Source organism: Spermophilus citellus, assembly GCF_964194105.1.
Source record: "Spermophilus citellus genome assembly, chromosome: 5".
Lineage (NCBI taxonomy): Eukaryota > Metazoa > Chordata > Mammalia > Rodentia > Sciuridae > Spermophilus > Spermophilus citellus.
This window is the reverse complement of record NC_138186.1, coordinates 68,607,488-68,751,666: the sequence shown is the minus strand read 5'-3', so window position 1 is coordinate 68,751,666 and position 144,179 is coordinate 68,607,488. Positions and strand designations below refer to the sequence as shown.

Sequence of the window (144,179 nt, the reverse complement as noted above, 5' to 3'; positions counted from 1 at the left end):
ATTTAATTTGTTTGGCATTTAACATACTCATGCCTCCTGTGAGAAACATAAGCATGAAAATGCAAAGTCCCAATTACATAAAAAAGGGTCTCATGGTTTCGGTTACCCACCAACCAGCGTGGCTTTGCCAACATTCATCCTCACTGTGACCCTGTCAAGACAGTGGGAGAGCGGCTTTGCCAAAACTTTTTCTCACTCTGACCCTGTCAAGACAGTGAGTGGGGGATCGCCTTCACCAGCCCAGCATGCATCTTTTCCTCCCTGTTGACTGTTCATGGGGAATCCACAAGTGGCCTTAAGTATAAGGTGAAGGAGAGATAACATCTCCTTATGCCAGGCACCACGGGATCCTGAGTTACCTGAGCATGCAGTTATTTGTGCCTTCAGCCTGGTCTTGGTATTCCATTTTCATTTAACATTGGAATGCTGTTGCACATATCCATTTTATGAATCTGAGGGTCAAATAATAGCTGGTTCATGATAGGTAATTTGGGTCACAGAATTGATTAGTATCCCATGAGCAGATACTCCTTCAGTCTTTACCAAAGGACAGTAGTAAGCCAGGAAACATTTCAAAGAGGAAAAAACAATTAAAAGAGCCTGGCCTTACTCTGAGAACTTTGGGGACTGGGCTTGATTTTCCTACTGGACCTTAGCAGAGATTTTGTTATAGTTTGAACATGGAAAGTCCCCCAAGGGCTCCTGTGTTGAAAACTTGAGCAGCAGCTGGAAGTGCTATTGGGAGGTGGTTGAAACATTAGACAGCGGTGCCTAGCTGGCAGAAGTAGGTCATTAGGGGTGAGCCCTTGAAGAATATTTTGGAATTCAGACCACTTCTAGGCTAGTAGAATGGATCACAAAACATGACCCAACAATATGCTGCCTACAGGAGACGCATTTGATAGGAAAAGACATACATAGACTGAAGGTGAAAAGTTGGGAAAAATCATATCACTCATATGGACTTCGGAAACAAGCAGGAGTGTCCATACTCATATCAAATAAAATAGATTTCAAGCCAAAGTGAATCAAAAGGGATAAAGAGGGACACTACATACTGCTCAAGGGAACCATACACCAACAAGACATAACAATCATAAATATATATGCCCCAAACAATGGTGCAGCTATGTTCATCAAACAAACTCTTCTCAAGTTCAAGAGTCTAATAGACCACCATACAATAATCATGGGAGACTTCAACACACCTCTCTCACCACTGGACAGATCTTCCAAACAAAAGTTGAATAAGGAAACTATAGAACTCAATAACACAATTAACAACCTAGACTTAATTGACATATATAGAATATACCACCCAACATCAAGCAGTTACACTTTTTTCTCAGCAGCACATGGATCCTTCTCAAAAATAGATCATATATTATGTCACAGGGCAACTCTTAGACAATATAAAGGAGTAGAGACAATACCATGCATCTTATCTGACCATAATGGAATGAAACTGAAAATCAACGATAAAAGAAGGAAGGAAAAATCATGCATCGCTTGGAGAATGAACAATAGGTTACTGAATGATCAATGGATTATAGAAGACATTAAGGAGGAAATTAAAAAATTCTTAGAGATAAATGAAAACACAGACACAACATATCGGAATCTATGGGACACATTGAAAGCAGTTCTAAGAGGAAAATTCATTGCATGGAGTTCATTCCTTAAAAAAATAAAAAACCAACAAATAAATGATCTCATACTTCATCTCAAAATCCTAGAAAAAGAAGAGCAAAATAACAGCAAAAGAAGTAGAAGGCAAGAAATAATTAAAATCAGAGCTGAAATTAATGAAATCGAAACAAAAGAAACAATTGAAAAAATTGATAAAACTAAAAGTTGGTTCTTTGAAAAAGTAAATAAGATCGACAGACTCTTAGCCATGCTAACGAAGAGAAGAAGAGAGAGAACTCAAATTACTAGCATACAGGATGAAAAAGGCAATATCACAACAGACACTTCAGAAATACAGAAGATAATCAGAAATTATTTTGAATCCTTATACTCCAATAAAATAGAAGATAGTGAAGGCATCGATAAATTTCTTAAGTCATATGATCTGCCCAGATTGAGACAGGAGGATACAGACAACCTAAACAGACCAATATCAATTGAGGAAATAGAAGAAACCATCAAAAGATTACCAACTAAGAAAAGCCCAGGACCGGATGGGTATACAGCAGAGTTTTACAAAACCTTTAAAGAGGAACTAATACCAATACTTTTCAAGCTATTTCAGGAAATAGAAAAAGAGGGAGAACTTCCAAATTCATTCTATGAGGCCAACATCACCCTGATTCCGAAACCAGACAAAGACACTTCAAAGAAAGAAAACTACAGACCTATATCTCTAATGAACCTAGACGCAAAAATCCTCAATAAAATTCTGGTGAATCGGATACAAAATCATATCAAAAAAATTGTACACCATGATCAAGTAGGATTCATCCCTGGGATGCAAGGCTGGTTCAATATATGAAAATCAATAAATGTTATTCACCACATCAATAGACTTAAAAATAAGAACCATATGATCATCTTGATAGATGCGGAAAAAGCATTCGACAAAGTACAGCATCCCTTTATGTTCAAAACTCTAGAAAAAATAGGGATAACAGGAACATACCTCAACATTGTAAAAGCAATCTACGCTAAGCCCCAGGCTAGCATCATTCTGAATGGAGAAAAATTGAAGGCATTCCCTCTAAAATCTGGAACAAGACAGGGATGCCCTCTCTCACCACTTCTGTTCAACATAGTTCTTGAAACACTGGCCAGAGCAATTAGACAGACGAAAGAAATTAAAGGCATAAAAATAGGAAAAGAAGAACTTAAATTATCACTATTTTCAGATGACATGATTCTATACCTAGCAGACCCAAAAGGGTCAACAAAGAAACTATTAGAGCTAATAAATGAATTCAGCAAAGTGGCAGGATATAAAATCAACACGCATAAATCAAAGGCATTCCTGTATATCAGCGACAAACCCTCTGAAATGGAAATGAGGACAACCACTCCATTCACAATATCCTCAAAAATAATAAAATACTTGGGAATCAACCTAACAAAAGAGGTAAAAGACTTATACAATGAAAACTACAGAACCCTAAAGAGAGAAATTGAAGAAGATCTTAGAAGATGGAAAAATATACCCTGTTCATGGATAGGCAGAACTATCATCATCAAAATGGCGATATTACCAAAAGTTCTCTATAGGTTTAATGCAATGCCAATCAAAATCCCAATGGCATTTCTTGTAGAAATAGATAAAGCAATCATGAAATTCATATGGAAAAATAAAAGACCTAGAATAGCAAAAACAATGCTAAGCAGGAAGTGTGAATCAGGTGGTATAGCGATACCAGACTTCAAACTATACTACAGAGCAATAGTAACAAAAACAGCATGGTACTGGTACCAAAACAGGCGGGTGGACCAATGGTACAGAATAGAGGACACAGAAACCAACCTACAAAACTACAACTTTCTTATATTTGATAAAGGGGCTAAAAGCATGCAATGGAGGAAGGATAGCATCTTCAACAAATGGTGCTGGGAAAACTGAAAATCCATATGCAACAAAATGAAACTGAATCCCTTTCTCTCGCCATGCACAAAAGTTAACTCAAAATGGATCAAGGAGCTTGATATCAAACCAGAGACAAGGCATCTGATAGAAGAAAAAGTTGGCTATGACCTACATACTGTGGGGTCGGGCTCCAAATTCCTCAATAGGACACCCATAGCCCAAGAATTAATATCTAGAATCAACAAATGGGACTTGCTCAAACTAAAAAGTTTTTTCTCAGCAAAAGAAACAATAAGAGAGGTAAATAGGGAGCCTACATCATGGGAACAAATCTTTACTCCTCACACTTCAGATAGAGCCCTAATATCCAGAGTATATAAAGAACTCAAAAAATTAGACAATAAGATAACAAATAACCCAATCAACAAATGGGCCAAGGACCTAAACAGACACTTCTCAGAGGAGGATATACAATCAATCAGCAAGTACATGAAAAAATGCTCACCATCCCTAGCAGTCAGAGAAATGCAAATCAAAACCACCCTAAGATACCATCTCACTCCAGTAAGATTGGCAGCCATTATGAAGTCAAACAACAACAAGTGCTGGCGAGGATGTGAGGAAAAGGGTACACTTGTACATTTTTGGTGGGACTGCAAATTGGTGCAACCAATTTGGAAAGCAGTATGGAGATTTCTTGGAAAGCTGGGAATGGAACCACCATTTGATCCAGCTATTCCCCTTCTGGGTCTATTCCCTAAAGACCTAAAAACAGCATGCTACAGGGACACTGCTACATCGATGTTCATAGCAGTACAATTCACAATAGCAAGACTGTGGAAGCAACCTAGATGCCCTTCAATAGATGAATGGATAAAAAATGTGGCATTTATACACAATGGAGTATTACTCTGCATTAAAAAATGACAAAATTATAGAATTTGGAGGGAAATGGATGGCATTAGAGCAGATTATGCTAAGTGAAGCTAGCCAATCCCTAAAAAACAAATGCCAAATGTCTTCTTTGATATAAGAAGAGTAACTAAGAACAGAGTAGGGAAGAAGAGCATGAGAAGATGACTAACATTAAACAGGGATGAGAGGTGGGAGGGACAGGGAGAGAGAAGGGAAATTGCATGGAAATGGAAGGAGACCCTCAGGGTTATACAAAATTACATACAAGAGGAAGTGAGGGGAAAGGGAAAAATAATACAAGGGGGAGAAATGAATTACAGTAGAGGGGGTAGAGAGAGAAGAGGGGAGGGGAGGGGAGGGGAGGGGGGATAGTAGAGGATAGGAAATGTAGCAGAATACAACAGACATAAGTATGTCAATATGTAAATCAGTGGAAGTGTAACTGATGTGACTCTGCAATCTGTATACGGGGTAAAAATGGGAGTTCATAACCCACTTGAATCAAAGTGTGAAATACGATATGTCAAGAACTATGTAATGTTTTGAACAACCAATAAAAAAAAAAAATTGGTCAAGAGAGTAGGTTGGATTTTTGCTACCTTTCCTAGAATCTTTTTCCTTTTTAATTTTTTTTTATTTTTTTGCTTATCATGTCAAGTAAAATCTTGAATGTCTGCCCATAACCTTGATTCCTAAGGACCTTGCAATGATTTGGATGTAGGCCATCTCCCAAAGGTTCATGTGGAGGTGGAGCCTAGGGCAAAGTAATTAGTCATGGGGTATCACCCTCCAAAAAAGATTTATGGCCATCCCGTGGGAGTACATTAGGTTTGTGCTGGAGTAAATTAGGTTTGTGCTGGACTAGATACTACAATAGCAAGTTGTTATAAAACAGGGTCACCCCATATATTCAATATCTTTTGCAAGCACTGGTCACTACTTTCACATACTCTTCTACCACCTGAGCTTGAACATTTTGGTCCCCAAAATCAAGAGCTAAGGGTTAGGGATTAAGTGGTAAAGCTCTTGCCTAGAATGTGCAAGACCCTGGGTTAATCCTTAGCACTGCAAAAAATAAAATAAAAGCAGGAGGAGAGCCAAAATAAATTCTTTTTCTTAAATACTATCCAATCTCATGTATGTTGTTATAGCAACACACACACACACACACACACACACACACACACAAATAAAACCCTAAGACAGACCATTTGTTCACCTCACAGTTCCCTGCAGATCAAATCCTCAAATTTCCACTCAGGAGCCCTCGTGACTTATTAAAATAATGTACCCTTCTTTTCTCTTGACCTTTATCACTGCAGGGTTCTATTATTTTCATTGAAATCAGGAAGCTAACTCTACTGTAGCATCTCCTACCCTCATTTCTACTGGCCAAGAGAAAACGGCTATCACAGAACTTTGTAAGGATGTTGGTGCGCCTTTCCTTTCACTGATATCTTTCCTAATGTGTTAGGAAAAGAGTTGTTATAGTTTGGATGTGAAGTGTCCCCCAAAAGCTTGTGTGTGAGATAATGCAAGAAGGTTTAAAAGAGAAATGATTGGGTTAGGAAAGCCTTAACCCAATCAGTGAATTAATCCCCTGATGGAGATTAACTGAGTGGTAACTGAAGGCAAGTAGGGTGTGGCTGGAGGAGGTGGATATTTGGGGGCACGAATTTGGAGTATATATTTATATATATGTAGTTGGTGAGTGGAGTCTCTCTCTCTCCTCTCTGATCATTCATGTGAACCATTTCCCTCCACCACTCTTCCACCATGATGTTCCACCTTGCTTCGATCCCTGAGAAATGGAACCTACTTTCTGTGGATTGAGACATCTATAACCGTGAGCCCACAAATAAACTTTTTCTCCTCTACAGTTTCCAGTGAAAAATCTGAATGAGTCTTTTTCAAGCCTTTTGGATATAAGGTTAGCTTATATCCAAGTGGGCTTGGCAACTTGCACATAAGCAATCCATTGCAATGTTTCTCTCTCCCAAAACTTCCTAATTTCTGTTTGTACAGTATTCCAGGGAAGTTCCAATATATATATCTACCTCAGTGATTGCATGTCACTATTGAGTCCAAACTTCAATAAAACATCACAGCACTCCAATGAGAAGGGGGAAAATGCTCCAGAGCTAGCAACAATGGAGAACTTCTTTCACTCCTTAATGAAGAGGTGAGGTGGGAGTGCAGATGTTGTCACAACCCTGATCAATGGGAGCCTTGGTCTTAGGGAGGGAGATGTAGCCACTGAACATCTGAGGCCTAGGAGAGGAAGCAGGGAACTTGCTCCTGCCAGGAGCAACGGGCACAGCTGATACCTTCCATCATGGCAGTGTTCCAGGGAACAAAGCCAGACAGAGAACGAATGGTGATCTTTGAGAAGAAAAGAATACCTAACACACATGTCAATGTGTAAAGAATTTCCTTTTTCATGTAGGAACATACTGTGATTTACATGGAACAAGATCTTTGCCGGCGGATCTTAAGATTGTTTCTAATCTTGTTATGATAAGTCATACTGTGATGGATACTGTAATGAATAACCATGAAGAGGTGAGGCGGGAATTAAATTTTCCATTTTAACTATGCTTCAGTTGGGTGATATCAATATGGTCCTGTGACCATCACCTCAGAAAGAAATTCTCTACCCATTAAACAAAATCTCCCCATTCCCCTCTCTCGACCCCTAGTAATGGCAATTCTACTTTCTGTCTCTTTGAATTTTACTGCTGTGGGTAATATAAGTGAAAAAACTTATTTTCACTTAATATAAGTGAAAAAACATAACATTTGTCCTGTATTTTGTTGGCTTAATATACTTAGTCACTTATTTGTAAGTCATTTATGGCTTATTTCACTTATCTCACTCAGCCAAAATTCATCTATATTGTAGCATGTGTCAGAATTTCATTCCTTTTAAAAACTGAACGATATTCCATTGTGTTATGTACTTAGGATATTTTGCATGTGTATGAACATACTGTGCGATAAACATGAGATTACTGGATTCAGGGTTATATACATTTGCAATTTTTATGTTTACTCTTCATCCCATTGAAGGGTTTGTACCAAATTACACTCACATCAACAATATATCAGAATATCTAACTTCTACATCCTTGCCAATACAATCTGTTGACTTTTGGATATTTGACAATCTAATAGGTGAAAAAAAATTGTATCACAGGTCTCTTACTATGACTAAGATTTAAGATTCTGTTTAAAATAGAGGGGAAGAGGCCTTTCAAATACTAAATATTATAGAATATTAAAAAATATTCTAGATAAAAAAGATTCAAAAATAGTTTTCAAATTCATCATTGAGAGTAAAGATTTTTAACTTCCCATAAACATCAGGCACTCATTCTGCAGGTTGTCTTGATATTTCTGTACTCCATCTCAAAAGTACTGGCACAACACACAAAGCCATCACTTGGGGTCTTACTTCTTACTTGGACATCTGTCAACAGGTAGACAGTGCTTTTTGTGGGCACCACCAGGATTCCTCTTTTATACTACCAACCTCCTCTAAAGGACAAAGTTTCTTCTCTTCTCTTTCTTTTTTTGTTTTGTTTGTTTGTTTTGGTATAAGGATTAAACAAAGGGGTGCTTTACCACTGAGCCATGTCCCCAGCGCTTTTATTTATTTATTTATTTTTTTTTTTTTGAGGAGAAAGAGAGAGAGAGAGAGAATTTTTTAACATTTTATTTCCCAGTTTTCGGCAGACACAACATCTTTGTATGTGGTGCTGAAGATCGAACCCAGGCGGCACGCATGCCAGATGGGCGCGCTACCGCTTGAGCCACATCCCCAGCCCCTTAATTTTTTATTTTGAAACAAGGTCTTGCTAAGTTGCTGAGGGTCTCAGTTGCTGAGGCTAGCTTTGAACTCTTGATCCTCCTGTCTCAGCCTCCCAAGCCACTGGGATTCCAGGCATGTGCCACCACACCAGGCTTGCCCCTCTCTTCCTAAGGACCTTCATCTTGATTTTGGTTTCTGGCCTGAAAAAAACATGGTGACCCAGGTAGTGATATTAGCCTTCAGGTGAGAGGAAAGCGATTTGGCAGCAGCTTCTGACACATCATTGATCACCAGTGTTGATATTGCTGACCTGGCTGACTAGGTATTATCATACCCAAAACTGTGCAATCACAAAGGGTGTTAATCAAGATGCAAGGGCTTGATAGGGTAACCATGTCTTAACTGCAATCACAGATAAACCTGATAGGGCAGCAATTTCATACCTCATATTTCTCAAACTTGCTTGATAATAAGAATCACTTGTGTTTGTTAAAATCCAGTTTGCTGGGCGCCTTCCTGTAGATTCTGTTTTAGTAGGTCACAGAGGGTAAGCAATGTGCTTGAGTCATGTGCTCTGAGTAAGTGCAGAGCCAGGTTCATGGGATTCCAAACCCTGATCTTACACTGCTGCCTAGATTTATACACTTGAAAAATGAGAACTGCTGTTTACTGATGGTTTTATAGTTTATGAAACAACACAATTTTATTTTGTGTGTGTGTATGTGGTGCTGGGGATTGAACCCAGGGCCTAGTACATGTGAGGCAAGCACTCTACCAATTGAGCTATATCCCCAGTCCTTTGTGCAATTTTTAAAATCATTACAACTGTATAAATTTGATCAAATTATCTCCATTTCATATGGGCTCAGAAAAGTCAAGTGATTTTCCCATGGCAGGAGTCAGTCACATGTTCAAATCCGTATCAGTCAGTTTCATCCATTTTTTTTTCAATTAGCAACTAGTTCATTAGTCTATTTAACAATTAAGCATTCATTCATCCATCCATTCAAAAAGTATGTATGGCATATGGATGGCTGAGGATGCAGAAATCCTGGGCCTCATCAAATTTACATTTTAGGGGCCTGGGGCTGTGGCTTAGTGGTACAGCACTTGCCTTTCACAAGTGAGGCACTGGGTTCAATCCTCAGCACCACATAAAAATAAATAAAGATACTGTGTCTATCTACAACTAAAATAATAATAATAATAAAATTTTTTAAAAAGAAATTTACCTTTTAGGAGAAAGACAAACAGCACATAAAGAACAAATAGGTGAGTTTAGATTGTGATAAGTGCTATGAAAGCAATCAAACAGGCCCTTTGATTATAGAGGGGAACTGTTTTGTCCTATAAGGTGGTCACTCACTTACCTGTGTCTAGATGTAAGTATAAAATGTGGCAAGATGTTAAGTATAAAAAACATATTGGATTTTAAAAACTTAGTGCCAAAAACAAATGGTGACAATCCCCATTATAAGTTCTATATTGATTACGTAGTGAAATGAGATTTTGAACGGATTTAAGTAAAATATATTAGCAAAATCAGTTTCAGGCTGTTTCCTTTTACTTTTTTAAATGTAGATACCAGGATGTTTAAATTGACATCTTGGCTCACCTTTGTAAATCAGGTCACATGTGTTTTGGATGGCTCTGATCTAGGGTGAATGAGGAAGGCCTCTTAGAAGAGGGGAAAGTTGAGCTGAAACCTGAATGATAAGAAGGATCTTAACTGTGTGAAGATCTAGGAGATGATAGAAGGGGTCTCCAGGAAGAAGGGTTCGTAGGGGAAATTGGTCCAATATAAGTAATGAATCTTGTGCTTGTGAAAGAGTAGGGGACTGCGGAGCCTGTGGCAAACTAGAGAGTGTCCCACTAAAATCATTCAAATTCAAAATATTTAAACACAGTGATGACCTGAGTTGTTTTTGACCATGGGCAGGAGTCTATCAGCCTGGTCTTAGGTCACACCATCTCCAACATTCATAAGGCATGAGAAATCCTAGACCTGGGAAAGCCTGATCAGTCCTATTGACTCAGCTGAGCAGCTGGGGGACAGCCATCCCTGCCAAATTTCCCTCACATCCAATCACACAGCCAGAAAATACTTAGATAATTTTTCCTTTGAATCCAAATCCCATGGTTTTTTTTTTTTTCATGTAGCCTGTTTGGGACAATACCCTTTCAAGAACCTGATGGAAACACTGACCAAATTCTTTGCCGTTTCGCTATCATATACAAACATGGATACTGCATATAATTTCAGGGGGCTCGAATGTCCCACTCCAAAGTCTGTCCATGGACCCCAGATAAACGAGGTCTTCAAGATGGTCATTGGCTCCCTCCTCCCTTCTATGTAACATGCAGATGAAAACATCAGTTTTCTCTATGTTGTTGAAATACTGTGAGGATCAAAGGCAATGGTGTTGGTGAAATTGCTGTACAGATGTAGGCTACTACTGTTACCTTCAGCCAGGTTTCAAGGGCCTGTTATGGCAGTGCTGATGTTTTGGAGATTTTTTTTTTTAATGAAGTCCTAATCAGAGATTTACCAAGAAACAGAAGAGTCCAAATAATTTTCTTTTCTTTCTTTTTTTAAATTTTATTTATTTTAGTTGTTGATGGACCTTTATGTTTATTTACATGTGGTGCTGATAATGTAACCCAGTGCCTCACACATTCTAGGCAAGCACTCTACCACTGAGCCACAACCCCAGCCCCCCAAATAATTTTCAAGAGATATAAGACATTTTCAGAATTCTATTTTAGTCCAGCATTTCTCTCAATACTGGATGCATGTTAGAATCACTAGAGGACTTTTAAAAAACGTTTTGATGAAAGAATACAGCTCACAAAGAAGAGAATGGACGACACCCAGAAAAGTGACACATGGCTTTTGACTTAGCAATCCTACTTCCAGGACTCAGTCTCAAAGATGTGATCATAAACTCCCCAAAGGAGGTGAACACATGGCTACTCATGACTGCAAAAGCCTGGCAGCAGCCCAAATATCTAGAAACCAAAATTTGCCCAAGATTGATCCCCTGTGTGCTAGTCCCCCGGAAAAGAAGCGGGCCATCTCTGAAGCTCCCTGGACACCATTACTGCTAGTGCTTACCAGAAGTCCCCTCACCCTTATGACACCAAGGCTGAGGTGAGCTTGCTGGATCCTGAACATTCTCGAGGAGAATCCTGCCACCAAGAAGCCTTCTTATATACCTGTGGACGGCAAGGCTTGGGTCCCGACCGGCTGATCACACTCTGAGAGGGGCTAGAAATTAATCTGACGGCATAGGACCAGAGACAAGGAGGTACTACACCATATGGCCAGGACACCCAATTCTGATCACAGGGAGGGGCCATCTTTCAGTGTTCAGCTTAAATGCCTCACTGTGTGCAGCAGAGGGAGTCTGCTGTTTCGTTCCCTAGGAGGGACAATGGAAGATCAACCCTGTGTCTGTGAGTTTCTCCTAGTGAATTCTGTGCTAACAGGCCTGATGTGCCCGCTATTTGGCCATTTGCCCACTTTTGCACTCAACTGGTGGAGTGAGCTGGGCATTTGGCCAGTCGCCATATCTTCCTGGAAGGTAATCAACAGAACAAGGATCAAAGTCCCACTAGGGAATGGGACAAATCCTCTATGGGTAGCACTGCCAGTTGTAAGGTAGCTAATTACTAATTGCTCCTAGGAATCCCAGAGAGTGCTCAGTGACAGGGGTAAGATCTCCTGGAATAGGATCCTTTTGTTATTAATGATCTGACAGGATCATTATCTTATCCTACTGTAGGATAAGATAACATTAGAAGTTGTTCCTCTTATCTAACTGTATTCCTGCATCCATTGACCATCCTCTCTACATCTTCCTTCCCCTACTCCCTCCCCAGCCTCTGGTAATCACTATATTATCCTCTACTTTGTATGTGTGTGTATGTGTGTGTGTGTGTGTGTGTGTGCGCGCGCGCAAATTAGTTACACATGATAGTAGAATGCATTTTGACACATCACACATAAATGGAGTATAACTTCTGAGTCTTCTGGTTGTACATGATGTAAAGTTTACACCAGTCATGTAATCATATATGCACATAGGGTAATAATGTCCAAATCATTATACTGTCCTTCCTGCCCCTATACCTGCTCCCCTCCTTTCACTCCTTTCTGTCTAATCCAAGGTACCTTTATTCTTCCCTAGCCTCTCCTTATTGGGAATTAGTATCTGCATATCAGAGAAAACATTTAGCCTTTGGTTCTTTGGGATTGGCTTATTTCACTTAGCATAATATTCTCTAGCTCTGTACATTTACCTGCAAATGCCATAATTTCATTCTTCCTTGAGGCTAATATTCTATTTTGTATATACACCACATTTTCTTTATCCATTCATCCGTTGAAGGGCACCTAAGTTGGTTCCATATTTTAGTTATTGTAAACTGAACTGCTATAAACATTGATGTGGCTGTGTCACATAAACATCCATGTGGCTGTGTCACTATAGTATGCTGATTTTAAGTCCTTTAGATATAAATTGAGGAGTGGGATAACTGGATCAAATTGGGGGTTCCATTCCAAGTTTTCTGAGAAATCTCTATACTACTCTATTCTCTACATTTATGGGCTCAACTGTTTTAGCTTCCACATATAAGTAAGAACATGCAGTATTTGTCTTTCTGTGCCTTGTTTCATTTAACAAACTAGGCTCTGGTTCCATTCATATCACTACAAATGTTAGGATACCATTTTATGACTATATAGTATTCCTTGGTGTATATGTACCACTTTTTTATTCATTCATCCATTGATAGACATGGATACTTCAGTTATTACATAGCATAGCTATTTTTAATAGTTCTGCAATAAACATAGGAGCATAGATAACTCTGCAGCACAGGAAGCATGTACTTTTTAAAACAGAACTATATCAATATTTCATTCTGATATTTTCCATTCATATCTAGGGTTAAAAAGACTTTATTCACCTATTTTGATTTTATGTTTATGGCTTTTTTTTCCTGCTGCTGAAAATCTTAATTCCTTATGGTATTAAAATAATGATCAATTTGTTCTACTCCAAAATTCTGTCCCAGGAATTTTGATTCAATAAGCCTAGGCACTGGGATGTCTTTAAGGTTTCAGGCCGTTCTTGAGAGCAGCCAGCATTGAGAACTACCATTCTGGCTAAACTTCTTAAGGACAAGAGCAATGTCTTGGTAACATTTATATTCCAGGCACATACAACAGTACTAGGCATATAGTACAGTCCCAGTGAAGTTGAATGCTTAATGAAATTATAATGACAGCACTTTTTAATTTTTATATGACTCAGGAAAAATGAGGAAAAGACCAAAGAAAAATTATGACCTCCAAATGAAGATCAAGTTAAACAAATTGAGAACCTTCAGCTTGCCTGAAGGTCCTCTGCTCTATTCTCTACATTTATGGGCTCAACTGTTTTAGCTTCTACTGTTTTAGCTTTGGATTTCCCTTTCTACTTCCTCTTCTGCCCCAACTTTCTCTCATCAAAGGGAAAAATCCCCTTCATTTCAATCTGCTCCACCCATCCTCCAGACAGGCTGGATAAATTATAATAAACAAGTTGTCCAGAGACAAAAAGCATCAGAAATAGGTTTGTTATGTGAAGAGATCTTTAAATTATTAGTTCATGCTCTTCCTAAGAACAAAGTCAGCAGGATCATCAATGAAAGAAAAATAAATCTTTATCAACTAGCCAACAGATCTACCATTTTGTAAGAATTGAATAAAGAGCAAGAATTGAATCCCATTAAAATGGCTTGCAGGGAACTGGCCTCTCCTTCACTTTGTACTTATCCACTGAGGGCTATACTTGCCCACTACTGAACACCGTGGAAAGACAACAGGATGCAGACAGCTGAAGACCACAGATGGCTCCATTAGGGACTTCTGGGGCCAGGTCCCTTCCTTTTCAGGTAGTTTTAGACAGCTGCATGTTGGACAGCCACAACATCTCAGTCTTGACCAAAAATAGTTTCGTCTTTTTCTCCATCAATTCTGCACCATTCCTATTTTCACTAGCTCTAAGATAACACCTCTACACCTCATCTAGAAATCTGTCCCTTGCTCTTCCCTCTTTCTCAAGTTGGACTTCTAGATAGTTACCAGATATTACTGGTTTTATGCTATATATTCCCCAACTTCATGCCTATCTCTGCATTAGTTCAAGTTTTCTACTACTGCAGGTATCTTTCTAAATCCATCATCCACATTGTTACCAAAATAATCTATTTAAAATAATAATATGTCCTTGTTATTAGATATGTTCTTGGGATGCCTTGCTTGTATGGAACTATGAATGAATTACTTTTATTTCCTGGGTAAGTCTAAACTCCTTACCTGGGAATATGAGGCCCTCTACAATATGGCCTTTGTCTACTTATAGTCTCATTTCTCACCACCCCAACTGAATGCTTTATGTACCAGCAAGATAAAAATATTTGTAGCATCTCACATACACCATGTCACTCTTTGCTCCTGAACTTTTCGCTGATTGTTTCTCAGCCTGGAATGTCTTTCTTTTCTTTTCTTTATTTCATTACCTCCTGCTTGGCTCTACCTTTATAAGTACTCCTCTCAACTACTCATATGCATCATCTTGAATTATTTGCCATTCCTAAATTAGTATTATAATAAGAAAAACAAACACTTTTATGTATGGCTGTACTAGACACTACAGTATCCAGGTTCAAATAAAGCAATTTGTGGCCCTAACCTAGCCTAGATGCAATAAAAAAACATTAACAAGGCATAATTTAAACGTATAAATAAAATAAGATAGATAGAGATAAGGGATAGGTAAGATAGGTAAGATAAGTAGGGATAGGTAGGAGATAAGGTAGGGAGGGAAGTGTATATTCTAGAGTTTGTTTGTTTGTTTGTTTTCTTTCATCCCTTTATTCCACAAGGATTTACTAAGAATCAGCCATTTGCCGGGCACTTGCTAGGGTTTAATCACATGGCCATGGCAGGGCTTGCAGGTCTGAGGGGAGAAAGCAGGGTGATTTGTAGGGTGAAGATTGGGGGATTCAAGTGGGATACTAAGAGAAAAAAGATGATTGAAGGAAAGATGTCAATAATGATCAAAGAAGGATGAAGAGTCAGTGACTGAGGAATTATATAAGATATAATTGGAAGTAGAACAGGCGCTGCCACATTTAACAATATATATATATATATATATATATATATATATATATATATATATACACATAAGTTTCAAGCACTAAGTGCACTTTTGGACTCTGACAGGTTCACTATTGTGGATTTGGGAGGCCTTAATTGATCCTATGGTATACTTGTGTTCCTAAAAATTGTTACTATATAATCTTTGTACTGCCTAGAAGACTTTTTCTCTTTTCTTTCCCCCTTTTCTCCTTTTCATTTTGCTTTCCTAATCTATACTTCAAAGATTATTCTTGTTCTGAGGTTCATATTTTAAAATTATTTTTAAAATATCTATTTTTGCTTAGAACACAGATGCCTACATTTTGTATGAGTACATGGGAGACAACATATCCTAATTGCATTATCCATATTCAGGATTATTATAAGTTGAAAATTCAAACAGATTCTAAATTGCCCTTTGAAATCTCTACTGAAACTTCAAGGAGCTTTGATAGCAGCATTTGACCTGAATCTTAATCGGTTTAGCATGACGTAGTTGGTTGTGCTAAGACAGAAATGTGGGGTGAGTGCTCCTCACAATGGAAGACAAAATGGCTAAACTTCACTTTAGTTTTAGGAAATAAAATTGTGATTTCCTACAAATACCAACGGTTATCGTTGGAGTAAGGAAATGAATGAGTTAAGAGAAATATTTGTCCCGATGTATTCCATGTATTCGTATGATTAGTACCAGTGTGAAACATATTCTGGAGGCACACACTGTGTGCCAAGGGAGTAATCGCAGGTTTCAAGAGAGGGAGCAAGTAGCTGGTCATGAGTGTTTCCAATTTTATTCAAAAATTGAAAAAAAAACAAATTTATTATAAAATCAGAACAGTAATTGTTCCTAAAGGTGGCTGAGCACAAGAACACTTCCTGGTTGACAAAAATGTATCTATATCCTTTTAAACAAATGGTTTAATGGATTTTAATAGCAAACTTACAGGAAAGGGCATGAAACCAGACAACATTAAAAAGGTGAGTGTGGGGCTGGGGCTGTAGCTCAGTAGCAGAGCACTTGTTTAGCGCGTGCAAGGTCCTGGGTTTGATCCTTAGAACCACATAAAAAAATAAACAAATAAAACCAAGGCATTCTGTCCATCTACAACTACAAAAAAAAAAACATTTTTAAAAAGATGTGTATAAGACAACTCAGAAAAATATAATGAATGGCTGGAGTCTACTGTAGGATAAAAATGCTGCACATACCATTTAGTTGCTCTCAGTAAGAATTTACTTGTTTTTAAAATTTTCAAATGTCCAGAAAATTTCAATGTCCAAAAAAATTTATCAGGTGTATTTATAATTGTTATAAAGTTGAACTACTAAAATTTATTTTTTTTATATTATTTTTTATTGGTTATTCACAACATTACAAAGCTCTTGACATATCATATTTCATACATTAGATTCAAGTGGGTTATGAACCCCCAATTTTACCCCAAATGCAGATTGCAGAATCGCGTCGGTTACACATCCACAATTTTACATAATGCCCTATTAGTAATTGTTGTATTCTGCTACCTTTCCTATCCTGAACTACTAAAATTTATTCACTGAAAAATTCTGACTTGCATTTGTATTAAAAATTCACATGTAAAAGAAATGGAAAAGCTGCCGATAACTGATTACTGTCCCCTGATTTTCCACTTGCAATCATATACTTAGGTACCTTTTGACTCCATGAGAAAGATTATGTTCAGAACTATCAATAACAGAAAATGTTTTTTGATTTTTACTTTGTTTTATTTTTATTCTTGTTTTTTAGAATGAAATGTTTCCTATCATAGTGGATTCTTCAGCACATTCTACATATATGCATCATGCTTTCCAGGTGTCCCTTGGCATAACTGCTGCACATTTGACATAGCTAGAACACAGATTGGTGTCTTCAAAAAGGTTAACCAGTTGGTCCCAGTGGTAAATGCCTATAACCCTAGCTTCTTGGGAGACCAAGGCAGAAAGATCCCAAGTTCCAAGTCAGTCTGGGCAACTTAGCAAGACCCTATATTAAATTGATTTTTTTAAAAAAAATCCAGACCCAGTGGTATACACCTGTAATCCCAGCAACTTGGGAGGCTGAGGTAGGAGGATCACAAGTTCAAAGCCAGCCTCAGCAACTTAATAAGGCTTTGTCTCAAAATAAAACATAAAAGGGCTAAGGATGTTGCTCAGTGGTTAAGCGCCCCTGGGTTCAATCTCTGGTAATAAATAAGGCTGTGGATATAGCTCAATAGTAGAACACTTACCTAACATGCACAAGGTCCTGTGTTCAATTCCCAAGATCACACACACACACACACACACACACACACACACACACACACAGTCAGCCAGATAGGACTCACTTGCCTACCACAAAGTATCAATAGTGGCACTCTATAACCCACATCTGTTTGAAATCCTCTCACACTGTGAATCAGAAGTTCAATGGACTTGTGATAACTTCTATGGAGGCTGTGAAGATGAGGTTTCTTCATCCCTCCAGTAGAGGGCACTCTCTTGGCAAACAGCTTCTGTAGCCAGTTGCTTCCAGAGGGCTTTACCACAGGTCAATTTGTAGGCAATTGCCTTTGTGGGAGTCACAATATAAAGACCTCCTCACTTAACTAACTCTTCCTTTGCTGGAGCTCAGGAGATAGAGGGGTTGCTGGCATTAGAGAGGGAGGGCTGCAAGCCTACATCTGTATCCTAATGGGTATAAGTTAAATGGATGTGTGTGCATTTGCCAAAATTGGTCCAACTCTATATTCTAAATATGTGAATTTCGGTATCTTTAAATTATACCTCAATTTTAAAAGAAACTTATTTCCTGTAGACAACCATGCAGTGCTTTCTCTAGCCCTTTTACCTTTACCCTTTCGATAAAGAGCACTTTAAGCTTTGAACCCTATTCCCCAATCTCTCTCACATTCTTACCTTTTGAACCCTGGCAGAAGTTACCATGAACATCATATAAAAAAATAGGGTCACTGTGTTAACTAGTCACAAACCTCAGCAAACTAGAACACCAAGTAAATAAATCAGATGACCAAATAGAAAGAGGCATAAAAGGGAAGGTTGTACACTTACAAAATGCAAATAATAAAGGCTAACAGACTAATATTTATTAAGTGATAAAACTAAATATCTAAAAGAAAGAATCACCTTCCTATAGTTCTAGGGGAGGGATATCTTAAATAACAAGTCAGTCTGCATCATTAATCCTATGCTTCCTTAGGAATAAGTGACTAATACAAGATATTTAAACTAAAATCCAACTCCACATTAATTTTTGTCCTGAGATACCAGATAAACACAAAGTAACAACTTCTTATTTAAATTTTAGCAGCATACAGTATGGACGCTGTGCCTCATTTTTTGGTGGCTAGAATTTATCAGTCTTTTCAGTGGCTGGTGTAATTAGACTATCCCTTATCCTGTCTCCCTGTAATGTTCCTCTTCCTGACTCAAAACCTTCTATTGAGATCAGAATAGACATTTTCCTACTTGTTCTTGATTTTCTTGACCTGTTGACATAGACTCTCTCCTTGACTAAAGTTTAACAAGGCTCATCTGAGCTCTCTTCTTGTCTATGTCCCTGTGGCCTGTAAAAAGACTTGAACAACCATTAACATATCTAACACATCTCAAGAACAACCACAGCTCTCCTTAAAGTGTCTGCCTGAGAAAACTCAAGACTGTCAGAACAATTTACTGAAGGCAGTGACCCAGCCTGCTTGGGAAGCTAAGAGTCTAACTTCCACAGCACCAGTGAAGTTAAACCCAGATGGGTTTCACATGGACCAAACCCCTTTACCCTCCTTATGTCATTTTTTACTCTATGGAACCCTTACTTGACCCCTTGTCCTTATTCTGTCTTTAAGGCCCAGTCATAAACGGGTGTGATAGCATATGCTTGTAATCCCAGCTACTCAAGAGGCTGAGGCAGGATGGTGAGTTCAAGGCCAATCTGGGCAACACTCAGATGAGCCTTGTTAAACTTTAGTCAAGGAGAGAGTCTATGTCAACAGGTCAAGAAAATCAAGAACAAGTTGGAATATGTCTATTCTGATCTCAATAGAAGGTTTTGAGTCAGGAAGAGGAACATTACAGGGAGACAGGATAAGAGATAGTCTAATTACACCAGCCACTGAAAAGACTGATAAATTCCAGTCACCAAAAATGAGGCACAGCGTCCATACTGTATGCTGCTAAAATTTAAATAAAAAACAACAACAACAAAAAGACCCAGTTATCTCTTTACAAATCAAAGTTGAGTTCAGTTCCTGGGAGTGGGGGGCGCTGTTTTCCCTATTTCAGTAATATTTTGCTGGTAAAAATCTGTCCTTATCACTTGAACTAGTATCCAGCTTTGTATATCTTTTTTTTTTTTTTTTTTTGGTACCAAGGATTGAACCCAGAGGTGCTCAACCACAACAACCAAGTCACATTCCCAGCCCCCCACTTTTTTAAATTTTTACTTTGAGATAGAGTCTTGCTAAATTGCTTAGGGCCTTACTAAGTTGCTGAGGCTGGCTTTGAACTTGGAATCCTCCTGCCTCAGCCTCCCAAACTGATGGGATTATTGGCATGCACCACTACCTCACCTGGCCAGCTTTATCTTTGACACTATTAGCTGTCACCAATGAAACTGAGCAACGCTGAGATTGCAGGGGGATTACCATCAAATAACAGAAATCACACATCCAATAAATATAAACACAGTTACCACAGCATATTGACAAGAGCTACAGCAGAGATTTTGTAGCAGAATGGCAGCACTTGATCAAGAAATGATTTTGGAGTGCTCATTTCAGCAACATATACACTAAAATTGTGAACAATACAGAGATTAACATGGCTTCTGAACAAGGAAGACATGCAAATTCATGAAGCATTTTATATTTTTGTTGTCCCTGATGCTAAGCTCCATATCTTTGACCTTAAACAGAAGAAGGCAAAAGTGGATGAGTTCCCCCTCTATGGTGTCAGATGAATATGGGCAGCTAGACTCTGAAGCCATGGAGGCTGCCTGTATTTGTGCAAACAAGTACCTGGTAAGAAGTGGTGGCAAATATGGCTTTCATATTTGAATGCAGCTCCACACTTCTGCATCAAAAAGATGTTTTTCTGCCCTGAGGCTGATAGTCTCCAGACAGGTATGCAGGGTGCCTTTGGAAAAGCCCAGAGCACAGTGGCTAGGGTTCATGTTGGCCAAGTCATCGTGTCCAGCCGCACCAAGCTGCAGGACAAGGAACATGTGATTGAGGATGTATGCAGGGCCAAGTTCAAGTTACCAACCACGGAAAGCTCCATATATCAATGAAATGGGAGTTTACCAGGTTTAAAGTTGATGAATTTGAAGATATAGTGTCTGAGAAGTGGCTCATTCCTAATGACTGGAGGGTCAAATATATCCCCAGTGATGGTCCCCTGTACAAGTGGCAGAATCTGTACCCATGAGGGCTCCTACTGTATTGTCTCCTTCTTAATAAAAACTCAAAAATAAATCCTGTATCATATAAAATTTTTTTTGGAAAAGCAACAAAGGGGCATGTATAGTTTAGAAAAGAATAAAGATTGCATCAAACCAGCTGCAGAGATGAGAATCAATGGTGTAAAATGTGGTCTGAGCAACAGACAAGTTGAGAGTGGATGTGTGAGAGTCATAAGGAAAAGAGGAGGTGCCAGCAGTCCATCCAGGCTTTGAGAAAATCTATAACCCAGGGTAACACTGGGGCAGCCCTCAGGGTCTCCATCTTGAGCTGCAGTGGCCTCTTCCAACACACTACAGAAAGACTCCTTGTGCCCAGCCTGCAGGGTCATTGTCGGCAAACTGGGAAAGGTTTTCCTGCTTCATACAGACCAGACTGTTAGAGCAACTTCTGAGAAGGAAATCCAAAGAGGGGTAGGAAGAAGTCCAGAACATGGATTAGCAGATCTGGGCATCTCAATGTGCAGCTTCTGTGCATTTTGTGTAATTCAGAACATAAAGAATCTGAGTTACCCTGGGATTCGAGTGGAGAAAGGGATTCACTTGGTTTTCTTTTACTTTCCAGGGCTCTTTGTTGATGGTGATTTTTTGTTTATTTATTTATTTATTTATTATTATTCTTTAATCCTCCCCTAGTCTGCTTGGTTAAGGAGAAAATCTGAAAACCTGAGCTCTCTTAACCCCACTTACAAACATTCCTAATGTTTTTATTTTTTCCATGTTTTTTATTGGTGCAATGTAGTTGGACATAATGGTGGGATTCCTTGTTCCATATTCATACATGCACACTATATAACAATATAATTTGGCAAATATCATTCCCCACTATTTCTCCTCTCCCTCCCCTCCTCCCTCCACCTTGTCCGTTTCCTCTACTCTACTGATCTCTCTTGGATTTTTAGAAGACCCCCCCACACACACACACACTTTTTTTTTTCCTAGCATTTTTCTAAGTCCCCAAGTCCTTGTGGTCAGTTTATGTTTAAAGTGTCTCTTCAACTGTGGAAGGCCAAATTAGCACATGACCACGTCTGTCTCCCCTTCTGAGTGGTGCAGCATCGTCAGTCACTCTGTGATCTGGTTGACTAGGTAACCCAGTCCATAGCCCCAATCTTTAGGGTCCCAGGGACTGTGTCTTTGTGCATGGGCGTGCCTTCCTTCATCCCCATGGGTGGAGCTATGCTCACCTGTTCCTTTGTAATATTATCCCTTGCCCTGTTTAGAATAGAATTTTCCATGGAAACACCCTTCCTGTGCCCCCTTCTCTTACTCTCCCCTTGGCTGTGGCCTTTCTAGATGTCAGTCAACCTGCTGACAGCAGACATCATGAAGCTAGATTCAGCCCCTTGAAACCTGACCCTTTGTCTCATTTGAATGGCTTTTCCTCAAGAAAAGGGGTCAGCACATGCTCTCTCTCTTTCTGCGGACCCTTAAGGTCAGAGGAGCCATCACAGCACCCCCAAAGAAACAGGTATTTCTGTCTCCAGTGTGGTTATTTTGTGCAGCCCAATTCCCCTGGAGTGACCCCTGAGTGTTTTAGTAGCGTGCATCCTGGCATTCAACCATCTGGACTTCATTTCCAAGGGGTTTCCTGGTTCAGATATCCCCTAATCCATGTTGTAACCGTCTACTGCAAAGGCTTCCTGGTTGTTTCTGTTTCTAGTTCTCCTCCCCATCTCAACTGGCATTTGTCCTGCTGTCAGAAATCATCTAAGATACAGACTGAGCTTGACATATTCTTCCTGAAAACCCTTCAGCGTCTCCCTGTTACTTAACTGGCAAAGTCCACACCCTCAGAATAGAGTTACAATCTGGACCTATATTTTTCCTCTCCGACCAGCCCTCCCACCCTTCCTGTTGCATCACCTGCATCCCTCACCTGCCTTCTAGATGCAAGAAGGTTGCTATGTTTCAAAAGTGCCAAGCCTTTCACTTCCCTCTGCCTGTGATGCCTTCATGTGCAGCTCCCTGCCTCTGGCAGGCACACTGCAAACCCCTCACCACTGGCACAGATGTTCCCTCCTCCATGAAGCCACCAAGACTCTCCCAAACAAAATCAATGCTTCCATCTGGTCTGCTGCCTAAGCCCTTAGCATTTCTCTACTGAATTATTATTGCTTTTGTCTTTAACATTGTCAATGTATCACTTGTTTAAGTAGACTTTTACAAGATTGCCAAATCCTTGAAGGTAGAAATAGAGTTGCATACACAATTTGACACTGTTATTAATATAGGTATGACCCAATATATTGCCACAAACTGTTCAGCATTTTTTAATGTGTTGTAATCTTCTCTTTTCATCAGGATTGTAAATTTCCTGTAGTTAAGTGCTTCTCTTCCTCCCTACCCACAGTTCTCCAACCATTACTAATGTGATGAGCTTCAATTATCCTAATATGTGTAAAATGATAGATTAGATCACCTAATGGGTCCTATATCTAGGTCTAACATTTGATAATTCATTTCTTCCATGTTTTTATTGTCCATTATAGTTGTACATAATGGTGGGATTTGTTGTTACATATCCATACATGCACACAATATGACAATATAATTTGGTCAATATCATTCCCCAGTATATGCCCTTCTAACATTTGATAATTATAAAGAACAACAGTAGGGATCCAAGATCTGCTTCATACAGATTTGACAGGGGCTGCTTATGCAATATTTATACATAACAATTGAATAGTTATTACCCTCTTTTTTCATTGGAAAGAAGAATACAAGCAATGAAGACCCTTCTTCCTTCATGTTAATATTTACTGACAACTTGCCATATACTTACATGACTCAAGATGCAAGGAATTCTGTAGGGACAAAAATCACATTGCTTCCGCTGTCGTGGCACTTACAATCAGGAGGGAAGAGAGACAATAAGCATGGTCAGGAAGAGACAATGCTTGGATCCAACTACTATGCTCCCACAACTACTACTACCAACAACAGCAATAATAATACAGTATAGACCTGAGTAAGGAACTAAAGGGTGATGACAGGCAATGCTTTTCTGGGAATGACCATCAGGGAAGACTCTGCTAAGGGAAGCTAACAGACAGGAAGAGCTGTCTCCTAGGCAGTCATGACGGCCTTCATCATTGTCTTAGAAGGAAGACACTGCAGTGTGGTGAGGACCCACTCTTTTACCTAGGACAGGCACACCCAATTGCTTAACCCATCAGAGGGAAAACAGTTTAAGATGACGAGTGAAGAAACAGATGAATGGTTAAACAAATTGTAGTACACCCTCAAAACAGAATGTTATATAATCACCAAAAATGGTATTTTAGAGAAATTTTTTGTTTGTTTTTGCAGTACTGGAATGCTTCACACATGTCAGGCAAGTGCTCTACTACTGAGTTATATCTCTAACCCTTTTTATTTTGAGACACAGTGTCACTAAATTCCCCTGGCTGTCCTCAAATTTACAATATTTCTGCCTCAGCCTCCTGAGTGACTGGGGATTATAGGTATGCACTATGACATCCAGCTGAAGAAAAATTTTTAACCTGAAAAGATGCTAGGTGAATAAAATATTGAGTGATAAACTATACATATGTATGTTCTCATCCAAATTAAAAATCTAATTATATATTTGTGGGTATAGAAAGTATACTAGAAGGGCCGGACACAGTGGCTCATGCCTGTAATCCCAGCAGCTTGGGAGGCTGAGACAGAAGAATCATGAGTTCAAAGCCAGCCTCAGCAACGTGAGGCGCTAAGCAACTCAGTGAACCATGTCTCTAAATAAAATACAAAATAGGGCTGGAGATGGGGCTCAATGGTTTAGTGCCTCTGAGTTTAAACCCCAGTACTTACCACCCCACCCCTCGCCACCCACAGGAAAAAGAAAATATACTAGAAGGAATATCACAAAATATTTTTTAATTTTTCCCAGTTTTATTGAGGTACCACTGATATAAAGAAAACTGACTTGATGATACAAAGTAAACTGAAGTAATGTCTATAGCTTCATAAGTTTATATATATATATATATATATATATATATCTCCTCATGTTACCCTCACCCAATTAAGGTCATAAATATATCCATCACTTTCAAAAGTTTCCAGTGTTTCTCTGTATTTTGGAAGTTTGGGGATTTTGCTTGGTGTGTGTGTGTGTGTGTGTGTGTGTGTGTGTGTGTAAGTTCGCCTATCATGACATCTACCCTCTTAACAAATATTTGGCTGCCATAACTTATTGGTAAGTAGAGCCATGATGTTATATAGCAGATCTCCGGAATTAATACCTCTTGTATAATTATAACTTTATACATTATAATCAAAGCTCTGCATATCTCTTTCCCCCTATCTGCTGGTAGCTATCACCCTCTATAAGTGTGACTCTTTTAGATGCCTCAATAAGAGAGAAATCATGCGGTATTTGTAATGCTGTGACTCACTTCTTTCACTTAGAATAATGTCTTCTTGGTTCACACATGTTGTCACAAATGTTAACTTCCTTCTTCTTACAGCAGAATAATTTTCCATCATATGTATATGCCACATTGTCCTTATTCACCCATCTTTTGGTGGACATTTGGGTGTTTCCATATCTTGGCTATTGTGAGTGATGTTTCAGGGAACAAATATCTCTGAGACATATTGCAAATATGTCTTAGAGATTCTGATTTCAATTCTTTTGGATTTATATTCAAAAATGGATGACTGCATTAAATGGTAATTCCATTTTTAAATTTGGAAAAAAACTCTATACTGTTTTCTATCACAGTTATCCCATTTCACCACCAAGTGTATTGCACGAGCGTTCCAAAGCCTTCACAATCTTGCCAACACTTATCATCTCTTGTTTTTTGATAGTAGTTACTCTAATAAGTTTGCAGTCAAGACCCCGATGAGATTTGCATTTCCCCGATGATTAGTGATGTTGAACGCTTTTTCATGCAGCCATTGGGATTTGTATGCTTCTTTGGCAAACATCACAAACCTGTAATAGTGGTAGTTTTCTCTAGTTGGTAGAAGCACAGGTAAACTTTATTTTCCTCCTTGTACTTTAAAAGGTATTTCAACAGTTTCTACCTTGATTATGTCTCACTTATACTTTTTTATTTGCAGGGGTGGTTTACCAGGATTGAACTCAGGGGCACTTGACCATTAAGCCACATCCCCAGTCCTATTTTGTATTTCATTTAGAGACAGAGTTTCACTGAGTTGCTTAGGGTGAAGCCAGATTTAAAGTTAGGTAGTCAGTGTAGTTAGGTAAATCGGGTCTAATACAGAGTGAAATCTAATATGGAGGCCATGCTGGGAATGACTCAGGGAAAACAAAGGACAATTCATGGAATGTTGACGAAGTCCCGAAAAGGCCCTAGGCCAAAGTCCACCTCAAAGAAGTATTAATGAACAGCCCCCAACAGATTTGGAGATAGCCCATCCCAGAGGAGTGATAAGCCCATCCCAAAAGTCCTCCCTGCCCTTTTGGTCCACCTGTGTCCCACCCCTCGGGCTCTCCAACCTACATTTCATCACCAAACCTATAAAAAGGGGAACACATTTGCCAACTGGATTCCACCTCTTGGGTCCCCTTCTTCCTCCGGGAGAAGTCTTTTCTGCTGTCCTTTAATAAACTTCTAATTTCTACTCTGACCTTGCCTCGGCGTGCTTCTTTGGTGTTATTCTTCAACATCGGGGAAGCAAGGACTCGTCACCGGTCAACAGCGGTAACAAGGGCCTCGCTAAGTTGCTGAGGCTGGCTTTACACTCATGATCCTCCTGCCTCAACCTCCTGAGCTGCTGGGATTACAGGTATGTGGCACCACACCTAGCCTATACTTTCATTGAGTTTTGTTACTCGATAAGGTGACTTTTTAAGGTTTATTTTTTAGTTATAGGTGGACATGATATCTTTATTTTATTTTTATGTAGTGCTAAGGATCGAACCCAGTGCCCCACGAATCCCAGCCCCCTAGCCTATACATTTTATTACTTTTTATTTTCCTCTACAAAATGTTATGTGTTCATTAAACATATTCAAAAAGTAGAGAAGTGCAAAAGGTAAAAGTGAAGATCTCTCCTGTTGTTATTCTCTGGTTTCTCCATGCAGAGTTTTCATGATGATAATATCTTTCAACAGGTTTTTCTATACTCTGAGATAATTTTTTAAGCCTGTACAAACACATATATTAGCTTTTTCCCCTCACAATTAAAAATCACAATGTATATACCATTATGTAATCTGTTCTTTTTTTAATTAAAAAAAAGCCATAAATACTTTCTTGTTTCAGATTTCAGAATGTAGATGCATCATTCCTTTTTTTTAACCACTGGGCAGAATTTTTTTATTTATTTTCTCTAATTTATCTAAAAATATTTTTTCCAACCTTTTTTTTTTTTCTTGCAGTGCTAGGAATTGAGTCAGGACTTCTACCACTGTGTTACAAACCCCAGTCTTTTTTTTTAAGACAGAGTCTCACTCAATTGCTCAAGTTGGCCTTGCCTCCTGAGTAGCTGGGGTTACAAGCATACACCTCCACAGCTGACTCCAACTTCCTCCTTTGTAAACAGTGTTGCAAACAACAGCTGCCTGCATGCAGTTCAAGGGTCTCTATAACCAGCAGGGTCATCTGATAAGAGGGGCATCTGAGGAGACCAGTTCATTAGCTACTTACTGACTTGCCTCCACTAAAACCATTACTTCTAACTGAAAGTGTCTTCACAGATCTGGCTTCTCTGATTTCTTGATTAAGAGATTTTTTCTCAGAGCCTTTTAGCTCTAGAGCCATTGTTGAGATTGGCCAGAGTGTCTGCTGTCCTCCAGAGCAACACAAACATGCCCGGGGCACATGGGTTCTGGTCTGACCCGGACACACCCTGCGTGCTTCTCAGCACCTCCTGTCAACAACTTACTTCTCTCTCCAGGCTGAAACTAACCACCAGGTTGGCCTCCATTTCACCAAGGGATCTCCACACTCTGGGATACAATATTTCAATGGCTCCTGAGGAGCCACTGAAGAGCTAGATGACACAATTCAGAATGAGGGAGTCCTGCTAGGGTGAGCCTTGATCTTGAGAAACGAGAGATAAATGGCAAGAAAAGATAAATGGAAGAAAGTTCTCTCAGTTTCGAAAATTCTCAGAAAGGAGAAAATTGGGGCAGCTCTCCAAACTAGTGTGTGCTGCTCAATTCCTCCAGAGAAATTCTGCGTATTGGGTGCAAGTGCCAGCATGGCCACCTGCTGATCTCTGCAATTTGCTGTGAGGCAGTAGCAGTAGCCTTACTTCCCAATTATTCTTGTCTTATTTCTCTTTACTGTTCACCCTCAAATACTTGGAGTTGCATATTCCAAATAAAGCATTAGTACTTTACTCTTGCCTCAGGCTCTGATTTCTAGGGAAAGGGCTCTGACATACTCTAAAAGGAAAAAGAAGCCTCTTTTAAAATAGAACAATTGTACTGTAAGTTATATTTTTTATTTATTTTTGCCACCCTGGGGATTTAACCCAGGGCCTCAAGCATGCTAAGCCAGGGCTCTACCACTGGAATTCAAGAGTCTCCATAACTTGAAGTGTTATCTGATAAGTGAGGCATCTATATTCCAACCTTCTTTATTTTTTTATTTTGAGAAGGGTCTCCCTAGGTGACTCAGGCTAACCACCAACTTGTGAACCTCCTGCCTCAGCTTTCCGAGTAGCTGGGATTATAGGGGTGTGCTACTGGACCCAGCTTGTAAAATTATTTTTAAATAAACAACTGCCCTGTGAGATTTTTTTTTGGGGGGGGGGCAAATATTCAGAAATAGATAAGGCTATGCGTGTCTGTGGGTGTGTGTATGAAAGAGAGAAACTTTAATATATTTTTTTCATTCAAATGTAATAAATGCTAATCTTTTCATTAAACAGAGACATGAGGCGGGAGGGAAAGGGAGAAAAAAAAGGGAAATCACATGGAAATGGAGGGAGACCCTCATTGTTATACAAAATTACATTTAAGAGTTTACGAGGGGAATGGGATAACAAACATGGAGGGAAATGAATTACAGTAGATGGGGTAGAGAGAGAAGATGGGAGGGGAGGGGAGGGGGGATAGTAGAGGATAAGAAAGGTAGCAGAATACAACAATCACTAATATGGCAGTATGTAAAAATGTGATGTGTAACCGATGTGATTCTGCAATCTGTATTTGGGAAAAAATGGGAGTTCATAACCCAACTGATTCTAATTTATGAAATATGATTTGTCATGAGCTTTGTAAAGTTGTGAACATCCAATAAAAAAAAATGTAATAAATGTTGGTTATCATAGTTTAAACAATTAAAAAATGCTAAAAAAAATCCTGTACAAACATACAAACAAACCTTTTTACAAATGCATATGTGTAGTTCTATAACTATTTAAATCTGCACTCTGTGAATTATCTGGAGGATAAGTTTCAAAAAGTGAAAACTGTGGGTCAGTTTAATTTTGACAAGTATTGCCAAATTACTCTTTCAAATTTTCATAATGTTAACCTTTTACCACAGTGAGTACTGTTTCCAAATTGCTTGCCACAGCAAGTCCTATCAAAACTTTTAATCAGGTGATTTTGAAATTTCCTATTGGCATTTTTGTTATCATTCTAATCATCTGTAGAGTAGGTATAGTATGTGTAGGGTAACTTAGTTATGGTTGGTGCTGTGGCAATTGCTAAGAACAGATATGTATATTTTAATATCTTAAGTAGAATTTTAAAGTTTTCTATAAGGTCAGATGTATTTCTTGTTGTTTTTGTTAGTTCTGTGGTTAGTTTAAAAAGATCATTCCTTTCATTACGCATTCTAGGTGATTTATATTTGTATATATAAATTTTGAAACCAGCTACTATTCTGAATGTTCCTCTGAATGCCAGTTATATTTTAGTGAATTCTCTGGGAATAAAACCACATTACCTTCAAGTAATAATAATTTTGCTTCCTTGATTCCAAAATCTAAGCCTCTTATTTCAGACTGTCATTAATTCATTCAACAAATAATTGAATTTTTATTGTACACCAGGTATTGGAATAAGCTATGAATCCAATAGCTTTGAATACTATATATGAAACTGTGCTCATTGTACTATGCAAAAATATACACCCTGTCTTTTTCACTTAGTTTTCAAAAAATTCATGTTCTTGTGTTTCATTATTGTGATGCTAGTATTTGCTTTGAAATGTATACATTTTTATCAAGTGAAGGATATTAATCTACACCTATTTTACTGTAAGAACTTTCATTAAAAATGGATGTTTAATGTTGTCAATGCATTTTTTATTTATTAGGTTGATCATAAAAATATTTAATCTATTCATATGGCTGATTATATTATATTATATCATATTTATTATATGTTATATTTATTGTATATTATATTTATTATATATTATATTTTAAGACTATTTTTTGCATTTCTGTGAAGAACTTTGCTGCTGGATTCTATTTACCAAAATTTCAAATCCAATTTAAATTTTAATGTATTCTTTTACTCTATCTGCTAATATTTTATTCAGGATTTGAGCATAAGTGAGATTTGTCTGTAGTATCTTAAAATTATTTAAATGGTCAGAAAAACATGCTCTTCTGGCAACTAAAAGACACAGGAATTTTGTATATTTGTGCCTACAGAATCTTGAACTGAGAAGGAAAGAGGAATACGAAAGATGAAGCTCATACCCTATACTTGAAATCTTGACTTAGAGTTCCTTTGTGAAAACATAAATGAACTTGAGCATGGTAAAATAAACTTCACCTCTGATTTAACAAGATATGAGGGCTAATCATTATAGCTAAGGGGTGGAGTGCTTGCCTAGCATGTGTGAGGTCCTGGTCCTATTCCCACTAGCAGGAGAATGAAAAAGGGCTAATCAAGTCATGCACAAAGCTCAACACAAGGTTACTTGTTTGTAGTCAAGTAGGTCTGAGTTCAAGTTTTGACTCTCCCGATACTGTCTCCATGACTTGGGAAAGCCATTAACCTCTTTGTGAACTAAAATATGGGAATAATCAATTTAACTGCTTAATAAGGTTGTGACAGAGATGAAATAAGACACACATTAGTTAACACAGTACTCTGTATTTTGGATATGTTTAATCAATTTAGCTAATATTGATTAATAATTTGTTATTGCCACTCTTCTCTCAGAACCTTTTAAAGTAAAAGGACTCTGAGATCCATATGCTGTAAGTGATCCTAACCTGAAAAGCTTGTGTCCTCATTCTCCGACCCACTGTGATTAAGCATATCTTGAGTAGTAGGCAAACTTTGGTAAGGGATCTAACTTAGAAAGTTTTCACATTTAGAGAACATTGACATTCTCTAAATTATTTGTCAGAAGTTGATGCACTTTTGATTCATGGCTACACAGCCAAATGTAAGTGATTAAAACAAGGAAAAATAATTAACAACATTATTTGGCCTGAATTCTTAAAATACATAATGCCTACCACTGGTAACTGAGTTGACATATGAGATATGGATTTGGCAAAGATGATAGCTAACATCGTGGTAAGTTTCTGCCAACCAGATGTTCTTTGAGGGACTGAGACGAAAATGCAGTCTTTTCTGAGTTTTCAGATAGTTCTTTCTTTCCCACTGACCCCAATAAAGCATTTGTTGTAGGGCCCACTTACTTATGGTTTCTAGAAACAAAACCACACACTTGATACTCCAGGTCCAGGCTCCATTAAAGGAATCATGTGCAAAGTTCCAAAAAGAAAAATTGTGAAGGTGGTGGAGGCTGATTCTCTCTCCTAATCTGCAACTCACTGAATGCACTGATTTCCACCGACAGCTGTAGCCATTCATGGGTCCTAGAGACCATCAAGTCATAAGTTTGGATAATTATGTCTGTGATAACTGGGGACTGTGAACACTTGATTAAATGGTAATAAATTCTCTAAAAATCGTTTTTAAAGGATTTTTGTATAGACCATTGTATGGGTATGTTTATTGGAATGGCCTCAGATAAGATCAGGTCCTTCTTTCTATGTTGCAAAAGAGTAATCAGACTCTGAGTTAGGCTGTTAAAATGGAAACATGCACTAAAGTGTTCTAATCAGAATGGGCAAGTGTTGTAATTCCCCCTCCTGGGCATTCATTGTATAAATGAAAAGTAGTTGTGGGGAAAAGGGTACACTTGTACACTGCTGGTGGGGCTGCAAAATGGTGAGGCCAATTTGGAAAGCAGATGGAGATTCCTGGGAAAGCTGGGAATGGATCCACCATTTGACCCAGCTATCGCACTTCTCGGACTATTCCCTGAGGACCTTAAAAGAGCGCACTATAGGGATACGGCTGCATCAATGATTATAGCGGCACAATTCACAATAGCTAGACTGTGGAACCAACCTAGATGCCCCTCAATAGATGAATGGATAAAAAAAATGTGGCATCTATACACAATGGAGTATTATGCAGCACTAAGAAATGACAAAATCATAGAATTTGCAGGGAAATGGATGGCATTAGAGCAGATTATGCTAAGCGAAGCTAGCCAAGCCCTAAAAAACAAATGCCAAATGTCTGCTTTGATATAAAGAGAGCAACTAAGAACAGAACAGGAAGGAAGAGCATGAGGAAAAGACTACAGTAAACAAAGACGAATGGGGGGAGAGAAATGGAGAGAGAAGGGAAAGCATATGGAAATGGTAGGAGACCTTCAATGATACATAAAATTATAAGAGGTCATGAGGGGCAAGGGGGAGGGAAAAAAAGGGAGAGAATTGAACAACAGCAGGGGAGGTAGAGAGGGAAGATGGGAGGGGAGGGGAGGGGAGGGGAGGGGGGATAGTAGGGGATAGGAAAGGTAGCAGAATACAACAGTCACTAATATGGCATTATGTAAAAATGTGAATATGTAACAGATGTGATTCTGCAATCTGTATTTGGGGTGAAAATGGGAGTTCAAAACACAATTTGAGTCAAATGTATGAAAGATGATATATCATGAGCTATGTAATGCTTTAAATAATCAATTAAAAAAAAAAAGAAAAGTAGTCAAAGGTCCCATGCTAACCAGACACAAAAATCCAGTGTCAAGTAAATGCGTAACAGAAGAAAACAATGCAAAGGATTTGTTGCTCAAAGTTTAAAAAAACACAAAGTTTAGCCAGGGCAAAGTGGTGCATGCTTATAATCCCAGGGATCTGAGGCAAAAGGATCACAAATTTAAGGCCAGCTTCAGCAATTTAGTGAGACCCTGTCTCAAAATTTTAAAAAATGAAAAAGAGCTAGAGACGTGACGCAGTGGTAAAGTACCTCTGAGTTCAATTCCCAGTACCAATAAAAAATAAATAAATAAAGCATGCTCTATTAGACTCAACCAGTCATGAACTGCCAGACACTTGTGAATGTGGAAGGGGTTGGACATGGACCAGTTTGCAGCAGCACAACGGCTATCCTGTATCACTTACTGTAAGAATTTACTAATGATGGTTTAGAAAAAAAGTGCTTAGTTGTTTTTATCAAACAAACGGAAAGAATTTAGTACTGAAAAATACACGAGTTTCAAAGAGATTTGTTCAAATGCTTACAAGGTTCACTGCAATGTTAAAGAAACAGCCTTACTTATTGCCATACTAGAGTCTGTTGTATTCTGCTGCCTTTCCTATCTAGTATGGCAATATGTAAATCAATGGAAGTATAACTGATGTGATTCTGCAATCTGTGTACGGGGTAAAAATGGGAGTTCATAACCCACTTGAATCAAAATGTGAAATATGATATGTCAAGAACTATGTAATGTTTTGAACAACCAACTGCCAATGTCTTGGCTGGGCACAGAATCACGAGCCACCACATACCTTGTAGATTCAAACAGCAATTCTTTATTCCTGAACTCACACCGGCCTCTACGCACACGTTCTGGGGAAATCCCAGTTCTGCTGCCGCCCAATTCACCTACTCCACGAGGCTTTTCTTTTCCAATACTTTCTGAATCTCACAGAACTCAACGGGAGCTCAGGCAGCAGGAATGCCCTAATCCCAGCAGCAATAATCTTCAACCTCTAACTTCCCTAAAACCCCTATTGTCTTAAACCGGGAATACACTAAACCCAAGGACCGGGATACTTCCTCAAACCTGATCAGCTCTAAACCCGGATCCGCCTTGGTCCTTGAGCAAGGTCACCTTACATGCAATGTCAACAGCGAAATCCATTTAACATGGGGTACGCTAGCAAGGAAATTTTGATGCATCATTCCTACTTGGCAATGGCCCTCAGCAACCAACAATAAAAAAAAAAAAAAAAAAAAGAAACAGCCTTACTTAATCACGTTGCCTGGGAACTAATCAACTTAATCACGTTGCCTGAGGTTGTGCTCTCAGTCAGTGTCCAGTATTCACCAGAGTGTGTATGACTCAAGTCTATAATTAGAATCTACAGTAAAATGAAGGATACCAAATTATCTTTGCTAGTCTCTTTCAGCTGTTTTAAGGCACGAACTTCACATACATTCTCTTGTGCCACCCCTTGCAAGGACTTCACTAAGATTTCCATAATATCCACTCTACTTGTATGCACACCAAGTCAACTTTTATTAGATATTTTTGAGAGAGAGAGAGAGAGAGAGAGAGAGAGAATTTTAATATTTATTTTTTAGTTTTCGGCGGACACAACATCTTTATTTATATGTGGTGCTGAGGATCAAACCCAGGCCGCACACATGCCAGGCGAGCGTGCTACTGCTTGAGCCACATCCCCAGCCCTTATTAGATATTTTTGAATTTAATTATTTCTATAGATATTTTTGAAGAAAATATTGTAAAAAAACTTGTTTTCCTATTCTGTCCTGTTCAAACCAATATAGCTCACCCCTAAGGACTACAGTGTTTCCTTCTTTAGTCTTGATGATTCCTGTAACTCTCTTATGAAATATTGTAGTTTACTTTTAGTATTGTTTGTGTTTGTAGTCCTTTCCTTCATTGCGCTGAAAGCCACTTAAGGCAGAATTTATCTCACTCATCTTTGTATAATCTCTTGACAAAGTGATAGGAACACTGAAAAGATGCTTTTAGTTGAATTTAATATAATTACTTGCTTACAAAAGATGTGAATTATGCTGTGCTAGATAATTGGTACAAAATGTACAAATTGCATTTATTATATCATTCATATCCATCTTCATCAAAGCCTGCTCATTGCCCTGTATTTTTAATGATTAATGTCACCAACAACCTCCCAGATACCAGCATATCACCTTCAAGAATTCTCTCATCCGTTGCATCAACCAAATGCTTACAGGTCTGTTATTTCTATTTCTGCAATCTCTTCTCATTTCTACTATTCTGCTATATAGGTCTGTTACTTCATAACAGACAATGTATAAGACCCTCCTAATTTATCTTGCCTCTTCTTGCCTTATCTTGCCTTTTCTTGCCTCTCTTACCACTGCCAGTGTAACCTTCCTAAACACAAATAATTTCTTATTTGTTTTCTTCCTCAAAAATCTCAAAACATTCTCAGTTACCCCAAAGCTAAATGGCTTCTTCTAAGTCCCTCTACTCTGATCTCAAGCCAACCCCTCAATCTCATTTCCAGCTTATGGTTGCACAAGTCCCATAATTGGGTCATGGTCATTCACCAGCACCCAACATTACACATATTTACATCACTCTGTCTTTGCCTAGAAAGTGTGCTAAGTTAGAAAAAAATATTCTACATGAAGCCCAGGTTTAGTTAAAGTCATTATTAACAGAAAGACATAAAAGATGGATAAATGATATTTCTTCAGCTACTAGAAATTGTGCCTCTCTGGCCAGGCTGGTGACTCATGACTGTAACCCCAGCTACTCAAGAGGCTCAAGCAGGGTGATTGCAAGTTCAAGGCCAGCCTCAGCAATTTATCAAGAACATGTGTCAAAGGGCTCTGGATGTAACTCAGTGCAAGAGTAACTATGAGTTCAATCCTCAGTGCCACAAGAAAACAAGAAAAGAAAGAAAAGTCATGTATCTTTTAGCAAAGAATGTATAGAATAACTAAAGCTAGAAGTAGAGATACCCTTAACAGTACCTCTGTTATGAAATATACCATACATGTATCATGTTCGTGAAAAGTGAAAATACATCTGACTCTGAAGGAGCCAAGAGTTTTCTCTGTCTGTTCCCTGATCTCCCAAGTGCTTTAAATAGAACCTGCCATGTAGTAGAAACTAAACTAATACCGTTTGCATGAAGAATATCAAGGAATTTTCCATTTGGAAGAAATTGATGTCAAGATGCATTTGTGTGTGCCTACTCTCTACCTGGCAGTGGATGAACACTGGGGACCATAATAAGCATAAGGGAGCCAATCCCTGCCCTTGAGAAATTTGCAGCTCAGAGCAGGAGACTAGAATAGGATTATTAGCAAAACTCAAGTGGGTAATCCTCAATGCTAGAGCACAATTTCCTCAATTGTAATGAAAGAAATTTTAAAATCTTCTATAATCCTGGTCTTGATTCTGTCTTGGTTTAAACATACTGTTTACATTTCCCAGATAAAAGTTCCTAGAGGTTCTTAGGATGTTTCCTTTTGACTTTGTGACAAATTGTTGTTTACTAAACTGGTGGTTTTGTTTATTTGTTTTGTTTTGTGTTTTGATGCTATGTTTGAATCCAGAGGTACTCTACTATGGAGCTACATCTCTAGTCCCTTTTAAAATTTATTTTATTTTAATTTTGAGTGAGGGTCTTACTAAGTTAGCCTTGAACTTGCAATCTTGCTGCCTCAATCTCCCAAGTTGCCAGAATCACAATCATGTGCCATCATGCCTGGCTAATTATTACCTGGTTTTTAAATTGAATTGATAGAACTGTAATTACCTAATTTTAAAAACCAGGCAATGAAATTAGAAATAAAATTAGAAATAATAAAGAAAAGCTCTCTGGACTTATTTTAAGAAAATAGTGTCCCCAGTAAATAGACACTAGAGTATGCTTTAAGATAGAAAATATTCCACATTCAAACAACTACTATCTGCTTTGGGCAATTTGCTTAGCAATTTTGAGTATTTGGTTCCTCATATACACAACAGGGCATAATCATACCTATACAAAGAGTGAAGGTAATGAATGTGAAATGGTTCTCTAAGTGTAAAGAACATTCACCAACATTAGTTAATGTTATGACCATTGCTAATTTCCTCATGAGTGGCTGCAAACCACCCAGGCATCTCCACTTTATTCCCCAATCTGGCTAATCAACCAGGTAAAATGTGGAAGAGTGTGATCTTTTTTGTTAACCTCTCTAAATTAAAACTGTTGGCTGTCTCATATCTACAATCTAAAATGTAGCTAAAATCAGGTTTACTACTGCTGGAAGTATCTGTTGATTAATCAGGGAAAAGAATATAAGAAAGTCAGGAAAGTACATTAAGAAGCCTACATACGCTTGGTTCTTCCTATTTAAAAAGAAATATGACATTACAAAAAAATATGAAAATTACCCAGAGAAGGAGAAAATTATGTTCACAAAGGTATTCTTTGAATCACTATTTCTGACAATGGAAAATGGTGACTTTCCTACCTAGCAGTGGAAGAACTCCTGACCCCCCCTACTATCCTTCGATCTCAGGCTTTACCTTCAGTAAAGCAGAGAACTTAGTTAATGGAAGAACTTGAGTCCAACCATGTGTTTTTTATTTCAGTAGGTTTGGTTCAAGACCTAGAAATTTTCTTTGAGCACCAATGACTAAAGCAATGATTGTGATAGTAATCATTTAATTGACATTTTTTTAAAAAAAGGTTAATGTAGCACACAGAAAAATATTATACTTAATTGTTAAGAAAGCAGAAATGAAATTGCACAGCTGTGCAAAAGATGTTTAAGGTGGACAAAAAGGTATAAAAGTTTTCAAAATGGTTTGATTTGTTAATCTAAAATGTCAGGAGTGAATTATTGTCTTCCTTTCATTTGAGGACTAGATACTATTTTATTGCTTAGATGATTTAAAAATCTTTCAGAGCAAGCAATAGGTAGATTGGGGATTTTATGAACATTTCAGAAAAAAAAGTCAACACTGGTGGTTTCTGCTCTTCCCATAAAGACTTTTAATTAATGATAGTGAGAAAATACTTGGCTTTAAGAAAACAGCTTAAGCAAGGAAATAAGACACAATATAGAACCATCATTAGCCTCTCATAAAAAGGCAAACCCACAACTACAGCAACAACTGCCACAAATTTAGAACCCAGAAATGCTCACATCACAATTTGGTGCACATGCATTATAACTGCATACATAAATGACACTGTGACTCCTAGACCCTCCCAGACATTGAAGAACTCTGACATTTATCTGACATAGGTGTTCCTAGACTCAATGTATCTTTTAATCCCTGTCACCTTTAGCTGGAGTGTGTTCTTTGGCTTTATAGGTAAGAAGAAATTAATCATACTGCTAATTTATACATCATTAATTTGTAACAGTCTTCTGTTTGGAGCCAAATCCTGGTTAGTATTGGGCAATTAAAGCATTTAACAAGTGAGTGCTTCTTCCATATGCCTCATTTATTTTCCTGGAAAAGTGTGCAGGGTTCATGTTTCCCCTTTAAAGTGGAAAGGGGTGAATGCTAGAATCATTACTGAGTTAAACTGATTGTTACTTAAGAGAGTCCCAAAGTGTATCTTCTCATTTTTTTCAAATAACCACCCCTAATTCCTACTTTGGCAGGGATAAACATTACCATGAAATGCCTTAGGATATAGTGGAATACAGAAATAGCTTTCTTCCCAGAACTAACAATAAGAAGTAATATATTCTAGCAACTCAATTACTTGTAATATTTTGAAACTTACAGCAAAGTCCTGGCCATGATCAGGCCATCATACTAGCAGTTACAGATAAAGTCCCATCAAAGATACTACTCGACCACACAGGCATAGTATGCAGGAATTTAAATGGTATTAAATATATAATTCACTCATCCAGGGATGAGCAGCAATACTCTACACAGGTTGGAGCAGGAGCCAACTTTTGATAATTGTTAGAACTGTCAGACTGAGAAATAGTATCAATCCTTCAGAGAGATTTTTTAAAATGTTATACTTTAATCTAAAAATAGCAATAAAGATAATAGATCAATCAATTTATTTGGTGCAATCTTTTCAACAGTTCTACCATTCTCCTAATTTCATTTGGGCAGAGAACACTCCAGCCCTGTTTTATAGACTTCTCCCGTACCTTTTATCCCTGGATCCAGTGCACATTCCTGAATTTGGGTCAGCACTTGCCTGGCTTATGGGTGGTTGGAAACTTCACATGAGAAGGATGTTGAACACTTGAAGATAATCATTATTTAAGAGCTACATTCTTTTTTTAAAAAAAAAAACATTTTTTTTAGAGAGAGAAAGAGAGAGAGAGAGAGAGAGAGAGAGAGAGAGAGAGAAGTTTTTTTAATATTTATTTTTTAGTATCGGCAGACACAACATCTTTGTTTGTATGTGGTGCTGAGGATCGAACCCGGGCCGCACGCATGCCAGGCGAGCGTGCTACCGCTTGAGCCACATCTCCAGCCCCAAGAGCTACATTCTTAAATGGTTGATGGTACAATTTTGGAGGAGTGGGTTTCTATGTTGACATAGCAGGCATTCATAATAGACCATCCTTCAAAAGGTTTTACATGTAAGATAAAAAACATGTGCCACTGTAGAGAAAACCCCAGTGAGAGTTTCTCTAAGGAAACAGCTGATGGGTGAAGCATCACTGTGAACCCTTAGTGATTAACCTCACCTGACACCCTCCCTGTGCCTCTCAGCTCAGATTAGAGAAATCTTTCCCACACATTAACACATTTGATCCCACAACAAATAAGGAACATCACACTGGGCTTATGGCCAAGTTATCCCATTACACCAGAGAAAACAGTATCTCTAACAGGTCCCTACTTAAGCCCAAGGACAGCCTTTATTCAGATTAAATCCTTTTGTACTTTTTTCCCTCTATAGCACCCGCCCTATGCTGTTTTATACATATTTTACCAAATCCTTAATTCATGGGCACATCATTTTCTGCTACTTTCTCACACTCCTTTCAAGCCACTTTTCTGGAGCTGCAGACATTAAGGAAAACTTTGACACATGAATTTATTCTTCTCAAAGGGTTCCAAATTCTCTAACCCAGTGCTGTCCAGTAGAAATGTGGGAAAGCCACCTCTCTTTATTTACTTGTTTATTAATTAATTTATTTTGTGGGTATACAACTTTATTTGACAATCAATGGTTAGTTCTCATTCATGTTGAGTATAAAGTTTTTAAGGTGGTGACTGGTATGTGAGCAACTGAAGTATAGAGTTTGTTTGGCAAATCCTTATCCTCATAATGTGTTGTTTGTTTGGGGCTGTGCATGAACACAGTGTGGGACATGGCTTGTTCTTTGGTCCAGTTTTGTTAAATTTGGTATTAATATACATATCTGAGTTCCTATTACTTTATGGCAAATTTCTGGATTTCTCAAAGTGCCAGAAATGCAAACTTGTTGACACTTACTCCATGCACACACTTGTGAATGTTGATAGGGTGTCCACAACCTCACTGATGGCAGAATGACACTTCTCACCATTCTACTTTGAAAGAGCCATTCTGCCAGTTCAAGTAGAAATGTGGGAAAGCCACACCTGTAGTTTTTCTAGTGACCACATTTTTAAAAAGTAAAAAGAGCTGGGTATGGTGGTGCATGCCTGTATTCCCAGTGGCTTGGGAGCCTGAGGCAGGAAGATCATGAGTTCAAAGCCAGCCTCAGCAAAAGAGGGGCACTAAGCAACTCAGTGAGACTCTGTCTCTAAATAAAATACAAAACAGGCCTGGGGATGTGGCTTAGTGGTCGAGTGCCTCTGAGTTCAATCCCGGTACCCTCCCCCCCAAAAAAAAATGTAAAAAGAAACAAATTACATTAATTAAAAAATATTTTATTGTGATAAATTGTGCATACATAAAATTTACCACTTTAACCATTTTTAAGCATGCAGTTTAGTGGCAATAAGTACATTGATAATGTTATGCAACCATTACCACTATCTATTTCCAGAAACATCATTATCTTCTAGATGGAAATTCTGTTGTTAAACAATAACTTCCCATTTCTTCCTCCCCACACCCACTTTCCTTTTACCATTTTTGTTAATGTGCCTTTCCTAGATAACTTATATAATTATAATAAAAACATATGTGTCCTTTTGCATCTGACTTATTTCTCTTAGCATACCTTTTTCCTGGTTCACCCATGTTATACCATGTACAGGTTCAGCATCCCTGATCTGGAAATTTGAAATCTGAAATATTCCAAAATCATATACTTTTTGGGGGGGGGATGCTGAGGATTGAACTCAGGGAAACTCAACACTGAGCCACATCCCCAGCTCTATTTTGTATTTAGAGACAGGGTCTTACTGAGTTGCTTAGTGCCTCGCTATTGCTGAGGCTAGCTTTGAACTTGCAATTCTCCTGTCTCAACCTCTCGAGGTGCTGGGAAAATCAGGAACTTTTTGAGCATTGATATGACACTACAAGTGGAAAATTCCACACCATGATTCCTTGTTTCATGCACAAATTTATTTAAAATATTATTGTACAAACTCTGGGTGTGTTGGTGCACACATGTAATCCCAGCTATTCAGAAGGCTAAGTAAGGTAGGAAGATGGCAAGTTCCAGGCCAGTCTGGGCAACTTAGCAAAACCTGTCTCAAGATGAAATTTAAAAAGGTCAGGGAATGTAGTGTGGTGATAGAGTGATTGCCTACCATGTAAGAGACACAGGTTTAATCCCCAGTATCACAGAAAAAGATTTAAAATTAATAAAATAAAATTACCTTTGGGTTATGTTTGTAAGGAGTTTATGAAATATAAGTGAATTTCATGTTTAGATTTGCATCCCATCTCCAAGAAAGATCTCATTTATGCAAATATCCACCCCCCCAAAAAAAAAAAATTCAAACTCAGAAACATTTCTGGTCTCAAGCATTGTGGATAAGAGTTACTCAATCTGTATCAGAATTCCATTGTTTTTAAGTCTGAATAGTATTCCTCTATATACTTATACCACATTTTGTTTATTTATTAACTGACGGACATTTGGGTGTTACATCTTTGGGCTAATGAATAATGTTACCACCTTTGGGCTAATGAATAATGAATAATGAACATTGGTGTATAAGTATCTATTTGTATACTTACTTTCAATTCTGGATAGAATATTCACCTAGAACAAATGAAATTAATTTTAACAATAAAATTTCTTACTTAACCAATCAATGTATGCAAAAATATTAGCACTTCAACATGTAATCAATAGAAAAAATGAGATCTTTTACTTCTTTTAATTTGTATAAAATCTCAAACTCTACTACATTCACAGTGTCTCTCAATTTGGATGCTAAAATTTCACCAGAATTACTTGATCTATATTTAGATTTCATAAATTTATAATTGGAAAAGCAAATTCACATTCACAAGTTGTTCCAAATATACTTTAGAACATACAAATTAATTACAATGTAAAATTCAGGGGCTGGAGTCATGGCTTAGTCTCACACACATTGCCTGGCATATGTGTGAGACCCTGGGTTCGATCCTCAGCACCACATATAAATAAATAAAAGATCCATTGACAATTAAAAATATTTTTAAAAAATTCAATTCAGTCACCTAGAATGAAATATGAAATACACAGATTATAAAGATGACTGACTGAAAGATGAGTAACTATTTAAGGCCTTTCCCTGAAACCAGACAGGCCGAGCTGCCCACTGCATACCTTTCAAGTCACATTTCAAGGGCTCAGGAACCACACGAACTAACAGTTTCTGCCTAAAACAGCACAGGTCTAAACAACTGGGTAAAAATGCCTTTCTCTGATCCCTCACAATCTACTTCACTCAACCTGTCTCCCATTACTCCCTAACATGTATCCTGGACCAACTGATCCTAGACATTAAATCAACAAATATCTACTGAGCATTGGCCATGTATCAAGCATTGTGTTAAGCACTGGATGTAATAGGAAACAAAACCAGGTCTTCATAGAGCATAAAAACAGGTGAAATCAGCAAACATAAACACTGCCAATTGCATAAATAAATATAGGATGCATTATAAGTCCTATGGGGAAAAGGATGTGATACTATGACAGGCAGATATAAAAGAGATAATCAATAATGACATCAATAACAGTTTCTTGTAAATTTTGATAAAAGTATGTTGGGAAGGATTTGATAAGAGTTATAGTAGTGTACCTTATTTATATGGAAAGCTTCTCAGAGGAAGCAACTTGAAGCTAAGATGAAAGGACCGGTGAGATGAAAAAAAGGGTAGAGAAGGGTCAGGGTGGTAAAGTGACAATGCAGAGGGGACAGCATGTGCAATGAAGAGAGAACAACTTGCGCTTCTGAGAAACAGAGATGAATAGCATAGTGCCCATGAATGGAGTGGTCCTTGGTGAAGATGGAGGGGGGGGGGCAGGCCCTAGCTCATGTAAGCCTTTCTGCATTCCTAAGGATTTTGTACAAGTGCATGTGATGAGAAACCTATTACAGGTGTTTAAGAATGTTGAGTTGGCATTTCTTTTTAAAAGCCAGTCTGTCTGCTTGTGTAGAAAAGCCCCAAGTCCTCAGCTTGGAGTCTTAAGGGACCTCCTTTCTTTTCTCTGAATTTTGACCTCTACTGTTCTAACAAAGTTCATTGCATCCACCATAATTTTTGCCTTGTACTTATCTATTGTCTCTTTATATGCTACCTTCCTCTACCAGTTATAAGTAGACTTGATCCATTGATAGACTCTACCCCAATTGTAATCTTTTTTCAGTGGACAGAAAAGTTTTCTCACCTATCTTTATGTGCCTGGAGCATTAAACATAGAGCAGATATACTGGGCCCATCTGTTCAACCAGATAGAGTGAAAAGTTTGATCACAGTTTGGTACTTTCCCCCCAAACTGTTGTCTCTAATCTCACTGATCTGTCCTCCATTTGTCACAAAGACCGAAGTCCCTAAACAAGCCTTGGGCAGCATTCCAGCATCTGGGCTGGCAATACTTAACCAAAGGGGTTTGTTTTAGGTCAGGCTGGGGTTACAAAAGGCATCAACCCATATGTAACCTGGCTTTTAAGAGCCTAAAGTAACTTTCCTTCTAACCCTCAAAGTTCTGGCATGGAAACTATGTACTTAACTGAGTTCTCAAGAAACGAATCCACTGCCAAGAAGAGCTTGCACTTGGTCACAAGCACCATCCTTACTAAGGATGCCAAGAGCATTAGATTCCCTTTCACCTTCCATTTATTGAGGACTGAAATTTCATGATCTGGAGAAGAACGCAGGGAAAGGGCCTACATTCTGTAACTTAAAACCGATGTCCTGGCTGGATGTATATGAGTTTGTTTGATCTGTAAGGGTTCGGTGAATCGTTGGAGAAAGAGACCACAAGTGACCAGCTTCATGCAATGAGCAGGAGGGAGTTTATTGAAGAGGATCCTAATTCAGCGCGCTGAGGCTCAAGGCTCATTCAGGAAGGGAGAGCGGCCCAGAGCCCAGAGCAGAGGTCAAGCAGAGCTTAAGTACACTTTTTGGGAAGGGGGGGGGATTGCATACATCAGAACAAATCATCATGAGGCGCGGGAAAATTGAACAACAACTCTGAGACATGATTAGCACATTCATTGGCGGGAACAGGTCGGGAGGGGGTGATTGGTCACTCCTAAGCGGGGTACACATTCAAACTGGTGGGTTCGGGCCCTGTGTCAAACTGCACAGGGCCCTAGGCTAAATGGCCAGTAGGGCGTTGTTTTAACTATCTCAGGAATTTCAGGTTCTGGGTATAGCAGAGGAACTTAACAATACCTAGTCTTTTACATTTTTAATTCAAGCTTGGCAGCTTAGAAACTTTACAATTCCCGGTCTTTTACATTTTAATTTAGGCTTTTGCAGCTTAGAAATTTTACCTTTACAGATCATCTAAAACTGGTGACACTTGCTCCTACAAACTTATCAGGAGGATTAAATGAGAAGGGAAAATATTTAGCAGCAGTTTATGATCAAACTATTTTCTGTGACTTTAAGATTTTTTTTCCCCTAGGGGGAAGGGATAGGAAGGGAATGACCTTTGGCTACAACTGAAAAGCCAGTAAATTTCTTCCTATTATCCTCCCTGGTGAGACTTTATAAAAGATAATCTAAGAAAAAGAAGCCCATTTATGAAATACACCAAGAGAAACATTTGCAATATTATACATTTTTTGAGTTTACAAAAAGCAAATTTAATATTTACTTCAGCAGCAGACTTTTTGTGTTTTACCCCCACCTTTGGCAGTCTGGACAAGCATTAACGAAGTCTACAACGCCAGTCACAGATTATAAAGATGACTGAAAGATGAGTAACTATTCAAGGCTTCTCTCCAGAGGCCTTTCCCTGAAACCAGACGGGCCGAGCTGCTCACTGCACACCTTTTCTTGCTTCCTCTACTCCCCTCTTCTCTTTCACCCAATTCAAGCATATCTTGAACAGAGAGCATCTTAAGTGTCAGTCTGGATGCTCTGGACTTTGGATCCAGCCACCGGCAAACAGGGCCGCTTTGCGTTCTTGCCCCAAGGCCTCTACCAGCCTCCTACCGAACGCAGTGCTGAGCTGCCTAGACCGCACAGCTCGCTCAGCGCCTCCCCCACCCCGTTCCAGGTCCCCTTAGCAGGGTCATCGCCGGGTCTCGGTCGGGTCATTGCCCGGGAATAACCCGGCCAGAGCGCCAGCTCCAGCCGGGAGGGGCCGAGCGCGCTCCTCGCAAGGCCCCGCCCCATCGCCAGATGCGGCGCCTTTGGTGCGCGGTGATTGGTGGGTGCGGCCGCCGGATGAATGGGGTGACCGAGGCGGGGAAGTGGGGCAGTGCCGCCGGGGGGCGCGGGGGCGACAGCGGCACCGCCCTACGCCGCGGGCGGTTAACTGTCCCCTCGCCCGGCAAGAAAAGAAGGGTCCAGGTGGGCAGGCTCCTGTCCTGGAGCCGCGGTCGGGCGCGGTTGTTGGGTAGGCCCTGCCGGGTTCCAGGGATCCGGAAGGTGGCCCCCGTGGGACCTCGGTCCGGATACCGGAGGGGGCGAGAGGGCTGGGTGCGAGGGAGGTTGTGTCCACCTCTCGGGCTAGCGACAAAGGGCGCCCCCACCCCCTGAGTCGCCCTCCCGGTTGCTCGGTGCACGACGTGGAAAGATGGCCTGGTTCCTTGGAGGGAGAACTAAGGTTGAAGTCCGTGGTTGGCATCCAGGCTTTTTCTATCCCTGCCGCAGTACCCCCTTTTTTATTCAGCATTTTAGTTTTAGTCATTCCAAACATACCTGTTGCGCGCGCATTGCTTATGCCAGAAGACCCTGGAGAACAAAGTCGACTATCGTTAACAATGGGGAAGATAGGGAGTAAAAGTAAGCGAAACAGTGACCGATGGTGACAAGTGCTGTGAACGAAGTAGCCTAGTGGAAAGAGTAGATATCGATTATAGCTAGATTGATAGAAAAGACCTGTTTGAAATGATGTGCGAGACCTGGGAAGCAGGGAGGAGAGTGGTTTTAAGAGGATGGTGTATATTTAGCCTTTGCAGAGGCCTGGTTGCTTTAGTGCCATGTTCCTCATCCTCTCAACATCTGAATTTCCATCACACCTTTATTATTATTACTACTATTATTTTTTACATTTCCTAAAGCACATAATTTTTCACCGTGTATTGTATTATTTGAGTTACACACACATAAATACACACCAGTTCCTCCAAAGAATAGTCAGTAAATAGGTTCTTAGCATCCACTGGCTTCTAGATATTCTGCTAGGTGCAGAGGGTAACTTAAAAAGTGAACAGAACATTCATGAATGCTTTCTGAATATTGGTCCTGTCCTTTTATGCTCATCCTATACATCATCTGAGGCTCCATTTATCCTTACTCCTTGGGAATTTTTCTTTAATATTTAACCACAACCCAACTTTCCAGGCTTTCTTCTGGCTTTCAGAACCTAGATACTTAATTGGTGCATCCAATAAACTAATTGAGTCCACCCATTAGTGAAAAAAAGTACATGCATTATTCTTCCCATATGATGTTTGTGTTTGATTTTGTTTGGTTATAATAGTAACCTGCAAGGTCATAATTCACAATAATGAATGAAGTGAAAATTTGAGGCACTTGACTAGCTAAGTTGAAAAAATGTTTAATGATATTATGAACATGAACTAGAAAATGATGGTCTCTTCTAAGTCTTAAAATGAAGAAACCATTTGTTTAATGGCCTACCTTAATCTCTGCCTTTTTTTTTTTTTTTTTGAGACATTTGGCAATCAATATCTACACATGCCAGTGTTTTCCTGTGACATGAGAAGCCATATATATTGGGAAAGCCGAATTCTTCTAACTGGAATATTGATCTAATTATCAAAAATTATATATACCTTGATTGTTCTGAAAAGTAAATAAACTTTAATTCAATTCTTCTGATTCTGTTTTAAAAAGTAAGAATATTGATATTGTCTGTTCCTACATAACCAATTATTCCTAAATTTAGTGGCCTGATACATTTTTTAATTTCAAAGTTTTTTCAGGTAAGGAATCAGGGCAATTGTTTGCCTACCAGGGTTTTCTGCTTCAAAGTATCTCACAGACTGCAGTGAAGTTATAGGCCAGGCTTATAATAATCTCAAGGCTTTCCTGGGGAAGGGTACATTGTCAAGTTCTCTCATATTCATTGTCAGGATTCAGTTCTTTACAGGCTGTTACACTGAGGACATCAGTTCCTAGCTGTCTGTTGGTAAGAGATCAACCTTAATTCCTTGCCACGTAGGTGTCTCCAATATGGATGGCACCTTGCTTGATCAAAGCGTACTGCTAAGAGGCTACAGAAAGAGTGCCAATAAGCTAGACGTTACCTTCTTTTCTAACCTAATTAGGAAATAGGATTCCATTTTGTACCATTGCTGTATCTATTAAAAGCAAGGTACTGGGTCCAGCCCAGGTGCAGAGATTATTTGGAGCCATATCAGAAGCTGTCTACCACATAAACAAAGCACAATAAACTGATTATATGAATTTGAGGCTCTAAAAATTTTTCTTGAATGTCCTGAAATGGTCTTATTTGCTATCTTTATCATGAAGACAGTATATGGTCTTCTGAGTGTATGGCTTAATAAACATTTGTTTTTTGCCTGTTGTGTTCTGGCACAGCACCGTGCTAGAGGTATAAAGATAAATGACATGTTTTTTTTTTTCCTGCCCTTGACTTACAGAAGAAAGATGTAAGAAACAATTACTAATTAATATTATACATGATAAAACAAAAGCTTCACAGAGTGCTCTGGTCATAGGGAAAGGAGGAGAGAAACATTTTGTTCTAGGTCACAGAGAAGTAAACAGAATAGGAAGATACGAGGAGAAAAAGGAAAAGATATGTTTAAGATTATAAACTTAAGACTAAGTAGAAAATTAATCTTATGCATCAATAAAATATAAAAGTAATATATACTGTATTCTGTATTTTCTAGGCTTTAAACAGTCTAAAATTACCCCATTGTATACTCATAGAGTATCTTTTACAACTTTTAAGTTTTATAACTGAGTTCCTTCCATTGAAATATACCTGATAGAGCGTATCATGTCATTTTAACCACAAAAATTAGAAAAAAGTAGTTATTAAATGAAATAAAGCAATTATGAAGTGTATCTTTTGATAACCAACACAGTAAAAAACACTTGAGACTTTGTCCTGGTTCCAAAATCTTATCTTTAGCCTATTGTAGCATTTGAAGAAGTTGAGAACTGAAGCTGATTCAAATTTTAATTTTACACTAACTGGCTTTGTAGCCATGGGTAGTTCACTCTCCAAATGTTCAATTTTCTCATCTCAATATGGTGTTGAAAGAATAAAATGAGAGTCTATTGGGGATTAACTTAGAACTTTATAAATAATAAAAAGGAGAATATTTGGTTACAAATTTGATTCACTGAAATAAATATAATCACATTTTCTATTTTTAGAGGAAGTACTTCATATTCATAATAATTGATTCACTTATATAGAGTAAGCTACCGTGAATTAATACTAACTTAAGATTTAATATTTTTTTCATCATAACATCAGTTGTAAGCATGTTAATTTTTCAGATTTTAAAATATCAGTAAGTAGAAGGAGAAATTGATCATCATTGTAATAGGGAACAAAAAAATGATACTTATATTTTAAAATTTTAAAAATTATTGTAGTTGGTATTTTCTTTCTCTGACTTAATTTTTGGCCAAATGGTACTTGAAAAAGTATATCCTGGTGATTTGCATTTCAATTTTCCATTCACTCATTTGTTCATTTATCCACTCAATATATATTTATTTAGATCTTACCAGATAGGAGGCAATGTTCTAAGTGTTGGGGATATAATTGTGAATAAAGTCTGTGCCCTCAGTAAGCTTATTGGGGGATGGGATAATAAATATTAAAAAGGAAATCTAGGTGTGTCAGACAGTGATACACCCTAAAGGAGAAAATTAAGCAGAGAAAAAGGGTTTCTGAATGTAGGAAGTATAGGGAAGTGTTGCACATTTAAACAGAGTGGGTTTTTGCTCCCTAACAAGATGACTTTTATGCATGAATGAATGAAACAAAAATGTAAGCCTTGGCAATTTCTGGGTTAGATAATTTTAAGCATGGGGGAATAGTAAGTGCAAAGACCCTGAGGCAGTTTAGTGTTTGGTATATTCAAGGAATTAGGAGGAGGTTATTGTGGGTAGAAGGCAAGTAGCTTTAGAAAATCAGAGAAATGGCAAGGCACTAAATCATGAAAGACATTATGGGCCACTGTAAGGATTTGGTTTTTCATTCTCTGGTGAGACATGATGTTGGTGGATGGTATTGAGCAAACATGTGATGTGATTTAGCTTTGGTTTTAACAGAAATCACTCTGGCAGCAGAGTGATTTATATAAGTTCCCAATAGACTTATATAAGAGACAAAGGCAGGACTAGAGGTCTAGTTAGGAAGTGTTCTGTTTTGAATAGGGCTTGTCCCCTCTGAAACACATGTTGAAATTTGTTTGCTATTGTAGTGATGTTGGGAGGGGGGCTTTTAAGAAGTGGTTAGGTTGTTAAAAGGGATTAATGCCTTTATCACAAGAATGGGTTCTTATAAAGGGAACCCAGACTCTCTTGCTTTTCTTTCTTCCAAATGTGCCCACTTGCTCTTTAGCTTTTTCACCATGTTGTGGAAGAATTCAAGATCCTCACTATATGCCTGATCTTCCCTTCTCCAGAACCATAAGCTAAATAAACCTCTATTTATAAATCTCCCAGACTCAAGTATTCTGTGATAACCACTGAAAACAGACTAATACAGGAAACTATTGCAAAACTTTGGTGGAATGATTGAGAGTAACACCCTAGATCATTGTAGTGGAGATAGTGAAAAGTGAACAGATTCTCAATATATTTTGAAGACTGAGTAATAAGATTTCGTTGATGCATTGGGTGTAGAAGGTGAGAGAGAGAGTTAAACATAACTGTAAGGGGATTGGCCCGAGAAACTTTATTGATAGAGTTATCATTTACACATCTGAGGAAGATCAGATATAGGGAGAAATCTTGAGATCATCTTTTTTTTTTTTTTTTTAAGATAGAGTGAGAGAGAGAGAGAGAATTTTTTAAAAATATTTATTTTTTAGTTTTTGGCGGACACAACATCTTTGTTTGTACGTGGTGCTGAGGATCGAACCCGGGCCGCACGCATGCCAGGCGAGCGCGCTACTGCTTGAGCCACATCCCCAGCCCCCAGAGATCATCTTTGATTACACTAAGTTTGAGGCACCTTTTAGACATTAATAGGCAGTTAAATATCTGAGTCTGGCATTCGGCTGAAAGATGTGAGCAGGAGAAATACATTTGGAAATCAGCAGTCTAGATGAAATCCAAAAATCTGAAATTACCTTGAAGCCAATATAAACAGAGAAGACTGCAGACGCAGACCTCTTTCATTGCCAAGTCACTCCCAAAGTATTAAAAGGAATTGGAGAGGAAAAGGCTAGAGAATTCAGAAACAATACAAGTTGTTCATTCATTTGGTAGATATTTTTGAGCATCTGCTATTTGCCAAAAAATCTGCTGGGGAAATGACATGACAGACCAGGTACAGGTAGGGCCTTCAAGTAGCTGACATTCGTCAAGTTGAACACCAAAGGACAGGAACAGAGATATACTACAGTACACATTGTTGAACAGAAGGAAGAGAAGGAGTGGCAAAGAAACATTGGAAGTGCAGAACAGATTCCAAGGTCTGAGAAGGAAAGGAAACTGTCTTTAATCTCCAGCTTATCCAAAGATACGCTGGACCAATGGCAATCCCTGGCAGCAAGATAACAGAAAACAAAAATTATAAGAGAAGAAAGTAAGGTTACAGGAAGTGGCTGGGGGAAGGAGGAATGTAGGAACAACAGAGACTACATAGTGTCATCCTTAGCATAAAATAGTTTATACTTGGTCTATAGACAACTTTGAAAGACAAACACAGGCTTAGATCTTGTAAAAAGTGTTTCCTTACATCATGCAAATACTCCCAATAAAACAGCAGGTTTACTAAATAGATTGTATTCTAATGAAACTTTCAATTGTATTTTTTGTTGTTGTTCAACTGCAGCTGCTCTAACAATAGAATAATTTCCCCAGGATGATAAATACTTTCTTTCTCAAAAGCAACACTAAAGCAATCTTTAAATACACTTGGAGAAGTGTGTGCTGGAGGAGAGTTGAGCCTACTGATAAAAATTGAGTAAAAGGAAAAATGCTACCAGAATTTAAAAATAAGGAGAAAAAGAAAATAGTTACTTAATGAAGATAATTAACAATCATTTTCTGGGTTACTACCACAAAGATGCTATAAAGAAATAGAGAAGACTTACAGGGTTTTTTGATTCACACTGCATCCTAGATCACATGATAGGTAGATTAAAATAACAGGGATGGCTTCAACTCTAGAATCACATGGGCCAGGAATCTGATTCTTACACTAACAAAAATACTTCCTTTGAACTCTATCATTTAGTGAGCATGGCATTAATTTGCAAAAAAAATGCAGTTAAAATTGAGGAGTCATTTGAATTGTTGTGTTTCCTGCAGTTTTACCCAAGAATGCAAATTATGCTGAAATATGGAGTAACTCATACCATTGTCATGTTAGTTCACTCTGGTATGTAAGATTAGTTATTGGGGCAGGGAAAATTTCCCACAAATTTCCGACTTGTGTATATTGGGAACTCTAGGTCTCTGATTAGAGGAAGAATGAGACCATGGCCTTACTAATTTATGTTCAAGAGGAATTAATAATCCTGGGATATGACTATCTGACAGAAGGTTGGAACTATGGAGCAGGAAATGGAACCACCAGGGTGATGATGGAGTTGGGGAGAGGGAGTAAGAGTTCATTTACTTACCCAAAACATATTTATTGAGCTCTTATTATATACCAGGGATTATAATGTAGATCTGCAGATAAGTAACGTGCAAAATCTGATATATTTTCCCTTCCAGTGGAGTTTACAACCTAAAGCAGTGGTCGTTAAAGAGGAGTACATGTACCCCAGGAACTGAGTGAGATGATATAGTCAGGAAATAGCTACAGTGAAGTGATAAATGCTGTAATGAATTCAAGACTCATATCAGCTATCTGTGAAAGATCATGTGAAAGATATCTTTTAGGAGATGGGAAGAAAATATTAAAGCTTTATATCTATTTTAAAATAAAAAACATTTAACACAATGTATAGTTTGATAGTTACATGATCTATAATTAAAAATAAAAATATATAGGTATTTTGATAGTATGGGCTTAAAACATGTTACTGATAGATAAAGACAAAAACAATTGAGTAGGTTGTTAAACTTGAGATTTTTGGAATCTTATTAAATATAAGACTTATAGCCCAGCACAGAGTACATGCCTATAATCCCAGCAACTCTGGGCTAAGGCAGGAAGATCACAAGTTCAAGGTCAGCCTCAGCAATTTAGCAAGGCCCTGTCTCAAAAAAAAAGCATATATATATATATATATATATATATATATATATAGAGAGAGAGAGAGAGAGAGAGAGAGAGAGAGAGAGAGAGATAGCTATGGGTAGCCTAGTGGTAGAGTGTCTCTTGGTTTAATCTCCAGTACCATTGAAAAAAGAAAAAAAGTTTAAAAACCAGGAATTTAGTGTTACAGAAACTTAGTATGACACCTCTGGTCTTGTATTGTTGCACAAAGAGTGAAAAATACAGGAAATACCCAGAAATCTTTTATACCAACAAAATATGCCTTCAATAAATCCCTTGAAAGAAACTTCTGTGTATTTGATTCCATTGTAGCATTTACCGCTCTGCATTGTAGTTGTTTTCTGACTCTATCATTTTAAAGGTCGGGGAATCCTTCCCCCAACACCCCCTTTCCCCCTAATGCCTTGCGTAGTAGCTGGCAAGTTGCATTGAATGACTGTTAATAATCTCAATTATTGGTGTATGTTTGAATTACCTATTTGTAGGTAGTTTGTATACCAGTATTCCTATGGTAATGGTCCACTGTCTGAAGCACAGCTAGCAAAAGGTAATCATTACTTTGTAAATATATAAAAGAATAAGTTTGCCTATATTAAACAATTGACTGTTTTGGGTCCTTGGACATGGAGTAGTAGAAATACTGCAAAACGGGCACTAGAAGAAAGGCTAAATTTTGAAGGGTTGAAATGGGGGAAATTGTAGGACACTAGGATGATGAAGCCCTTATATTACCCATACATCAATGAAAAATAGCCTGAATAACTTTTAAGTGCTTAAATTTGCCCAGGTGAACAGCACCCCGCACACTACCATCATTCCTTCTTTTACAACGCCTTTGAAATAATTTTATACAGTAGACATAGGTGGCAGTACCTCTAAAAAAAAAACCAAAAACTAAATCCGTAAGAAAAGCACACAACAAATCTATGTAAAAGGAATAATTAAGGTTGTAACAAGAGTTTTGAATGGTTTTGTTGTTATTGCTTTGTTAACTTCAGCCCTCTGCTCCAGTGGTCTCCGTTGGCATTTAATTCTTTCAGCTAAAAACAAGAACTGGTTCCCATTAAGAGTTGTAGAAAAGACCGTTATGAGGGTCGGCTTCTGCCGCTCAAGTACTACCAAAGAATGTCACTGGCATTAAAAGAATCAGAGTTCAGGGCACTGGGAACTTCACTACTGCTATTGCGCAGACTCTGGGTTCCACGCAGGCTTATTAGGAAGAAAGAGGGCAAAATTGCCCGAAGACACGTGAACTAAGGGGGACCAACCCTGGCGTCTGCTCCCCACTGCATCAGATTCTGGAATTTACAATCACGAAAGTTCTATTGCCTGGGGATTGGCTCCGGAGCCCCATGACATCATAGCGCTTGATTCATTCTTTGGGCCCGGATTGGCAGGCGGCGCCATTGTGACGTCACGGTCAGCCCACGTTCTGATTGTAGATACCCGGCGCCTTCCTCTTCCCATCGCGGCGGATCCTCGCTACCGGTGCCTCCCTCCTACATCCTCTCTGCTTCAGCTGGCCAAGGGCTCTCCTGCCGCCGCCTTGCTGCTTCTCAAAGCTGCTGCTGTCCCTCAAGCCAAGAGGTAAGCCGTCAGCTCCAGGAAACTTCGCCGGGGCCAGCCGCTCGGCCATGACACCCTCGCGAGCGAGCGCGCGGCCGGAACGCGGGCTGCAGACCGCGGTTAGGTCCCGAACCTAGTGCAGAGGAATAGCTGCCGGCTCGGCCAGAACTCCGCTCACTCCGCCAGCCGGTCGGCTCCTGGGGGCAGCCCGGCCCCTGGAGCGTGGACCCGGGGTGCGGGTACAGCGGTGGAGCGCACGGCAGCCCACCCAGCCACCCAGGTGGAGGTAGCGCGCCTCGGGGGTTTCCACCGGGATGCTGTCGCACCTGTGTGGCCGTGCGAACCGCAGGCAGCCCCTTTTGCGTGCTGACAGACGCCGCGGAGGCTAGACACCGTGCAGGAGACCAGAGGCAGGATGGATATATTTGTGCGCCCAGTTCTCGCGTCTTGTCAGACAGCGCTTTTCTTTAGAGAGAAACAAAACCTGGATGATTCGCAGAGCCTATGCGGGGACGTGGGTCAGGTGGGCACCCTGCTGCCGGGTGCGTTTGCCCTAGCTTCGCGTGGGGCTCGCGGAGGGAGTGAAGCGGATCCTCTCCGGCCTTTTTCTCTTCTTCCTTTGCCTCCGCCCCTCTGAGGAAAACCCGCTAGCTCGGGGCCACTTCAGTTTTTATTAAAACCAGATAACTGCAGCCCTGGGATGAGGTTGATAGGAAAGCCAGAGGGGGAGGACTCGCTGTCGACCTGGGCGGCCCTTTTAGGGATTCCGGGCCTGGGAGAGGCGGGGAGGAAGGCGCGGGAGCGGCCCTCTGCCTGGGGAGCTGTGGGGTGCGTTTTGTTGTGAGTTATTAGGAAAAGTGCCCTTTTACTCCTTACATACCAGTGAGACTTCCCTCTTTTTACTCGAGGTAGTAATGCCTAGAGCAAAAGTTGTTCTTTTTGAACTGTCTTGCAACCGTTCAGTGCTTTTGCACTTGGCAGTTTTCTCTCCTCACAGTTAATTGTGAGTTAAAATCATCATGCTCCTTGATTGCAAATTTAGAGAATGCATTTCGCCGAGTTTTGCAAGGGTCTCTGTGTGTCCTCTTTATTCGAATGTAGTGTATAACTTATGTGCTTGGCTGGATAACTGAGAGGTGCTTGATGGGGAACCAGCAGCCTTTTTTTTTTTTTTTTTTAAGCGGGACCCGTGGCAGGAAGCGTTTTATGGGGTTGTACGGAAAACCTAATGTTGCTTGTTAGGTTTTGTAATTCGTTCCCCTAACCACTTGGCAAAAACCTGTTGGTTTGCACTTGTTTTGATTGCACGTCTCAGCAGCACTTGGTGCTTCATCTACACATTCAAACAGTTTTGCATTAGGTGGCTGTGTATAAACACTTTAGCTTTTTATCTGCGATTGGGGACAACTTTTCTAGTTAGCTCAGACTCTGACTGCTGGGGGTTCTCCAGGAAGGCTCTGCCCTTGGAAGAGAAATGTTGCTCATTTTCCTTTTAGATTCTTAACCCAGTCATTGCCAGAAACTTTCTGTACTGTTACCTCTTTTTGTTTTTTCTATTCCATTCCTAACTTAAGATAAAAGGGAAAAATATTATGGATGTTAGATGGATAATTTTACAGAATCTGGAATAGAACTCTGCATAAAAGTGAAAGCAGAAAGCATATTAAAATTTGGTTGTCAAGATTTTTCAAGGAAAGTATCTCATATGTTCAGACACTATCCTCATCTCTGTAACTCCATTTCTTTGTCTATCAGTGAGAGAGGGGGTCCACATTGCATATTTATTATATGGATTTCAAAGATGATACAAATGAAAGAGTCCAGCACAGGTCTGCCAAATGGTGATTTGATAAATGGTTCCTTTTCTTTCCTGGAGCTTTTGGTTAGAGACCTTAATTTTTGTACCTTTGATGTTTGAAAAAGTCTTTGTTTTTTTCACTGCTTTCTCTTTTGCTCTCAGCATAATTATTGCTTGTTCTCCTATTTTTAGAGGTGAGTACTTATCCTTGGATGTCTTAATTCTAACTTGAATTATACAAATCAAGACAAAACTGTTTACCTTCCTTCAGGGTAACTGAGGAAGGTTGTAGAGTGTGAGTAGATACTTTTACCTTTTTCCTTCTGGACATTATACTTTCCCTCTTCTGATACATTTTGTAATTATTTTTTTAAATTTCTTTGTATCTACCAATTCTTCTGTTACCAATAGTCTAACCCTCCCATTAGTTACCTATAAGTCTTTTCCTTGCATTTATTCTGTTTCTGGTACTATTGTGAAAATACTTACTAATGGTTTGTTTTCCACATATAATTTGTATAACCTCCCTGTGAGTTTTATCACCCACCTGTTTTTCTTTTCTTCTTCTTTTTTTACACTTGAGAACTAAAGCCTAGAGATGTTAGCTGACTTTTCCATATTCACAGAACTTTGCCTCTTGCAATATACCTTGTCCTTCACCTGTCTAGGATTATTTGTTCAGTTTTCTATGTGCCATTCATATACCTTGTTAAAAATCTAATTTTGTGCTTAAAGCTCCAACCTAAGCCATTCAAAATTAATATTTGTTGTCTCAGTTTTACCTAAAATCTGTTCCCCCTTTTAAAGCCCATACATTATTTCTTTTTTATTAATCCATTAACTGTCAGTTATTTGTTGTGTTTAGATACAAAGATGAATGACACAGTTCCTGATTCCAAAGGGCTTCCTGATTTAGCCTTTTACACACATTTGGAACAAAGGGGTGTCAGAAGCATATTGCTGGGGTACTTGTCTACGTCTATCTGGGAAAGCTTTATAGCAGAGCCATCCACATTAGGCATATCAGTTTCTTGAGCTGCTGAATTGGTCAGGATGCTTTTGGTGCAAGAGGTAGAAAGCCAAATTCAGTTAGGTTTAACCTCATACCTGCCCTGAAAAGTCTTTGAAGGCAGGACTTTGGCTTTGTATTTAAGAGTCCTCTTAGGTATTGGTTATGTTCTTAGGTTGATTTTATAAGATGACTGCCAGCAACTAACTGGACCTTCTTGGCACTACAGCAACACAAGAAGACTTTTCTTTCCAACATTTTCAAAGAGGGGCTTTGGCCTAGGTCTTGAAGAAACCTTTGGTTTCTTGAAGCAATAACTGGAATATATCTGATAATAGATTATCAGTAGCTATCTGATAATCTGGGACCCATCCCAGAAGTGAGGTCGAATCTCACCTCACCTAGCTGGCTATTGTACCTTAAGGTGGGGAAACAATAGAAAGTCAGCTACAGTGTCTTCTGTAAGGTCTTCCAGGATGTCAGTACCCAAACAGGTGACTGAATTGAATTAAACTGAAGTGAAAGGATATTGAAATTTAACCTTCCATTTTGTAGAGAATCTTAGTTGGCAGGCATTGATAATGAGGACTTGTATTCTAAGCAAGAGGGAATTTGGAGAGCAAACAGGTACAGAACCATTGGGCAAGAAACAAGTAGCCCAGTTGGCTGAAGTGGAAAAAAAGGTTAGATAAGCAAGGTACTGGTGTAGTAATAATGGCTAACTTTATTTACTGTGTGTGAGATCCTATATAGATCATTTTGTGAGGATTTATCTCAGTTATCATTAGTTGGTACTAGAACATTCCCACTTTACTGATGAAGATATGGAGACTCAGAAATTTTAGGTATTTGCCCAAGGTCACAAAGCATCCAGCCAAGATCATCTTGACTCCCTAGTCTGTTCCCTTTCCTGAGGTGTTTGCTAATTGAATATCATGAAACTTTTGAACTGGGAGGGTAAGTTATGAGTGGTGTGCTCCAGAAATAGGAGTTGTCAAAGTGTGTAAGATGGATCGGCAAGGACAGAGACTGGGAATGTAAAGAGGGGGTGAGAGGCTGTTAGAAGTGACAAGGTCTGACCTGGAGCAATGGTCACACAGACTGTAGACAGGTGACTGTAGAAGACTGTGTTCAGGATAGGGCCTAGAGACCACTGGGACTCAAGGGCCAACCAGAGGAGGGGCATTCCAAGACTGGGTGGTGGAAGAGGCATGATATTATAAGGATAGGAGTGAATTATAAAGACAGGAGGAAACTTTGAAACCAGATGGAAATATCCTAACAGCCCAGTTTAGTATTCAAAAAGGCCATTTCTTCTTCTTGAGTTTAGATTCCTCTTCTTTGTGGTTAGCTTCTGTCTTAAGAGGTTGGTTTTTTGGTGGTTCTTGTGCAAGTACACATTGGTACTATATTTCATCAGTTCTTAAATGGTTGTCCACATTTTATCCTCTTGGTAGAGATGTAGCTTATAATCAACAGATCTTAAAATCACTGTAGGCATTTTCCAATGTTTTAATATTACTAAAAATGGAGTGCTTTTCACATCTTTGAGTTAAATGCCATTGGTGAGAAAAAGGAGAGCCCTAATATTATTGAAGTTTACACAAATAGTGTCTAGCAGAGCCAGGAGTAAGAACCAGTCTCCTGGGCTCCTTCCACCAAATGAGTTACCTCACATAATAGTCCATATAATAGATACTAAAGTACATACAGTCCCCTGATGCAGGATTACATAAAGCACATAGGTTAATCTTCTGCTTATTAAAACTTTAGTTGAAGAAGACTGCAAAACATGATTGTAGGTAGGGTGCTCTATTGTATAGAAACAGACTGTTGTTCTGGTTTCTTGTCCTAACTTGCTACCAACCATGAGAAAATCAACTCTGGGCATTGGTTTCTTTTCTTCAAAAATGGAAGATTAAAATTTCTTATTTTAATTTTCGCCAAGAATAAATCCTTTGTTTCTGATGAGGGTTAGAAAATGAAAATGGAGATCATTTAGGTCTTAGGTAGATGATGTCAGAGTTGGTGATGGAAATTGCAGTAGCAGAAGCAAACTGTCAATGTTTTTTACTATTAAGGGGTTAAAGCATAACTGCTGAGGAAGATCTGGCATAGTGAAGCAAATTGTCACAGAAATATGAATCTGACCTAATTTTAAATTTCTGTAATGGGACCTCCCTACCCACCCAACCCCAGTTTCAACCCACAAATGTTGCTGTCGCCAAATATTTTGGTTCCTTCTGGGCTCCCACTGACATATTTCCTCCATGGGGACATTTTTAGTTCATTTGTAGGCACTTGCTCTTAGAATTGTGTAGCCCCTAGATTTAAAATATACATACTTGGTGATTTTTTTTTTTTTTTTTTTTAGAAAAACTAAGTTCTATTCTTGCCCCTTCCTCTTCCCTGCCAGTACATTTGTAATTGTTTTCAGGCAAAAGTATGTCTTGGTATTCCTTATATTTTAAGGGGCTGTGGCTGTGGCTCAGCAGTATTCCTTATACTTTAAGGTAGTCTTTTGTACCTTTTCTTTGATGTCCTTTTTACTGTCTGGGATTTAGGAAATTGTTTCAATTTTAGTGCTGACACTGTTGTTTTTTCTGTAATTGAGAGAATGACTTTTTTGGGGGGAGGTGGGGGGTGGGTAGTACTAGAAATGGAATGCAGAGGCACTCTACCACTGAGCTACACACCTCCTTGCCTTTTTAACATTTTTTAAAATTTCAAGAAAAGGTCTCACTAGGTTGCTGAAGCTGGCCTCGAACTTGTGATTTTCCTACCTCAGCCTCCTGAGTAGTTAGAATTACAGGCATGCACCTCTGTACTGCCTGAGAATAACCATTTTCTTGAAACATACATACAGTTTTAAACTATAATTCTTATAGTAGCTAACACACCCCTGTTAGCACATGCTGGTTATGGGTGCCATTTCTCCTAAGTTCTACCTTTGCCTTTTCCTTTTCTCCAAGTCAACAGTTTCATCCTGTCAGAACTAATCTTTTGTAAGCCCATACTAAACAGACCCTAATTAAAGCCTTGCTGCAGAATTGGCCTCTCAAGTACATATTTTATCTGAGTTTCTGAACCCCAGAGTACTGTTCCCCTTTTGCCTTGGCACAGCAAATGCTACTACAAAGTGATTGTTATGAATTTCTGCTTCCCCAAAGAATAGTTCTCAGGACACCAAATTCAGTAATTATTCATTTGCTTCCTTGGGAGTTTGGGCATGTGGTGTATGTCCCTAGGGGTGTGTTCAGGGTACCTCTGCTTCAGTCTGTGGCAGAACAAACAAATTTCTTTAATATTTACAGATCAGCTGTATTTGTTAGTTGATATGACCCCAGTGAGAATTTGAGTTTGCTTCTGACAGAACTTCTGAATATTTACCTGTTATGGATCTGAGTTGGATGTAAGATACCAGCATCTATTCTTCTTTTAAGTAAGGAGAACTATAAGAAGTGGATTGAAGATGATGCCGTTCAGATTAGCAGCCACACATCTGTGTGGAGTTCCTCCTCTGCCACATAGGTCTGTGTAGACTCAGGTAAATCATTCCTCTTCCTTGAGACTTCAGGCCATATATAGAACTTGGAGCTCATAGTACCTGTGCCCATTGGAGGGTATTGATAGCATGAGTCTTGTGCATGACAGTTAAGTAGGACATTGGCTAATTTGATTAAGATGATAGAAGATACATCTTATATAAGATATTAAGTCATTATTTACAATAACGGAAGATTATAAGACTTAGAGCAGATATCCTTTAGAAGAATAAGTTGTGCTACATTTGGACAATGGAATACTTGGCAGATTTAGAAAAAACGAGACTGTTGTGTGGAATTCTGAATATAACTGTTCAGTGTCACATACCAGGCACCTTTCCAAAGTACTCAACCTAAATTAATTAATTTTGTGCTCACAAAACCACATGGTGTAGGAATCTCAGTTTTACAGATGAGGAAACTAAGGTGCAGAAAGGTTACATCACTTGTCCAAAGCTGCACAACTACTAGGTGATAAGAGTCAGGATTCAAACCCAGACAGGTGGGTTGAAGTCTGCTTATAGCCACCCTGCTCTTCTGTAGCCTGTCAGACCTAAATAATAGTCATCTGTATATGCAGCCTTGGCTTCAGAAATCAGAAGAAACAACAAAAAGTTGAGTTTCTTATTCATCATTACATTCTGAGAGGTTGATAGTACAAACAATACAGGGCTTTTGTGGATAGTAATTAAACAAACATTTAGACAAAGAAAGGTGGTAGGGAATAACATTTATGATCAGTCCTTGAAAGGGGTGACCTTTTGTTTCCTGCCTACTATTCTTTTGAATATTGTGAATATAAGCTGCCTTGTTTTTGGACATCAGAAATGCAGAGCTGGTGATATTAACTCTGTGGTAGAGCGTTTGTCTACCTTGTACAAAACCTTGGGTCCTATCCCCAGCACTGGGAGTGGGCGGGGGATACAAACATAGAACTCTATTGGTATGAGAAATCAGTGTTTAAAAGCCCTGCCTCCAGTTGAGGAGCCTATGGAATCTAGCAATGGTGTTCTTACCTGGCCCCAACCCTATCTGGGTTTGATTTATAAGGTGTGTAAAAGACCTAAGAGGTGTGGGAAGGGAGGGAAGGATGTCCAAAGCCCCTAGGGAGAGCTTTCATCTCTAGGTCATCTAATTTCCTTTGGGTGAAGGCATAAGTCATATGAGTATTTTGGAAACACTTACCAAGTCATTCTGATACAGACCCCGTTAAAGGCTGCTATGTTGGGCCACAGTGTTCAGGGTGTTGGATACCTTTCCTGCCTTTAGTTATCTCAGGATTCTTAGACTCTTTCAGAACTGAGTTTTCTTTCTGGATAAGAGTAACTAGTTCTGATTAGATGGTGATGGCTAAAAACACCGTATTTTCTAAAATTAAAAAAATTATAATATTTACATGATGGCTTACATATTAACATGGAATCTGACCAGGTGATTATACCCTGTTGACTTTAGCCACCTTGTCTAGAAAAGGTGAATATATGATTACTAGGTTGTGTTTGCTTTTAAAAAATTCCACATTTTTTGGTACGTTTTATTCATGCTTCTCCCTCCTCATTTACCTCCAGACCTAAACAACAATTATAAAATTTAAATTTTTAGATCATGTTAAAGAAAAGAAATGTGCTTTTGTGTTATATTCCTTGTATTACACAGGCTTGAGTTAAAAAATCTTTTTAAGACATTTACATTGGGGGAGGGTGCATAACTATATTAATTACATTTCTAAACCCTCTTTTTAATTTCAGCCGAGGCTGTAATACTGCCTTTGTACATTTTGTACAAATTAGTTTGGAGAACATGATAATTTATTTTGAATATTCAAGTGATCACATAGGTTATGAAACTGCAGTCAGATAAGAATTATAAGTAGCTGCCCATAGGAAAATATGTTGCTTTAAAGCCTCTTGAATATTTGTCTCCCCACTGTTTACAGCTGCAATGTGTTGGTTCAGATGTTTAGAGTATGACAGAGATAGAGCCAGCATCTCCAAGCCAGTCTTTAAGGGAGCCATTAGATCATGTGTAGTGTCTCCATGTCCATTATCTGTCAATTGTCTTCTCTACACAATGCTCCATCCAAGCAGGTAGTTGTCCTGTGAAACAGGTGGAAACTTCTCCAAAGAGCCCCATAAAGACAGAGTCTCAGGACCTCCATGTTTCTCCAGGACAATGCAGTGGTAGTTTCATTTTCAGAGCAGCTTCTTTTTGTTTCTTTTGCAAGGAATAGGAGGGTTTGGAATGAGCTCAGTGACCCTGAAGAAAGTTGGCTCTAATTGTAGTGACAGTGAGATAGGTGATTGTCTTTTTTCTTTCTTGGTGCCAGAGATTGAACTCAGAGCTTTGTGCATTCTAGAATGGCAATGTACTTGACCACTGAGCTACATCCCCAGCCTGACTAGGTGCTTTTTACTGAGCCATGGTAGAGAGTACAGGCTTGAGTTTACCATCTTTCTGAGAAATGAGTCTGGCATATTTTAAAGGGACTCCCATAATTCAATACTAAGGTAAATAATTGCAAATTACAGTTGGAAGACCAAATTTCACTAGCTCTTCTGCTTACCACATCTGCAGGGTTCTATCCACTCACCCATTGTCCATCTCAGATATTTATTTCTGAGAAAGTAACCACTTTTCTGAGTTCTAGATTCATAACTCCTCATTAGCTAGGTTTACCTGGATGCCCCACAGACCTTTCGTATTGGCCAACATGGTCAGGAGCATCACTGTTGATCAGTTTGTTCAAACCATCAAGCTTGAAGCAATGCTTTGATCCTTTTCCTTCATCAACCATTTTCATTCTTCAAGTGAGAATGACCAATGCTTTCATTTCCTTGATTCCTAAGAATTTGTCTGGCATGTTTATCTCTTATCCCAGTACCCACATACTATCTAGCAGGTGGTGTAGGTATTTAGCAATTAATGTGCATAATTAGTGCTCTAGATAAACATGTACCTTTAAGATATTATCGGTTTTGTAATCTGCACTAGTGGCTGTGTGAAACTGAATATGCCTTGATAGCCTGAGATATGTCATACTTCACGAGTAGCTTAACTGGGCAGTAGACTCTGGCAGGAGCTTCCATGCTTCCAGCCTGAAGGAGTAGAACGCTTTAGATTGCTAGATGCTCATTCCACCTACCCAGAAGCAGAGGTGATGTGCTTATTTGCATATTACCTTATAGAATTTTAAGGTAGAATGTGCCAATGATAGACTACTCTGGTGGTACTATGCCCACGAAAGGAAATGAGTCAGTTCTGGTGTCTAAGCACCCAAGTATTCCATGAGTAAAATAATAGTGGAAACCAACTCTTTAAATCTCATTTTGATTGAAAGCAACATTGAGCTTAAAGTAGATCACATACATGGAAAAAGCCTGTTTCAGTAGCCACTTGGCCATTAATTCATTAATGGCTTACAATTCTGTGTACTGCTTTCTGCTAAGGAACATAGATACTGCAGAGACATGACAGTACACTTAGCAACAAAAAGATGATGCAATAGAAAAGGTGACAGTTTCTACTTGAATCAGTAAATAACTAATTACTGATACTGCAGATGTTGACTATGTATGTTGCAGTTAGGTTTGGCAACAAATGATGGGGAATTCCCCAAATTAATAGTGGATCAATTATAGGATCCCCAAGTGTGTGGTAGTGTGCTGGGTAAATGTTCTAGGGTTGGTTTAACCTTTCGTAAGCTGCTTCTAGCTCACTATACATTAGTCTTACCGTGTGACTTCCATCTTACAGATAGCAGAATGGGAGAAGAGACAGAATGTAGAAGGAACTTGAATGGCACTTCCTTAAAGGGGAAATTCCCTGAAACTGCTCCTGTGTACTTTTGCTTATGTCTTATTGGCTAGAACTTGAAAATGTGGCCACATGAAGCTGCAAGAGGCTAGAAAAATTCCATCTTTCTTTCCCTTCCTTTCCCCTTTCTTTTCCTTCCTTTTTTGCAGTTCTGAGGATTGAACCTAGGACCTTGTGCATGTTAGGCAAGAGCTCTGCTACTGAGCTCCATCCCCAGCTCCAAAATTTTGTCTTGATTCTGGGTGTCCACGTACACTTAACAGTTTTGCTGCTGTGTATATTGGGTAACAACCCATAGTCTGTACCATAGGCAGGGACAAGATCTGAGTCTCCACCCACCTAGAATTTAGAGTCTGGAGGAGGGTGCTGACAAAAGGAACAGATATGAACGATGAAGTGACGAAGTTTGTGGTAGAGTAATGAGGAGTGCCATGGAGCAATCAGGAAGGATACTGCAGATTCAGGATACTGAATCTGTTTTGTGGAAAGAGGAAATGGGCAGGTGTGGGCGATTGTGGAGCACATGAGGGCAATTGAGGAGCACATGTGGAACCTGACAGCCAGGGAGGAAAACAGAGAGAAGCAGGAGCCTTATGTAAGCATAAGGAACAACACTGAAGAGTCTGTACATTTTCCTAAGAGCCTTTTACTGGCTTTGGGCAGGTGAATAACCCAGAAATATGCTTTTGGGGTCAAAACAACAAAAGACTGAAGTGAAGGCAGGAAAGATCCATTGGGATGGGAGTGTATGAATCCAATTGAGACATGATCGTAGCCTTAATTAGATAGTGACTTTGGGGATTGAGAAAAGTAGATATAAATCCTATAAATCTCATAGAGCTTAGGGACTGGGAAAGAATTTAGAAATAATTTGGTCGACCTTTTCACTTTACACATATGATGAAACCAAGTTTAGAGTTTTAAATGGCTTGCTTAGGGTCACATAGCTAGCTACAGAGCAACACCAGAAACTCCTTCTCTTTCTAAAGTCTTTCCTTTACTATCACTATCCAGTGATCTAAATTTGGAGAAGTGGCATTGTGGACATTTTGGAGAAAGCATAATTCACTTCTGACAGGGAAAGCAAGACAGCTGTGGAAGGTGGGTGATGATTAATTGGGATAGAATGGAGAGGGTAAATTACATGAGGATCCTTGGGAAAGAAACCAAAAAACATACCCGTCTTCCCTAGCTTTTCTGTCTTGGAGCCAACCATAAAGAAATTCCCTGACCTGCCTCATCTGATAGCAGATCCTGAGTTGCTCATTTCTGAAGGGGTCCTGCCCCACACCTGGAAGGAAGGAATGCTGCAGAGAGAGGCCAAGAAGAATCTGATCAGACAGGCCTTGCTGGGTTTCCCCACTCAGCCTATTCACATGGACTATACTCTTTTTGTCCAGTCACATTTCTACACTTGAAGCCTCCACAAATCCCAAAGAACAGGTTTCCAGGAGCTTTTGCATAGCTGAACCCAAGGAAGCTATATTATTATGTAACTAATATTATATTAATTATATTAGTCCATTTTCTGTGGCTTTATCCAAATACACAAAATTGGGTCATGTATAAAGAAGAGAGGTTTGGGGTAAGGATATAGCTGAGAAGTAGAGAGCTTGCCTATTGTGCATGATGCTGTAGGTTTGATCCCCAGCATTGTAAAAATAAGTAAAGAAAATTAAAAAGGAGAGTTTTTGTTGTTGTTGTTGTTTTTATAAGAGGTTTATTTAGCTCACAGGTAGAAAATTCAAGATTGGGTGGCTACATTGGTTGTACCTCTGGTTGAGGTTTCCCTTGGCTGCCTTGCAACATGGCACATGATATCATGGTGGGAGCACCTGCAAGAGGGTGAGATGACAAGGACAGAAAACCAGTTAGCAGGGAGGGGAATGCCCTGCTCTTTTTATAACAACCCATTTTCACAGGGTCCCTGAAAGAAGTGCATCAGTCCTTTCTGAAGGCAGTGCCCCCAACAACCTAATTACTTTACCCTAGGCTCTACACTTCTCACATTGATACCCTGGGAACCAAGCTTCCAACATATGAACCCTAGGGAGACAAACCACATCCAAAAACATAGCCAATGTCTGTGTCCTAATCCCCAATACCTGTGAATGTGTCAAGTTATAGGCACAGACAAATTAAGGCTGCATATGGAATCAAAGTTGTGTGTCCCCCTCCCCACATGTGGATGAATTCTTTTTCACCTTCCAGTGAGCCTCCTTGGGTTCAGCTGTGTGCAGAAGCTCCTGGAAACCTGTTCTTTGGGATTTGTGGAGGCTTCAAGTGTAGAAATGTAATTGGACCAAAGAGTATGGTCCATGAGAATAGGCTGAGTGGGGAAACCCAGCAAGACCTGTCTGTTCAGATTCTTCTTGGCCTTTCTGCAGCATTCCTTCCTTCCAGGTGTGGGAGAGGACCTCTTTGGAAACTTAGGATCTGCTATCAGATGAGGCAGGTCAGGGAATTTTTTTTATGGTTGGCTCCAAGACAGAAAAGCTAGGGAAGACAGGTATGTTTTTTGGTTTCTGTGACCTGCTTTGAGAAAGAGAAATTGTCCTTGGGCAGGAAAAGGAACAGATGAAATGGTGTCAGGGGTGCGTCAGAGGGAGACTTTGCTTTCTGAGGCCTGAAGTGCCCCAACATTACAGCAAAAGACTGGCTGTCCTTTATCATTCTGAAGCTGCTTCAAGAACCAAGGGCAAAAACCCAAATACTTTAACCTCATTGTTCTAGTGATTTAGAAAGGGCAGTGGAACATATAAGCCAGGAATTACAGAGAAAACCAAACTACATAGTCACAAATTGCTTAATGGTGATGCTTTTCAGAAATGCATCATTAGTGAATTATATAATTATGTGAACATCATAGAGTGTACTCCCACAAACCTAAATAGTATAAGTCAGTGAAGAGATACAGGAGATGTAGCCAAGAGATTTAAGAGATGTAAGAGGCTGCTGCCAGTGTAACATGGTACATGCATTGCTTCACATTGTATGCAAAAAGGGTGTACTCTAAAATAATAAGTATAATGCAAATCTATAAACCAGTAATATAGTTATTTTCCTTACCAAATGTTATGTTCTTACATGATTGTGTGCTTTTACAAGACTGGCAGTACAGCAGGTATGTTTATACCAGTATCAACCCAGACATGTGAGTCTAGAACTCACACATGGCACTAGGACTTTATGACAGCCATGATGTCACTGGGTGATTAGAAGTTTCTGGCTCTGTTATGGTTAGTTCCAGTATGTTCCTTTGGATGGACCCCCTTTGTATGTATGGTTCATCATTGACTGAACATCATTGTGGTAGTGCTTGACTGTGTGCCACAATATCACACCTACCTTTTTTCCTAGTGTTCAACCTAAATTACTTTTGCTGCGATTTTGAATTGTATACCCTTGAGCTTTTAATGCATAAAATATAATAAGTTAATACTAATTAGTAAATTAAAATGCACTAAAAACAATTCTGTGGCTTTTCCTTGCCTATTTTTCCCAGTGCTACTGGTCTTCTTTCCAGAATCATCTCTGCTTCCAGTTCCTTTGTCACCTAGTCTCATCTGGTCACAGGCTCTGCTGAGGTAGTGATGGTAGAAGCCCAAACTACACTTTATGGTGTACTGGAAAAGAGGAAATGGAAGCTACTTGATATAACATTTTTACATGTTTTGCAGTTCCTGGGTTTTAGAATTCCTTTCTTCTTCATAATTAACTTGGCTATAGTGATTAAAGTTAGACTCTGTATCCCTAGAAATGAGAAATGAAATCATTTTAGAGCAACTTTGGCACTGGAGATTTTTTTTTTTCCTGTGATGTCACCTTGTCCCTCTCCTTATCCTACCTTTTCTTTTCTTTTCTTTCTTTTTTTGGCACTGAGGTTTAAACCCAGGGAAGCTTTTCCACTGAGCTGTTTTCCAGCTCTTTTTACATTTTTCATTTTGAGACAGGGAAGTTGCTAAGGCTGGCCTCAAGGTTGCACCCTTCCTCCTTAGCCTCCTGAGTAGCTGGGATTACACCACCATGTGTGGCACTGCTTTGCCTCTCTACCTGTCTGTTGATACTGTTTCTCTCTGTTTGATCATTGTCCTACCTAAGGACATCTTCACCATGTAATTTGAATTTACAGGTGGAAAGGAAGATTTTTCAATGAAAACTGTACTGCATGTAATTTAAAAATATTAAATCCTATAAAGATGTGAGATATGACTAATAAATGAATGACTTCCATAGCCTTGCATGAAAACCACTTTAATTGCAATTATCTTTACTTATGTTTCACCCTCCAGGAAGGGAATAAGGATGAAACAAGAGGTCCCATTCATTCTGAGTTGACCAGCTAAACTTTCTTTTCTCTTCCCTTTGACTTGATTAAAATACGATTGTTGTGTGCTGAATTGTGGATTGTCATTTACGTTAGTCAAATCTCTATAAGACAAAGCCCCCAAAGCATAAGCTACATGCAGCATGACTGAGCCATGATATGGGGAGGAAAAGATGGGTCAGTTCTGTTCTTCAGTGTTTCAGCTGTACTATCCACTGTAAATAGTCAAGATTGGTTTTTTTCTTTATTTAAATCAAGTTGTTTTAGATTGTATATATGGTTCATAAGCATTTCTCTGTATTGTTTTCCAATCTACAAAAGGCAAACAGAGAAAACATTTTGTAGGGAGAGACCTTCAAACGTCTGTGTGGCTGTGACCTGATGATGAATTCTCTGAGCTCTAGTCAAAAGCACTGAGTTTCTTCATATTTAGGTGGATATGTGATGTACCCTTATAGCAGGTAGATGTGGAGCTCCATTGAAGATTTCTTCTCATTGACACTGCCCTTTTGCAAAGAAATACTTTTCCAAATCATGAAAAGTGTGCTCCAACAGGTAAAATGTTATTTTCAAATTCTTATTTTGGAGAAGGAAAAGTCATGTAATTTCCTGTCTTACTTATTAATTTGTTCATTCACTCATCCATTTTCTCCCTCTTTTCTATCCCCTGCTTTGTCCCCCTTCTATCTCTCTTCATAGGTAAGTGTGGATATAAATGCTTGAGCATTTATGCAGAGATTGATAATTAAATCCATTCTATTTGTAGTACTGTCTAATGCAGTTTAGCCTCAGGAAACTTCACTGAGAGTGTCCTTATTTGGAAGGGGAGTTGGTATCATGCTTTGGCTAAAATAACTGTTTTTATGTCCGCACAGTAATGTGAAACTCAGCTCACTCTTGTTTGATTGGTTCTTTCCAATTTCTCTTAATATCACATTACATATGAGATAATTTGATGAGTTAGTAGGGAACTAATTATCTCACAAAAACTTTTAATTATAATGAATTTATTGTAAGTTTGATTCAATATTGCTAACTCATTTTAAAAAAAAATGATTTTAACAAACTTTCAGTATTAAGTGTTCTGTTTTTAAACTGTGTACTCCAGGTTTAACTCCTGAAATATAAAGACTAATATTTTAGGTGCATTTATGATATTTATTTTTAAGTATGGAAAATAAATTTATGTTCTTTTTAGAAACAAAATGTTTGGGGAGAAATTCTATACACAGTTCTTAATACAACAGCTGTGAAACTTCTTGGTCTTATGACCTGTACTTTTAAAAATTATCAAGAAGAGCTTTGGTTTATGTGGATTATATCTGATGATATTTACCCTATTGGAAATTAATTTTAAAATTATTTTTAAATAAAAATTTTAAATAATTACCAATACATTTTAAGTAATAATCCATTATCTGATAGCATAGAAAACCTATTTGTGAAAACAAGCAATGCTAGATGTTTTTGCCTGTCCCTTGCATTTCTGGCTTAATGAAAGACAGCTGAATCCTTTATCAGCTTCTGCAAACCATTGAAATATCACGCATCATGATATTTCTCTTTACATGCTCTTTTCCATGGTGTAGAGCTGAAAATAAAAAGGTAGTATTATGAAAGTTGCTTTTATCTCATCAAACTCCTGAAAAAGGCCCCAGAACTCTAAGGGTTAACTGGATTCCACCTTGAGAATCCTTCTGCACATAGGTTCTTTTTATTGTATTTTAAAAGACCACCCCCTTTTAGTTAGCTATTAAAATATCATTTTTTTTTACTAACACTGGTTGCTTGGTTGGGCTCTATTAGTACTATAGTGGTCAATTTTAAAAGTACAAATATGAAAGAAGTAAAGGAGACTTTTAATGTAGCCATAACAGTTTTTTAGATGTTCATTTTACTTTTTAAATTCGCCCCTTTCTCTTTGATATCTTTGTTTTATAATATTTGGGCTTTTGGGGTTGGCTGTCATTTGGAGTAGTTTTAAAAATAGCCAATTTCTTTTTGGTTCATTCGTGTTTTTTGTTCAATACTACTTGACCTTTTCTTCTACTGTTGGTGTTGGACAATGCCTTTGTTTTAATAAAATTTTGCTGCATCATGTCCCACATCTCCATCTTGTTTTATATAACTATTTAACTCTTAATGTGTTACAGAAGATTCCTCTAGTCTTTTTGTGTAACATCTGAAGGTGTGGAGCTCTACTTAGTCTCCCCTTGACTTTACTCTGGGGAATTCTTTTGAGATGTTTATAACCTTGGATTTTTGTGGTAATCAAATCAGATATCGGTACAGTGAGCTACTGTATTTCTAGATATTGAGATTTATAAATGGAATATTTTTTTAATTAATTTTTTAAAAATTTATATGACAGCGAGATGCATTTACAATTCATATTACACATATAGAGCACAATTTTTCATATCTCTGGTTGTATACAAAGTATATTCATATAATTCATGTCTTCATACATGTACTTTGGATAATGATGACCATCACATTCCACCATCATTTCCAACACCATGCCCCCTTCTTTTCCCTCCCACCCCTCTGCCTATTTAGAGTTTGTCTATAAATGGTATATATTTTGCATTGTCCTTTGTAGTGGTCACTAGTTAAATGTAGTTATTGAGCACTTAAAAAGCAGTTAAGGCAACCGAGGAACTGAATTTTTAGCTTTATTTAATTTTAGTGAATTGAAATAGCCACAAGTAGCCCCTGTCAAGGGTATCTGGAAGGTTCTTATAAAAATTTTTAGTTGATACATAATAATTGTACATGTTCATGGGATACAGTGTGATAATTTGATTATGCATATCATGTAATTACATATAACATATAATGATAAAATTGGCTAATTTGTATTTTTTTATGTTAGGAACCTTTGAACTCCTCTTTTTCTAGTTATTTTGAAATGCATAATAAATTGTTGCGCACTGTAGTCATTCTACTGTGCAATAGAACACTAGAAGATATTCCTCTTATCTAACTTGGTGGGTACCTGTTATCTTACTTGTCTCTATCCCCTTATCCTCTACTCTTCACAACCTCTAATGATCAATATTCTGTTTTTACTTTTATGAGATGAACTTTTTTTAGCTCATTCATGTGAGTAAGAACATGTGTGGTATTTATCTTTCTGTATTTATTTTACTTAATGCCTTCTAATTCTATTCATTTTGCTGTGCATGACAATTTTATTCTTTATGGATGAATAATATTCTATTTTGTATATATATCATATTTTCCTTATCTGTTCATTTGTCCATGGGTACTTTGGTTAATTTCCTGTCTTGGCTGTTGGGAATGGGCATGCAGATATCTTTGACATAATGATTTTATTTTATTTTATTTTTTATTTTTTTGGTGGTAGTAGTGGTACTGGTGGGGATTGAATCCAGGGTCTCACATGTGCTAAGCAGCTATAAGCTAAGCAGGCACTCTGCCTCAGGCCCCTTGACTGACTTTTATGTATATACTCATTAGGGGATAATATGATAGTTCTATTTTTAGTTTTTTGAAGAACCTCAGTATTGACACCAACAGTGTTTTCTAGTAATAGCTATACTGACACCCACAGTGTTTTGGAGTTCCCCTTTCTCTCCATCTTCACCAGCATTTATTTAATAATAGCCATTCTAGCTGGGGTGAGGTGATATCTTGTTATAGTTTCCCTGATGGTTAGTGATGTTGAACATTTTGTATACTTGTTGATCATTTTCTTTTGAGAACTGTCTGTTCAAATCATTTGCCCACTTTAAAAAAAATTATAGTTGTAGATGGGCAGAATGCCTTTATTTTATTTGTTTATTTTTCTGTGGTACCAGATCGAACCCAGTGCTTCACACATGCAAGGCAAATGCTTCTCTGCTACTGAGCTATAGCCCCAGCCTGCATTTGCCCATTTTTAAACTTGGATTATTTGGTTTCTTGTTGCTGAGTTATTTGAGTTCCCTGGGTATTCTGGATATTAATCTCTTGTTAGATGAATTGTTTGCAAACATTTTCTCTTATTTGGCTGATTGTCCTTGACAACTTTTTTTAAATGACTCTCTGATCTGAGTTTCTTACAGGTTAATCTTCATCTATTCATTTTTAACAGGATTTTCTTCTCTCAATTTTATATGTATTATAGCAGGGAGGTTTTACTATCTGCTTATTGCTGGAAGTGGAACTAGAAAGATATAGGAAGTGAAAAATTGGAGGCTCTTCATATTGGCTGCTTTTTTGAAATCTTGAGATCATTTTCGATAAGATTAAGGGAGCAATCAGTTCAGGAAATGAATTTCAGATTGGGGAGACTGGACCTGTTTTGTCAGTAGGAAGAAGAACCCTGTGGCGAGGCAATTGAAGGTAAAATGGGAAGTGAATAAATTCTTGAAAGAAGTAGGAAAGGATTCAGGAGAAAATAGAGTAATGGAAAGACATTCTATGAACTATCATTTGATTTAGCAGCCCCTCTACTGGATATATATCCAAAGGAAAGGAAATCAGTACGTTGAAGAGGCATCTGCACTTGTAAGTTTAATGCAGCATTATTCACAATAGTCAACTGAGGAACAGATAAAGAAAATATGGTAAATAGTACACAATAGAACACTATTCAGCTTTTAAATGAAGGAAATCCTGTCATTTGCAGCAGACTGAATGGAGGACATTTCATTAAGTGGAATAAGTCAGACAGAGAAAGACATCACAAGTTCTCATTTACATGTGGAAGCTAAAAAGTTGATCTCATAGAATGGTGGTTACCAGAGATTAGAAAGAATGTAGGAGAAGGGGAACATGGAAAAGAGAATATTTAATTACAGGGGTACATTAGATAGGAGCATTAACTTCTAATGTCTTGTATCAAAGTAAGATAACTATGATTGACAGCAGTTAGTTAAATATTTCAAAATACCTAGTAGAGAAGATTTTAATGTTCCTACACAAAGAAATGATGTATTGGGGCTGGGGTTGTGGCTCAGTGGTAGAACACTGTGAGGCACTAGATTCGATCCTCAGCACCGTATTTAAAAAAAAAAAAAAGGTATTGTGTCCTTCTACAATCAAATATATACAAAAATGATATGTTGATCTGATCATTACATATCATACATGCATTGAAATGTCACACTCTACCCCATAAATATGTACAATTGCTATATGTCACTAACAAAATATATTGAAAACAAAGACACTAAAGAGGGAAGACTTTTTAAAACATTTGAATTTTTAAAATTGAAGTTCTCATAATAACCATTTTAAAGTATTCAATTCAGTAGCATTTAGTACCAGTCCATGATGTACCAGGTACTCTAATGCCAAAATTTTCCAACATCCCTGAAGAAGACCCTGTGCCCATCAGCAGACACCCTCTTTGCTGTTCTCCCCAGCTCTTGGCAACCACTGCCTGCCTTCTATCTCTCTGGATTTGCCTATTACGGATTTTTATATAAATGAGATCATAACAATGTGTGATCTTTTGGCTCCTGTCACTTAGCATGTTTTTGAAGTTCATCTACTGCCCTTGCAGTGTGTAAGGAGGGATGTTTGAAAAGTAATTTTATTCATATGGACATCCCGAGTCTTGGCAGAACAGCTGTTCAGCCAGTTGGATTTACTTAGGATTAAGTAATGGGGTGCGTGTGACATCAAGAGTATTTGTGGAATGGCTGATGGGGGTTCAGCCCCAGCAAGGACATCCTGTCATGGGGCTAGAGATGGGTGGGGACCCCAAAGGTCTGAATCCTGATGCTGTCATTCATCAAGAGCAGATGGAAAAGAGGAGGGTTCCAGGTATTTCAAGGAGGGAGGGGTTGTCCTTTTCAGAACTGATGGGGTTTGAATGCATGTGGAACCAGCCAGGCACAGTGGTGCACACCTGTAATCCCAGTAGTTTGGAAGGCTGAGGCAAGAGGATTTCGAGTTCAAAGCCAGCTTCAGCAACAGTAAGGTGTTAAACAACTCAGTGAACCTTATCTCTAAATAAAATACAAAAAAGTGCTGGGGATGTGGCTCAGTGGTCAAGTGCCCCTGAGTTCATTCCCCATCCACCTCCTCCTGCCTCAGGAAAAAAAAGAATGCATGTGGAACCAAGTGCTCATCCAAAATGGGGACATCCCTTCTGTTGTACCTTAGGGCATTCACCCATGACTTAATATTGCAGCAGGCAGGTGGCCACTCCCAAGTTTCTATGGAGGCAAATGATTGGGGGTAGTCTCTATATTTTGTCTGGCTGGGTAATGGCATTGCTTCAGATCTCTGGGCTGCCCACTCAGCTGGAACAGGGTGATGGAAAACAGACCTTGAGTTTCTTTCTGCTTTGATGGAGTCCTGGAAAGCTGAGCCAGCCATTCTTGTTGGTGCCAAGGGCAAAGGCCACCACAGAGCCAGCTGTCTTCTCCAACTGCCTACAGTAAAAAGGTCACAGGACTTCTGGCCTTTAAGGTCTTCCCTGTTTTGTCCCCAATATGCTTTCTAACCTCACGATCCAGCCCACTGTTCATCCTACAGAGAGGGAATGGACAGTCTGTGTGCCACGTGGCCGATGGTTCATGGTGCACCAGGCAGGAACAGCCTTTGCCTTCATGTTAACTGCACATTAAATAGTTTGTATTTGAGGTGTGATTAGAGTGTCAACAGAGGGATATAACCTAGCCTGGGGATTTGGTGAGGAGTCAGAAGATTCTATGGAGTATACCTTTCAGCACAGTGAACATGGGAGGTAGGAAACAAGTAAATGTGTAGAGGGAGCTTTCCCTGTGTATGATCTGCCTGAGTAAAGGGTGCACTGGAGAAGGTGAAGGGAAGCAGGTGTGGTGGTAGAGGGCAATGAGAGGAAGGGGAGGTGAGGAAGGACAGAAGTTACTGGGGAGTGGGGCCTGGACGTGAAGGAACCTTTAAGCCAAGTGGAAGATTGTAGACTGCATCCAAAGAGTAGGGAGATTGAAAGGCTTTAGGCAGAAGTGGCCCTTTCAGTTTTGGTTTACAACTCTGGCGTGTTGATGGATAGGCAGGGGTTAAGACTGAATGCTTGGGGGCTGGGGTCATGGCTCAGTGGTAGAGCACTTAGCTAGCATGTGTGAGACACTGGGTTTGATCCTCAATGCCACATAAAAATAAACAAATAAAGGTATTGTGTCAATCTTAAAAAAAAAAAAAAAAGTGGATTCCTGAAAGCCAGTTTGGACTCTCCATGTGAAAGAAAATGGCCTTGGACTGGGGTGGAAGCACAGGTGGGAAGAAGGGAATATTTATGAAGTTATTGGGTAATCACATCAATAGTATAAAAGAGACGGATGAATTATTCTGATACCCTGCTCCTTCTTCTATTCTGTATTTCTTTTCATCTGTGCCTTCAGCTTTAAATAATCCACCAGCATTCTGCTTCCTAAGCTCTCTGTCTGGTAAAATCCTTACCAACCTGGCCAAATGCCACTTGTATGTAGTCTTGTCTGATGCTCTGCCTGGAATTAATTCATTGAGTAAATATTTATGAAGCATTCACATGTTTTAATGTGCTTTGAATGGTTGCCTATTTGGTTTCTGGTGAAGCGCAGTGTTAACATGCCAGTCAATTACATGGCTGCTTAATAAGCTTGAGGTGGAATTTGATACATTCTCAGAGTCACTCAGGGTGCAGTCCTTCCTGGTAGCTGTTTCCATTCCCCTTTCTTGGCCTGCCCACACCACCAGCATCCTAAGAGGCTGGGGAAGCCCTGTGTCTGGTGAAGTCCCTCCAATGTCCCAGCCCTGGCTCACTCTCCTCACTGCAGCCTTCTGGAGACCCTTGGGCTCTCCCTTTCTCTTGATGGGTGCTAGTGTGATATTAACTCTTCATGCACATGTGAGTAAACTCTTTCAGACCAATTCCATCCAGAAGAGTGCTTGTAAATAGATAAACATCTACATGGCACATCAACTTCATACTTTCCCATAAGTGATAGATAAGATATGGGCACTTTTAAAAAAATGACATTTTGAGCCAGGCTTGCCTGTAATCCTAATGGCTTGGGAGGTTGAGGCAGGAGGATCATAAATTTAAAGCCAACTTAGCAAGTGTAGTTCATTGGTTAAGCACCCCTGGGTTCAATCCCTGGTACTCAAAATAAATAGATAGATAGATAGATAGATAGACAGACAGACAGACAGACAGACAGACAGACAGACATTTGGACATTAGTAACATTCTTTTGGCTTGAAGACATAATAATGGGTCTCTTAGCTTAGACATTGTGTTTTACACTGAAGAGTAATGCCCAAATGATTGTCCTTTGCTTTATTTTCTCCTTAATTGTCCTGTCCTTGGACAGAACACTTAGATACATGTGAAGTTGGCGAGTAATGAACCCAGTGTGAAGCCCAGCATTTTGAAGGGTAAGTCATGAATCAGCCTTCCTGGAAGAACTTAGCAGTCAGATAGGGTGTTGCCCCTAGAGTGCGGGCCACATCTTGGAGACCAGGTGACCTTTAACATAGTGCTTTTCTACCTTCATTTAGTCTGTGTGGAACAGGGTTATCAGTGTCCCAAAAAAGTCCTTGGCCTCAGGTTAATCTGTACTCCCAGCTGCTGATAAAGAGGTGGGGGGTGCATTTATGCAACATCTCTTCAGGCCTTTTCTACTCTTTTGCACATTTCTCTGAAAGAACTTCCTTTTGTCAGACCTCAAGCTAATCCTTCTCATTTTTGACATCTGCTTTGGACATGAAATTCAGAATTTTTTCATTTTTATTGTGACCCATTTCACTCCTTTCTGCTTTAATCTAAAACTAGATGTTATCTCTAACTCACTGCCATCAGTCCATAATTTTTTCCTGTACTCTATTCATGTTTTTAAATATGCATTTTAATATAACTTACATAATTAATATCTAGATATAATTCTATAACTGATTTTCTTACATGCTGCATATTTGTATTTTAAAGGGATCTGGGAGAAACTCATACTCATTCTGGCTCTAGAAATCAACCAGTGCCAAACACAGTAGACACTTGTTATTCCATGTCCCGTTATCCTCCAAGATACGCAGACCAGAAATTTCTGCTTGAGACTTTTTCAGTTTACAGCCTCACTGAAACCAGGATATCACTATATTTGCTTTTTGTCATTTCTAAGCAGGCCTGCTGCCCAAGAATTGTATGACCTCCCTTATGCTGTCTCCAGGACATCGAAGTCTGTCTGATGATTCATTTCTTTCTTTTTATTTTTTGGGGTACTGGGAATTGAATTCAGGGGCACTCGACCCCTGAGCCACATCCCCAGCCCTATTTTGTATTTTATTTAGAGACAGGGTCTCACTGATTTGCTTAGCCTTTCTCTCTCTTTTTTTTTTTTTTTTTTTTTTTTTTTTTTGCTGAGGCTGGCTTTGAACTCCTGCTGCCTTCCAAGCTGCTGGGATTACAGGCTTGCACCACCAAGCCCAGCACGATTCATTTAAATGGGGAAGAAAAACTAAATCAAGTGTATGTCACATAAATGTTGTAACTATGGGCTGACATACTAGCATTCTATCATGTGCATCATTGTCTTGATGTTAGATTGCCCTGAGCATGAATTATTTCTCACAAAACTTCAGGTTATTACTTGAGAATCCATAGTGTGTCATGGGCATCTGTGGATTGCTTGTTTGATTCACTTTTCTATTTTTCTAGTAGAAATGATTAAATTTAGTCTCATTTGAGTGAAAGTTTAGAGTTCAGGTTATGGAGCCAGCAGCCAGGGTTTGAATCCCATTTTCTATTAGGTATAGGCTCTGTAATTTCAAGTGTGTGAGCTTCCATTTCTCCTGTGATTGGCAATAATAATCCTTTACAGGGCTATTTTTATATCAGATTAAATTGGAGAAGATTAAATTGAATATATGATGTTCATGCCATAATGCTTAGCACCTATTAAGTGTTCAGTGTTATCTGCTATTATGATTATTATCATTGGTGTGTTTCTATTTTTAGTGATGTTACCAACCCTGAAGCCAAGGAATCACCAAAGGAAGAACATTATGGTTTCATAATGAAATCCTCTTAACTCATTAGCAGGGCATCATAGTTTATAATGATGCAAGATTTGTTTAATGCTGGGACAAATTAGGCCAGAGTTAATGCCGTCTCATCCTATTAAACCTTGGACGGCTTATCTCTGTACTTGCTAGACATTTTGCTGAGGAGAAGGTTTCCTTTCAGTGTTACTTAACTCTGGTTAGTGGGCCACTTGTCACTGTGGGGATTTTATGACCCACGTTGAAGTGACTGATTCTAAATAGAAACTGTTCTGTCCTGCCATCTACTTATTATGGTTGTGGTGACTGAAAAGTGTAGGCAGAGGGCTCTTCAGTGTTTCTCCCATGTGCCCTCTCACATGCATATGAAATTTCTCTGTGAGCAAGTCAGAATCTTTTCCTAACTGATCGATGAATGCTTTCACATGGGATTGGAAAAAGCAAGCTATTTTATGCTGCTTTATTTGTAATAATACTAATGATATAAACTGAATTTGACTCTCTCAGCTACTGAGTAACAAAGATGGCTTATCTTTTGTTTTTATATGCAGAATTTAAAACCAACTAGAAGTCTTTTTACTTCAAGTTCTTAAATATACAAAAATTTTCGATTTTTAAAGGTAATTTTATGACCCTCATCAGAACTGAAGTTATGTTGTCGAGTAAGAGGGCTCTGTTCTGATTGGGCTTGAAGATTCCATTTTTTAAAAAACAATAGTCCTCATCCTTAGACAAAATAGATAATGAATACTTGAACTGTGCTTCTTAAAAAAACATACTTATTCTCAAGTATTACTATTGTTTGTATAAGGTATGATACTTCTTAGAGGTTTAAAAATAACCAGACTTAGCTTCTTGGTTTAAGGAGTAAATTTTGTGGAATACAGACAGTTGCACATACTATTTGCTAATAACCAAAGAAAAAGAAATTTCTTAACAGAAATGTCCAATTAGCAATTACTAGCTTGGATTCACAGATTAATCTTTTAGAAAGCCAAGGATACAGAATTTACTATTCATTTTTCTGATGTGTTAGCCAGAAATGACTATTTATACAAACTTTCAGTGTATATATCAGTGTTTACTTATTCAGCTATTGGGATTTCTGTATGATTTATATTTTTTTACATGCCCACAGAACATTTTATATCAGATTGAATTGGTGAAATTATTTTCCCTCATGTGGATTACTCCATTCTGGCCAGGGGCAGTTATGTGGGTTTTTCACACAGCCTTGCTGGTGGGGATAATAGATAAAAATGTTTCAGAAAAGAGATTTCACAGTATAAATTAAGTGTAAATTAAGACCCTTTGAGCTAATTAGCCAATATCTGAGGATTTCACCCATGGAAATAATTTAGAAAACAACTAAGGTTTGATGTGCAAAGATGCTTGTTGCAATATAATTTAAGAAAATAAAAACTTGGGAATGTTAAGTGGCCAATGATGGAGGAATAACTAATAGCATTTATTAAAAAAAAAGTATTGCTCCAAAACTCCAGTTAGGTGTATGAAGAAAATGATTGCTATAGTGTTAAAATTTAATATCATAAGTATGTGTTTTTATTAGAGCACAGAAAAAGGAAGAAGAAATAAAATTATGCTTATTTATATAATAGAATAGCTGCATGCTAAATGCTCTACATGAACCATTTTTCCTTCAAAATAAAATGTTTTTTTTTTTCTGGAGTTCTAAATTTTCACAAATAAGCATCTCTTTTTTTATATTTATTGTAACTTGAGGAGTTCTATTTTGGGTAAATATCTCCCAAAGACCTATGTTCAAAGGTTTGGTTGTCAGCCTGAAGCACTGTTTGGAGGTGGGATCTGGTGGAAGGAAGTTAGATCTTAGGGGGCATTCCCTTGAAGGGGATATTGAGACCCTAGATGCTCCTCTCTCTCTTCCTCCCACCCGCCATGAGCTGAGAAACTTCTTCTGCCACACCCACCCACCACTGATGCACTGTTTCACTGTAGGCCCTAAAGCAGTGGGCGAACCAACCACAGAGTAAAATCTCTAAGCCTGTGAGCCAAAATAAACTTTTCCTTTTTTTTTTTTTAAGTTGATCATCACAATGAAAGAAGCTGAGACAGGGAGGCAGCAGGTATAGTGGTTTGAAAGAGCTTAAAAAGTTTTTTCTCTTATTAAGTTGATCATCACAGTGACAGAAGCTAACACAAAGAGGCAGTAGTAGGTACAGTGGTTTGAAATACCAGGTTCTGGAGTCAGTGGGCTTGCTCTCATTGTGACCTTGGGAAAATCATATAAGTTCTCTCTGCCTCAATCTGTGAAAGCGGGGAGGTACATCCTACAGGGCTGACATGAAGATTAAGTTAGAATATTCTTGTAAATTTATAGTAGAAAGACTGGCACATAGTACAGACTGAATTATTGTTAGTTACTATTATAATAACTGGGATCTTCAAGGAAAAGGGCTTGAAAAAAAATTTTTAATTTGTCATTTGAAATGGTGATTTTGGTTAGGTTCTAATGGTTATGATTCTCCTGGAGAGAGATGTTAATGGGATAGGAGAAGGCACTTTGGAAAGCTTTCTTGTAAGCAGTCATTAGCAGACCATTTAGTGAAGGAAATAGCAATTTGCTAAATATTTAATTCAACCTCCTAAAATGTGTAACTCATGGTTGGGCATAGCTGGCTTAATGTTTTCTTAGGACCACAGGGTAGAGGCAGTCCTTCTTATCTGTGGATTCCTCACTCTTAGATTCAACCAATGGCGGATTAAAAATATTCAGAAAAGAAAATTTTGTATGTGCTAAACTTGTTCAGATTTTTGTTATATTAGGTATTGTAAATAATCTAGAGATGATTTATAGTATTTTGGAGAATGTGTGTAGGTTATTTGCAAACACTGTGTTATTTTATTATTTACTTATTTTATGAGGAACTTGAGCATCTGCAGATTTTAGTAATCTCTATGGGTCCTGGAACCAGTTCTCCCCATTGATGGTAAAGAGTGATGACTGTAAGTTCCTAACAAGTGACTTAGGTCCAAGCTTACCCTTGGCCTTTTTGACACTTAACATTATTAATTCAATGCACAGTTTATCTTCTGTATTTCCCCTAAGAACGTGTCAGCACAGTGAGTTTTTACTAATTACCACTCACTAATCCAAATTATATAGTTTGCCTTTTAACTCAACGGGCTATAAAGCATTCCCATATGATATTGTATAATGGACTTATGAATAATAAAATTAGTACTAGAGCATTAAATTTCTAAGTGGGCAAAACTTTGTATATTCCCTTCTCCCACCCTGCTTGTCCCTGTGTTCCCTGTCCTGTTGTGTGATACCCACAGTGTGCAGAGTGAGATTGGTTCTAGGACCCCTCCACAGATAAAAAAAAAAAAAAAAAAAATCTGCAGGTGTTCAAGTTCCTTGTATAAAACAGCATGGTTTTGCAAATAACCTACATCCATGCTTTCCATATGCTTTAAATCAGAAGGCAGAAGCTTGTGCTTTCGCTTCTCTCTACCCTGTCCACCCCTGGACATCTCTTCTTTGTGGACCTTGCATCATCCCCTCCACTGCTCGCTCCACCACCACCTTAGGATGCCCTCATCTCTTGGGAACTACTGCAGTCATTTTCTGAAACACTGAACTCACCTTCTTTTCAGCTTCCTGCCCACCTCATTCTTAGCCCCCCAACTACTGTGTTGAAATCACCAGCGCCCCCTACCATCTCCTCCTGCACTGTCTTTCATTTTTTTTCCCATCCCCTGCCTGTGCCATCCCCCACTGGTCCCCATGTAGAACTGACTGCTCTCTTGATCTCCCCCCCCCCCTTCCCCTAGGCAGACTTGATCACAGCACTTTGGTCACTCTATTGTAATTATTTATCGTTTCTCTTTCCCTCTGAGGATCTTAGGGGTAGCAAACACAGTTTCCCCTACTGTGCACTTACAACGCAGATCACTTTTCTGATCCCAAAATGTGTGGGGATTATTCCCCACTGGCAAACAGGCAGTCACTTCTGCAGCAACACAGCTGACTGTTCTCTAATTCAATTCAGTTCTGACACCATCTGCCTGGAAATAGGGTTAGATCCCATAACTTGAGGGCTCAGTCCCCCAAGACACCACCACCACTACCACCACCACCACACACACAGATACCTCACTTCAGATTCCACTTCAGATTCTGGAACTTCTGACCAACCATCTATAAATTGAGGTTACCGCGACCCCCTCCTTGGATTCCATTAATTTCCTATATCTGCTACAGAACTCAGGACCATTATACTTACATTCACACTTTTATTTTAAGGATATTTTATTTTAAAGTATACAATTAAGTAGTCAGATGAGATACATAGGGCAAGGTCTGGAAGGGTTCCCAACACAGAACCCTGTCCCTGGAGTTGGAGTGTGCCACCTTCCCCACATGTGGATGAACTCTTGTTCACCTTCCTGTGAACCTCTTCATAGTCAACTGTCCAGAGTTTTTGAAACCCTGTCTTTTAGGATTTATGGAGGTTTCTTTGCATAGGCATAACTGAAACATGAACAACCAGGTAGTTATATCATTGGACAAAAGGGTATGGTCTATGCTAATAGGCTGAGTAGGGAAACCCAGCAAGGCCTGTCTCTTCAGATTCTTCTTGGCCTCTCTCTGCAGCATTCCTTCCTTCCAGGTGTGGGCCAGGACCCCTTCAGAAATGAGCAACTTAGGGTCTGCTATCAGATGAGGCAGGTCAGAGAATTTCTTTATGGTTGGCTCTAAGACAGAAGGGCTAGGGAAGATAGGTGTATTTCAGGTTTCTGTGACCTGCCTTGGGGAAGAGAAATTGCTGTTTCTGTGGTGCCCTTGGACAGGAAAAGGAGCAATGAAATGGGGTCAGGGGTGTGTTAGAGGGAGAAACTTTGCTTTCTGAGGCCTGAAGTGTCCTAACATTACAACAGAAGACTTGCTGTCCTTTATCACTCTGAAGCTGTTCTGAAGCTGCTTCTGAACTGAAGATTAAAAAAGACAGAACATACTTGAACAGAAGATATGCTTACTGTTCTAGGCATTTAGGCAGTGACCAGTTATGGGAGTTATGAGCTGGGAACCATGAAGGAACACACACTCTCTCCCCCTTTCCCCTTCTATCCCTCCCCCTCCCCCTCCTAATAACACACTCCCTTGCTAGACTGCCAACCTCTTTGAAAACAGTTTTATTTTCTTTTGGAAAATTTCCCCCATGCATATGATATAAGTGTATGTTTGATAAATATTTACAGAAAATAATAAAAGTAGCCACCTTGAGTTTAGGTGTTTATGCATTGAGCCAAGTGTTTCCTATAATCTTATTTAATCCTCACAGCAAACCTGTGAGGTATAAAATTTATCCTCCTCATGCTTATGGATCAGGAAATGGAGCTCTGTGTGGTTTAGCAGTTTGTTGAAGTTCTTATTTCAATATGTACTATTAGAGTATAGTGTCAAAGCCCAGAGGACTCTACTCAAATTATACATATTACAGGTTGCATTTTCTCTTAGGAATAATGAGAATCTATAGTCCTGTCATTACCACTTGATTATGAATTAAATAGTTTAGGACTGGTCTGGACTTCTGTCAACCATTGACAGCTAGATTCTTTACTCAAATACTGAGGACTCCTAGGATTTTGAGGACTCTATAAATCTCAGTTGGTTTTATCCAAATTCTCCCATTTGGGATAGAGAACAGGTCTCCTTTGCTTTAATCAGAATTTCATAATTGGTGTGGGACCCACATAGGGTTAAGAACTTTTTAATATTATTTCTATGAAAAAAAATCATTTTCCAAGGCTATCTGACTAATTTACAAATGAACATCCTGGAATATAGCCTTTTCATAAAGGGGAGATTATATGTTTTTTATTAACTTGACTGAATGAAATGAAGGAAATGTATTTACCTTGAATTTTTTTTTTTAAAGCAGTAATTTTCTTTAGACACTGTAAACAGGTCATTCCTTTTACCTCTTAAGTGGAAGATATCTCTGTGTTGTGGGCTAGATCTTTGGGTTCTTTTCGCTCCATTCCTAACCCGATGCCCTAACCTGCAATGGGATGGTATTAGGAGGGAGGGGCCTTTGGGAAATAATTGTTTAGATGAAGTCATGAGGCTGGAATCCCCATCATGGGAATTAGGGTCTTTACAAGAAGAAGAAGAGAGACCAATGACCCTCCCCATGTCCCCAAGTAAGGATACAGTCATATGCTGGGCTATTGTTAATTTGTGATGAATTTCTATATTTTGAAATGAAATGAAAATTTGGATTCCAACTGGATGACAGCTAGATTTCTGAGCTTTGGGAAAAAGATCACCTTGTCAATCCCCATCACCTGCCATTACTGCCTTGAGTACATTTGGTGCTCAGTAGAGGCATGTTAAACCATTTTACAATCTAAATTTTTTTCCCTAAAATTTTTACCTGATTGACTTCTCCAAGAGAGAAATTTTGCAGCTTCTATACACAAAAAGGGGTTTGTTGTTGTTATTTCATTTTCTTGTTTTGTTTTTTCTTTTTAACTGTGTCCTCAATTTTCATTCTGGGACCTGTTGATGTTTCTCCCTTTGTGTTCTGGCTGTGGTTGGGCATCTAATTGACTTCAAGTTAATTTGATCACTAGCTTTCGTCTTTGTTTCATTACAGCAAAATGGCTTTTATGACAGCTTTGTGTTGAATATTGGTGCTTGGGGAGATCTGAAATGAAGGAAAAAAATCTTACTAGCCAGTCAGACTTTTCAGTTACATTAATATAACTTTTGCTCATATCCTTGCAGTTCTACCAAATTGAAATCACCTTTGGGCCTAATACTCACCTATTTCACTTTTAATCGTTGTCAGGGAGGTTCTGAACATGATGGCACACATGTTGAAAGTAGCCCTTGGTAAAAAGAGGAAAAGCATTGTCAGGAAGAAGTCTAATCTTGCTGGAGAATTTTCAGAGATGGTTACAGAAGTCACCTCAGCCTTTTCTGGAGAGCATCCACAGAGCTTTGGAGAGCTATGGGAGTTGAGTGACTCCTTCCTGTCGTCAGGTAGCAAAAAGCCCAGTGCAAAGTGTGACCCCTGCACATATGGCTAACCCTCCTAAACTGCAGTCACATAGTAACAGGACTTCTCCATGTTACAAAAATGCTTCTTAGCCACCTTTTTTATTATTCAGTGGATTATTGGTCAGAAAATTGTCCAAAAGATAGAAGAAAACACAGTTTTTATAATGCAGTAAAATTTTATTATGTTTCCATTTTATCAGAAACTCCTGGATTTTATGAGCTAAAAATTGGTGAAGTTTTCGGTGTTCCATGTCCAAAAAAGGGAAGTAGCAAGAAAACTGAAAGCAGGAACTTCTTACAGAAAGTCAGAGTCATAATAATACATAGATTTATTTTAGTTGCTATGTCTGTTCATCTACAATCCTATAAGTGATATTTGCATTTATATTTCTGACTCAAATATTTCAAGATCACAGAATACCTCTGAATCATTAAAGATAATGTTTTTGTTCAGGGAGATTTTATTTGGCATTTCTCGCTGATTTTCTTTCTCTTTGAAAACTCTGTGTGAGGGCTGGGGATGTGGCTCAAGCGGCAGCGCGCTTGCCTGGCATGCGTGCGGCCCGGTTCGATCCTCAGCACCACATACAAATAAAAAGATGTTGTGTCCGCCGAAAACCAAAAAATAAAAAAATATTAAAATTCTCTCTCTTTATCTCTCTCTCTCTCTGTCTCTCTCTTTAAAAAAGAAAGAAAGAAAGAAAGAAAACTCTGTGTGAGATGTATGATCCCTTGAAGTGAATCAGAACATTAGGCTTCTCACAAGGGTGTTCCTGTCACCTGAGTGGTCTGGATAGGTCAGTGTGGACTGGGAAGCAAGTTGAAATGCTGTGAAGATGAGGGCAGTTAAAACAGCAGCATTTGGGTAAAGACTTAACCCCTGGGGAATGGAGTCACACTTCAGAGTTCCCTTTCCAACTCATACCTTCCTTTACAGTTGCAGGTGCCCCAAAAGTCACTACTGTGTGGATTGGGTGACAGACATTGGTTGCATATTTATTTATTTATTTATTCATTCATTTATTTATTTATCTTTACTTATTTATTTATTTTGTTGAGGATTGAACCCAGGGCCTTGTGCATGCAAGTGGTTGCATTTTTAAAAGTCAAATGCTTGGGCCTGGGGTTATGGCTCAGCGGTAGAGTGCTCGCCTCGAACATGCAAGGTCCTGGGTTCGATCCTCAGCACCACATAAAAATAAATAAATAAAAGGTGTTGTGTACAACTACAAAAAATAAATATTTTTAAAAAAAGTCCAATGCTTACTCTCATTTGTTGGTCCCTTTTCCTCACTATAGTGAATTTTTTTCATGGAACTTTTTGAGACAAATGTAGATTTGTATGCAGTTTAAGAAACACTATAATCCCTTTACCCAGTTTACTTTTCTGGGAACATCCTGCAGAACTGCAGCACAGCATCACAATCAGGACATTAGGACAATACAGAGCGATTCCTGTCCGCACATGTCACATACTGCCACTTCCCTCCTGCCCTCATGCCATTTCTAACCTTGGTAACTGCCAGTCTCTTCCCCATATTTGTAATTTTGTCATTTCAAAAATGTTATATAAGTGGATTGGCTCTCTTTCCATTCAGCTTAAGGTGGTTGTGTATAGCAATAGTTTGTTCTTTTTTACTGCCGAGTACTGTTCCTTGTGTGGATGTACCAGTCTGTTTAACTACCCACCTGTTGAAGAACATCTTGGTGTTCTGGTTTTAGACTGCTATAAATAAAGCTGCTGTGAATGTTTTTGTGTGAACATATGTTTTCATTTCTCCAGAATAAATGTTCAATAACTTCATTTTAATGATAGCATAATATTTGTCTGCCTGTGCTATAATTTTTATAGCTGGTTGATTTGCAGATGGATGTTTAATGATTACTCCCTCTCCCCCAGTTTTTATGCAATTATAAATATCACTGATGACAGTCTCTAGGTAAATATTAACCACATCTGCTTTTATTTCTTCAGTATATATTTATAAAAATGGGCTTGAAGATCAAAAATTTTAAGCTGCATTTTTAGTATCTCTTTTTAAAAGTTTATTCTTAAGTGTGTATAATTCTAGAGCATTTTAATCACATAAAAAAAGAAACACTATACATACATCAGTCACTGCATTCTCCCTCCCCTTCCGCCAGCCTCTGGCATCTACTACTCTACTTTCTTCCATCCACATATTAACCAGGCCCTACCCCTGCTTAGCTTCCAAGGTCAGACAAGATCGGGCACGTGCAGGTGGTATGGCCATGGACTGTGCTTGCTTTTTCTATGATAATTTTCCTATTCAAGACATTTCGTGGAAATGGAATTATGCAGCCTGTGGTCTTTTGTGCCTGCATCTTTCACTTCCCAAGATGTTTTTGAGGCTTGCCCACAGTGTAGTTAGAATCAGTATTTCATTCTTTTTTATGGGTGACTCACATTCCATTGTATGATTATACCACATTTTTGTTCATTGATTAGCAAATGGAATTGGGGGTTGTTACAAATAAAGTTGCTGTGGATATTTTTGTATGTTTTTTATATGAACATATGTTTTAATTTCTCTTAGATGTATACCTAGGAGTGAAATTGATGGTTCATGTGGAAGCTTTGTTTCACTTTTAGAGGGCCTGGCAAATGATTTTAATAGCAGATATACCATTTGATAATCCCACCAGCAATTAATATGGATATCACTGCCAACATTTCCTATTGTCTGTTTTTATGAGTATAGCCATTAAAGACCTATTACACAGATCTTTTTAAAACAAAGGGCCACTGTCTTGCTGACCCACTATGTGACCATCACAGGAACACTGCTTATGTTGTGGTGTCAGCTGTTTTAGGACTTCTGAAGAAGAGAAAGTTTTGTAACAGCTGGTCCCTCCTCCAGAGCACCCAACTTTGTATGAAGATTTGGGAGTTGCCCACCCACTCATTCATCATCTCTTCAATCCATACCGGAGGCCTACTGAGACCCAGGGGTTGTTATTTGTATCCTTTGGATTCCCTTGCTATTTGAAACAGAAATTTTTGGAATCTTTTTTTTTTTTAAATATATATATTTTATAGATGAACACAATACCTTTATTTATTTATTTATTTTTATGTGGTGCTAAGGATCAAACACAGTGCATCACATATGCTAGGCAAGTGCTCTACCACTGAGCCACAACCCCAGCTCCAGTTTGTTGAATCTTAAGATGAAAATTTCTATGCTAGTATATATCATAAGAATAGCAATTGTTTCACTTTCAACAGACAACAGATCCAGTAATATCTTTGGTACAGTGTGATTAAAAGCTAGAGAGGTTTGTGGTTTTCATTTTAATAGCAGGTAATATTTCAAAATTCATTGTGGCTCATAATCTGCCAAATGATAGCCATAAGATGGACTTTAAAAAGTCAGCTGTGTGGTGACTTGCAGAGGGCACAAGATTTGGACTAACCCCAAAGTAACACCTTTCTGATCTACTGAGAAGTAAGGTGACCCAGTGCGTCCTGTGGTGTCTGAAAATTTCCTGGTTTTAGCACTGTAAGTCTTGCTTCCAGAAAACCCCCAAAACTGAGACAGTTGTCTACCGTTACAAACCTGGAGTTAACTGAATGGCTCTATTTGTTTGTTGTTTGACTGAGTTACTTAAAATTCCTGAGCTTTAGTTTCCTTACCTAGACAATGACGATAATTTCTTACTGAGTCTGAAAAACTGAGTTCATGGTAGATAACTCAATATGTTAGGTCCCTTGTCTCAGGCTAGTGATAAAAGTGTTATTTTCACAACCACATTCTATACTTTAGATAACAAGTTTTTCATTTCTCTTCCCACTTCTAGTTAAATGATGGTGGTGGGGTGTATTTATATTTCATTTAACCATGCTTGTGTTGGTGGCATATAGTAACTTAGGAAGGCCAGCAAGGCAAAGGAAAGTTGACTCTCAAGAATTTCTTCCTCCAGTCCCCTAACTTCAAAATTTCTAAGCCTTTTATCTATTACTGAGTAAAAAAAAAAATTATCCCCTACAAACATTTATTGTCCTGAACAGTTTCTGAGGGTTAAGAATCCTGGAGTGCTTAACTGGGTGGTTCCAGCTTAGGGTCTTTCTTAAGGGTGTAGCCCCAGCTGCAGTTATCTTAAACTGCCTGGAGCTTCAGGACCTGCATCTAAGCTCACTTGGTGGCTGTTGGCAGAAGGCCTGTTTCTTGCCACATTGACTTCTCTGCGGGACTGGTGTCTCTCAGAGCCAGTGACGGAGAAACAGAAACACAGGGCTGACCAAGACAGAAACCACAGCATTCAATCACCTAATGCCAAAGGTGATCTATATTCCTTTGCTGTGTTCTGTTGGTCACATATACAACCCAGGGTCAAGAGGAGAAGTCACTGGGGAGTATCACAAAGGCAGCCTTCCATAGATACCCAGTTCACATGAAGAAAGCCTGAGCTCATCCAGTCCAGGTAATGAAACAGCATAATAGTGGGTGGCTCAGCTTAGGATGGATGGAAACAGCCCGAATCCATGTGTGTCAGCCAGTGTCCAGATTCTTCCTCCTGTTGTCTACCTTGCCTCCATCCAATAGTGTACACAATTTGACTATGACCAACCATGTGCCATTGGTGGTGGCAGCCCAGCAGTGTCCCATCCTGCCCCAGTTTAGTATGATTAAACAAGTAGTTACTGAATTCCTTCTGCGTACCAGGAACAGCTGCTGGGAATTAACAGAGAGCAAGATTGATAGGTTCCCTGCCTTCCCAGAGCTTTACAGACATGACTACCACTGATGCCTGTCTCAGGAGGTGGTGACAGGTGTTAGAGGTTCCTCCTCCTCACAGTGGCATTTTTACAACATTCCAAATCAGAGGAAGACCTGGCACTAGAGTCTTAATGGACGCTGTTTACATGTGATGTGTACCATGTGACTCAGTGTTTGAAAAGTATGAGAATTGGTCTCTACCTTGACAGGGTTTTATTTCATATTGAGGCATGGTTTGAAAAGAAATGATTCCCTTTCACTCTCAGCTGGTGAAGTTAGAGCATATAAGGAATTGTAACAATTTGTTGAATAAAAAATAGCTTGTCCTTTTGACCATGCTCCTAGTATCTAAGACTTTTGTCAGTATAACATGGACACTGTCTAGGTAACAGAACTTCAAGAGCTGCAGGGGATTTTGTTTGAGTGCAAAAGCCCAAATATATACATAAATATCTCAGTGGTTCCCAAAGCAGATTGTGCCTCAGAATTACCTGAGGAACTTTAAAAACAAATAAATTTCTCAGCCTTTAGGTATTAAATCAAAGGTTCTAGGGGTGGGCTACAGAAATCTATGTATTTTAAAGCTCCTAGGTGATTCTGAGATGTAACCACATCTGAAAAACATTGATATGAAACTCTAGAAAGCTGTGAAGGCATTCATTCACTCTTCATTCATTTGTGGTTTCAATCAGAATGCACAATGTCATGTACAGTTCCATGCTGTCTGGAGATACAAATGGGAATGCCAGAAGTGCCCCATTGAAGAGCTTGGAGCCTAATGGGGGTTGTGGATAAAGGACAGAAAATTGCATTATAACTTATAATCACAACACTTAAAGCTAATAAGCCTGGAATTTTATCACTGATTGAGATATAGTAAAAGTGAAGGTGGGAGTATGAAAATGAGGCCTTTTTCCTCCTAACTAGGTCTTAGTTACAGAGATTTCTAATGCCTCTATTACTATTTTAGGTGAACACAACTGGTTTTTGTTTTGTATGGTTTAAAAGCCTGGTAATGTTATTTTAAATTATGCTGATGTCTTATTCTCAAAGGGAAAGCTGTTTGTATTCAAATAATACTAATACATATTGTTACCATCTTAACAAAATATACATGAAGACATGCCCTTGAAAACTGCAGGGACTATTTTAAGAGTGGTAAATTGTAGAGGAGGAGACCTAGGTTCATATTGTGGGTGAGTGGACACTGGTGTGCACTGGCACTCAAAGAGAATTCACAGAGAATTCAGCATCCCCTTAACATTCTAGAATTTTTCTAGAGTTTCTTTCAAATCCCATGACTCACAAGCATCATTATAGCATGTGCTTCCATGTAGAAGAACAGGCTATGAGATATGGATATCGGCAAGCTTCAATTGCCCTTGACCTTGTACAGAACTCCAATTTATGGCCTAGCAAAACACTTCATAAAATATGAATGTGAAATTGATCAATTCAAAAATATTTGTGATGTTGATGATGATGATGATGATGTTTTTTTCTGCATTTACTGTGTGGAATGCAATATTCTAAGCATTTTACATATATTAAGTCATTTAGTCACTTGAAGAAGGTACTACAATACCCTCATCTTACAAACTAGGAAACTATGGCACAAAAAGATTAAATAAATTGCCCAAGGTCACACAGCTGGAAGTGGTGGGGTAGGGATCTGAACTCAGGCTAGCCAGCTCCAGACTGTATGCTTCTAACCAGTACTATTCAAATATGATTGACTCAGGTATCTTTGTATATTGCTTACTACTACAAATTTCAGGAGAGCAGAGGTCATGTCCTTATGTGGTAGTCACTCATTAAATATTTGTTAACTTTTTGAGTCAACTGCCTTTCAAAAGTAGCATGAAGAGCAGTCATTCTAGAAATCCTAGAGAACACAGAAAATAAAATCAGTCACAGGGATGACTGGATCCCCACCCTGGAAGCATCTTTTACCTTATTTCACTGCAGCCTTACAGGCATTAATTAGTTACTGTCAGCAAAGTTATATAGGAGCCAAGTTCTAAGTCCAGTCTCACTCTCCAGCAGAGAGCATTCTGTGTGTGTTTTTCCAAACAGGACAGAATGTGCTGCTTTGTCTAAGCAAAAATTATCACTAGTTCTTAATTCTTTGGTTTCAAATGAAAATTAAGTTGGTACTTTTATGGTAAGTAATTTTGTCCAGTAACAACCCTCCCCACCCCAGTTATTGGTTGACTAGCTTGTTTTGTTGGAGGTCCATGTTCTAAAGGTTAAACCCTGCCAAGAGTTAGGGGAAAACTTTGAACTTGAAGGTACATTCTGTACTTTAGCTATGAATAAAAATTCCCCTAGAATAATGTTATAATAATATCATATTAGTATCCCCATTCCATTGCTGAAAAAATTCTCTTGAGTTTCTTAGATCAGGTGCATTTATATATTGCCTTTCAAGACTAGGAAAGAAAAATCTCTCTTTGAGTTGGAAAGATGTTCCCTTGAATTTTGAAGGGTGTATTTTTCTTCATAGTTTTTAATTGTTTCCACTTTGTAAAATGCCTTTGCTGGTCATGTAGTAGATAAGAGCATTTTTAGATCCCTAGCATTGAGGATGTTCTACCTGAGCAAATGCTCTCTATAACTAGGATTTAGTCCTATAACTAGGATTTAGTTTTAGGAAGCTACCATTGTAGGTTAGGTGTGCTGTTTTCCTCCTTTTTATTTTGAAATAGCAGTTGTATCCCTGCATTTGTATTATCACTCATGGACAATCACTATACTCAGAACAGTTAGGAGCCCTGACCCTTGACAAGTTTGGACTTTAATCAAGGAGGGTGTAGAGTATGTTCCCTAATACCTGAATCAGAAGTATCCGGGTCACATCAGAGTGGAAGTTGCTGTGGGCCAGATGAATGGTCCAGGCGCACAGCTACAAGGAGACACAGAAATGGGGCTTTGTCACTCCTAATGTGCCCTTGGAGAAAGGAGAAAGGATGGAAGTGAAGACAGAGCAGAAAGGACGGACCACAGATGATTTAATTACTAGAGTGACTCTCAATTGCTTTAAAATAACATCCTTCTCCAATGAAAGTTGAGAGTTTTTTTTTTTTTTTTTTTTGGTCATTGTTGAAGTGCTGAGGATCAAACCCAGGGCTGCACACATACTAGGAAAGCACTGTACAGCTGAGCTACACCCCCAGCCCCTGAAATAGTAGTTTTTAATTAGTGGTAGCCAAGGAGCAGGTATTAGAGGCTTCTCTTTTGACCTGTTTAATCTCACTTTGGTAGAAGGGAATACTGATGGTTGCAACATATAAAACTTTCCCCCAAATCATCCATTATAGAATAAGAAGTTCTACCTTTTTACCCTTGGGTTGACTTGTGGCAGTGCTTTGAAGAACATATCATTGGTGTCCCCACTTTTGCATTTACTTTATATGAGACCCCAAAGAAGGCTTTTTCTCCATGTGTAATGTATGGTAGGTAAAAAAAGACTTCTTCAAAGCATTAATGAGAGTTTTTTGTGCCCTTGGAATGGAGATTAGGACATATAAGAATTCTACAGGGGGAAAAAAATAAGCAGAGGTTCATAGATTATTGGAATGACCGTAGAATATCTGAGGTACCACTGTTGATACAGCAGTTATTTTCTGGAGCCAAGATTTGATCCAGCATTATCATTTATTTAAATGCCAGCATTTTAGAGAGATATCTGAAAACTCATTAGTACGTGTATATGTTCTTTCTCTTACAGTCTTTTGTATTTTAACATTTCTGAGCAAGGTGGTTATTTTTCTCCTTTTACTTGAGAGCTGATTTTCCCCAACCTAGAAAACCTTTTTAAATTCAAGAAACAGGGTTGTGACTACCAAGTTAAAGTACCATTTAATTTTTTGTTATTCTGTGTAATTGGCAGCCAACTTGAAAAGTGTTCCCATGCCTGCTTAACAAGTTGACTGTTAAAAGGGATGGATGGGCATGAGAAAAGAGAACCGGCAGGACATTACAGGCTGTCTTCTTCCAGCTCATGGGTTTGTAAACTCAGCTCGGCTGACTCATTTTTTAGACCAAATCTTACCGATTCAATAAAATAACAAAGCCTCCAATGGGAAGTTATGCTTAGACAATAGACTTCTATTTTAAAACCAAAAGAAATGTGACTTGACTGATTTCACAGGAAGAGAAGCTTTCAAAGCTGACTCACTTCCACCTGCTAGTGTTGCCTTTGCAGCCAGATGAACCAAGGCCTGACCCCAAACATCTTCACTGGATTCGAGACAGCAATTGGCTTTGTTGTGGATTTAGGAAGTTACCTTTCTTTATTATGATTCATATAACAACTCTTTGACACACACACATATATATATGTATACATGTGTATACATACGTGTGTGTGTGTGTGTGTGTGTTTCTGTTTTTATAAACAGATTTACCTCAGGATCCCAGTACTTTTCATTTGCAAGGTTGGGGCAGCCTTCTCACTTTCCCCTGCACTAGATAGAAATGGCCAAGAGGCTCAGCATTTGCATTCTCATAGAGACAGATGCTTCATGTTGAGAACTGCTAGGGCAGTAACTCACTCTGTCCTGACCTGTCATTCACCCCATCTCCTCACTTTTTTGTTGTCCTTGGGAGCTCACAAGAAGAAAAGAGGAGGGGACTGACTGGCTATAAAGCTTATTGTGCTATAGTGTGGTTTTTCAAGCATGCTTCCAGTATCGAGTTTGGTATTACTTGGGAGTGAGTGCTGGCGTTTATTTAACCTCCTACATGATTCACTTAGGCATATACTGCACTTGGAGGGGCAATCGGTGGGTGCATGGAGGGTGGGCACAGGTGATAGATTTTCCATACGAGCCGGGCTGTCTTTAGGGGATTTGTTTTTGCCCTTTTGTGTTTAGTATTTCCAGGTTCCTGTTTTTCATGCTGTTTTTCAGTCACCACACAGAATCACAGTGGTGATTCTGATCTTTCTCTCTAGTTCAGTCTTAAAAGATCCTTAAATTCTAAGACAATACATGTCTCAGGAACTTGGTGGAGGCCACAGAACGAGTAGATGATGAGGTTGATTTAGGTGAAGGTGTGCTGAACCCTTTCACTCTCCCCTCCTTTTTCAGCTGTTCTTTAAATATAAGGTAGTTTATAAGGCAGTGGCTAGTCTCAATCCTAATTTTCTATAGTGAGATACTGAAACAAGACACAATTATAATATAGTTGCAGAGTTACCAAAAATATTTCAGAATTTTATAGTGGGAAGTGGCTCTCAACAAAGAGTGTCTTTTGGGAAAATAGGTAGGAAAAAAAAAAGGAATTCTATTCTAGTTTGCCTGCCCTTACTCTGTTTTCTTTATCATCATTTTCTGTGTGTGGTTTTTGAACTAGTGAATAGCTTTGGGATGCTATTATAGTTGGAGTCTTGAAAAATGGATCTTGTTACGCCCTGTTGTGACCTATAATTCTGGGAAACTCCTTAGGTTTAATGAAGGTCGGGGACTCTTAGTTAAAAAGAAGTGATACGTGAGCTTTGTGTCAGCAGGGTCTAGTGCTGACCTCCCTCAGTCATGCTCTCTTTTCCTGTCAGTTTGTGGAGAACCAGCCAGATCAAAGAATGGCCTATTCTGCTGCTGCATATAGGACCAAAGCTCCTTTTCCAGCTCAGTGCTTGGGTTTGGTCCCTGTTGGAACAATTGTACAGAGCCAGCTGTGTTCCCACTTAGCTCAGAGCACTCAGGCTGCCTGTAGGGTGAGAAGGGTTTTTGAGAAGTGATGTCACAAACCCACACAGCCTGCCTGTGGCAGTCAGGCAGGCTGCACACCTGGCATTGTGATTGGGCATCTTGTGCTAAGCGGGCTGGGCTGTTCTCACAGTTCAAGATCACTAGGCAAATCGTCAAGGACTTTGCAGGGCTCTTTGCCTCCCATGCCTTTAGAAAAGTACAAAAGAGTGTAGGTTAACCCACAGGCCACTCAGCAAGTGCCCAATTTACCCAGCAGAGCAGGCCAGCCCAGCCTACCTATGAAGAATTCATTTGCCTAGACCTTTTGTACTGTTCATGTGGCACAACAGATGACACTCAGCAAGGGAGATGAGAATGGAAAGGGCACGTTGTTGGCAGGCAGGCTGTAGCCAGGAGGGTGAGGAGCAGAGGCAATGTGAGCAGTTAAGGATTGGCACTCTCTTCTGTTCCCAGCCCATGGGCCATATGCTTTTTGCAGGGTGTGGTCTGCAACTGTCCGCTTAAGCAGAGCCCCCACCCCTGTTGTGGCCAAACATGTCCTGGCCTCAGGGCTATTGCGCTTATACATCCCTCTGAATGGATCACCCTTTCTCTTAATAGACACATGGCTTCTCTTGCCATTCAGGTCTTTGCTCTGTTCCCACCTTCTCTGGGCAACCTTCTGTAACCACACTTTCTAAAATAAATACCTACTCCATGATTCATTTCATTCCCTTTACCCTGCTTTATTTTTCTTACTAGCAATTATTTCACATGTATGTGTGTGTTTCTGTCTATAATTAATATAGCAAGTCCCCCCTTTTCCACAGGACAGACATTCCATGACCTAAAATGACCTGAAGCTACATATAGTGTGAAATACTATAGATGCTATGTTTTTTCCTATGCATATATACTAGGATAAACTTTCACCTTTTCACTTAAAGGAAGAACTTTATGGCTTCTGGTTTTTATATTCAAACTTCTATTTTTTATATTCAAACTTTCTATTTTTAGGGCCATTATTACAAAGGGCTACTTGAACACAAGGCACCACGATAATTTGACAGTCAATGTGATATCCGAGAGGGCTACCAAGTGACTAATGGGCAGGTAGCATATACAGCATGGATACCCTGAACAAAAGGTGATTCACATCCTATCCTGAATAGGGGAAATGGTGTGAGATTTTTATCATGCTACTCATCATTCATGTAATTTAAAATTTAGGAATTGTTTCTAGATTTTTGTATTCAATATTTTTGGACTGTGAGTAACTGTAACTGAAATTGTGTGTGTGTGGGGGTACTGTATACGTTTTTTTCTTCTTTCTGTGTACTTCTTTTCCTTACAGCCTTAATTTTGATTTGTTGTCTGCTGTATCTCTCAGGGCCTTAGGGTCTCAATCCTGTTATATGGTGTACGCACTTGGAAAGTGTTGGTATGAATGAAAAAGTGAAGACCTATTGTTGAGATCTGTGACTGCTGGACAAAAACATGACATTGTGCTGGGTAAATGATAACAGAGAAACCTTTAGTGAAGGTATCTTTTGGTAACTTGTATTAAAAAAAACAACCTTGCCTGAGAAGAATATAGTACATTTGCAGTTGAAGGCATATAGCAGGGAGAGTTTGGAGGGAAAAAAAAATTTTTTTTTTTTTTTTTTTTTTTTTTTTGGTGGTAGTGGGGATTGAACCCAGAGCCTCATGAATGCTAGGCAAGCACTGTACCACTGAGCTACATCCCCAGTCCCTGGAGAAAATATTTAACATATCCATGTCCAGCCCGGAATCAGGCCTGTGGTTCATGGGTGAAGATGCTACTGATTAGGGGCCTGTGTTCCAAGGACCACCATCACCCACCTTTCTCCCTTTGCATCATGGACATTTCAGCTCTAAAAATCATTGTTGTTTTCTACATATCTTTTCTTTTAAAGAATGTTTCGCTGCTTTTTCAATATGTTCCTAAACTTGATTTTGAAAAGTTCTGAAAATCCAAGAGAATTCTCACACTGAGAAGAAATGCAGTCTAAGAACAGATTTGCTGTTTCTGGCAAAGTCGTGTCTTGCATGTGCTTTTGTAGTAAAGACATTCCACTTTATAAAGACAAAAAACTGCTCCTGTGTTCACTAGCTTCTGCAGGGCCTCTATTCAAGATGGATTTAGACTCAGATTATTCAGGACAGATGGCTTGTCACAGGACTCTTCAATATCTCCAAATACTAAATTCCACAGTCTCTTGTGATTGCCTGCTGCTAGGTCCAGTGCTCTTGGACTGAAGTTTTACCTTATGTTTAATCAAGCTGCTTTTCTGGAGGCATGATGTTAGCCTAAATTCTCAAACTGGTCTCTGTCCTAGGCTGCTGTCCTTGTAATAGTGGGTCATGTGTAGCAATTCCTGGGCCTTAATTTTGTCCCAGACCACTGATGTTCTTTTACCTGTCTCCCAAGCCAAATTCCATTATTTTCAAACATTTCTTCCCTCTTATTTCCAGCTTTTCTATACTCTTATGTATATTTCTCCATACATAGAAACTGAAACTGGTTGCAACCCTCTGAAAGGCCCCTTAGTTAAAAAATGCAATGAATGACGCCCTTATTATTTTTGTTAGGTATATTCCTGGTGTTAGATTCCAAAGTCCTTTATTTGAATTTATTCTTACAGCATGGTATTAAATGCAGATATGCAGTTTCTATTCTTTTAGATCATTCTAACATCTACTCATTTTACAAATTGGATTTTGCTTTTGATTTATGGCTTCTGGCTTCTCTTCTGAACCTCTCACTTGTTCTAGGTGGCCAGGTATGCTCGTTTGTGTTTATCCCTATTTGGCAATCCTTCGAAATACACAGTAGATGCTTGACATTTACATGTGTAATTAGTGTATTCATTTTAGCCCTGCCATTCATGTTTAGAGAATGTCTCTTGCTGGCAAATTCCTTTTCTGAGATATTAACAGCTCCCCTTACCTTCCATTGCTGTTTCCCTAGGAGTGTGTTAAGATTTAGAAGAGTATATTGTGGGTTGTCATAATGATGGGGGTTCACTGGTGCCATGTAATGGAAATTGACCAGGGACAAGTTAACCATCCATAGTGCACAGGATAATGATTTCAGCTCAGAATGCCAGCCAGCAGGGCTGCTGCAAAGCAGCATGGACAGCCACGGATGGCTGACGGTGTTCATCATGGAGTTGGTCCTATGGCAGATGTTCAGTAAGAAACACAGGCTTAATATATGCCAGGCACCACTTTAAGGGTCTTATTGTATTAAATCATTTGATCATCTTAATCTTGGAAACAGTCACTATTTTCCATATTTTACAGATAGGAGTTTAAATAACTTGTCCAAAGCCACATTGCCAGTAAGTAGGAAAAAAACAGGTTTCAATGCCTAGCTGTCAGATAAAGGTCCCAGCATGAAACCACTCATCTGCCAGCTAGTTATACCTTTGTTCCTGCTTAACACCCATCCGGCCTTAATGCCTGACTATTGTACCTGCAGGGTGACCCATTATTAAACAGCAGAACTACCTACCAGGTAATAAGATCTAGATTTAAAACCTCTTAGAAGAAGGTAAATTTGTCTCCAGCAAGGAGCTCACCTGCCAGTTATCCAGTCCAGTACTCATGGCCTTTATTTCAGAAGGGACCGAGTGTATAACTATGAGGGACAAAGGTGACTGCCCTGGGTGTGTGGGAGCTGGTGCTTTCTTGGATTCTGGCCACAGCGTGAGGGAGTCACAACCTCCCGAGGTCCCTTCAGGACAGAACCCAGGTAGCTGTTGCTTTCACAGTGACATCCCTGTTTCCCCTCTCTCTGCATCCCATCCAGGCTGGATTGGCTTAATTGTAAATTACTAAAACCACCAGATAATTTCATGAATAAAGTAGTTTATTTTGAAATTATCCAAAAATACATGTGCTTCATTGTTGCAAGCCAAGGAAGAGAAGTATCACTAAATGATTAACAGTTTAGTTGAAAAAACAAAAACAAAGCAAAACAAAAAAACTGATTTTTTTATATATAAAAAAATCATATACTTTTACTCTTGAAAGTTATAGTATTGGTGGTGGTTGTATAAGAGGAATGGCTGAGAAATTTGAATGTACATGTTTCCTAAATTTAATAAAGTAAATCCAAGCAAATCCTAAATGTAATAAAGACAGTCTAAGCAATTTGCACATGAAGATGCTTGGCTACTCTCTAAATGTAAATCCTAAGTGAGAAGAAAATGCAAGAACTACAGAATCTTAGAAGATGGAGGTAGATATACAACTACTATCTCCAAGATATTTTACCAAGCAAAAAAAAAAAAAAAAACAAAAAACAAAAAACAAGTACTATATTCAGTTCTATAGACAACAGTGCTTTTCTAAGTTGTTAAACTGTGACCTCCCCATAGTAAGAATATATTTTACATCACAATTGAATATGTGGCATTTAAAAGTTTGACACAGTAAAACTAAGTCATATTTATGAGATAATATTTATTCATTCTCACTAAGGGCAAAGCATTTTGGTTCTCTGTTATGATCAGATTATTTTTAATACTAAGTCGATTTGGTCATTTGCTAATGGGTTGCAACCCAAAATTACAAAAACACCCATTTAGCATGACCCATTTGTTCAAAAAGGGAACTGTCTCTGGAAGCTGTTCTGACTGGAGCGGAGGGATTAGGTTGAAGGAAAGTGATGAGATTTTTAACCCTCTTTTTCAGTGTTTAATATTTTTATTTTTTTTTTTAACTGTAGACTTGAAGTGTTTTGAGATAATAATTAACAGAAGTGACAAGTGAGGACACTGCCCCTCCACACCTCTTCTCCCTGTGGCATTCCATTCCCGGGCAAGCCTTCCTGTCCCTGTTGTGTGAGCACAGGCTCCTGCCCAGACAGATCTGGATGTCTCTGTCTGCCACCTTTAAATCCATTTCCACTCTTTTCTCCTTCACGGGAAGAGTTTTTATGGAACCGAGAAAAGTTCAGAAAACTGGCGCTTCATTTATAAAGTGAATTAGCAAGATTGTGTCTTTCCTTTTGATTTTCAAATTAGAACTAACACATAAGTTTCTTTGGGGTGTTAAAAAGAAAACTCTTGTTTTAACATGGGAAATTTAACCTTGTCCATCACATAGTCTTTGAAAATAATTTGTTCTTCTTCTTTTATGAGAAACTGCTATACAAAAAGCATTTTGAGGAGAGACTGATCAATGACTTTTTTTCTCCTTCTTAATAGGTTTTAAAATGGAACATTTTGATGCATCACTCAGTACCTATTTCAAGGCCTTGCTGGGCCCCCGAGGTAAGGTGGTTTTGATTTTGCTCCCCTACCTGACCCCTGTGCCCATTATAGCCACTTGTAAATATTGCATGAGGTGATTCTAGAAAGCATTAGCATTTTCTGTAAAAGACCAAACTTTAGCCTGGGTAGCTAGGGGCTTGGCGAAGTCCTCAGCATTTGTGGAAGTTCCCCTGACTCCAGGGGGAGACACAGCTGCCGTGGGTGGCCTTCTGCTGCTTCAGCTGGAGATCAAATTAGGTTACAAAGCTTATAGCTTGAGAACACCACAGTGTTCACCATTACGGTAGTATGCTGCTCTCAATTCTTGTGAATCTCTAAAAGAACTGGTTTCCGAAATGCACTGCTGCAGAAGGGAGTTAAAATTCTTCTGCTTTCACAATTTTAAGGGCTGTTCATTTATTTATTGAGGCTAAGCTGGCCTTGAACTCCTGGTATCAAGTGATCCTTTTGCGTTAACTTCTCCTGAGTGCTAGGACCACAGGCATGTGCCACTGCACCAAATACACGCGTACACACACACACACACACACACACACAAACTATTGATCAAACCCAGGACCTTTGTTTGCTAGGCAAGCACTATGTCACTGAGCTATATCCACGGCCCTTAAGGTCTTTTCATGTTCTTTCACTTTGTCAGAGGAGAGTACATGCACTCAAATTCACTTGTTAGACTCCTTAGCCTTCGTTATCTTTTAGATAGTAAATCAATTCTATATTGCCTTCTTTTAATGTTATCTATAATCCCCTATTTTAATGTCTCTATTTCTGAACCCTTTAGGTTCACATAAAGATTTACAGAAAAACCATAAATAGGCTGGTGCATTGGTGCAACCCTGTAATCCCAGCTGTTCTGGAGGCTGAGGTGTTAACAGTTCCCTTATTGAGGTCTCTGGGGCCTGCCTCCTCTGAAGGACTTCTCTGAACCACCACTTCTGTAGTCCTGACACTAACCCCTCCACCCTCCTAGCATAACTATTGGGGGGATGTGGAGGGAGCATCTCTGAGAAGCATGAGAGAAACACTGGGAAGGTACAGGGTGTCTGCAGGAGAGAAAGCTTGGCAGTTAGTTCCCTGTCCAGCCATCAGCCCCTTTGTTGTGGGCAGCTACTTGGGCCTGGTTTTCTTTTCCCTCCCTGTTCTAGCCTGGGAATCGGGGTAGAAGAGGGAGAGGTCTCTCCTATTTCAGTAGCTCCCTTGAATCATGTAGGTCTTCTCTCAAGCTCCTCCTCAAATAGCTCCTTAAATATCTTAAATAGCCCTCATCTGATCATGGCTGCATCACCAGCATGTTTCCTGTGTTTTTCATCTTTGTCCACTCCTTTGACCACTGTGTTAATGGCAGATGCTGCCTTTCTAATCAGGGGCAGTCACTACTCTAGCTAAATGGCTTGTTTTCTGGGTCTGCACATAATGGGGCATTCTTGCTGACACGAAGAACTGGAGTTCAGACTGCCATTTCTTGGATTTTTTGATTCCATGTGTAATTCTACAAATATAGCTAATCCAGTCAATGGGAAATATGGTATCCTCCGAGTTTGCTTTTAGATTTTTTTGCAAAGCATATTTTTATAAATATTTGACTTAGCAAAAAACCCCCACAAAACATGCACCTTATTATTCAGAACATATAAAAAGGAGCTTCACCTTGTGTATATTGTACCTCCTTTTTGCTTTGTCAGGATTGGGGGCATTATTAATATTAGGTGACTTTGGGTTGGGGATGTAACTAAGTAGGAGGCACTTGCCTAGCATGCACAAGGCCTGGCGTCAATTCCCAGCATGCCCCAAAAAACAAAAGTAGTGTATATGTGTATGGGTGGGGGTGACTTATAGAATTGTGGTTAGAGGTTTTTCTTTTTCCTCAATGTTTTGAAAGTTGCAGTTATTTTTATATCTACCTTATTAACCACTAAATATTTTTCTTTTGTTTTTCAGATACCAGAGTAAAAGGATGGTTTCTTCTGGACAATTACATACCTACCTTTGTCTGCACTGTCATTTATTTACTAATTGTATGGTTGGGACCAAAATACATGAAGAATAAACAGCCATTCTCTTGCCGGGGAATCTTAGTGGTGTATAACCTTGGACTCACGTTGCTGTCTCTCTACATGTTCTGTGAGGTAGGTCAAAGGTTGATATATGCTTCCTTTCACTTGCATTGCTATTCTGAGTTGTATCCTTAAATAGGTGGTAGGGAGAGAACCAGCCAGTAAGTATATTAATGCATTCTGAATATTCTTTAAAATTGATTTTTCAAAATGCCAGAGTTGTTTATCCAGATGTCTTCTAAAATACATAAAATGGAAGTTTTTGCTATTGATTCTTTCATTGTTTATGTTTCATGTGATATTCAGAGGTAAAATAAATATTTTCAAAAATACTCTCAGGCAAGCAAAAAATAAAGAGTGGAAAATGAACAAAATGTGAAATCAGATCTATGTGCATTTTATTATTAAGCACTTAAGTGCTTGTTTATGTGGAGATGGAGGAGGAAGGAAGTGGGTGGTACTTTTGTTTGATAAGTTTTGTTGTAGTTCAGCCTCTGTTGTGATCTGATAACTTCTCAAATCTCAGGTTTTTTTGTTTGTTTGTTTTTAAGCGCTCAGAAAAGTGGATGATCACATCCACGTTTAGGTTTTGAATGGTCTGTGAGTTCAGGCCCCGTTATTCCTTTTACACGACTGGAATGTTGAAAATCAGACCTGATGGTACATGAGGTAAACGTTGTAGCTTACCCATCAGTACTTCAGTTCTCCATATTTTTCAAGGGATAATAATTCAGCCTGTAAAGCTAAAGTGGGGAAGATAACTGACCCTCCAGTGGTAAGCACAATTTGTGAACACTTTTTTTAGAAGAGGCTTCCACACTTTTCAGCTTATAACACTAACCTATTGCTAAGTTCTCTTGGGTGGAGAACAAAGCCATACATACATAGAAGAAACACATTCACTCCAGTTTAAGTCTTTAAGCTTTTATTATGGCTTTAATGCTCTAAGGAGTACTGAAGAGGAGGATAGGGTGGGTGCAGGTGGAGGAGCTAGTGGGAAACACTGTATTTGATCATCAGAGGTGCCACAGCTGTGAGTTCCATGGCTCCTTCTCCCATGTATTTCATAAGGTATAGATTTTTCAACTAGAATGGTAGATGGCTACTAGCATTGCTTTTTTGCTTGACACTCCCAAGAAATGCTTACAACCCCCTTTCTGCTTTTTTCTATCCTATTCTAGAATGAAGGCAGTTTAATTAGCCTCCAGGATGGAGATGGCAGGATTGGAGGCAGGGGAAGTGCACAGGAGCGACTCCTGGCCCCAGCGCTGGGCACAGCTCTCAGTGCTCAAGGGACAAAACCACAGCAAGCCCTCAGGTTCTTCAGAGCAAACTCTCCTGTAATTGATGATAGCTACTTCTTTAAGAGAGTTTTATAAAGTTTATTCTTATGCATATAATATTCTGGAGAAAAAATATTTAAGATGATTAAATCTTAGAGAACTTACATGTTTGCCTTAGATTTCTCAAGCCCTGGTGATATAGCTATAACTGCACAATTTAACCTCTTTCAAACAGATGCTTCCCTGGTATATAAATTACTGTTGTATGCAGCTGAGTAGACTGGGGTGTTCTGAAAATTTTCTAATAGAAAATTCAGATTTTCCTCTGGCATCTTAGCAAGAACCATAGAAGACTTTGAGCAGTGTCTAAGTACTGAATATACAGATTTTTTTTTAAGTGTACAGAGAAAAAAAATCACACTTTTAACTCTAAAATAATTTAGAGTCCATAAAAGGGTAATAGATAAGCAATAGGTTCCTTATATTAAAATCAAGTTTATAAAAACATATCCTGATCAAATATGCCTGGGTTGAAAGTAAACCCTGCTTCTCCAAGTTAGATGATAATTACTTTTGATTTTTGTCTGACTTTGTTTTTATACATACATAAACCCATCAGTAATGCCATCGTAGTTCGGCCTTTGTCGAATTTTGAATTTCATTTTAGCTCCACATTTTTCTGTTTTCACTTGGCATTTCTGCTACATTACTACTAAGATGTGGAAGGGAAGTCATGGAGTTTTAAAACAGAATGAACTGAAGAGATTAGGAAGCCAGTTGAGTCCCTCATTTTTGAGAAATGTTCCAGGAGGTAGAGCCACCCGTGTGAGGGATCATGACTATCAGTCTTTATTTGCCTTCCTGAATCTCTACATATTTTCAATGTAAATAAGTATTCATTGGTATTTTTATTTGTTTAACTCCATGGCATAAATTCATAGTGGCCTTGACAATATCTGGGTTGATAAAAGGAAAATGAGCAGTCATTTAAAGGGGACAGTAAGAAGTCTTGAAAGAAAGGAGAAAGGAAAAGGAAAGGAGAAACACCAAAACATTAAAACTTGGTGAAAGGAAGGAACTAAATTTTACTTTTTTTATAACTTAATTTTGTTTATTTTTTTAATGTGGTGCTGAGGATTAAACCCAGTGCCTCACACTTGCTAGGCAAGTGCTGTACCACTGAGCTACAATTCCAGCCCTAAATCTCACTTTTAAAACTGTGAAAGTGAGTTTAAAATGTAGAACTAATATGGACTTGTTCATCTTTGCATATACATTAATGCAAATCAAAAGAAAAAAGTATTTTAATTATCTCATTTACTCTTACTGTTTATTTTCAGGAAAAGTCCACAAATCCCTGATATGAAGTGTATTTGAATAATGGTATGCTTTAGTTTGAAAATGTAGGCTTTTATGGCAAGCATTTTAAAAAACATTTGCTTATTAACTTAGTAGGTGTTACCTTATGTCACAGTCAGCGGTGGAGATTCAGAAATAAAATTCCAAGTTATAGAAGAGAAACTTGGCTTGTATTACTCAGCCTTACAAGAGTAAATCTGTGCTCTTATAGCAGATGTAACAATCTCATGTACCTTCTGCCCCTGAGATTAGGCATATTTCACGTGAATAGAAGTCCAGGTGTTTTTTCAAATTATCTGTATGTTTTCCCTCTTATCCCCAAGATGCAAGGTAAGAACCCCTGCATCTGTGGTGCTGAATTCTGGCTTTTCCTTATTCTATAGTACCTACCAGGCTGACCTGCACGCACGCGGGCGTGCACGCGCGCACGCACACACACACACACACACACACGCACACACCCCTTACCAATACTGGCTAGCACGTGCACACAACTCAGCAAGCTATCAAAGCTACTTCTAATCCTTTGTTAGGGTTTTACACCTGCTTTTCCCTCTCAGGCAGCTGCTGTGCCCTGACATGGAACCTTTTTGATGTGTCTGCTCTTCTCCCACTGTGCTTCTGACCTCTTAGCCCTAGTCAGAGAGGATCTAATTGCTTGATTTCGAAAGAGAACATCTCTGTTGATCAGCCTGTGCCTCATGAGCTGATCCTTGTACTCATCAGCAACTTCCAGGGAGGCAGGGTCAGTGCTGTGCCCCTGTGTGGCTTTGATCAGCCTAGGGACGCTGTACTGGGAGGACTGCTGCTCCTCTCAGGAGGGAGGCTCCCTGGGTTTTCTTAATCTGTTTTGTCAGCTCTTCTCAAACCCCAACACTTGGCTTTTTCATTCTCCTCAGCCTCTATCCCTTAGAAACTTCTGTACCCTCTTCTCAGACCTGAGACTTCCTGTCTGGCAGTCTCCACATCAATTTTAGGGATTTCATTCCAGAACCCCAGTGCCACTAAAGTTCAGAACATGGAGGGAGAGGACTCAACTCCAGAGTGGCGATTTTCCCCCCTCTTTTTGTAAGCCCCTTTGACCTCCCTCTTGTTCCAGAGGAATATGACTCTCCTTCCAACTGAAGTGCTTTTATGATGTACCTTATGACATCCTGTCCCTCCTCTCACCTAGACTCACAGATCACTGCCTTATGAGACCCTATAATGGAAAATTTTTTTCCACATCTTTTCCTTTCCATTATGAATATGAATGAGTGCTCCACCACATCCTGAATTAGATTAGGAAAAAGGCAAATGCCAGAGTCATATCTTCATGTTAAATAACCAAAGGTAAACCATAGGTTACAAAAAAATTAGTTTTTGAGTATTTATATATGTTTTTTCCTTTGCATTTAGAACTGTATGTTATAAAATAGTCTGAGAGAATTATCTTTCAGATATTCAGAACATTTAAAATATAATTTTTAAAGGGGCTGGGGTGTAACTCAATGGTTGAACTCTTGCCTAGAATGTGTGAGGCCCTGGATGCAATACCTCGCACTGCAAAAAAATTGTGTGTGTGTGTGTGTGTGTGTGTGTGTGTGTGTGTGAGAGAGAGAGTACGCACGTGCAGGCACAAAATTTTGAAACAAAAGATGAATAGATGGATCTGGTTTGACGTAAATCTAAACTTATTCTTTCTTCCACTTTGCAATTTTTATTATAAATTGTGATTTTTGAGCTGTTTAAAAATATTTAAAAGCCATGTAAATGATACCTTAATCTGTTTTGTCAGCTCTTAATGTTGATATTTTATTGGTTTGATTTTGGTTTTGCTTTTATTTAAATAAGAAAAGATGGGGCTAGGGATGCAGCTGAGTGGTATATGTGCTCATCACACATGAGACCTGGGTTTAATCCCCAGCACTGAGGAAGGAAGGGAGGGAGGGAGGAAAGAAGGAATGAATTAAATAAATAAGAGATCTTTATAAAAATGCATCTAAAGTGCAGCATTTTTACAGATAACAGCTTTTTTCAAATTTCATGTTTCTTTCTGGATATGATTTTTTATATTTTTGCTACATATGTATGTATACATGGCAACATATAATATGTTCTGAGGTGTTTTTTAATTTTCATGAGTAGTATACTATATATGCTTTTAAATAGCTTTTTTCAGTCAACATTACATTTTGAGATGAATTTATGTTGTCTTATGGACTCAAATCTATTCATTCTGTTTATTTTAGTGCTAGAATTTATTATGCTGTTTCATCCATGTTTCTTTGGATGGAAAGGCATACTATTTATGTAGGTTTTTGCAATCAACAGTTATGCATTTAATGAACTTAGACCTGTATCCTTGTACAAATGTGACCATTTTTTTTTTTTTTTGGAAAGGGATATACCTAGAAGTTTAATGACTGAATATAACAGTGTCTTGTCTTTTAATGGGGAAATTCAATCCATTTTTATTTAATGTAATTATTATTTTGGAGTAAGTTCTTTAATATTTTTTTTTTGAGTGAATGTTTTCTTTGTCCTTTTTTCCTCCTTTCCTGTTTCCTGTTGAAGTTTTATGTTCTAGTGATTGGAAAGTTATTCATTCCAGGTCTGTTATTTGAATGGTAACCCATGCAATTTTAACATGCATCCTTGATTTCATAAAACCTAAGGTGAATTAATATTTCTGTTCTCCTGAAGAGTACAAGGACCTTAAAAGATTTTAGCTCTGATCCACCTATTTTCCCTGTCTCCTTATCAGGTGTTCAGGTCCACCTTTTTGTGAGGTCCTAAACAGTTACCACCATTGCCATAGATGCTTACCTGGTTGTTTTCACTCACTGTTGACCTGTCACCCTTGTCTCCTTTAAGGTTCAGTCTTTTTATTCTGAAGTCCTTTATTTTGTGAGGAATGAATGCTTAGCTTCTGTTTGAGCACCATTGTATTTGCCTTTACACTTAATATTTTATCAAAACATAGAATTCTAGATAAGTATTTTTTTCCCAGCACATTGAAGTTTCCAGAGAAGTCTGTTACATTCCCCTTTTTATTCATTTGTAGTTTATCTTTTGTTATGTTTTTCTTTCCAGGTGCTTTTTTTTTAACATTTTTCTAATTGACTCATATTTTGTTCAGTTGTGTCTATTTTATCCATCTGTTGTGTTTTGGTTTAAGTGACCATAATATTATATCTTCTACTTATGAAAGTTCACTATTGGTTCTGTTTTCATTCTAAAACATAGAAACATTGTTTGTTTTTTAACTCCAAGATAAATATCTACCCAAACTTAACGATTGCTCTAATTTGCTCTTTTTAATATTTATTTTTTAGGTGGATACAATATCTTTATTCTATTTTTATGTTGTGCTGAGGATTGAACCAGTGTCTCATGCTAGCAAGGCGAGCACTGTACCACTGAGCTACATCCCCAGCCCTCTAATATTGCTTTTTAAAGCATACTTTAAAAACTTTGCTTATAGTTACCTCTGTGATTTCATACCTTTGAAATAATGATTAAGTCTGTTAAATTTCTTTGCACATTTAAAACGAAAACAAAGGTCTGTTCAGTGTCCTGGTTAAGCTTCTCAAACTAGTATTACTGGGATCATCTTAGGTAAATATGTTTTCCCCCAAACAAGAAAGGTTTTGAAAGGACTTGAAGGTACACTGACCTCCTCCTTCCTGCAAAAAGATTTTTTGAAGCAGAAAAGCCCCTCTGTAGGTAGGGGTCCTCCGTGTTGGAGTCTGATTGTGTTTTATGTAGCATGTTGTTTATTGTGGAGTTGGTTCTGCTTTTGCTCACTTCACCATGTTGTCAAAACCAGAAGTCAGTTATTGCTTTTTCTTTGAATCATCCTTTGAAGATTTCTGATGCTTCTTTATGGGAAAGATGAAAGAAGTTGAGCATTTGATGGGTTGGACGTTATGTGTTATGCGTGTGCTTTCTAACCTCTGTAATTATGGGGCTGTTAAAGCAACTCCCCAGGCACCTGGCAGGCACCTCTCTGGGCTCAGCCTGGAAGGTCCTCTAATGGAACCGCAGAGCAGTTGCTTTGGAAGCATTATATTTTAAACTCGTTTTTCTTTTGCTTCAGGCTTTCCCTTTTTTTTTTAATATTTATTTTTTCAGTTATTGGCGGACACAACATCTTTGTTGGTATGTGGTGCTGAGGATCGAACCCAGGCCGCACGCACGCCAGGCGAGCGCACTACCGCTTGAGCCACATCCCCAGCCCCTGCTTCAGGCTTTCCTAAAATACTGTGTTATTTTAGGAAAATAGGATTTGGAAAAACATTTGAATAACCTGGCAATTTATTATTGAATTTTATAAAATAATTGTTTTGTTTACCAAAATACTTTGGAAAAAAAAAAAAACTTGCTCTTCTCCTTTTGCCCATTTAACAGAGGTAAAGAGAAGTTGAGACATCCCTTACTTAACGCCTGTTTAAGTGCCTAAAATACTTGTCACTTTTAGTTCCCTTACAACTGAAATCCCTTGCTCAGAAAGAAACTTCTTTCAGGGATGAGAGAGCAGTTTACTTGGCCTTCTGTTTATCTGACACTGCCCTGAGAGAATGCCTCCTAGTGGGGAGAAGGAAGAAGATACAGCCCACACTCCCTCCCCCCTCATTCACACCCAGGGAGAGAGAAAGAATACCTTCCCTAGAGAGGAAGCTTTGGGGTTGGCCCAAAGCCAGGCCACACTCCTCCAAACTGACTCTGGACCTTTGGTTACTTGGCTTTGCAGCTGGTGTGAAAAAAGGTGCACATCACACTTCAGATCTTCTACTAAAACAGACTTAACTCTGCAAAGCAAGACTCAGTAGGTGGGCTAGAGACCTTTCTTTAAATTAAACAAGGAATTCTTTGATGAGGGCTTCTTTACAGTTGGAGCAGCACCACTTCAGACCTAGTTATGGGCCCTTTTGCTAGAATCATATCAAAGACTTACATAGTAGCTACCTTATGCCAGTTACTAGACTTATTCCCTTAATGTTCATTTCACTTTCTACTGAGGGAAAGTTCCAGGAAGTCTGGACAGTAAGAAAAAAAGACCTATAGCATAAAAGGGCAGGGCCTGGGACTTGAAGATGCTAGATATATCTGTTTCAGGTTGGCCTGAGGACAAATTATTTCTTTGTGCATTGTTCTAAAGACTTCTCAAATGTACAGAACCTGACTTAACCAAGAGGATGCCGTTCATCTGGAACCCAAGGGTTTTCCTGGACATAAAGAGAAGGAAGAAGCACTTATGGAGAGCTTAGATGCTAATTTATCTTAATGGACTTGGGATATGAGAGATTTGAAATTCAAAGCCATGTTCTTTGGCTTGGCTGTGTTCTATAATGGCACTGCCAAAATTAGTCAGCTAACCACTAGAGGATATAGGTGCTTTTAATTTTGTAATAGCTTACAGTTAAAATTTTTTTCCTAGTACTGGGGATCAAACCTAGGGCCTCCTGCATGCTAGGCAAGTGCTCCACCACTGAGCTATATCGCCAGCCCCTGGTAGTTAATTTTAAACCAGAAGTCTGCTCAGGATGAAGATATAGCTAAAGGTCTACTTTTCTCCAGAATTATGCAGGGATAATGTATCCCCATCATGCCCTTACTAAGAATTCAAAAATAGACAAGGAAGGTCAGAGGAGCTTGGAACTTCCGTCTGAGGTGCACTTGGACTGGGTCAGAATTCCTGTGTCCTAGTCCCAAGGTGCCAACCACCAAGAAGCTGTGTGGCCTCAGGCTACCCATATCACTTCTTCATCTCCGTTTTCTCATTTGAAACATGTGCTTGTACCAGATCTAAAAATTATATACTTGGGAACTCACAAAAATGATCAAAGCTATGAAAAATGTCAGCTCTGCTTGCTCTTAATGGTGTTGCTTAGCAAAGTGCCTCAGGCCCTGTGATGCAGTTGAATTCAAGTATGGAGAGTATTTTTATTGCCTGTCATTCCATTCTGTTTAGAGGACAGTCTCCAGATCATCTAGCTAGCTCTTATCACTAAAAGAGCCATCCCCTTTGGAAAGGAGTGATCTTATTGCTCTGAGATCTTGGAATGTTAGGGTGAAGGTCTGATAAGGGCCACCAGGGTGATATTTTTCTACTTAGTCTTTAAGTGTTTCAAATGACTTATTTCCTGAGGTGCTTTGGTAGCATTCCAGGAAGTGCCCTGCTAAAGGTTATACTTCATTTGTGGTTAAGTGTGATGTTAACTGGGAAAAGTCAGTTCTCCCCACTAAAAATGATTGAGTCTATGACTTTTAACATCCAGGCTCAGCTGTGATACTTGCCTAAATTTTCTTCATTTGTTAAAAAGATGTACTAAACCACCTTTGGTTATTGAATTTGTCTCTAAGGAGGAAAAAAAGCTTCTGTGTTTTAATTATAGCCCTTCACATGCTCCTGGCCTAATTAAAGTTTGCGTTACTCCAGGGAAGGAGAATGCACATAAGGTTTTACAGTGGTACTGCTTGTATCTTGGTTACTTGGAAAAGGCCATGTAAATAATTTTGCCTGGGTTGTTCCTGGAGTAGCTGGTGGTATGGAGAGTTGGGAATGTGGCAGGTGATTTGGTATGGCCTACTTTTTTACACTAGCATGGTCCTGCCCTCTTTTGAGCTTATATATAGAAGCCCAAGGTAGCCAACTGCTCTTACTTTCAGTGTCTCGCTTGTCCATCTCTGGGTCCCTCTGCCCCGGCAGTATCTCTTAGGTGCAGCATGATGAATTTTCAGGCATTAACCAAGGAAGCTTGTTGGCGAGAAGCCAGGCCTGAATCCTAAAAGGAAATAGTGGCTAATATGACTTTGATTGAAGCCCCATCTCCACTGGTGTGTTCCTAGTGGTCTGGAGGGAAGATCAGTCCTATGCTTTGAGAGCTTCTGGGATCCACTACCCATGGGCACATTGTGTCCTCTCATGAGGATGGAGGGAGCCTCTATACTGGCCCCATTTCATGGAGGTTTGATAGTCTTAGATGAACACACTTGTAACTCAGGTCCTTGGTCAGTGTGGGTTAAATTCCTTCTCTTCTGAAACCAAGGATATTTGAAAATTTCAATATCCCCAGAATGAATGTTGATATGGAATTGTTTTCCTTTTATAAACAGAATTCAGATGTCCATTATCATATTCAAGCCTTATTGAAGTACTTTCTGGCATTTTAATTTCTCCATTTGCAAAGTAAAAATGAAGTAAAGCTTTTTTTCTGCAAATGAAACATTAGGCATGGATTTTGGTGAAAGAAATGCAGTGTCTTAAACTTTGTCATTAGTTTTGCAAATATTTGTTTAGCACCTCCTGTTTACTTCCTGTACTGAACTTATCGATGTGGGAGTCACAGTCACCACCCTCCAGAAAGCTTACAGAAGAGCTTAAGGCAAAGCACAAAGGCTGAAAGGAGCATGTGATCAAATAACTACAAGTCGTAACAGGGTGAATCTAGAGGAAGGGAAATAAACTCCAGTGTGCAGTCCTCAAGGGAGAAATCATGAAGAAAATAGAAGTTTGACTGAACTTTGAAAGAGGATTCTGAGAGCTGGAGATTGGGGGTATGTGGGTACAGAGAACATTCTAGTTGAAGGGAAATAATGGTTATTGCCAGCATTTGTTATACTTATCCTGTATACCACGTGGGTAAGATAAACATGACATATTTCTTCTCACTGACTTCTAATCACATCCTTTTGAGGTAAAAGCATATATCCCATTTGAAGAGTAAGGGACTTGAAGCTTAAAGAGATTAGAATACCTTGGTCCCAAGGTTCCTGGCTCAGCATGCAGAAGCTAGGATATAATGGGCTAATGCCCAGCTACAGTTTTCCCCTTCTATCAGTACTTAAGTACAGGGTGTTTGGAAAATAGAAAGAGGTCTGGTTTGACTATAGGTAAGAAGTAGTGAAAGGTAAGCTTAGGGTTAATTATAGAATAACATGAATACCTGAACACTGTGCCTAGGATTTGGGGTTTCATTCTGAAGGCAATGACGAATCTCTGCAGGGTTTTAAACATGGAATTAATGGTTTGAGAGGCACTGTAGCCCCAGGAGGAGTTTAAGTGGCAACAGCAATGAAAGGAGCATTGCAGTGAAGCTTCAGGCCCCCACAGGGGCTGTACAGGTAGAGGAGGAATGCTCGGCCCTGGCCAAGAGAAAGACCACAGAATGAGTAGCCTCCTGGGTGTGCAGCTGGTTCATGCTTCAGTAGCCAAGGAATTCACCACCCAGTGTGGGCTTGAGTTTCTTCACCTTTCCAAGACAGTGTTTTATCTAGGGACTTCCCCCACCCCCTCATTTATTGGGGGCAGTGGAGAAGGGCAAATGGAAATTTAGCTTAACTAGCTTAAAGAAGCAAGGCAGTAACACCTATATTCCTTCTGGAAGACAAAAGAAAGGAAGCAGATGTCAGCAGAGTCCCATCTGCTGAGTTAACAAGAGCCCTTTAATCAGCACCCATACTGAAGATTAAGGCACCTACAGAATTAAAAGGGAAGATTTGTTCTCTTATTCTCCAGAGAGCGCCTTGATTTTCCCCACCCTGCTGGACTGAACGTGGCATCCATGAATGCAGTCATCATGGGCACACACTATCCATCCAGTTACAAGTTGACAAAAGAAAAATCAACTTAGAACACCTCAGGACACTACAAACCAAAATAGTAGCTGGAAGAAAGAGTGACAGTAGGTCCCAGAATATAATATTTTTAAGATGATAGAAGTTCAAAAGTTAAATCTAACGAAGACAATCACGTTAGTAAATTTTTAATTGTACAAAATTATCTTCATGAAAACTTTACTGCGTTATTAAGTGAATATTTCAACAGGAAATGTCTTTGCCCTTTCTGTGCCCTCAACCCACAGAAGTGGCTCATCAGTTCCCTCATGGGGAGTATAATAAAGGCAGAAAAGAAAACAGTGCCTGGACAGTACTTCCTCTCTCCATTCAGGTCTCCTCAGGACTCCACACCCTCCTCCTATCCACTCATTTGTATCTTGAATCTGAGAACTTCTGAAAAGTCTGCATGTGACCTACTTAACTGGTGATGACTTTGGGGGGCGGTATATAAGACCAAAAAAGTGTGTAGGTACTGATCTTTCAGAGAGAACATAGAATATTGTGCAGTCTGTTTTTAAAGTCCTAATGGAGAACTGAAGAATAGAATTGAGAACCAATAGAGATCATTTAGTCCACCCTCATCTCTGACAGTGAAAATGACAAGGGCCTGTGGGAATTGGCCATCTTGCCTCAGGTGCTGGTCTCCCACTCAAGCCTCCTCCTAATCCACAGAGCTTGTCCTTATAAAATGATGACTTCCCTACATGGGTCCAGTAGCACAGAATCCCAGTGCTGTTCTTTAGCCACAGTAACTGTGTTAACTCTTAATGCTTTTGTGTGTGTAGAAGATGACGAAGCAGAAGGAAAACAGCACAAAGGATGTTAGAAGAAAAATCAGATACTAAGCCAAGTGTTCGGTGTGATTTCAGTGGCTACACCCACACCTGGCATTTATTTTTGAGGTCAGACTGGATGGAATTACAGCAGTATGTGTTCAGACCCTTGTCTGAACCTGCTGTACTTGGAGGGAATCTGCATTCTTCACCAGGCTAAACTCCTGTGCTCTAGGGCAGTCGGGGTGTAGCTGGAGTGTCTGGGTTCTGTACTCTTAGGTACATCTTTCCCAAAACACTCTTGGTAGGCAAGCCATTTCCTACTCTAAGTTCAATAATTTGAAACCTTTGGTTCCCAGCCCTGGTTGCATGCTGGAATTACCTTGAGGACTGTGGGATCCTGGTTTCATGGATTGGGGTGAGGCCAGGCACTGGTCATTTTTTTAAAGCTCCCCAGATAGTCCTGCTATGCAGCTAGAATGGGAACCACAGCTTTAAGCTAATGGTTTTCAAATCTTAACTGCACTGGGGGTGTGGTAGTGCACACCTGTAATCCCAGTGGCTTGGGAGGCTAAGGCAGGAGGATTCTGAGTTCAAAGCCAGCCTCAGCAACAGAGAGGCACTAAGCAACTCACTGAGACCCTGCCTCTAAATAAAGTACAAAATAGAGCTGGGGCTGTGGCTCAGTGGTCAAGTGTCCCTGAGTTTAATCCCCAGTACCCACCACGTCCCCCGCAAAAAAAAAAAAAAAAAAAAAAATCACCTATTAAAGCATGCCACTGGACCAGGCATGGTGGCACACATCTGTAATCCCAGCTATTCAGGAGGCTAAGACAGGAGGAGCTCAGGTTCAAGGACAACATGGGAAATTTAGCAAGACCCTGTCTCAAAAGTAAGTAAAATTAAAAGGGCTGGGAATGTAGCTCCATGGTAGAGTGCTTGCTTAGCATGGACAAGGCCCTGAGTTCCAATCCTAGCACCACAGTAAAGGGCAGGGGGCTTTATACCCAGAAGTTTTTGGTTTGCAAGAGTGGGGCCTGAGACTGCTTCTGACAAGTTCCTGGCGGGGGGACTGGGTGTGTGGGACTATACTTTGAAACCCACAGCATGAGGTTCTCCAAGGGATCTGTGATCCAGGACTCTGAGGCCTAGCCTTGCTGGTTTACCCCAGAGTTTTAGATTCTGAAGGTATGGAGATGGGTTCAAGAATTTACACTTCTTTTTTTTTCCTCCACATTTTAAAAATTGGTACATTATAGTTATACATAATGATGGGATTCATTATTACATATTCATACATGCACACAACATAACAGTATAATTTGGGCAATGTCACTCCCTAGCACTTCTCCTCACCCCCATTATCCCTTTCCTTTACTGATCTCCCTTTGATTTTCATGAGATTCCCACCCCTATCTTTCTTTTCCTTTCCTGTGTAGCTTCTACATATAAGAGAAAACATGCAATTCTTAAGTTTTGTATATTTTATATGTGGAAGCTAGAGTTTGGCTTATTTTGCTTGACATAGTGATCTCGAGTTCCATCCATTTTCATGAAAATGACAATTTTATTTTTCTTTATGGCTGAATAAAATTTCATATATACCATTATCTTTAACTATTTATCTGTTGATGGACACCTAGGCTGGTTCCGTAGTTTGACTATTGTGAATTGTGCTGCTGCAAATATTGTATGCACGTATCACTGTAGTGCGGTGACTTTAATTCTTTAGGATAAATTCCAAGCAGTGGGATAGCCAAGTCATATAGTGGTTCTACCGCTAGTCTTTTGAGGAACCCCCATATTGATTTCTAGAGTGGTTAAACTGATTTACATTCCCACCAGCAGTGTAAAAGTGTTTCTTTTTCTCCTCATCCTCTTGAGCACTTTATTATTGTCTGTGTTCTTGATGACTGCCGAGGAGTTTGCATTTCTTACAAGTTCCTGTGTGATGCTGATGTTGCTGGTTGTGGGGGCAGCTTTGAAAACCTGTGGCCTTCCTGTACTGGGTACTTCCCCTGCTGGCAGCAGCTGGTCACCATGAAGACTCAAGGTTGCTCTGGGCTTCAGGAGAAAGCTCAAAAGGAGCAGTGAGCTACAGTTTACATAGACAAACTGTAGCATCTCATGGTATTAGCCTGGAACTTGGTGGATGGACAGCATGAAATGGTCAAGTTAAACTTTCTGTGTCAGCCATTAAGGTCATTTCTTCTCTTGTGTCCAGGAGGAAACAGTTCCTTTGGTGAGGTGTAGGGATAATTGCAGGATGGTAACACAGAGATTGCACCCCAGTTCTGGGGTCCTTCCTTTGACACCACAATGCTAACTGCTACAGGTGAATTATGAGATACAGGTGCAGTCTGCAGAAGTCTAATTCATAGGTCCAGAGGATGACACAGCAACAGGAAATGATGAGGAAAATGAAATTGAACTGAGTTTTTCCAAGACCTGTACCAGTGATTTTCAAATTGTGTTCCCCAAAAATCATCCTCAGTACCACTTGGGAACTTGATAAAATTACCGATTCTTGGATCCCCTGCCAAACAACTAGGTCAGAAATGCCTCACCCTGACCCTGTGATTCTTGTCTGATTTGTAATTTCGATGCTCTGCCTTGGTGCAGGGAAAATCATTGGAAGCAGCTGGCATGGGATGGTGGCCTAGATCGAAGCTGGTGATGAACTGAGGATTCTTTAGAGAGACAACCAGATAAAGGAGGTTCTCTGCAGGCAGCAACCTGGAAATGACTCCCAGGTTCCCACTTAATCTGCCAAAGTGCCCACACTTCGTGAAATGAAGGCTCAAGTATTTCATGTTTTCTCTTCCTCCAGACTTCCCCATGGTTGATTATTCTTAGAGCAGTTGCCTCAGCACAGCCTAAAGTAAATCTTCACAGATTATGAAACCAAAGAAATTTAATTGAATAGTGCTTTACATGGTTCTGATACTGTGGGTGATTTTCCCCCCCTCTTTTTTAGTTGGTGACAGGAGTATGGCAAGGCAGCTACAACTTCTTTTGTCAGGGCACACGCAGTGCGGGAGAATCAGACATGAAGGTACTGTATCTCATAAATAATATTGATTAGATAAGTGTTGTTTGGTTTATACAAAAGACAGAATTGACCATAACCTCCCCTCTCAGATAATCCTTGTTGATATTTTTAAAAGAGTCAGAAAAGCAATGTGTATATATGGTATGAAAATTTGAACATGAAAGGTATAAAGTGAAAACTAAAATCACCTTCTCTATAAAAATAACTCCTGTTATCAGTTGACAGGGAAAAATCACAGACATTTATCAGGTTTTTTATTTACATAAGTGGGATCATAAGGATAATAAACTTAAAATCTCTCTTAGAAGTACCTTCTCCATTAATGGTTTTAAAGATAGAATTCTCCTTCTACTCTTGAGATTTTGTTTTTCAAATAAAAGGCTAACAGTTGAAGCTCCCTATGAGCAGGCGTTTCCTTTGAATATCTATTGGAAATGTTAATTGGGCAGTGACCAGACGTTGCAAGTTCTGGTTCCTTTACCATATCTTACGTCACCTGCCCATGTCAGCCTCTGAAATCAAACGCATCTTTTTAGCAGTTTTTTTTCTACTAACAGCTCTGCAGACTACTTCCAGAGGCAGTAAGTCACCTTCAGAGTTTTAAGTCTTACACTTCTTATTCTTATTAGAGTGTTGAAGAGGGTCAGGGGCCCTTTGAAGACTTTCCCTGTTGTCATTTCAATTCCCCATCGTCCCCCCATCCTCCCACCCACCAACATGTCCTTTGGTTCAAGGCATTCACAGTGACCAAAGCTACCAGGGTGACACCTGAGAGGTGTTAGAAGCTAGTGGAGCACTTGGGCTTCTCTGGGTTGGTACTGGATTCTGGGATGTCAGTGAAACATGTCAGAGGCAATATTCCAGAGCAGCAGCAAAGATAAACCTTTACTCCTTTGACCCCTTTCTCTCAGATCATCCGCGTCCTTTGGTGGTATTACTTCTCTAAACTCATAGAATTCATGGACACATTTTTCTTCATCCTGCGCAAGAACAACCACCAGATCACAGTCCTGCACGTCTACCACCACGCCACCATGTTCAACATCTGGTGGTTTGTGATGAACTGGGTACCATGTGGCCACTGTAAGTATTAGAGGGGGAGGCTTTGGGAACAGGTGTGAACAGAGTCTGAACTGAAACTAAGATTTTTTTCAGAGAAGATGCTGTTTCTGTAGATCCCTAGGTCAAGCTTTTGAATTTTGTGTCCAAGTAGATTTTAATGACAGTTTATACGGCCTCTGCGCACACAACCTTTTTCTAGCTTAGTGAACATCCTGTGCTGATGGAGTGAGATGAGGGGGATACCAGCCTCAGACCAATTAAGGGATGGAGACAGCATTCATCATAGAGGCAGCTGTTCCTCGTTCTCTCAAAATATTGGTTCTCTTCAGTGTGGAAAGTGTTTTGCCTGACAGCCACACCAGGAAAATGGAGTCGGAGCACCGAGTGCGTGCCAGGAAGCAGGCTGGTCGTACATCAGGTCTCCACATGTTCTAATAAAGTGTGGTCTTCCGGTCATCAGAAGTATGTTTTCTGACTTGTGTCAAATATGATAGAACTATGCTAAGGTCTCAATTTCCAGAAATTAAATTGTTGCCTTCAAGTTCAACTTGAGAGTTTTAAAAGATGTCAGGATCAAAATTTTTATCATTCTAACACTGAAGAATTTGAGGAACTTTAGATCTGTTCATGGATTTTTTTCCTCTCTAGGATTTCATTTCCCTTGATTAGCTCAGTCCACCAAGCTCCATAGAGCATTAAAGTTTTAGAACCAGAAAGGACATTGCAAATACAGCTCCTTGGGCTTGGGAGGAAATCAAGACCTTGGAAGGGTTGGTTTAGCTCCCTGCTTCCTTAGTGTTTCCCCACTCAGACCTCATGACTGACCAACATTCTAATAGAGACAGCCCTTATTTACATTTAGAGGACATCACATTAGTGGGGCTTGATGGCATATGCCGATAGTCCCAGCTACTTTAGAGGCTGAGGCAGGAAGATCATAGATTCAAGCCCAGCCTAGGCAAGTTAGCAAGATCCTATCTCCATAAAAAATTAAAAAGGCTAGGGATATAGTTCATTTGGTAGAGTGTCCCTGGGTTCAATTCCCAGCATAGAAAAAAAAAGAACTTTTAATTTTCAAATTTTAAATCCCACCTTATTGGTAAGAAACTGAACCAGAGAGTGGACTTGACTCGTCACAGGTCAATTCCTGTCATAGCCAGTAGAAGCTCATTCCCTAGCACCTGCTTTGTCCATCTCCAGCTGCACAAGGAAGTGCTGGTGCCATTGTTTCATTGTTCACTGTCAAGGAGGACAGATAGTCTGAAAACCCGTGGTCCTACTGGAAATTGGAGGTCATGTGATGAGATGGATCTTTCATCCCTAAGGAACTGGACTCTGTTATTAATAAAAACCATGACTTCAGCATTGCAGTACTGGGGAATAATTAGAAGGTGACTTCAAAGGCCTCTCCAGACCTCAGCAAATGTGTGGAAACAGCTTGTTTTGAGCATGTCACCCGTCAGCTGTCTGCCCCCGACCTTCAGAATAACACATCTGAGGCAGTTGGGCATGGAAAAAAAGCAGCTGCCTCTGGGAGTTTGGGGTGTCTGGCAGCCAAGCCTGCAGGTGCCAGAGCATGGCACATGGAATGACAGCATCTGTGTCAGATGGCTACCTTGAGACTCCAGCTGACCCCTGCCGGGGCTTAAGGCATCTTGATGACTGCCTGCCCTACTGGGGACTGCTCTCTCCTTACACATCCATGCAGTGCTTGCTGCTGCTTCTGCTCAAAAGCAGCTCTCTTTCTGGCTCAAAATGTATGTTGGATTTTTTTTTTCACCTGTTATTCATAAAATGCTAATACATCCTCCTCCCAAATCCCCCCTGTACCTGCAGCTTATTTCGGTGCCACACTTAATAGCTTCATCCATGTCCTCATGTACTCGTACTATGGCTTGTCATCTGTACCTTCCATGCGCCCATACCTCTGGTGGAAGAAGTACATCACTCAGGGACAGCTGGTGAGTGACTCGGCCCATTTCCCCTAGGACTTGCTCCCTGCTAGACACAGACCTCTTCCCATCCTTATGGTTTACTAGCATCTCAGATATTTCTTCCCCACCCTTTTCATTTAATCCAGTGAAACAAGCAGATCAGGGAATGTTCTTATTTTTAATCAGTGGAGAAACTGCCATGGACATGCAGCTAATTGAATTGTAGGATGAGGGAGGGCAGGCTTAATCCAATTTCTCAACCTCACATTCAGTTCTTCACTCTTGGATTGTATACACAAACACACATGTATGCACATGTGTGTATTACTTGGGTTTTCTAATTATAGTCCAAAATCCACGGTGGAAACTGTGTTCTCAGGAGTTTCAGGTGGAGCTGTGGAGTATTGTGCATCCTGGGTGCCTATAGCTTGTTAGACAGTGAGGATATTTGCCAGCTGACCTCTCAGCCCCCAAGTAGCAGAGCACCTGTTGGTGAGAATGGCTCCTGCTCAGCTTCCGACAACAATCCCTTCCCAAGACTTATCCTGCCAGAACAGGCCAGAACTGTGTGCACTCAATAGTTATTTCTCACCAAACTTTCTTAAGCCTTCCCCAGTTGTCAGTGTATTATAAACCCCAGTTCTCTCCCCTTGTGAATTATTTGAACTATTTATTAATACTGCAACTACTCCTACAAATGTTAAATACTGTCAGTAACTCATGCTAACTAAATTAATAGATTTTACATGGATTGTTCAAGTAGCCTGACTATATTTTTTGTTCGCATTTTGTAGATGAGGACATGGAGGCAGTGGGCCAAAGCTGGCTGACCAAGGGGTGTAGACATCACACCCTCAGGCCTTGTCGTACCTTATTCACACATTTTCCCAAACCAACCAAGCTGATTCAGATCCCTCCCTGTCATTTGTGGTTTTTCAATATAACAATCTTGAGAAAACTTTCTGAGCTACTCCAGTGTTTGACATTTCATTAACACCTCTGCCAGCTGCTATACAGTTCTTGTTAATTTTTTCTCACCACCTGGAAGGGGGGATAATTGTTCGTTAGCCTCCTTGTTACACCTGAGGAGAAGAGATGTGGAGATTGATTGGTGATGCACAATTATGGCTCTGGCAGAAGCAGAACTTGAAAGAACAAACTGAAGATGTTGGTTTCCCATTAGACTCTGTACTTTAAAGTAGAAGATTGTGCTCATGAATCTGTTTAGATTTATGTTAAACACCACTCCCAACTACTCAACCTAGAGCACTAACCTTAGAAAAAGAGTATATTGGATATAGTGTCTAACACCTGTAATCCCAGTGACTCAGGAGGCTAATGCAGGAGGATCACAAGTTTGAGGCCAGCCTGGGCAAGTTAGCAAGACTGTCTCAAAAAATAAAAAAAGGACTTGGGATGTAGCACAGTGGTAGAGCACCCCTGGGTTCAATCCCCAGTACCAAAAAAAGGGAGAAGGAGGGGGAACAATTATATATTCTCTCTGTAGAAGCATTGGAAACTTCCAGAAATCTAGTGGGCAGATCCTTATCCTCTGTTGTTTTTCCTGTAGGTGTACTTCCAGTAGCCCGTACACCTTTTTAACCCTTTTATACTGTGTCTTCAAGCAGTACCATGTGCTTTCAGGGTTTGCTCGTTAGCAGTCATCTGTAAACTTAGCATTATTTGCCAAGAATTTAAATCTGCTCATCAATCTTCACCAAACCAAAGGGTACATGAGTAAAGAAGAGAAAGAATATCCAATTGGGTTGTTCATAATGCAGTAACATCACCAGTTCCCTTTAAACACCCCCCCACCCCCACCCCATATCCTTCCCTCTTGTATTTAAGGAAAAAAAAAAAAAAGGTAAAAAAGTAGTTTTTTTTTTTTGTTTTTGTTTTTGTTTTTTTTTTTTTGGACACTGCATCCTTGAATTTTGAAGAAAATGGTTCAAGGAGCTTGGAGGGGAAAGGGAGAACGTAGAAAACACACACAGTATTTAGGACAAATGTAGTATGTGCATCATGTTCGTGAAGTACCTGCCATATATACAGAAATGTTAGCAAGTGTTGATTCAGAAACCTGGGGATGCTGGGTACCCAGTGCATCTGTCATGGGACCTCTTCTGTGCTGTGACTGCTCATCTATGTCTTTTTCTTCCTCCAGGTTCAGTTTGTGCTGACAATCATTCAGACCAGCTGTGGGGTCATCTGGCCATGTGCGTTCCCTCTTGGTTGGCTATATTTCCAGATTGGATACATGATTTCCCTGATTGCTCTCTTCACAAACTTTTACATTGAGGTAAATCACACTGTTTACTGGAACTTGACATTTGGGGTCTTTCCAACAGAAGCCTTCATCCCATCTTTTAACAAGGTCATGTGGAACCACTTCTGGGTGCCAGAAGTGCTCCATTCATGCTCTAATGAAGCCTTTGTTGGGTTGGAGGGTAGCTGAAATCTGTTCTAGATTCTGGGAAAGGGGGTCTTGCATTCCAAATGGAAAGCACAGAACTGTTAACAAGATGCTGAACTGCTTGTCTCTGATCTCCAGCAGAAATAGGAGGAGAAATGATATTTCAGTCACAAGTCTTAGGCTGCTACCTAGAATGTCATGACTAAATGAATCTTCAGAATAAATTTTCATCACAGTTCTCAGATATAGATAGAAAGCTGCTCCTTTTGTCTATCTGCTTACATGAGGGTTTAATTAATTTCCAAGCACATGATTAGGTTTTTGCTCACAGAAGGATCCATTTTGCACAGATTACCTCCAAGGGAGACTGATCACTTGGCGGACACCATTGAATCTTCTTTAGCCTAACTCCCTTGGATTATGTGTGTTCTTGACTTTGTAGTCTGTGTATGGTAGTTGTACTGCACACTGACTTGGGGAAGGAGGACACAGGAGGTCTGGAGCCAAAGGGTAGAGGCCATGGGTCCTGAGTCAGGAAAATCCTGTAGTGTGAGCAGCCACTGGGGGCTCAGCCACTTCTCTTCTCTGACCCATGCATAACTTGTTACATTTTTACTCTGCTGGGCTTGATAGTTTATGACTACACTGTGGAACATACCAGGTGCATAGGTGGTTAAAGGTTAGGGCCTTTGCCTCATTGCTTTCAGAAACGTAGCATTTTGTACAAAGGGCAGAAATAATTGCTGAGGTAGTGAAAAATTTTTCAGAAAGGGACATGGGTTTCTGGAGAGCTACTTCCTAGCAAAAGAAACTAATTTGGCCACATAAGCCGTATCATCTGCCATTCAGAATCAGATACTAAAAAGACAGAGTGAAGTGTAGAATTTTCTTTGATGGTTTGAACAGTATTTCTACTGTAGCCTGTGATTCAGGGAACTTAAACTCAGCCTAAGCCTCAGAACAATGGAAGAGTGATTAAACCAGAGCAAAAAGCTGGCACAGGGTTACTTGACCTCAAGAGTTCTCTCTTACTACAGGAAACTAGGCCTAGTGTCAGGGATGCAATTCCTAGTCAAGAAAACCTCCCCATGGTCACGTGGCTGTCATTGCCCTTTTGCATTTCAGACTTACAACAAGAAAGGAGCCTCTCGGAGGAGAGGCTACCAAAAGGACCACCAGAATGGATCTGTGACTGCTGTGAATGGACACACCAACAGCTTTTCTTCCCTGGAAAACAACGCGAAGCCAAGGAAGCAACGGAAGGATTGAAGTGGCAGAGTCGAACACCTCCAGACATGCCATGCGATTGATTGTAAGCACAATGATTTGTGCCCGACGCTCGTTTAACAGCTGCTGTAACTAGTCCGGCCTACAATAGTGTGATTTGTGTAGGACCTCCTTCATCAGTTCAAAACCCCTAGAATACGTATACAGATTATACAAGTAGGCATAAGATTTCTCACATTTCCGGGCTCTTGTCAACCCCTGCGCTAGACTGTGGAAAAGGGAGTGTTACCGTAGTACTCGACACTGCTGTTGCCTTATTAGTTATAACATGATAGGTGCTGAATTGTGATTCACAATTTAAAACACACTGTAATCCAAACTTTTTTTTTAAACTGTAGATCATGCATGTGATTGTAAATGTAAATTTGTACAGTGTTGTTACAGTAGAGAAACACACATGCCTTAAAATTTAAAAAGCAGGGCCCAAAGCTTATTAGTTTAAATTAGGATATGTTTCAAGTTTGTATTCATTTGTAATAGCTCTGTTTAGAAAAATCAAAGACCGTGATTTATGAAACGAGCGTGTAACGCCTCATTTTAAGTGACTGGCTAGATGTGAAATCAGAAACGGCACCTTCGGTTTTATAATATTGGCTTTCAATCAAGCAGGCTCAAATCTAGTGGAACAGTCAGTTTAACTTTTTAACAGATCTTATTTTTTTATTTTGAGTGCCACTATTAATAATGTAAAAAAAATTAAAAATTGGGGGTGGGGAGCTCTAAAGGAGTCATGATGAAACTTAAATATATATTCTTTGTCCTCAAGATTTTAGGAAGAGTGTAGGGTAAGTAGGCCATTTTTAATTTCTGAAGTGCTAAGTGTTTTTATATAAGAAACAGAGGTCCATTTTGCTTTACCCAGTGAGAGAGAGGTTGGTATTTTTTAAGAGATGATTGAATATTTACCATTTGACAGAGTCCCATAGATGAACTGGTTGCTAGGGTCCAAATTTGGATTGGTTTCTGTACTGCTATCTGTTTTGACAGACTTCCTTTTAAATGTGCCTAGTTTACCAAAATTAACAAAGGAGAGGGGAGAACCTTAAAAAAATTAAGGTAAAATTAAACAGATAGCTACAGCATAAGAGAACTGGGAAATTGGATGGAGAGATAACCTGTTTAATGTAAATCTAATAGCATCTGTGATTTTTTTTCTACTTAGAATTTAAAGATTTGTTTAGAACCACTTGTTTAAAAACAATAGACTGCTTATCTAAAATCATGTCTTATACTTCAAATCGAGGCAGTGGTCAAACAGATAAGGACTTTTATGTGTCATTTAAAAGTATTGGAGTTTAGCCTCTGAGTACTTTCTCCATTTGGGAAAAAAAAAAATTCATTGAACCACTCATGACACATCTTAGAAGGTCATCGACAATGTATAAACTAATTGTGGGTTTGATATTTATGTAAATATCAGTTTACCATGCTTTAATTTTGCACATTCATACTGTAGGGAGCCGTTTGGTTCTCTTATTAATCTTATGGGTTTTCTGTTTGGAAGGAGTCACAGCATCTGTTTACATTTACCTTATCAAATCTAGAATGTGTATATTTGTAAATGTATGTCTTCATTCCTAGGTACTAGTTTGCAAATGTCTTTACATATTTCAATACAGAAACTATAACATTCAATAGTGTGCTTGTCAAAGTGTGCTTAGCTCATCTGGATATACCCACACTGTTAAATAATGTCTAAACATTAATCATTAAAACATTTTTGATTACCAGTGCTTGTGTTTTACGTAGTTTATGTGCTACTAATTTTGAAAGATGAGAAGAAGGAAAAAAAAAAAACACTTTCTTCACCCTCTCGGAATTTACTAAGTGGATGTAATTTAGTATCGAAGGTTACATCATTGCTCACTTCACAAGGGAAAAGACCTTGCATGGTAAGGCATAAGAGGTGTTTCCACCTTAGTTTGTTTTCTGTCATCTTCGGTTCCAACTAGAGGTCCCAGCTCCAAGCACACTTCTTTGTCCTTATTTCCTTTGATCCCATGCTCTCCCCTCACCTGCAGGCTGTTTGAGTCACTTTCCTAAGTCTAGACCACAGGTCCAAAAATTCTTTTCCATAAAGATCCAGATAGAAAAAAAACTTTACGCTTCACAGACCAAATGATCTGTCAGGTCTCTGCTGCAGCTCTTCAACCATGGAAGGCAGGAGCAGCCATAGGTCATAGGCATGTATATCAATGGCCATGGTTGTGTTCTAATAAAACTATTTGCAAAACAGAAGACTTTCTAGCCTGCTGACCTCTAATCTGAAGCAATAAAGTTTTTTCTTAGACCGAAAGCTCTATAACTTACTTTACCAAAGGTCATTTGAGGTCCCAGATCCTTCCCCTTCCAGCCCACCCCAGTCCATTAACTTCAGTCTATCCATGTATCTATGATGGGAGGGATGGCATAAATATCCATCTTCCTCCTGTTCTCTCCATACCACACAATCCCAGTTCAGGTTTAATTCTGGCTTTTTGAGTATCTTTGAGTTTGTAAATATAACCTCAAAATGTCACTTGAAACTGAATTTAGTATTTGGGATATTATCAAATGCAAGAGTTGGGAAGTTAATTGTAATAATCATATCCTGTCCTTCCAAGTCCAAAACAAATTGGAAAAAAAAATAGACACAAATCAAAGCAACAGAAATCAAAATAGCACATCTTTCCTGAAAAGACTGGATTGGAGAAAGTCAGGTCACAATATAGCTCCCTCCATCCTCACTAAAAATCCTGCTGAACTAATCTCACCCAAGCTGGAAGTGGGACACCAAAGGTGGTTCTGATCATTGGTCCGGTAATAAACTATTTATTTGGAAAGGCAGCCCTGTGATTGCATGAGCTGCCCTTATAGTTACAAATTCTATCCTCTTGACCTTACCACACCAAGATGGTATGTTCATTTGCATCTCCATGTTACTAATCAATGGAAATGAGTTCACTCTCCTGTGCCCAAAAAGGAGGATTCTTGTTTCCCCTGTTTAGCAGCTCATTCTTCATATGGAAAGACAACGTAGCTTAATTTAAGAAACAAAACTTGGGGACTACATTGTCTGGCTTTAAATCCTTCCTACAGGAACTTTAGGCAAATTGTTTGAACTTTACCTCAGTTTTTTTCATCTGCCAAAAAATAATGTTTATTCCCTACACAATAGTGTCATTTTGAGGATTACATAGGTTACAGCGTATATGAAGCTCTTAGAACCACATCTAGCATGGTATATGTAAGTTTGTAAAGATTCCCATAAGAGATTATAGGAGATTCCCATAAACCCAATGACTGAGAGACCAGGGACGGGGAAACTTTCTAGCAAGGGTCATCAAGAAGAACTCTGAAGGAGCTGGCTTTAATCTGAGCTTTCAGAGACCACTGATTTTCTTCTTTTTCTTCCACCTTTTTTGAATTGATGCATTGTAGTTGTACATATTGATGTGATTTGTTGGTTATTGCATATTCATACATATACACAATATATAATTTAACCAATATCACTCTGTAGCACTCCCCCTCTAACCCCCTCGCCTCCCACTCTTAATCCCTTTTCTCTTCTGATCTCCCTTTGATTTTAGGAGATCCACCCCCACTTTGTTTTGCTTTTTCCTCTCTAGCTTCTGCATATGAGAGAAGCCATGACCCTTAGCCTTCTGAGTTTGACTTATTTCACTTAACATAGTCTCTAGTTCCATTTTCCTGCAAATGCCATAATTTCATTTTTTATGGCCAAATCGAACTCCATTGTGTATCTATACCACAATTGCTTTATCCATTCATCCATAGTTTGGCTATTGTGAGTTGTGCTGCCATAAACATGGATATGCATGTATCACTGTAATAAGATGACTTTAATTCTTCAGGATAAATACCAAGGAGTGGTATAGCTGGGTTATACAGTGGTTCCGTGCCTCAAAGACCACCAGATTTCAATAGATGGATTCTGGAGGTCATCTGGGAGGATGTGTTTTGAGTACAGAAACCAGCATCAACCAATGTGTAGAAGGCTGAGACAGTTTGATTCACTGAGTTATTGGATGTGTGGGTGAAGCTGCTTGTTTTTTAAGTTAAGAGAGTGGGAAGAGGGTGGAGTTTGAGCATTCTCATGGATGAAATGTGTAGAATCTTGCTCAGCCTTTCCAAGAGGAAATAGTAATTATACCATAAAGGCTCATTTGGAGCTGTGCCTACTGTAGATTGCTTTGCTGCCCCCATTGCCTCTCCCTGCTCCCCTCAACCAGCACAGAAAGGGAGGAGCATGGAGGTGAATTAGGTAATAAGAATTAGGACTCAATTCTGTCTCAGTTATAAACTGACCAGAAGTCTTATGTCAGGGCCAGGAAATTCCTCCTAACCAAAAAGATGGCATTTAAACTCTGAAAACGTGGGGCACCCCAAGGGTGGGTCATGTTGACCAATAAATAAAATATTCTTAAGCTACTATGTTAACATACTCCCGGCATACTTTGTTCAAACAACAAACACAGATATAGATTTCCCTTGATGGATGAATAGAACAATGATGTTTTAACCAAGCTAGCACTTTTCAGCAAATTGTGTGTCTTCCCTTGAAAATGTTCCCAACAAATGGGGTGCCCAATTTGTAGCAAAGCCCCAGCAACTGCTTCCAACAACCTGGAGGACTGACTCCCTGCTCCCTCCTGAATCGAGGTATAGGGCTCAATCCCGGAGGAAGGAAGACTGTGAAGACCTCCCCTGCCTGCTCCTTATGCCATCCATGCAGAGCTCTGGCCCTCTGCTCTAAGAGTACTGGACTAAAGGTATTTTAAGACCAAGGCCAAAAGTCACACCATGTCCTTCCAAGGAAAGATGGGAAACCAAATCCTCAGTACAAAGCTGTCTTTTTAAGGGTGATGGAAGTACATATCCCAGGGCACAGAGCACTCCTGTCCTGCTAGGATTGGGTCCACATATGTTTGGTAGTAGTTAGCATGTCCATCAGGACAGAGGCTGTGCTCCTTACCTCTGTGTGATGACTGCTCTCTTTCTGAACCCTCAGTTCCCTATACTGTAACAGGAAGATGGATGCCTAGCTCAGATGGCCAAGGCTAAATATGGAAATATAAAACCTCACACACAGCTTTACAGTAGCAGTCCCTCCGTTTTAAGGGTACTTGTTAAGTAGAATAGAGAAAGAAGACACACATTGGTTGATTACTCATCAGACTTAAAATTCTATTGGTCTACATGTATTATTTGCACTAAATTATCCTTGGTTGAAGCTCAGTTAATATTAGCTGTTAGTTAAGAAACTGAAATTTGGGCTGGGGATGTGGCTCAAGCTGTAGCGCGCTCGCCTGGCATGCGTGCGGCCCAGGTTCGATCCTCAGCACCACATACAAACAAAGATGTTGTGTCTGCCGAAAACTAAAAAATAAATATTAAAATTCTCTCTCTCTCTCTCTTTAAAAAAAAAAAGAAACTGAAATTTGTTAACAAAAAAAAGGACAAATAGTATCTTAAATTTAGTTGACTCAGAAAATGATGTTAATATGAGAATTTTCTAATTATAAGTGATCACTCAAAAACAAAGATCCTATGTTCTTGCACTAACTGGCATGGAATTCTGGAAAGGCACATCATGACTCTTGGGGTATCTCATCTAGACGCGAGGGGATTGGAGGAGTGTTCAAGTTCTTTGATTATGGAATGTTCTGTAATTCCAAAGCAGGATTCCAACATAGCCCTACTTTGCTTCTTGCTCTTTTCCTTTTCAGGATGAAATAAGGCATGCATCCATGAGGATAAACTTTAAGCACAATATGTCATACAAGGACTCTTGTACACAGTGAGCCTCCTGGGCTCTATGGGTCTGTGGGCAGTGGCTCCTTCTCACCTGAAAGTCAATAACCAAAATGTGAAATTGGGGCCCTCCTCATATATTTAGTATCTCAAACTTTTATTTGACCTTTTAGATCAGTCTCTAAAGTTTAGACAGTACACTTGATTAAAAAGAAAAAAAGGTTTATGTAATTTGTTATAGCATATTTTAAATTTACCACAATACAAAAGAGAATTGGTAGGAGATAAAATTTAAATGCAGTTATTCTTGAAATGAAGTCAAGGAATTAAGTAACCTCTCAAGTGTCCACATAGGTCCAAGATCCAAGTTAGTGTGGACTGTTTAGAACTTGTGGGATTTGAAAACAGAGGCAGGACTACAGTAGATGAAATTATGGAGTTTGGATGAAAGCAGAGAGAGCAAGCACACTATTGAAGGAATACAAACACCAGAGGAGTGTGGTTCTAGAGAGACAGAGCTAAATAGCACTGGTGCTCCCAGCAACCTTCCGAATTGCTGTTGGTGCTCACCACTGGTTGGGAAGATTTTCTAGAAGGAATTCCTTTGGGGACCACATGCCTCCTGAGAGTGAGATGCAGGTGTTTTTCCTGTGTCTAGGTCCTGCTGGCCTTCTTCCCCATCTTACAGATAAGGAAATGTTGCTAGAGTTCAGTGGGGCTCTCCTGTTCCAAAGCTGTTGCTGGCCATTAGAGCTGCTGAGCAGGAAGATGGTGTGGAAAGACCAGCTCCTCCAAGCCCATTAAGCTATGTGTACTCAAATTGTGCCAGCAGACTTGCTTTTAACCAGGGTGACAGACTGCCTACGAGGGACATCAACGTGACTTTAAATTATTTAGAAAACCCACATACATTGTTTAATGAGGATGTCCAGTCTGTGGATAAGGGAAGAGATGTGGGGAGAATCATTCCAGGAAATCCCCAAATACTGAAATATTTGACTTATAGCTTTGATTTTTTTTGTGTGTGTGTGTGGTGCTGGGATTGAACTTTGGGTATGTGAGGCAAGCATTCTGCCAACCGAGCTATACCCCCAGCCCTGAAATATTTTTTATTGGGACTTAATATTTGTCTATCTTTAGAAAGTACATTATGATAACTCAAATATGTAATGGTCGAATCAGAGTAACAAGTACTTCTATCTCTTCAAACACTGATCTTATTTTTGCTCCCCTTGGCAGTACTGAGGATTAAATCCAGGGCCTCCTGCATGCTAGGCAATCACTCTACCACTGACATTCTTTTTTCCTTTTCTTTTTTTTTTTTTTTTTTTTTTTTTTGAGACGGGGCCTCCTAAATTGCCCAGGCTGGCTCATGCTTTAGCCTCCTGAGTAGATGGCATTATAGGCCTGTGCCACTACCCCCTGCTATTTGGAAAATTTTACATTTCTTTTCTACTTATTGTGTAATATAATATAAATTGTTGTAACCAAAAGTGACCCAGAACTGAGTCCTCTCCTGTGTTTTGGTGTCCATCCACCCATCAGCCTCTAGGGTACATTCTTCTGTGAGATGCACTTTTCAAGTTCCCCCAAATTAATGAGAACATGGTATTTGTCATTTTGTCTAGCTTATTTCACTGAACTTAATGTCCTCCTGTTCCCTCTATGTTGCTACAAGTGATAGGATTTTATTCTTGTTAATGACTGAATAATGTTCCATTGTGTAGATATACCACATTTTCCTTATCCATTCATCTGTTCATGAACATCTTGGTTACTCCATTGTGATCAGTCCCATGATAAATGTGGGTATGCAGATATCTCTTTGATATGCTGATTACATTTCCTTTGACTCTGTATGCAGCAGTGGGATTTCAGGATTATATTATAGTTCTGTTTTCCATAATGGCTATACCAATTTACATTCCTTGTTAATAGTGTATAAGTGTTTCCCTTTCTCTGTATCTTTGCCAACATTTGATTCATATGTATTTTTGATAATATCCGTTCTAACTGGGGTGAGATGATATCTCACTGTTTAGATATCATCTCACTTATTATCAAGGCATTCACATTTCCTTGATAATTTGTGATATTGGACATTTTTTTTCAAATACTCAGCCCTTCCTATGACCTTTTATGGGAAGTGTCTATTGAGATAGTTAGTTCATTTTTAAATTGGATTATTTGGGGTGTTTTCGTGTTCAGTTTTGTGAGCTCCTTATATATTCTGGATAATAACCCGCTATTGAATAAGTAGCTGGAAAATATTTTCTCCCTTTCTGCAAATTGTCTCTTAACTCTGTTGATTGTTTCCTTTGCTGTGCAGAAGCTTTTTCATTTAATAAAATCCTATTTATCTATTTGTATTCTTACTGCCTGTGCCTTTAGCTCCTATCAAAAAATTCTTTACTTACACCAATGGCTTGATATGTTTCCCCAAAGTTTTCTTGTAATAATTCCCTAGTTTCAGGTCTTACATTTAGGTATTGGATCCATTTTGAATTGTTTTTTTGTGTACCATGAAAGGAATGGATCTAATTTCTTTCTTCTGCAAATGCATATACAATTTTTCCAGCACCATTTATTGAAGAAATTGTCTTTTCTCCATTGTTTGTTCTTCGTACCTTTTTCAAAATTCAGTTGGCTATATGTACATTATTAACTTCTGGGATCTCTATTCTGCTTTATTGATCTATGTGTCAATTCTTATGCCACTCTTGCTATTTGAGTTACTATAGCTTTGTGGTATGTTTGTTTGTTTTTTAAAGATTTTTTTTTTAGTTTTGATAGACGTTTATTTTATTTCTTTATATGCAGTGCTGAGAAACAAACCCATTGCCTCACACATGCCAAGCAAGTTTGCTACTGCTGAGCCCCAGCCCCAGCCCCAGCCCCTGGGGTATGTTTTGAAGGCAAATAATATGATGCCTCCAGCTTTCTTGTTTGTTTGTTTTTCAATTTCTTGCTCAGGATTGCTTTGGCTAATAGGGGTCTTTTGTAGTTCCGTATGAATTTTAGAATTGTTTTTGTTATTTCTGTGAAGAAAGTCATTGGTATTTTGATGGGAATTGCATTGACTCTATAGATTGCTTTGGGTAGTAGGTAATTTTAACAATATTAATTCTACTAATCCATGAATGCAGGATATCTTTTCATTTTTTGTGTTCTCTATAATTTCTTTATCAATGCTATTTGTATTACACGTACACACAGACATATATATGTGTGTGTACTGCATATATCTTTTTTTTGTACTGAGGATTAAATTTAGGGTGATCTACTACTGAACTACAACCACAGCACTTTTTATTTTTTATTTTGACGCAGAGTCTCAAAATAAGTTGCCAAGGCTGGCCTCAAACTTGTGATCCTCCAGCCTCAGCCTCCAGTGCTGCTGGGATTAGTCATGCACCACCATGCTCTACTAATACTTTGTAATTTTTGGTGTAGAAATAGTTCACTTTTTTGGTTAAATTTACTCCTAATTTTTTTTTTTAGTTGTTCTGAGTGATTTTATTTTCAGCAAGTCATTATCAGGACGTAAAAATATATTTTTTTCCTCTGTGTATGTTGACAATGTGCCCTACAACTCATTAAATTCATTTATTAGTTCTAACAATAAATTTTTGAAATATTTAAAGGGCTTTGTATTCATTATAGTATTCCCTTCATTTTATGATGTTACCGAATAAAAAAAGGCTCCCAAGTCACAAAAGTTGGCACAAATAATATCCATAAATCTAATAATCTATTTTTTTTTAAATCACATGGCATGTCTATAATTTTATTTTTAAAAAGCTAATGGTAGCATGTATTTGTTTATACATACATGCTACTGTAGGGAGGCTGAGATAGAAGGATCAAGAGTTCAAAGCCAGACTCAGCAATTTAGCGAGGCCCTGAACAATTCAGTGAGATCCTCTCTCTAAATAAAACACAGAAAAGGGCTGGAGATGTGGCCCAGTGGTTGAGTGCTCCTAGGTTCAATCCCTGGTACCAAAGAAAACAAAAACAAAAAAAACTATTGAGTCTAAGTTCCTTCCTGACACTAAAGAAAGTCAGCTGGAAATTGTTTTGGCCAAGGGTTGGTCTATAGCATCCAGAAACAACAAGGTTCACCAAGTGCAGCCTGTGTTCCAGGAACTGTTCCACCTGCTGGGGAAACAACAATGAGAAGGTAACCTTATCTGTGGAAGACAAAGACAAGCAATCACAATCCTTAGGAAGCCTGGTAATTGCTGAAGGAACAACCAGGTGCTGATGCTGAAAATATTTTCTTAGGCTCTTGTACAGATGATTTTGAAGTTTGCATTTATTTGTTTGGTGCCCCGGGGATAGAACCCAGAGACCCATGCATGCTAAGCATTCAACCCAGCATTGAGCTACACCTCCAGCTTCAATGCTATAGTTTTTGTGTTGTTTGTTTTGGTGCTGGGGATTGAACCCAGGGGTATTTAACTATGAGCCACACCCCCAGCCCTTTCTATTTTTTATGAGACTAGGTCTTGCTAAATTACTTACAGCCTCACTTAGTTGCTGAGGTTGGCTTTGAGCTCGAGATCCTCCTGCCTCAGCCTCCCTAGTCACTGGGGTTACGGGTGTGTGTCACCGCACCCAGCCAGATACTGCAGTTTTTGTGTGTTGTTAAATTTGTAGTTCATATTTTCCTCAATCAAAGGAAATGTCACTGGAAGTTTCACATCTCTAGAAAGTTATCCAGAAGCTTCTAATAGTGCTATCTGTTCTCCACCTCATTGATAGTCCTTCACTATGCTTGAGTCAATTCTACCCCAGTCCTGATGATTCTGGGGGTGCTCAGAGACTTGAACACTCCTGCCACCCTCCATTGGGTTGTACCATGTGATAGCCTGTCTCTTACACTGATTACTCTTTATGTTAACCCTACATTTGTAGTGTGATTTCTTTGAAGGTGTTTCTTTGGTTGGTTGGTACCGGGGATTGAACTCAGAGGTCCTTTCTCACTGAGCTACATCCACAGCCCTTTTTATTTTTTTTTTATTTTGAGACAGGGTCTCACTAAGTTGCTCAGGGGGGTCTTGAACTTGCAATTCTCTGGCCTCAGCCTCCTGAGTTGCTAGGATTACACCGACAATTAAGGGCCCAAATTTACATGAATTCTACCTAATTGTGGCACCACTGTCAATTTAAAGCAAATGCACAATTTTCACACAGGCAATGACTGATGCAGACAATGACAGATAGGTCATATCCTGCCTGGCTGCTGGCAAAGTTCTTAATTGAGAAGGAGAAGACAAATCTCTATTCCAGAAAATCTAAAATGATGTGTAGTGAAGAGGAGGTGCCCCAGATTTAATCTCACTCCATCTGGGAGGTTTAGTACAGATTCTGGACAACCTATTCAATTCCAAGACACTTGAGGGCAAGAACTGTCTCTGACTCATTTCTGCAACTTTGGTGTGCCCAGCATGGCACCGAACAGATCACAGATGTTGAATAAATGTTTTGATGAATGAATAGAAGCACTTGGGAAGTATTACATAATGTGGTGCATAGTGGGAAAAATAGGCTTTCCAGTCCGTTAGATTTGAGTGCAAATCCCTTCGTGGCTCAGTAACCATGTGACCTCGTCAAGATTCTTAACCTCTTAAATTTCATCATGGATCTCTGGAATTTGAGAAAATTATATATAGATCACAAGGTCTACAGGGTAGGACTCAAGCACATGATGAGCCCCATGTAACAGTACGTGAGTTCATAAACCTGCTGGTGGCACAGCAGGAATGAAGTCGACTTCCATTAAAAATAGCCTCTGCTTTATGGAGAACTTGGGTGCTGGAGAGGCTTCTCTGAATTGTAAAATCTCCAAGAGGGTGGCCTCAGAACCACAGGGACCACTGCAGAGGACCTAGGGTGTTTCCCCAGAATTCCTAACTAAATGCCTCCAGTTTACAGTTTGGACATGAGGTGTCCCCCCCAAAAGCTCTTGTGTTAATACAGGACTATTCAGGGGTGGAGTGATTAGATTATGAGAACTGTAACCTAACCAGTCCATCCTAGTTTGAATGGACCAATGGGGTAGTAACTGTAGGCAGGTGGGGGGAAGAGGTGGGTCACTGGGCGTGCCCTGGAAAGATGCATCTTCCTTTTGGCCCCTTCCTTCTCCCCTCTCTCTGCCTCCTGGCCACGGTGAATGGAGCAAAGCTGCTCCATGATTCACATCTACCATGATGTGCTGCCTCCCCTTGGGCCCAGAGCAATGGACTCTGCTGACCATGGACTAAATCTCTAAGACCATTAGACAAAATAAACCTTCCCTTCTCTAAGTTGATTTTAATCCCAGTGATACAAAGCTGACTAATACAGAAACCAAGGTTGTTACTACTGGGTCAGGACCTGTGAGAGTCTGGGGTGACCTGACTATTAGCATAGAGCCTGGTAGAACAGACTAAGGTCCCCTTGCCTTGGGGATACCACTAGACGGTTGTGTCACAGTGAATAAGATCCTCTGTATCTCCTGCTACAGGGGCTCCTGCTCCGGCCCCTCAGGCCTGCCTTCCTCGCCCTCGTTCACCACATTCGGCCACACTTACCTTCTGTCTGGTTGCCTAGAGGAGCCACTTCCTTCTCCAGGAACTTTGTCCTGCTCATCCCTAGCTATTTATTTGCACCATCTATCTCTGCACTTAAATACCACGTGTCTCAAGAGGCCTTTCCTTACTACCAGATCTAAAATACCACCCCTCTGCTCCCCACACCCCATTTTTACTTGCTTTCATTTTTCTTTGTGACTTTCTCCTGACATTATATATTTGATTATTTGTCTCTCTCCTAGAAGACCAGAGCTTTTTTTTTTTTTTTTCTTGCCTGGTGCATAGAGAAGTTCTAAATATTTGAAGAAGTGAATCTGTAAATGAACAAGCATGAGATGATTAGTGTGGATGTGGCCCACACCCTCCCTCGAGGTGTAGGGGACAGAAAAAAGGCAAGGCACCAAAGATAGAAGGAAACAGTTTCATTTGGCTGCAGCCAGGTTCAGAGGGCACAGCTTTTGCTGTAATCAATTAATTCCCAGAACCCATAGTTCAGGTAGTCTCAGAACTTTATACCCAGTATGTAAGGGGAGGGGCTCAGAAGTTCACAGTCTGTGGAAGTTCACATAAAAGCACTTTTTCTTTCACTATTCTGGCCAAGTTAACCCTTCAGGGACGGCACCTGAGAAGGGGAGAGCTTATTCTCCCCTTTCTCTCCTCCCCCTGCCAGCTGTTACCATGGAGCCCAACTGGTAACTTCTCTTATCTTAGAAATGTAGACATCTCTGTGAAGCTCCAGCTCAAGGCCAGAGGCCTTGTTAAAGGATTTGTCTTTTTATTATCACATTTTGCATTTGCAAACACACTTCTACAAACTACTATACTGAAAAAAATGTTTGTGAAAAACGAGTAAAGGGGCGTTCAGCACTTGGAGTGCTGATTTCTTCTAGGCCAGTGGCCAAGCAAAATAGAGCAACAGGAAAAATAAGAAGTTTACCTACATTGAACTCTTTTATAGAGACTCTTTTGCTGATAGTCCTAAAATCAACTATGGTGAAGATTTCTGGGGTAGCTTAGTTAAGATTTTCTGGGGAGGAAGGGGTGCCACTACAGCAGAAGCTGTTGACTTTCTCACATGTGGAGGGTGCCGCATTAACAGTGAAGTGATCAATGAGTGTTTATCAATGAGTGGACCCAGATATACTTTGGAATGGAGCACAGGATGACGAACAGTGGAATCCCACCACGTAAGAATCAATGAGCTTTTTGTTCTACTTTCTCTTCTCCTATAAGCGATGTATAAATTTTGCTGCTCTGTGCCATTCAGATTTAAAACTGAAGACAAATGTCATTGTGAAGGTGAAGGACAGCATTGAAAACTATTTTGAGAACCCTAAAACAAATGAGATTAAAAAAAAAAGCTCTCAGTTGAGTCATAGAGTCATATTTGATTTTTAAAACCTCTCATCTGTTTCTTAAATTCTGTCTTGAGAATAGGGATCGCCCTAACTTTTTAATTAGAACCAACAAACAGATATTTCCTGATAAGAAAGGAAGGGAGGGATAGTAACTCGGTCCAGCAAAGAAATAAAAGAAATCCATAGGTCCCATCATTGTGAATACTTTTAAACTTCTTCCCGTGGTCAGTTATAGCTATAGGTTGCAGGCAGGTGCCCATGGGTGCTATGCTCTGTCATTCTTTGTCACAGAATGGTGCTATGGTTTGTCAAAGAGTTTCATGGGCACCATCTCAGATACTGTGACAAGAATCCTTCATTTCTGCCCTTATTAATAAGTGTTCAGGCCATGTATGGTGGCACATGCCTGGAATCCCAGTGACACAGGGGCCTGGTGCAGGAGGATTGTAAATTTGAAGTCAGCCTGGGCACAACTTAACGAGGAACCTGTCTCAAAACATAGAGACAACTAAAGATGTAATTCAATGGTAGATCACCCCTGGGTTCAATCCCCAGTTCTCAAGAGAGAGAAAGAAAAAGCTTTTCACCCTTGAAGATACTGCTCTGGGTTGCTGAATCGCAGTTTTGTAGAAAAAGAACACTTTGATTTTAGAGAGAGCTTTGACTCTGTGATCTTGCACAGATCATTAAATATTTGATGACTGACAATCCCTGGGGGATGAGAAAAGACACAAAGCAGAGGTCCCAAGTTCACGGTTGGCCACTTACTGCTCTTGACACCTGGGGCAAGTCAGTTCTCTGAAAGGCAGTTTCCCCCTCTGTAAAGAGCAGAGCGTGGTCACTCTCTGATGACCTAACAAAATGATTCTTGAGTCTGAAAACCCACGTTCCATGGGAGGTAAGATAAAGCTGTTTTCTCAGGGTTGCAGTTAGACTTAATTTTTTATTTTATTTTATTTTTTACATAGTATCTTTTACTACAAGGCCAGAAAAGAGGCTAGTTTAGAAAAATAAATCCTTGCAAGGAGCAACATGCCAGAGACAGCAGCGAGTCACCCCCGCCTGACTGAGGTGAAAAGCAGAGGCGGCAGGAAGCATTATCAGAAGGAAGCCCACCCAGGTCTGAGACAGGAGGCAAGTTCAGACTTCCCAAAACACAGTGTGGGCTTTACACCTAGATGTTTTGACTGACTTCCCCTGGCACTATCAGTTCCCAGCCAGCCTGGTTTCCAAAGAATCTCTCTTCCATGAGAAGAGAGTGGGGAGAACAGGATTTCAGCTCCACTCGGCAAACACTGTCACCTCAGGGTCACAGCCAGGCAACCTGGCCAGGCTATTAGCACTCTACATCAACATGACCAAGTTCCCTTTTTCATTACTATTTTTTTTGTCTTCCTTTGGACCTATATCATATGTTCTCCCTTTATTTGGTTGTAAAACACTTTTTAGTAGTCATTTACCCACTAATAAAAATTTAGGTCCCTAAGTGTCCTCTACCAGTAGCATTTTAAGGTCCCCTCCCTGCCATATTGGTGACTTAACCCAAGGGTGCTCAACAACTGAGATACATCCACCTTTTTTATTTTAAGACAGGATCTCATTGAGTTGCTGAGGCTGGTCTCAAACTCGTGATCTTTTGCCTCAAGACTCTCAAGTCACGGGGATAACAGGCATGTGCCACCACGGACTCAGCTACAGTTTGTTCTTAATGCAATGTTCATGGACTCTGCTTTGGGAAAGATGATACAAAATTGGGAAAGTTGTGGAAATGGATAATTTGCACTATTGAGATCTTTCTCTAAAACTCCAAAGATCAGAATAAAATGCAAACTCTTCATATGGACCCGGAACCACACATGATCTGATCTTGTCACCTCCCAAGTCATCTCCACCACATCCCCTCCTCTCTCTATTCCAGCCACAGGGCATCTTCCTCACAAGCCAAGCACATCGGGAAGCTTCTGAAGTGCTTTGCACTTGCTGTCCCCTTGCCTGGAATGCATGCTCTGCTCATCTATGGGCCTCACAGGAACACAAGATAAAATTCAGAACATCAAGTTACCATTTGTATTTCAGATAAATGATGAATGCCTTTTTTAGCACAGAAATGCCCCAAGATTGCATGGGGCATACCTATACTGAAAAAGCATTCCTCTTTTATCTAAAGCTCAAATTTAACTGGGTATCCAAGTTTACATTTACCACATTGGGTGACCCTTTCTTGACCACCTCATTCAACTCTAGCTCTCGCGCGCTCTCTCTCTCTCTCTCTCTCTCTCTCTCTCTCTCTCTCTCTCTCGTATTGGGGGTTGAATCCAGGGGTGCTTTATCACTGACTTACATCCCCAGGCTATTTTTTTCCCCAAACAGGGCCTCACTAAGTTGCTTACAGCCTCACTAAGTCGCCCAGGCAGGCCTGGAACTTGGGATCCTCCTGCCTCCGCCTCCTGAGTCACCGGGATTACAGGTGGGCACCCCCTTGCATGGCTCCTTCTCTCTTTTCTCCTCACCATTTTTCAAGGCACCTACTGCTCATGAAATTATTAGTTCACTGTTAGTCACACTTACTAGCTTGGAAAAGTTTCATGCAGATGGAAACCTTGTCTGTCTTCTTTCCAGCTATCCTACACTTTCATCCATTGCCCATCCATCCATCCATCCATGCATCCATATGGAATTATATACCCCATGTTCCAGGTCAATAGGCAGGAATAAGGCTGACAAGGTCTCTATCTGCATGGAATTTTCTAAGCCAGCAGGTTTTAAAACCCTTCCTTTTCCTGACTCTCTTCATTTGAAGGAAGAGCTTTCAGTGTTCTTTTTGCTTCCTTAGCTTCCCCTGCCTCCATCATCCACTGGATACCTGAATAGTGACCCCTTTCCTTTCTTTCTGAAAATGCCAGTCTGCTTTACTGCTAATGTTCCTACCGACCACCCCACTCCTGCCCCCAGAGCAAGCCCAACCTGGTACCCATCTTCCCTGATGCTGGAAAATGCAGAGAATGATTACTTTGGTTTTAAGGCATCAAATGCAGATGGTCCTAGATGATAGTAGTTTGTCCTTTCTTCACCATGCTGATGGATTTGTCATATCACTTCCCAGGAACAGGTTTCAGTTTCAATAAAGAAGAAAGGAAGGGCTGGGGATGTGGCTCAAGCGGTAGCGTGCTCACCTGGCATGTGTGCGGCCCGGGTTCAATCCTCAGCACCACATACCAACAAAGATGTTGTGTCCGCCGAGAACTAAAAAATAAATATAAAAAAAATTCTCTCTCTCTCTCTCTCTCTTCTCTCACTCTCTCTAAAAATAAATAAATAAATAAATTGCTTAGCATTATCATCTTTAAAAAAAAAAGAAGAAGAAGAAAGGAAGAAAGAATCACGGCAGGGCCCAGAGGTAGCTTTAAGTAGCTTTAGACAGAATGAAGGGGTTCTTTAAGGTGGAATTAGGGGTAAAATCTCATTTTGTTTAGGCCTGTGACTTCTGTCAGTGTCCACATGGCTCAGACTGGGCTTCCTTAAGGATTATTGGCAACCCTAACAGTCCTACACATCAGTCCTCAGAGGAGCACTGGTTAGCAGTGGACGGTTTGTGGGAGACCTTAGGTGAGCATCTCCCTACTGCTCTGGAAACCTGGCCCTGCTCAGGACCTGACTCACCTGTTTGTTCTTAATGCAAGCACTCCATGAACCCACATGACAGAGCATTGCAGCAGCTGCAAGGTGAGGTCTGTGCTCCTCTAGCCAATCACATCGCTCCAGTAGAACCTCCTGATTGATTCAGGGCATTTTGGTGTCTGACTTTGAATTCCTGTCTCATATTTGGGTCAGAGCAATGGGAGGGACACATGACTTGCTTTAAAATTAGCCTCAAAACTCATTGTATAACAGTTCTCATTTTCACTAAGCAGAATAGGTTTTTTAGAGGTCACCCATAGCATTTGTGATTTGTCTGATGGAGAAAATCCTTTGTCATCTTGGAGAAAATCCTTTAGATTCACTAAGTCTCAGTGTTTCCACCTGAAAAATGGGACATAGATTTTGCTTGAGAGAATAGAAGTAAGAAGATGGGCTAGGGAGAGAACGGGATTGACCCAGAGCGTGTGTGGAGGCCGGTGTGAGTTTGGGAATAAAGAATTGCTGTTTGAATCTACAAAGCTGTGTGGTGGCTCGTGATTCTGTGCCCAGCCAAGACTGTGGCATTTTGGTGGTCTGTACGGGGAACGTCTGAAGCTTGGGGAATCACTAGGCAATGCTGAGCTGACGTGAATCCGGGACGAACAGTCTGGGCCTCTCAGAACACACTCTGAGCCCGGATTGGCTGAATTCAAGCTCCCGTTCGCCTGCTTCCTGCAGACAAACAGCTGTGACTCAGCACTAATCCATCCGGCTGAAACAACTGGTCAGCCCTTCTCATCCTACGGAGGTAAATGCCAACCGAGCCTTCATAGGCCTTCATAGGTAGTGGTCACAGGTTTGAAACGGGGCTTGGGAGAGACAGTAAGGACCCACCCGTTGCATTGGTCGCCCGGCAAAGGGAAACGAACTGTTGCCATTTGCAAGAGATACCACCATGGCAGAGAACTGACGTCATCAGACTGCGGCGGACGAGATAACTTCATTGAAACCTGCGGCTACAAGTGTGTAATTCCCTAGCCTTCCCTCTCCACACATCGGGGAAACCTTAAGGGCCCCTCCCAGCTCTCCCGTGAGCCAGTGCGAGGGAATCAGAGGTGGCGCGGGACCTGCGGCGCGGAACTACCACTCCTACCAGTGCTGACAGCTGAGGTCTCTTGCACCAGCTACCGGGGGCGTGGCTACCGGAGGGCAAGTAAAATTCACTGAGGATTCTCAGCCCCAAGCTCTACAAACTTAGGGTCTGAGGGAATGGCAAACTGGAAGAGTGTGCCCAGTCGTT

The 144,179-nt window shown here is 39.5% G+C and overlaps 1 protein-coding gene and 1 pseudogene across 3 annotated transcripts; both read left to right on the top strand.

Moving 5' to 3' along the window:
* The first annotated feature begins 20,329 nt into the window (after window positions 1-20,329).
* Window positions 20,330-20,913, top strand: LOC308649423 (large ribosomal subunit protein uL16-like; annotated as a pseudogene). The gene has a single exon. The product of its transcript is annotated as a large ribosomal subunit protein uL16-like (transcript).
* Window positions 20,914-54,272: 33,359 nt separating this feature from the next.
* Window positions 54,273-127,301, top strand: ELOVL5 (ELOVL fatty acid elongase 5). Of its 2 annotated transcripts, none has more exons than XM_081295226.1 (8): window positions 54,273-54,512; window positions 101,685-101,750; window positions 103,689-103,876; window positions 118,801-118,878; window positions 119,787-119,958; window positions 121,774-121,898; window positions 124,036-124,170; window positions 125,410-127,301. In XM_081295226.1, exons 2-8 carry the CDS (start codon window positions 101,693-101,695, stop codon window positions 125,551-125,553), a joined length of 900 nt encoding a protein of 299 aa, XP_081151352.1. In that variant the 5' UTR covers window positions 54,273-54,512; window positions 101,685-101,692; the 3' UTR covers window positions 125,554-127,301. The 2 variants fall into 2 exon arrangements, with proteins under 2 accessions (XP_081151352.1, XP_081151353.1); XM_081295227.1 differs by lacking the exon at window positions 54,273-54,512 and adding an exon at window positions 77,323-77,341.
* The last annotated feature ends 16,878 nt before the right edge of the window (window positions 127,302-144,179 follow it).

Excerpts from the sequence above, each read along its gene's own strand:
- ELOVL5 (XM_081295226.1), top strand. The coding sequence starts at position 101,693 with ATGGAACATTTTGATGCATCACTCAGTACCTATTTCAAGGCCTTGCTG. Across the intron at positions 101,751-103,688 it reads GGCCTTGCTGGGCCCCCGAG|ATACCAGAGTAAAAGGATGG; the intron begins GTAAGGTGGTTT and ends TTTGTTTTTCAG. Across the intron at positions 121,899-124,035 it reads ACATCACTCAGGGACAGCTG|GTTCAGTTTGTGCTGACAAT; the intron begins GTGAGTGACTCG and ends TTCTTCCTCCAG.